The sequence below is a fragment of the Labrus bergylta genome, chromosome 5 (assembly GCF_963930695.1).
Source record: "Labrus bergylta chromosome 5, fLabBer1.1, whole genome shotgun sequence".
In the NCBI taxonomy this organism is placed as follows: domain Eukaryota; kingdom Metazoa; phylum Chordata; class Actinopteri; order Labriformes; family Labridae; genus Labrus; species Labrus bergylta.
In genome coordinates this window covers 3,373,446-3,485,741 of record NC_089199.1, presented here as the reverse complement: position 1 = coordinate 3,485,741, position 112,296 = coordinate 3,373,446, and the positions used below count along the sequence as shown (strand labels likewise).

The 112,296-nt window shown below is 39.9% G+C and overlaps 5 protein-coding genes and 1 long non-coding RNA gene across 17 annotated transcripts; 2 read left to right on the top strand and 4 right to left on the bottom strand.

Annotated features, from left to right (window-relative positions):
* The first annotated feature begins 916 nt into the window (after nucleotides 1-916).
* Nucleotides 917-15,448, top strand: hipk1b (homeodomain interacting protein kinase 1b). Of its 4 annotated transcripts, none has more exons than XM_020634308.3 (18): nucleotides 917-1,258; nucleotides 2,564-3,294; nucleotides 4,908-5,099; nucleotides 5,248-5,429; nucleotides 5,561-5,684; nucleotides 7,553-7,672; nucleotides 7,967-8,053; nucleotides 8,168-8,352; nucleotides 8,453-8,603; nucleotides 8,700-8,886; nucleotides 8,994-9,112; nucleotides 10,045-10,179; nucleotides 11,141-11,292; nucleotides 11,639-11,710; nucleotides 11,971-12,129; nucleotides 12,264-12,472; nucleotides 12,558-12,670; nucleotides 13,551-15,448. In XM_020634308.3, exons 2-18 carry the CDS (start codon nucleotides 2,566-2,568, stop codon nucleotides 14,010-14,012), a joined length of 3,378 nt encoding a protein of 1,125 aa, XP_020489964.1. In that variant the 5' UTR covers nucleotides 917-1,258; nucleotides 2,564-2,565; the 3' UTR covers nucleotides 14,013-15,448. The 4 variants fall into 4 exon arrangements, with proteins under 4 accessions (XP_020489964.1, XP_020489962.1, XP_020489966.1 ...); XM_020634306.3 differs by having other exon boundaries at nucleotides 11,138-11,292; XM_020634310.3 differs by lacking the exon at nucleotides 10,045-10,179.
* Nucleotides 15,449-19,314: 3,866 nt separating this feature from the next.
* On the bottom strand, nucleotides 19,315-29,202 carry ube2j2 (ubiquitin-conjugating enzyme E2, J2 (UBC6 homolog, yeast)). Of its 2 annotated transcripts, none has more exons than XM_020634337.3 (9): nucleotides 29,064-29,202; nucleotides 27,484-27,614; nucleotides 24,370-24,410; nucleotides 24,091-24,193; nucleotides 23,390-23,528; nucleotides 23,216-23,296; nucleotides 20,650-23,128; nucleotides 20,192-20,529; nucleotides 19,315-20,101 (listed from the first exon to the last, which is right to left on the bottom strand). In XM_020634337.3, the coding sequence occupies exons 2-7, from the start codon at nucleotides 27,612-27,614 to the stop codon at nucleotides 22,838-22,840; spliced, it is 786 nt and encodes a 261-aa protein (XP_020489993.1). In that variant the 5' UTR covers nucleotides 29,064-29,202; the 3' UTR covers nucleotides 19,315-20,101; nucleotides 20,192-20,529; nucleotides 20,650-22,837. The 2 variants fall into 2 exon arrangements, with proteins under 2 accessions (XP_020489993.1, XP_065810633.1); XM_065954561.1 differs by lacking the exon at nucleotides 29,064-29,202 and adding an exon at nucleotides 28,672-28,920.
* Nucleotides 29,203-29,402: 200 nt separating this feature from the next.
* Nucleotides 29,403-83,051, bottom strand: acap3b (ArfGAP with coiled-coil, ankyrin repeat and PH domains 3b). 7 transcript variants are annotated; one of them, XM_020634317.3, is made up of 26 exons: nucleotides 82,803-83,046; nucleotides 58,056-58,113; nucleotides 54,376-54,495; nucleotides 53,817-53,870; nucleotides 49,488-49,546; nucleotides 49,101-49,284; nucleotides 48,929-48,973; nucleotides 48,720-48,815; nucleotides 48,107-48,181; nucleotides 46,584-46,595; nucleotides 41,055-41,167; nucleotides 40,804-40,855; nucleotides 40,472-40,572; nucleotides 40,164-40,275; nucleotides 39,562-39,791; nucleotides 39,097-39,166; nucleotides 38,822-38,916; nucleotides 38,316-38,536; nucleotides 38,096-38,188; nucleotides 37,787-37,888; nucleotides 37,157-37,380; nucleotides 36,270-36,379; nucleotides 35,264-35,374; nucleotides 34,414-34,475; nucleotides 31,243-31,292; nucleotides 29,404-30,440 (listed from the first exon to the last, which is right to left on the bottom strand). In XM_020634317.3, the coding sequence occupies exons 1-26, from the start codon at nucleotides 82,847-82,849 to the stop codon at nucleotides 30,372-30,374; spliced, it is 2,565 nt and encodes an 854-aa protein (XP_020489973.1). In that variant the 5' UTR covers nucleotides 82,850-83,046; the 3' UTR covers nucleotides 29,404-30,371. The 7 variants fall into 7 exon arrangements, with proteins under 7 accessions (XP_065810632.1, XP_020489973.1, XP_065810630.1 ...); XM_065954560.1 differs by lacking the exon at nucleotides 31,243-31,292 and having other exon boundaries at nucleotides 29,403-30,440; nucleotides 37,787-37,879; nucleotides 38,096-38,185; nucleotides 82,803-83,051; XM_065954558.1 differs by lacking the exon at nucleotides 31,243-31,292 and having other exon boundaries at nucleotides 38,096-38,185; nucleotides 82,803-83,050.
* Nucleotides 83,052-84,684: 1,633 nt separating this feature from the next.
* On the bottom strand, nucleotides 84,685-91,666 carry LOC114920316 (uncharacterized). The gene is made up of 3 exons (XR_003808645.2): nucleotides 91,529-91,666; nucleotides 86,243-86,401; nucleotides 84,685-85,999 (listed from the first exon to the last, which is right to left on the bottom strand). It is a non-coding gene; the product is annotated as an uncharacterized lncRNA (long non-coding RNA).
* A 112-nt stretch (nucleotides 91,667-91,778) lies between these two features.
* On the top strand, nucleotides 91,779-103,429 carry pusl1 (pseudouridine synthase like 1). Of its 2 annotated transcripts, none has more exons than XM_020634301.3 (9): nucleotides 91,779-91,917; nucleotides 92,339-92,438; nucleotides 92,522-92,579; nucleotides 92,761-92,948; nucleotides 96,798-96,947; nucleotides 99,331-99,501; nucleotides 101,548-101,602; nucleotides 102,261-102,423; nucleotides 102,844-103,429. In XM_020634301.3, the coding sequence occupies exons 2-9, from the start codon at nucleotides 92,383-92,385 to the stop codon at nucleotides 102,876-102,878; spliced, it is 876 nt and encodes a 291-aa protein (XP_020489957.2). In that variant the 5' UTR covers nucleotides 91,779-91,917; nucleotides 92,339-92,382; the 3' UTR covers nucleotides 102,879-103,429. The 2 variants fall into 2 exon arrangements, with proteins under 2 accessions (XP_020489957.2, XP_020489958.2); XM_020634302.3 differs by lacking the exon at nucleotides 91,779-91,917 and adding an exon at nucleotides 92,078-92,227.
* Nucleotides 103,076-109,739, bottom strand: LOC109984234 (ATP-dependent RNA helicase DDX19B). Its single transcript, XM_020634300.3, has 12 exons — nucleotides 109,537-109,739; nucleotides 108,567-108,606; nucleotides 108,379-108,468; nucleotides 108,110-108,245; nucleotides 107,751-107,843; nucleotides 107,485-107,587; nucleotides 107,189-107,303; nucleotides 106,851-107,028; nucleotides 106,511-106,748; nucleotides 106,116-106,278; nucleotides 105,335-105,526; nucleotides 103,076-105,164 (listed from the first exon to the last, which is right to left on the bottom strand). Exons 1-12 carry the CDS (start codon nucleotides 109,591-109,593, stop codon nucleotides 105,103-105,105), a joined length of 1,467 nt encoding a protein of 488 aa, XP_020489956.3. The 5' UTR covers nucleotides 109,594-109,739; the 3' UTR covers nucleotides 103,076-105,102.
* Nucleotides 109,740-112,296: the final 2,557 nt, after the last annotated feature.

Here is a 112,296-nt window from a genome sequence, read left to right as displayed (position 1 = left end):
TGGATGGTCTTTGGGGCTGTTGGGCGTTTCAGTCATTACATTTGTTTTAGATTTGTACATTTATTTTGCATCGTTTTAGAAAATGCTGCAATTGGCAGCTGCTCTACAAAGGCTGTGAGAGATGTTGAGATCAGTCTGGTTGAGATGGGTTGAGTTAAAGTGAAAAGGTCGTGTGTGTGTGTGTGTGTGTGTGTGTGTGTGTGTGTGTGTGTGTGTGTGTGTGTGTGTGTGTGTGTGAGAGAGAGAGAGAGAGAGAATTGGGAACATTATATGTTTTTGTTCTCAGAATCTACCATTGCTCACGCAGGAATAAGGGTTAGGCACAAATATGACTCCATATAATAAACTTAGCAGCTTTTAAAATAATTATTTTCCGATTCGTGTTAATTTTTAATGAAAATGTAAAAATCTGTGTATTCACACCATAAACAATAAGATTCACACTGGTGTTTCAGTAGTTTGCTCCATGGCTTGTTCCTGAGGCTTTCAATGTGTTCTCTTGCCTGCTTGTTGAATGAGTCAAAGTTTATGGAAACGACCCGGATGTTTCGTCCGTCTTCGGGCGTTTTAACCCTGATATTTAAAGTCTGTGTGGTTTTCTCGGGCTTCATGGAACATTTTAGTCGAGCTGGAATATTACTGGCATGTTGTACTTACGTCACTTTTAAACTCCTTTACCGTAAAAAGTGTGTTTACCTTTATTTACTCTGTGTGAAAAAACGATCCCAAATGTGATTTGATCAAATCTATCGGCGTTAGATATACTTGATAATGTCGTCTATCACGTTGTTTCTCCAGAAAGTCGTTATTACTGCTCAATCATTTCACAGTTTGCGTTTTTCTCATTTTTCTCCACTTCTGTCTTCTTCATCCCCGTTATTTACGGTAGTAACCGGAAATGACGTTTGATTCCAGGCGCAGCTGAGATGATATAAGGACGTGGTTGTTCCGGGGATAAGGGGATTTGCTGCCTCAAGCCAGGTCCTTTAAGAATAGATTTAATAATGTTTTAAACAGCAGCTGTACATGTTTTTATCCCAATGTGGCTTCAGTGAATAATATAATGAGAGCAGTGTGACTCGGCACTATAACAGCTCCTCCTGCTGCCCAGCTCTCCATCGACTGAAGAAACAATGCAGGCCTAGCTAACATCACCGCTAGCGAGCGGAGGCTAACCGACTAGCGCTGTTCCTGCAGACTGCAGTGGGATTTAAACCTTGGACGAAGACGTTTCGAAGCTGTAGAAACATCCTATCCGGTACGTCACACCTTTATCTGTATTGAATGTTACCTTAAATGACATTTTAATCATCTAACCTAACTTTATTGTTGGAGATAAGCCGCTGATCATCTAACGCCATATTTTCGCAAAGTTAGCTTGTTAGCATAAGCGAGTTGGGTAATGTTGCCTTGTTGATCCTCTGTGGGTGGAGGCCAACAAATTAACTGCTTAACCTATACATGATATTTGAGGGTGAAATGACTACGTTTAAAAACAGTGGCGATCAGAGATGGACTATTTATGATATTAATGGTTCATCGTCAAGCTGTCAGCTCATATGTCTTGTTGCTGCACAGACACTTTCGAAACCCAAATCCACTTTCTTTTTCTCTTACTGGATAAAGCCTTCTCTTGATCTACGATACAAATTCAGGTATATTTGTATCCAATGTTTCACAGAAACACTCACTAAGCTGCTACAAGGCATTACTGACTAAGTGAGCATACGGCCCACATCTTTATCTGCTGACAGGTTTTTTGGTTTTGTATGAATTGACTTATAACAAAAATATCTTAAAATGTTTGTGAATACCTCTTATTTCAGTGACGCCATACCGATATCACCCAAACACATCAACATGCTACTTGGCTTGCTTGTGATAGAACTGTGTCATATGTCCATCAAACTATATCAACTTTTTTTTGGACTTTTTACATGTTTATGATGTTTGTCATTTGGATTCAAGATCAAGTCAGTAATTTAGTGAATCATTCTAGCCGATTACTAAAACCCTGCAATGGATCCTTTCTTAATAACAGTTGTTAATGTTATGCCAGAAAGTCAAATACTACAAATGTAAAAAAAACAAAAACACACCTAGCAAATATTTTAAAAGATGCTATTTATCGGTCAGATGTCAACAAATTGAGCTGTTTCATAACTTCAGTTCCAAGTTGATCACTCGAAATCTTGTTTTGTTGATTTGGATAGAAGAGATTACAGGAAAGTTTGAAGTAAATAGCAGATAACTTGTGAAGATATGTTGTTTTGTTTGAAAACTGACTACAAGATGTTGAGATTAAACTGATTAAAGAAATTGCTGATTGACGTACATCATTGAAATTTACAGACTTCTTCCTCTAAACAGTCATTTTATGATCTGAAGTTTTCTGTTCTGTTGGGAGTGTCAGAGTTTTTTTCTTATTGTGTCTGCTCTTGCTGATTTAAAATTTGGAGATGAGCAGTCCATCAACATTGGCTGTAATATTTTATAATTTAGAAGAATTCTTTTTTTTTGTGTTTGCTGTACCTCCGTCTGATTCTTAGTGATCTCTTTTCAGCCATGAGCTCCCAGCTGCAGGTCTTCTCTCCTCCCTCCATCTCCTCCAGTGCCTTTTGCCGCGTTAAGAAGCTGAAGGTGGAGAGCAATGTTTGGGACGTGTCGACCACCGAAGCTTACAGTTCCATAGCAGGGCAGTCGGCATACGCCTTTACCCCAGCCATGGCTGTGCCACCCTTTGCACCATCCCTGGTCTTCCCCCCTGCTGCACCTGGGTCCAGAGGCCAAGTGGTGGTCCGGGCAGCTGACAGCACCGGTAGTCTTCCCCGTGGATCCAGCCGGCGTGTCACTGAGCAGGCGACGTCTTCTTCTTATACTCATGCCGAGTCGTCATCTGAAACCAGGAGCCACAGGCACGGGCAGAAGAGAAAGGTCGAGGAGGCCAACGAAGGCAGTGGGAGTGGATGTGGCAGTGTGCAAATATTGGAGGAGCTTTCAGCTCCTGCAGCAACTTACTCCACCCGTACTGGTGGGGGAGGAGGGGGCACAGGCCAGTCTATACCCCACTCTGCTCCGACCACAAAAAGCAGCAGCTCCAATGGTGAAGGGGACTATCAGCTTGTGCAGCATGAAATCCTGTGCTCCGTGTCCTGCAGCTATGAAGTGCTGGAGTTTTTAGGAAGAGGCACGTTCGGACAAGTAGCCAAATGCTGGAAGAGGGGTACAAATGAAATTGTGGCTATCAAGATCCTGAAAAACCATCCTTCGTATGCTCGCCAGGGCCAGATAGAGGTAATCAAACATCATTTTTATTATAAGAACACTTGTATCAATCACCCCACTTTGATGCCTTACTTATTAATTCTACAGTGGTTTTTAATTTCACAATGTTGGTTTTGCAGAGAACGTCTGATCTTGCACTCCTGAAGTATAACCAAAGTGTTATTTGGCTACATGTGAGCTGTAGGCCATCGTAGGGCTGGGCAATATATCGAGTTTTTAAGATATATCGATAATATGGATATAGTTTATGTTGCATTAAAATAACGTTATAGAGGTGACAGTTCACCTTTTTGATGACTGACTGTCTGTCTGTCCCTCTTAACCCTGCTCCTCCTCTCTCTCTCTTTTATTGTATTTAAGGAACATTCTTATTTTATAATATTACTTTTTAAATTCATAAACAGGCAGTTTATTTTTCCATGTGTTTTCACTGTTAATAAAATACATATTGATATATATCGAGTATCGCAATTCAGCTAATCAATATCAAGATATGAGTTTTGGTCCATATCGCCCAGTCCTAGGTCATCGTGATGGTCATATTTGTCTCATATTGTCTCGTATTTGTACATTTGAAAAGAGTTGTTGAGGATCATTTTGTTTGTTCTTTATTCTGAATTTTTTTGACTTGTATGACTAAAAGCTGTAATCTAATAGAATTTAAATATGAAAAGTAGTCCCACTCAGTGTTTCCACTACCCTTAATTTGGAGTGGAGCCCAAAAATAGCTGTTGACACAAATGCATACTGACGCGTAGCCTTGATGGTTTGTCTCAGACGCAGCGCCAGGATCTGAACTTTGGCAGAGCGTCTTACCTGAAGAAGTAACAACAGTTTCCTTTTCTAATGCCATATTCTCTTGGCTTCTTTTAAGAATATTTCTCTTGAGACATTTATGACACTGACACGACAAGTAAAGCATGCTGCTCCTTTATAGTGCAAAAATACGATGGGTGGTGTTGACCAATACAAACATGTTTTTCATCACTGGGATTTTACATCGGCTCTTTTTGATGAACTGGGTGGATTATTATTTTGTTTATGTTGATAGTGGGGAGAGAGAGGGAGGTCACGATGGACAACAGCGACTTTTAATTGGAGAGAGCAGCATACTGTCTGTTGTTGAGCTTGTCTTAACAGAAACAGTCTGTTTGTGCTTTGTGTCAGACCAGGCAGGAACTTTCAGCACTACCTCCTGCCTTTTCTTTTATTGTTTCCAGGATTTGTCCGTCTCGATAGGAAATATTTTTCACAGTTATAAAGTCAGACGGTGACTCCCTCAGAAGAAGCAGTGTCAGTTACTGTTGATCAGAACGATGGTTAATGGATTTGAGCTTGCAGAGCGCTTTTCTAGACTAATGACGCTTTTTACACTGCAGGTCACACAAGGTGTACAATATGATAACACGTCTGACCACCACTGCTTGGTTGGAAGAGGAGGTTTCAGATCTGCAGGTCACACTTAACCATTCACACACTGATGCCAGACTAATCCCATTCATACACATTCACACGCCGTCCACTCAGCAATTTTATCTTGCCCAAGAGGACACTTTGACGTGTAGGTGCTGACATTGACGGATCAACATGGATTTATTTTGTATTTTGTTTCTGTTAACTAGGTGGGCATCCTGAACCGACTGAGTGCTGAGAACGCAGATGAGTACAACTTTGTGCGTTCTTACGAATGCTTCCAACACAAAGGTCACACCTGCCTGGTGTTCGAGATGCTGGAGCAGAACCTCTACGACTTTCTCAAGCACAGCAAGTTCAGCCCGCTCCCTCTGCGCCACATCAGACCCATCCTACAGCAGGTTGGCAGAAACTCATTCAATCTTTTTAAATACTTGAATCAAAAAGATACAGCTCATTTATTTTCTAACTATACATATTAAATGCAAAGGTACCTGTTTGTCTCATTTGTCTTATTACAAAGGTCATAATGTTTCTTTGTGTATTTAGGTGGCCACTGCGCTGATGAAACTGAAAAGCCTGGGCTTAATTCATGCAGACCTGAAGCCTGAGAACATCATGCTGGTGGATCCTCTTCGGCAGCCCTACAGGGTGAAGGTCATTGACTTTGGCTCAGCGAGTCATGTGTCTAAAGCTGTTTGCTCCACCTACTTACAGTCCCGCTACTACAGGTTGGTGGAAATAATTACAGCCGTGTTTGAATCTCCTGATAAAAGTGGTGATGATGAGTATACGTTATACAACACAACAGTTTCTTTAGATCGAGTTGTGTAATCTTCTTCTTTTTTTTTTTGCCTTCCAGGGCTCCAGAGATCATTCTGGGTCTGCCATTCTGTGAGGCCATTGACATGTGGTCTTTGGGCTGTGTGATTGCTGAGCTGTTTCTCGGTTGGCCTCTCTACCCTGGAGCCTCCGAGTACGACCAGGTCAGTATGAATGTTCATGTGTTGCACCTGATAGTTAAGGAGGGGTATTATTAGGATTTTATTCATACTGATATTTATCAATACTCTTATTGATACTATTCTTCATGATTGGGTGAAAAACATGACATGAAAGATGTCTGCATTTAAGAGACAAATCTAATGAGAGGATAAGGTTGAGTTAAATACTGTCCAGAGAATTTAACCTTATTCACAGAGCTCACATAAAAGCCAAACATGAACTACATTAGCTGACATTTAAACCACAACAAGAGGAACATTTCTGATTCAAATGACTTTATCTTATGTTGATACACTCTGAAAATATAGTCCATTTTCAATTCACTCCCCAGACTGTCTAAATCATTTTTAGAAATGGTAGCAAACAAAGTCCTGTGGTTTCACCTTGTTTTCACCTTTTAGTTAAGCTATACTCTGTGATGTGTCTCAGTACATCGGAGCTTTTCTTGTCACACAGTTCAACACTGATGTGTTAAAGTGAGGTCATCATTTTACTGAAACAACATGTCAGGGTGCTGGATATTTACTTAAAAATAGGCTTTGAAGGCACATGTGTTCTGGACTTGTCCAAGCATCGCCAACTACTGGCTCAAGTTATTCCAAAGTTTATCTGAGATTTTCCAGAAACATATCAAACCAGACCCAGTTCTTTCAATGTTTGGGGTTGGGTCAGCTGCTATGGAGCTCTCTTTATCAAACAACCAGAAGAATGTGATATGCTTTGTGACGCTGTTAGCAAGAAGAATAATTCTGCTCAACTGGAAACAAAAAAATCCTCCAGTTTATCAAGCTTTAATGAATGATGTAATGAAGCATTTGCAGTTAGAAAAAATAAAATTTACCTTGAGAGGAAAGATAAATTACTCAATATGGCAGCCATTTATAGAATACTATAGCAAAAACAACCCCATGGAAAAATAACAATTTAGTAAAATCCAGAGCACTTGACATCCTCCAAGTTGTATTATTATTAATACAACTTGGAGGATTAATACTAATTTTTTTATCTTATTATTATTTTGGTATTTTGTTTGTTTTTTTTTTGTTTTTTTTTTATCGTATCTTTTTATTTATTTATTATCATTTAGTTTTTTGTGTTGGTTTGAGGTATGAATAAACATGTCTCAGATTTTTTTTAATCTGTATTTGAAAAAGAAAAAACCCAAATAAAGAGAAAAAAAAAAAAAGGCTTTGAAGACAGTTGCATTGGCTGCGGACAGCAGAGCAGACGCAACATGAACTAATGGTGATTTAATCCTGAAGCCTGATGTTAGTCGAGTACCAACCCTCTGGTTTATCACTGAAGTTCATGAACAGCCTCTCTCTTTTAATAGTGACAAACAGAGTGACACCTGATCGTCCACATGTTGAAGAGACACCGGTTGGGCCCCTGTATTATTAAGAGCAGAAAATCATCCTTTATTCATTTTAACTGACAGGTGTGATGTATTCAGTTAGTCTACTGATATATTCATTCATCAAGCCAATACACATCTACCTGGTGGATCTGCAAAGCTTCTTGATGCCCACTGTGCACGCATATCTTAGCTGTCATTGGTGCTCTACTCATTCCTACTTTGAATGGGATGAAAACTCACAGTTCCTCTGAAGGCCTTTCTGAGGGATGGGATCTTGGCTTTAAGTTGTTAGTTGGTTGAAGGTCTTTAAAAAGTCACCTCAAATAGAGCTTTGCTAGTGTTGGTATCTGCCAGGAGATATGAAAGTGGAGCAGGAAAACTAAATTAAAATTGTGAGTCTAATAGATTTTTTTATTTGGGTCAGATCCGTTGCACTCACTGTTTTTGTCTCCCTCTGATTTTAAAACTAGAATGTATTTTGTCCCATTCCAGATCCGTTACATTTCTCAAACTCAAGGCCTACCTGCAGAGTACTTGCTGAGCGCCGGCACCAAGACGAGTCGTTTTTTCAATCGGGGTCCTGACTCTAGCTACCCACTCTGGAGACTTAAGGTAAATATAGCTTAATGCTAATTTTAATGAAATGTCACTGATAACAAGGACCTAAAGAATTACAAGGAATATAAGTTCGTAGAGAATTGTAAATGATGCTTTTTTTATTTAATTGATTGGACAGTGGGTATAGTAGGCCGCTAGCTGAGAAGACTAGGGCATGACATAACCGCTAGGCCATCTGCGCCCTGACACCCTCTAGATTTGAATGATTTTGCTTAGTACCCATGTCACTGCATGTTTATAAAATATGTTGGCGCAAAATGATAAACATAAATGGTTTCCATTTTCCAGACTCCTTCAGAGCATGAAATGGAGATGGGGATCAAGTCCAAGGAGGCCAGGAAGTACATCTTCAACTGTCTGGATGATATGATGCAGGTAGAAGGCGACCTCTCACACAACAGATTTCTTGTGCTTCACCTGCTTGTTTTGACTCTGTGAATGAGAAGCTCACCTGCTTGATGCATTTGGGTGTTCTTCTGTCTCTTCCAGGTCAACCTGTCTTCCCATCTGGAGGGGACGGACATGTTGGCCGAGAAAGCGGACAGACGAGAGTTTATCGACCTCTTGAAGCGAATGCTGCGCCTCGATGCCGACAAAAGGATCACACCAACAAAAACTCTGGGTCATCCATTTGTCACGATGAGCCACCTCATGGATTATCCCCACAGCTCTCAGTAAGTGTTATATGAAGACCTTTTTTTTTGGCACAGCTGAAAACATATTTTGATTTAGATTCTTATAGTGATGGTTAAAAAACGCTCTTATCCTCTCCAGTGTGAAGTCCTGCTTTCAGAACATGGAGATCTGCAAGCGCCGGAGTTCCTACGATAGTAATAAATCGCTGTACTCCACTAACGCAGTCCCCAGCGCTGCAGCTGGAAACCTCACTGTAACCTTCAGTAGCCAACTCAACCAGCATAACCAGGTCTGAGTTGTATCTTCACCTTGAATACTTACACACCTTTATAAAACCACTGAGTCCTCATGTGTTAATGTGTTGCGTTTCAAAATATTTTCACAGGTGCCTTCTGCCGGAGGAGCGGTGCCTTTACTAAACTACCAGCCAGCTCTGTATCAGCAGGCGACCATCAACATTCCTGGGCTGACTCAACAGAGTGTCCCGATCCCAACGCGTCCTGCTGGGCTGTGTAGTCAGACAGAACCTTTCCAGCAGACTCTCATTGTCTGCCCACCCTCCACTATTCAAGGTAAACCATCAAGTTACTTTCATATGGGGAAGAAAAAAAACAGGGGGTTATGGTACTTGATGTGCATTAAAGTACATTAATTCCCTTTGTGTTGTGTATTTTATCAGGGCTACAGCCATCTAGTAAGAGTTCCAGTTTCCCTGTGAGGATGGAGAACTCTGTTCCAATAGTACCTCAGAACCAGTCTGCCCAGTCTCTGCAGATCCAGCCAAGTATGCTCACACAGGTAAGAGTTTGTATCTAAAGTACAGATGTCTGTGAGGGATTGTTTCTGTGCACGTGGTTAATAAAAGATGCATTAATGACAATTTTTACAGTCTTTCTGGGGACCTGGTCTCTGGAATGCTTCCCTTTATAGATGGACAAAGAAGTAAGGCATGTATGTCAGAGAGGTAGTATCCATATAGACGGATGGAAAGTAGCACAGCTGAATGATAACTAGGTTGACCTGCTTCATACGTACAAGTGGAGTTGGAGGTCAGTTTACATGTGGTAACGGGTTTCACAGGATGAGCACATCTTTCAATCATCTGAATGATGTCATGCCATCAGTACCCAGCGGAGAGCAGTGCCGTTCAGGTTTGCTTTCAAAATGTTTCCATATTGGGCTTCTTCTTTCATGCCCTCTCTCTCTCTCTCTGCTGCCAGTGGAGCAAACGTTTAGTGAGAACCAGGTTTTGAACATCATCTTCAGTAAAGGTATTTCTTCCAGTAGAGACGTTCAATTCAAATACATATATTCAAGTTGCCTGTGAACTGATGTGGTAAAGTCCATGCTGTTTTTTGTTGTTTCGTGTTTCTGCTGATTGCGTCTTGCCTCGGATCTGCTTCCAGGACTGATTGGACGGCCACTCAGTGCCAGGCCTCTCTTATCCCCATCTCCTTTCTGGGATGGAGGCCAGATGTTTAATGCAGGAGATTTATCTGGCTTAAAAAAAAAGCTAGATTATTACTGTTTGGTCAAAGTGAGGAGTAATTGGCGCATACAGCAGAGGTCAGGTGTCCAGATGGCCGGTGGTGTGCAACTGGTTTGATCCGCTCTGTCCCTTTTTTTTTTTTTTTTTTTTTTTTTTTTTTTTTGTCTAAACCAGATACAGCTCTGAAGGACAATACTCGCACCCTAACCCCACCCTCCCCTATCCTCCCTCCCTCCTGCAGGGTTCCTGCACACCCCTGATGGTTGCCACCCTGCACCCCCCCTCAGCAGGCATAGCCCCCCAGTACTCTCTGCCCCTCGGGCTGGGGCCCGGGGTGGGTCGGCCCACCCTCCTGGAGCACACAGCCGCAGTGCTGGTAAAGCAAGATGACCTCCATGAAGAACGACATGCACACTCCCTCTACCACTAACAATCTCATCTCTCTGCTGTCCCAATCTCCATTTTTTCTTACATTTTTGTTTGCAATTTATCCTCTGCCTCTTTTTTTCCTTATGCCTCATCTTCCTTCTTTTTGCTTTTTTTTTTTTTTTTTATCCCTAATTTTGCAAGACAATCAGTTTTTAAGTCTGGTTAAACCATTGTCATTCTTGATATCCACTTTTTTAATTCCCTTTTTTTAATTAACATTTGATCCAAATTTGCATCTCTTTCCATTCCGAAGAACCACCCTCCCCCACCAGCCACACTCTACCATCCCCTCCCCCACAGTCTCTCCCCATAGGTTATGCTGAGGGCATGGAGCGCATGTGTTGCTGAGTTGGTCTGCGCTTTGCTTGAAGCTTCTCTTGTCCTGTCTTTCCTTGGTTTCAGCAAAAGGAGATTGCAGCTACAAAAACACTAAAACAGCCTGACTCTCTGACACACATCTTTTTGTTTCAGCTCCAGAACATGTGGCATGCCTTTCCCCTCAAAGACGGCTTATCAGCTAGTTGTCTGGCCTCAGTGAACTAAACATATTTTTTTTCTTTCCTCAGTGTTTCTTCTTTAACAGGCCCCATGGTTCTGTGTTTACTTCTTCGTCTTTACACCTGATCTGACTGTTCAGTGCTTCATTGTTTGTGCTTTGCATGATTTCATCTTGTGCATTTGTTGCAGGGCAATGCTATCATAAGGGAATGGCTTGGGAAAAGTTGCCCGCTTTATTTAGTTTTGTGCTTTAGAACAGATTGGCCACTTGGTTTGCCTTTTTGTCTTTGGATTTATTTCTCAGCATTCATGCTCAGTTTGTCTGGACTGTTGCAGAAGTCAAACAATTACTGTTGTTTTCACTGATATACCTTGACCCTGTTTTTTAAAATTTATTTGTTCCTCAGCAGGCCTGGCCCACTGGCACCCAACAGATCCTCATCCCATCGTCATGGCAGCAGGTTCCGGGCGTGGCCATCCACAGCTCTGCCCACCAGACCACTGTACCTGAATCACCGCTGGAAACACTTGATGCTTCCACTCAGCAGGGACACAGCTGGAGGTGGGACATCAACCACTTTTTAATCCAGTCTGTTTGCAGTTAAAAGTTTTAAATCGATTTATATATATCTTTATCTTTGTATATCTTCTTACCTCAATCAATCTCATTTTAGCAGTTATGACCACTCTGTCATTATATTATGATAACAATTATCCCAATTTTTGCAATTATTTTCAATTAGAAACAATTTCAATTGTATATCCAGTAAAAAAGTTTTTTAAATTGAGTATACCCGATGTAGTGTGATTAAAGTGTGCTTTCTTTCATATACTGTGTACCATGTTCTTGTTTTTCAAAAAGGCATCGACCCTCTAACTTGTTTGCCCTGCATCTTTGCCCCTTACAGGAGCACAACCCAAGGCAAGAGCCAGCAGGAGAGGAAGAAAGTGAAAGCCAGACGTGGAGAGAACAGAACCAGGTCGGTCCTGCAGCTTTTTATCTCTGTGTCATGTCTTTAATTTAAAGCCTTTAGCAGCAATTTTTTCAAATATCAACGTAGAGGACAATTCTTCCACTCCCAATGTTCTGTCTCTAGGCTGACTGACTGTTCATTCTGTCAATTAGTTTAAAAAATACTTTTTACGACATAATTTATATATTCTGTTTATTCTGAGATATCAGAGTTGAAATCACTTTTTGCTCTGAGAAGCAAACTGAATTATTATTTTTTCTGTATAGGGGTATGTCCACTGCATCACTACTCGTGACCCCAGCCAGCTCTAACGCCATAATGTCCCAACCAATCATCATATCTGACACACCCAGCCCGGCGGTCAGCATCATCACTATTCACAGCGACACTGACACGGAGGATGAGCGGAAGTTCCATCCTGCCAGGTGAAAACCAGATACGACTCTGCACTGTTTGATGCTAGTTAAAGAAGCATCTTGAATCGTTGCAGTTTGCTTCACTAACATGTTTAAAAATGGGTTTTTGATGAAGTAACTTATCTTTTTTTTTTTTAACACAGCGTTGGACTGGGCCAGCGGACTAACGTCATCAGCTGTGTGACTGTACATGACTCGGACTCTTCCACAGCCAGTCCCCTGACTCCTCTGCCGCGTCTTCTGAACCCAGCTGGCACCGGGTCATCCCGCCAGGCCAAGTCTCTGGCAGTGGTGGCCCCTTCAGTCAAAAACCAGGGCACCAGAGCACTTTCACGTGGACGCCTAGACACTGGTGAGAGTCGATTCTCGACTTCTGTCTGTATAAGTAATTCATTTGAGTTTGATTTAAAAATACTTAACACTGTTTGAATTGACAGTGAACTACATGAAGCCTAAAAGGTCCTCCAACAGACAGCCGTGCAGCTCAGGCGAGAGCATGGAGCGTCATGGACTGGTTCCAAGCCAGTCACACCCCTTAAACCTCAGCCAGGTGAGCCTTTTTCTTTCCATGTGTCACTTGGAAAGAGTCGTTAGTTCTGAGGATTTAAAATTGATTTTGGCACAGTAACAGAAATTCCTCCATTAGACATACAAAAGGAGGTTGTGATGGAGGCCTGATTATGTAACTGCGACATGGGAAGGGCTGTAAAACGCTTACGGTAATTAAAAATTCCCACCAAGCTGAATCACATTACTTTGAAGAACAGTTAATATATCTGACGAATGAATGCGAGCAATAGTTGGGAGGAGCAACAAGGGAAAAGTTACTGTAGCCAAACTGCGTCTTCACTGGAAACTGAAGATGCATTTTTTTTTTTTTTACATTATGTAGAGAGGAACAGGCTCTAAAAGATATGAACAAATAAATGATTGCCTTGTAGGACACTCAAGCATGACTCTATGTACCCTTTAACACACACAAAGCTTTTCAGCAGGGTTCTTGTCAAAGATAATAATTCTAGTAGTTGACTGGTTCAGAATCAAGCTGGTGTAAATTGAGTCCCAAGTGCTCTCTGCTGGACAAACATTGTCATGGCTGATGCATTACCTCATGACCCAAAGCAAACCTTTTTTTAAATTTATCTGCACCTGCAAACCTTCATGCCAAATATCTGTTTTTTCAGAGAGGTTACTAAATGGAGAGTTTTTAAACTACAGGGTAATGAGATAATTTAAAGGAAAGAAAGGAAACGTTTGTCACATATTGACTAAAATCATGTCAACACACTAACTTATTTCTGACAGTAGAATGTATCACTTTTTTTGGTCTGGGTGCAAGGGGTGGTTTCAGCTTTTCTTGTAAAGATGGATCAAGACTTGGAGTGTTTATGCTGTTTTGAAATTACGCTGAATGTTTTTTTCTCGTTTAGGTTCAGCCTGTGGTTTCTTCATCTCAGGAGCGCTCTCACAGTGACTCCTCTTTGCGTCGCCAGCCGACGTTCCCCCCGGCCGTCTCCGCCTCTCTCTACAACTTCCCGGACGTGTCGGCCCTGGCCTCCGCCGCAGCCCCAGGCCCCAGCCTTTACAACTACCCTGCCTCCACTGCCCTCTCCTCAGCCTCTCAGGCCATGGAGCAGCTGCTGGGCCGTGGTCACGGCAGTCACGGCCACTCCCCCTCTGCCTATGCAGCAACATACACCTCATCCTCCTCCTCCAGGAGGGACTCGGCCAGTCGGAAGGACACCGTCAGCAGTCTGCTGCACGGCCTCCCCGCAGCCTACCAGCACCAGTTTGCCACTGGGTCTCCCTACATTAGTGTGACGCCGCGGGCAGAGGCTTACAGTACCTACCAGCTCAGCCCCCGGCGCCTCACCCAGTACCCGTACCTATAGGGAGTAGAACAAAGAGAAGAAGGAAAAAAAAAACGACTTCCCCTCGTACCATCCCAGAGGGAGATTTAAACTTTAAGTAGAATAACTGTCAGTCACTTATTTGTTTGCTGCTTTAGGCTCTAAGGCTGCATCTCACCTCAAACTTAATCACATGCTCATCTAAACTGTTTTTAGTGATTTTTAAATGTTCTTTGATCTTATTTGATATCTAACAGTTATTTTCCTAAGAATGTTGTTTAGAGGCCACATTTTATCCCCATCTTACCCAGATGTACAATTAAGGCATTGTGGTAGTTGTATTTTTCTCCTGTTGATCCTGAGGTTTTTAATGGAGAGAGATTATCCTCCTGACACTATCAGGCGGGATTTTAGACACTTCACTCACAATGCTAGAGAAGGTAGCTTTTCACGAGTCTTGTTACAAAGTTTCACACTAATCCAATGAGGCCCGTGTTTTTTTATTTTTTTTAGCTATCATTATAATAACTGTACCTTAGCACCAATTATGTTTACTCACAGATATGTCTTTTACTATGTTTAAATTATGTTTGGTCAGCATGAGGTAGGAGGAAGAAGGCCAATGAAGACGAGGAAGAGAGAAGTGGTTGGCTATGTGTTAATTTAAGTGCACATGTGATAGTGTGTTGATGTAGTGACGATGTTTAGGCAGCATTCATCATGTCCTTATGCAATAGAAACGTTCTTCGAAACTGCATCAACTGAATGCTGAATGTATTTATGAAGTACCAAGGAGTGGCATCACTTTCCTGATGAGTGGCATAAAAGCTTTTGTTTGAAAATGTTTAAAAAAAAAAAAAAAAAAAAACTTCACGCCTGCATTTTCTCCTTTAAATATATGAAAACAAGTGGATTGAAAAGTATCCTTTATGTGTGAATCCCGACTATGTAGGACCTGCTAATCATTATAATGAATTAATGGACATTTTAAAAGTTTTATATGGAGGAAAACAGATTTCTTTTTTTGTTATCCCAAAGACGATGTGGAAATACCCCGTAGGATTTGTATCACTGCTATACGATGTAATGAAAACAGGTGAATGCAACATTGGAGCACACAAGCGTCTGATGAAGATTAAAGGTCTACGGAGAGATTACTTTAGCAGTGATGTCTCGTCCAATAAATCAAGCTTATACCCAATTAAATACACTGTGGACACAACAGACCCTCACTGTTTCCTGCCACCGTCTTTGAGTGTAAAGAGGTGAATCTCTGGCTGGTTTCTGTGGGTTTCATTCATTTAATCCTTCCCTGTTGTGTTTGAATCCGTTTTGTGTTGTAATGTCTTTCTATTTAACTGTATTTCATCTTAACATAGTATAGTTAAGAGGCTATTTGGTAGAACTAATTCAGGGAAAAAGGTTTCAACTCAATTAATCCGTTGTCACTGTTTTCAATAAAATAACCACAAACTCATGGTTTGTTATTCCTTCTCTGTAATATGACGTCCTCTTGTGGTTGTCATACAAACCTGCTGAGGAGACACTGACGTCAGCAGTGCACAATGTTCCTCAAGTTATCGGTTTCCAGCGGCCGCTTGTTTGTGCAGTGGCTGAAACAGTAAAGACAATAAAACTGCAGACGAGCAGCAGTTCAGGCCTTTTCTGGTGAGTATAAACAGACAATCAGCTCATTGTGTCACTGCACAAACACAACTAAGCACTAAGAAAGAAATTAACTCAGGACACGTGAGAGGGTGTGTTTTAAATGCTAGTAAAAAAGTGTTTTATGTAGACAAAAACATCTACTGAATAAACAACAGCTTTTAAAAAAGCTCACATGCTCGTGGTACATTTTCATCAAATACATTTGTAAATAAAGGAAATGGTATGAATTCAAGGGTGGGGGGGATTATGAATTGTATAAAAATGGAAGAATAAACTATAAGGACGTGCACTGACATTTGGAACTGGGATATAAATAGATAAATATAGATAGATGTGCGAAATTTCAGTTTTGTGAACATCTTCCATCACTTCCAGTGTTTAACCCTATAAAACCATTTGTATCATATTTGCTACGCAAGTTTCTGAGACCTCTGTCTTATCAACATGATGAAAACTTTCCTTTAAAACCTGTTGTATATGACCTGATACATGTATTCTGCCCCCTAGAGGATTTGCATTCTACTCAAAAATGGTCACCATCATGCTAGCATCCACACACTTTCAGCAGGAAATTCTTTGCTAATTTTCAAGAAGTTACAGGAAGAATAACATTTATATTGTTACTCATTCTTTAATATGAGTATATGTTGTATTAAAACAATGCATCATTACTTAATAATTCATTCTTCATATTACAGTTAAATCGTGTTAAAAATGTGTGTATCACATTTGATACTGCAGGTATATAAGGTGCTTTATCCTTGAACGGTCATTTTACATTTTTGTAATGTAATCTACATCATGCCTACCACTATATACAAGCACACACTATTTTGATGATTTAATAAATCTAATTAATGACTGAAATGCCATTTTAAAATACATTTTGGGTATTTTCACAATAACAATTCCTCTGAAATCATAATCGCTATGCTATATTGACCAATTTGTTATGTGTGTATTTTTAGATGTCAGAAAGAATAGAGGAAGAAGTGAGAAAACAAACGTACATTACAAATGTCATCAACATGATAATGGATGGCAATTCAAGTGACATAGAGCAGTTAGTGGAAGATGATGAGGAGGATGAGGAAGAATGGACTCCTCAGGCCATGCATGATGATGGAAGTTCAGATAGCAGTGATGAGGAAGACTATCAAGATGAAAGTGTAGCCCAGACAAGCACAGAAGTTGAGATCCCAACAACAACACAGGACACAATCAGAAAGGAGTCAGTGAAGGCCAATGCACAAAGGAAAGAATACAGATGGAGAAAAATAAATTATCAAGCTCCATCTATCGATTTCATTGCAAGTGTTGAGGAAGGCACAGAAGACAGGTGTGACTGGACACCATACATGTATTTCAAACAGTTTGTCACTGATGAAATGCTAGAGGAAACTGCAGAACAAACAAACCTGTACAGTGTACAAAAAGAGGGCAAGTCAGTAAACACAACTGCCAAGGAAATAGAGCAGGTTCTAGGCATGTACATTCATATGGGGTTAGTACAGACGTCCTCTGTGAGAGCCTATTGGGAGATGGAGACAAGGCTCCCTGCAGTTTGTCATGTGATGTCTCGAGATCGGTTTCTGAAATTCCTGACAATGATTCACTTTCAGGACAACCTCAGTGTGTCTGATAATGCTAAGAAAGATAAACTGTGGAAGCTCAGGCCATGGTTACAAAAACTGCGAGAACAGTTTCTCTGCATACCTCCTGAAGAAAGCCATGCAGTTGATGAAATCATGGTTCCATTTAAGGGAAAATCTCATCTACGTGTCTACATGCCTGCAAAAAACCTCACAAATGGGGTTTCAAAATGTGGGGACGTGCTGGACAAAGTGGCTTTCTTTATGACTTTGATATTTGTCAAGGTGCAGAAAATCCAGACAGAGAAAAGTCTGAAGTAGGTGTTACAGGAGAAGTTGTGCTGAAAATGACATCAACACTTCCAGCAGGAAAAAATCACAAGGTCTTTGCAGACAACTACTTCACATCAGTTCCCCTGGTGCAACACCTAAAAGAAAGAGGAATCCACTACGTTGGCACGATCCGGATGAACAGGATGAAACACTGCACCATGATGGATGAAAAAGAATTGAAGAAAAATGGAAGAGGGTCAATGGACTTCAGAGTGAACCAGAAAAACAACATCGTTGTAAGATGGTACGACAACAAAGCAGTGAACCTGATTTCCTCTTTTGTTGGCATTGAACCTGTGGGAAATGTGAAACGCTGGGATCGCAAATCCAAAACTCACATAATGGTTCCCAGACCAGCCATTGTTGAAACATATAACAAGTTCATGGGAGGTGTTGATCTCCTAGATATGCTGTCTGCACTTTACAAGTTCAGCTTCAGATCCCGAAGATGGTACATGTACATCTGGTGGCACACTGTTACAGTGGCAGTCATCAATGCGTGGAACCTCTACAGAAGAGACCAGAAGAAGCTAAACCCCAAGAAGAAACCCATGGCTCTGCGAAGGTTTCAGGCTTTGGTTGGCACTTCTCTGACAAGCGCAGGAAAGGCCAAAATCATGTGTGGCAGACCACTATCCTCTCCAGAAGAGACTCCAACACCACTCCGTAAAAGACCAAGCTGCAGTGTGCCTCTTGATGTGAGAAGGGATGGCATTGATCATTTTCCAACATGGGAAACCCGACAGAGATGCAAGCACTGCACTGGCAATCACTTCTCACATGTCTACTGTGAGAAGTGTAAGGTGCATCTTTGCCTGAACAAGGACAGAAACTGTTTTTGTGCCTACCACAAAATGAAATAAAAAGGCTGTAAAAAGTGTTATGTTAAAAAAAACAACGAGAAAAGCTTCCTGAAATGTTCTGTATTTTCAAAATGTGAAGGGCATATTTTGTTTTTGTTTCTAAAACGAATATTGTTGTGTGCAAAAATTTGCCAAAAACGCCCGATGTATCAAATGTGCTACAAAAAAAATATCATAAACATGATATGGCAAAAATGTTTTGGGGGATTTTGTTTAAGGGTTTAATAAACATCTCAATTCCAAAAATATATAATTTTCTGGTTATTTTTTGATGTGTCAGGGTTAAGATAAAGTTGAATCAGATTCAGGGAAATAAAAGTCACAAAAAAAAAAAAAAATGTTGCTTAAAGCTTATATTCACATGTTAAAGAAAGGGTGCAAACTTGCTGACATATTAGTTTATTGTTTGTTTTTAACTGTACTCAGAAGATTGTCAATGTATTAAAGTAACTTTCTGTTTGAGGTTTTCTGAAATGCAAACACAATAATATGAACAGTAGAGATCACTGATGGTATAATACCACTGTGTTCATTATTGAACTCACTCTTTATATTAGGGTTTTTTTTTTTTTTTAACCTGCTTTGGGTGCTTTATTAAGTATTGGACAAAAAAAATTGTGAAATGAGGTTTTAATATTTTGGTTCTTTGTGAAACATGTATAAGTTTTAAAATAACTAATTATTTCACTTTGTCACAACACTGGCAACACTTTACATCTGAATTGTCTTTAGAAACAATTGAAAAAACAAACAAGAAAAAAACATCTATAAATGTCAAATATAAATGTGTTAAATTATCATAATTTCCAAAAGAGAGAGCCTGCCTGTATGAAGGAAAAACAAGCATGTTTATTGGTTAAAGGGATATTAAGACCAGAAATCCGAAGATACTTTTAAATAGCTTTTATTCAAAAATGCTTCAAATGTCTGGTGATGATAATATTCATCTTCAACATCACAAGTCTCGAAGTAAACATGGTATATGTACAAATGTGTGTACAAACTGTTTTCAGTTTTTACAGTTTAATTCTTTTTAAAAATTGTCATAATCTTGTGCTCAGTAACTAAAAGGAACTGTGAGATTTACTATCCTTAATGTTGTCAATGCACACAGTGAAAAAACTTCAGATCCTTTAACAGAAGATTCAAAACACAATAAGTACGATTTAGTCATATATGAAAACGTAAAAAATTACATACATCACAATACATTATAAAAAAAAGAACAACCCACATGTCACATGCTTTAAATGAGGCTTAGCTTCAAACTCACACTGAAGTGTGAATAGGTTTGTTGCTAATTCACAGATACTCTTATAGTAATGACAACTACACCAAAAAATACAAGAACATATTTACAACAAATTCACAGATCAGGCTTTTTGCAGTGCTTTGAGAAAAATACAATCATAAACAAATTGAACACTCACAAATCTTCACAGGAGGCTTTGAATGCCATTGCTCTTCACAGGGATACCAACTTTCCCTGGATGCAATGCTCCTTAGGATATCAGTCCATTAAACACTGCTGAGTTCATGCAACAAAAAAAAAGTGAGAAAATAAGATATTGTGAAGGTGAACTGTCAGCAGAAGTCTTGCACTTGTCCATGCAGCGGCACACAGCTGAACATTTTTTGGAATGCGGACATAAAACCAGACCGTCTGCAATCAAGGCTGAAGAGGGAGAGAGAGCCGATCAGAAATACGTTGTGGTAAACAAGGTACAGTGTATTTAATCTATCAGAGGCTGTTCTAAATACTCACTGTGATGTGTTGATGAATTGGGTCTGCGTGTTAATTAAATCCTCCCTCATCTGTTGATTCTGTGCGATCTGGTCCCAGATCTCAGTGTTGACCCACAGGGCCCCAGGCAGGGTCAGGCTGAATCTGGTGCAGGTGACCCAGCGACACAGAGGGCAGGAGACTGTGCGGACAATGCCGTCGTTCTTAGACAGTTTCTCCAAGCAGGGCGCACAGAAGGTGTGTCTACAGTGAAGGACCCGAGGGACCCGGTCGCTGCGGGAGTACTCATAGCAGCACACCACACACTCCAGCTCTTCATTTACCAACATGATGACAGAGGGATGTGGACGGAGACACAGCTGCAGCACACAAGAAGGAAAATCAGCAACAACAAAAAATAAAGCATAAATAAAGCGATCAACAAGCTTCATTATTTCTACAAATAAAAGGCATGTAGCTAGTCTAAGTGTAATACTCACTTTGAGACGATATAGAGTCCTGTGCAGGTAAAGTATGTATCAGACTGAGTGAGCTCTGCTTCAACTGTTCGCTCGACAACTGTGCTCTTATACTGTAGCTGTCTCTGCCGACGTGACTGATCTTGTCACGTGGAGATTGAGACATTTCCAAGGAAGCGCTGTCCTCGGGGAAAACAATGTTCAGAGGAATTCCACAACCGCGCGCAGACAGCCTATATACGCTTTCAGTTATCTATTCAAAACATTATAGCCTCTGTGAGCAAGGTGGATTTCATTGGAATGACATTTTTATTAAGAAGAAAATAAAACTTTGACCTTGTTTTACAACAACTCAATACACCTTTATGGACAATTTAAAATATGATCACAAAAGCAGATTTAAAAGGAAGGTGTGCTAAAATGCCCCACAAGGCAGGGTAATTTATTTGCATTTACTATGAAAACATACAATATCACACAAGAATAATTGAAGCATGTAAATCTGGGCATTTGCTTTATAATCACACAAATGCACTCTCATCACCAGCAGTTTTTATTTTTTTAAGATGATGCCAAGAAAAGAGCAACAGAGGTGAATCCTCTGCCTCAGACCATATTACTGTTGAAACATTAGATACACAGTATAACCATCTGTACTAAATGCAATGCACAACAGTAAATTATCAGCAATTATGTGAGCCTGGGCCGAGGCCTGTCTGACTGAAGTGCTCAGTAAATAATCATGGTTTACTCAGAACCAAGACAGACGAAAGGTGGCTGTTTCTATAAATAAAGAGAACAAAAGACAGGGGGAAAAAAATGCACAGAAAAGAAATGTTGGTTCTCTTCATGTGTCCCCTTACTTGGACCTATATAGAATGTGCTATACTGGTCAGCTTAGCCAATTTAGAAAGGTACTGGTCTCTAGTGACGTCTGTGCAGACACGGAGTTCACTGCTTGGCTCATGGGTTGAAAGGATAAAAATGTCTGGACTAGCATCAGACTGACCACAGATCAGAAGCTAGGACACGCCACGTTTCTGTTCTGATGCTTCAATCTCTATTTCAAAAGGTAATACAGAAATAAACACGCTTCAATGACGTGCTAAAGGAAAGACACCTTCTCCACCACTGACTGCATCATTATTAGGTCAAAGCATTGGTGCAGAAAATATTCCCTATCCATGAAATACACAAGTACTGATAATGTTTGTATCATCTCACATCTGCCCTCTGTTGTTTTTTGCATTATTATTATTATTTCTTTTTTGTTTGGTTTACATCAAGTTGTACAAGGTTTTCCTGAATGATATTTGTTACTTATTTACCAACGACAAATTGACCTCTCAAGAATCATAATCAGGTCACAACTCTTCCCTCTAATTGAGTTATCTTTAATTTTCAACACATTTCCAAAGTGAAGTAACCCATGACACAGTTGGATTGAAAGTGGAGAAACAGGTTCCTGAACTGCACCTGCAGGGATCGGGTAAATGTAACTTGAGTCCATGATGATGTTCCATAGAAAAGAACAGGTAGTTAACTCCAATGCCAACCACTATTATTCAGATGCAAGTGTGATCATGAGGAGAACCATACAGCTGGTCTTTGTGGCATTCCTTTTATTTGGCCCTGTGGCAGCATGGGGTCGCCCCCCTGAAGAGTCTTTATGAACTGCAACCACTGCAGAGAAATATTTTTTGTAGAGTTGGTGGGCACAGGGACAGCTACTGAATGTTTTTAAAACAAGCTTTTATCAGTTGATGTTAGTGTGGGAGAACAACAGTACATTTTATTTCACCTTGGGAGAGTATTTCCAGTTGTGTCTTAAGCATGAAGCAACAAACAACCTCCTGCTGAAGAGCATCTTACACAACCCATGAGCCAAGCTTGTTTCTGCTGCTGACATAAACCACTGAAGCACAGAGTGGATCACAACCATTTTTAATAAGCCCCTTCAATCCCCCAGCCACTCCTGTCCACTCCCCCACCTCCTCCTCCTGCTGCTGCTCTCCTTCCAGGGAGGGTCGGGTTTGAGTTTCCATCTTCAAAAAGTCCATGGTGGTTGTAGTTGTAGTGGTGGTCGTGGGGGGTTAAACCCAGGACTGAACATCCCTCCCCCACATAGTGTGTTTGTAGTATGTAGAGTCCACTAACTGGCTCACCTGCGGGGGGAGGGGAGGGGGCGTCACCCTGTGACACCCACTCCTTACTCTTGGGCTATGCTCCTCAGCACATACTTGACTGTGTAGGCAAATGCTGCAAAGCCTACGATCACAAACAGGTTGGCCAGAGCTCCACCTAGGAGTCCATGGTTGCGGTTGGCCTGCTGCAGGCCAGGGGCAGGGTTGGCAGCCCCGTGCGGGATGGGGCCTCCATTGAGGGCGGGGATGCCATAGTGGGCGTGCTGAGGGTCTCCGTCAGGCACAACGTCGGGTAAAGGGAGGGGCTGAGTGCGGGCGCTTAACTCCTCCTGGGTCTTCTGTTTCTGCTTCATCTCCTGGTGGAGGAAAAAAAGGAAATAGAGAATATAAGTCCAACAAAAAAGGGAAAATATGTGAAGAGCAAAGAGACCACGCATACGTACATCAACTACATCAGGAAACAGCTCACAGAACACTTTGTCCTTGAGGTTGAAGGCCAGGCTTTGGGCTGACAGCTGTCTTTTCTGGAAATTAGAAAGACAAAAAAACAAAATGTTTGCTACATCACAGCTGGTTTTATCACACAGTCTTCAGTAGTGATGGTACTTTGTACTCACTGTGTAGTCAGAGGTTTCAATGCTGCCGAGGGTGGGACCTTTCTCCACCATGAAGCTGAGCAGACCTGTGAGGATGGTGGAGACAGACCATGCAGGGTTCCACGTGTCGGGATGGAAGTCTGTGATGGACAAACATAACCTGGGGAGGGAACCGGAAAAGTTAGAATTGAAGGAGCCAAGTGTCAAAAGAGTGAATGAATAGTGACTAAGGCCATGTGTCCACCTATCGTCTTTTTCTGAGCGGCAGCGTCTTGTATCCCATTTGTCTTAAATGAGGATTGAGCGTTTGCAGCAGCAGGTGCCTGGAGAAAAAGCGCAGCAACCAGCGTCTTTTTTTCCGAGCCCTCTGCATGTTTTGTGTGCCTGCTCCGAGCATTTCAAGTTGAAAAACGTTAAACTTTTCATAAAAGCGCCGTTGACGTCATTCCTCGTATTTTTGCCGCCTGCGGATCGCGTCTTGTACACACATCTATTCTTCTCTGTGTCCGATTCAGGAAATAAACTATCTATAATAAAAAACAACATGCAGTAGAAAGTAAAGGAGCAGTGGCGGTCATACAATGGCCGTTGTCAACAGACTGTTGTCGTGGAGACAGGCCGGATGTGCAGCGCTTTTCTTCTCAGTGCACAAACACTTCACGGATTTTCTGCCCGAAAAAATGCTAGGTGGACACGGGGCCTGATACTTTATTCTGATTTACCTTGTATTACACTTGAATCTCCCATTTGGTGTTATCATGTAGATACTTGGTGGTTTAAAGGGAAACTCCCGAGGGAATATAAGTTTTCCATGATAATATCCTCCTAAGACAAGACGATATCATGATGTAACACAGATTGGAAAAATAAATGATGACTCAGTCAAAGAATAGTAAATCCTTCACGTACCACAGAGCTAAGCAAGCATCAACTTGTTCTAATAGGGAAATTAACAGGAACTCATTTAATGTGTTGCATAACTATAGTTACTTTTGGTTTACCTTCATACGGAGTTTTCTCAGGACCTCTGACTACGTAGTGCCTACAGAATATAGGACAGGTTTGTTAGTGACCATTACATTTCACAAATTAGACAAAAAAATGTAACCACAATCAAAGAATGATTTGAATTGTAATCTTCATACTATTGTGTAGTTCAGCCTTTCCCAAACTTAAAACTGCCGCGGCCCGCTTTGAAATACAAAATTACTCCGGGGCCCATTATACATTTTTTTTTTTATGACTATAGCTATAACTTCCAGTTAATATCCAGTTGATATTATGGCAAGATAGACACAAAAGTTTACTAAACAATATGTCCATGAATAGTCATGACACGCCTTATTAATCACTTAAAGGGTTGACTCATGGTTAATCATCATTATTGTGATATTTCTTTTCTTTTTATACTTGGTGGAGGGCTTTTCGTGGCCCATCTGCAGTACCCACTCGGCCCACCAGGGGGCCGCGGCCCACACTTTGGGAAGCACTGGTGTAGTTTAACTGTATAGAACGTGTAGCTTCCATGTCTTCTCTACTACATATTTACTTATTTATTGTCTCTTTATTTTCATCAGTCTCCCGTTGGTCTAGTAGTAAAGATGTAGATCATACAGCCATGTTAATAGATCACAGTCAACAGTTATACAGATCATGTGGGGACACAGTGAAACATTTGCACACTGGCTTCAAACCGCTTCTTTACTCTTTGTATGTATGGTATTATGTGAGTATGACACATTTTGGCCTGAAGGAGATGTGACTGGGATCAAAACATTTAACATCCAGAGAAAGAAAGTCTGTTCACACTTATTTGAAATTACATTTAGAATGATTTATTACAATTATTTAGTATTAATCGCTGATGTAATGTTTGAATATCAACATCATTCTTTTGTGGCTTTGTTTTAATAAATAGTGTTGTAATCTGTTCTCTGAGCTTTTTTTATGACTGCTTTATCTTTGTAGTAGCTCTTTCTGAGATTGTACTGACTTGACCAGGCTTCTCTTGCAAGAGGCCTTTGACCTTAACAAGAACTACCTCGTCATATACGAGCAAATAAAACTCCAAACAGATCCTTATCTCAGCCGTTGTTTACTATTAAAAGTCAAACTTTTAAAGTACCATAAATTACATTACCTATTCCAGAGAATGTTTTGCAATGAAAAGACAAAACATGATAAAAGGATAAAACATTACACGAGAACACAATGGTCAACGTCTTAACGTAGAAAAGTATCAGATATAAACAATCACCTTTCAGCCAAGGAAAAAATGTTTGGAATTCATTGTGATGAAATCTTTTGAAAGTACATCGGAAAAGCAAACATTTCTTTCGTGACTTCAAGTGATGAAGATAAGGAAGCAAATCTGTTTTTAGAAAATTAAGAAAAATCAAAGCATGAATGAAATGCAATGACCTGTAACTGCTTTCATAACACCTTGTCCTCACTTGGGCATGATCGCACATCTAGTGATTTTGTATTGAAGGTGGACAAACTGAAGTGTGGTGCTTTGTGTTGAGGAGCTGTTGACTCAAATCACAACACTCAGGGGCTCGTCAATAAATGGCTCATGGTGAGCAGAAGAAAAATTAGTTTTTCTCCGTTGTTGTTGACACAAGTAAAAGCTCACCATTTTCATCACGGTATATTGAATATGCGTATATTATTATTAATGCAGTATTATCTTACGACAAGCTATGTTGAGAGAGAAAAGTAGGTGTCAGAATCAGCTGACAAGCCATTCGTCCCACTCTCCTGACACTCTGATGTGCTCTCTTCTGAAGGCACCGGTTGCAATTTCTTGAGCAAGGCTAGATCTTTACACTTTCTTGGACTTCAATCACAAACATTTAAGTTCACTGCATGCCCTTAAACAGGCTCTGATTAATCAGCTGCTTTAGGTAACAGAGTCTATATTTTTGTGGCACTATTGTTGAGAGTGGTCAACGATTAAATGAAAGTCAAAAACATTAAATTTCAATATGTACATTGTCATATTCTTTATTGTAAACTAATTATTTAATTTGATGAAATAAGATAAGATTGACGATTTTAGATGAAAGAAGTATATTAAGAATGAAAAGGCATACATTTCATGGTTATTTAATACGTTAAGTCAATGCATTAGTAAAGTCACGTTTTAGATTTCTTTTTACTGAATGTAGTATTATTATGTTGTGCGTTCAGTTAAAAGGATGTGCGTTAACATTTTCTGAGAAAGCTGGTCCTTCATCATTCGAGCATACGCATGGTCTGAGGAAGTTCTAACTTTGTTCACAGAGTAAGGTAAATATTGGATCAGATTTGTGCAGCAAACGTTCAAACGAATGTTTAAGAACAGATTTGTGCGTACGCACTGTTTGTGAATGAGCCCCCTTGAAACTCATTTGTGGTGTTCAGAGAAATGTAAAGTTACTTTTTAAAACATTAATGTGTACCGTCAATAAAGAATTCCACAGATACTATGGAAAGTCCAAATAGCACACTGTCTCTAGTCTCTACCAAGGAAACACTCTTCACAGCTCTAAGTGTGCTGCGTCAACACTTTATCTGGAAAAAAACATATTATAGTTGAATTTCCTTAAGTAACTGTTTAATGGAAAGAGGTAAAGTAGAGGTAAAGAGGTAGTGTAGTGGGTAATTTTACAAATATTAAGACATAATTACAATCCAAAAATGTATTTATTTTGTAACACTAATTATCCTCTTGAGACCCCTCTGTTGTTATTTTGACCAACATTGGAAAACATCTTATTCAAGTCATTGTTAAAAAAGTTTGTCCCAAAAGCTGTTAAGAATCTAACAAATGTAGTTTAAAATCCTCTTATGTCTGAAAGAGTTGAATTACAGTGTTTCAAATGTCTTATTACTTTCTTTTCTTTATATTATAATTTAACCCATTGAGCTTCAAATATTTTAACTTAACAATACTAAACAGAATAATCCCAAATGTCTAATAACTTAATGACAAAGTGTATAGGTATCACACATGGAATACATGGATATGTCGTCTGTTTAAAGATTCAATCTGTCCAAGTTTGAGCACTGCAAAACAACATTAACCTATTTAAAGATTTGTTGCAGTGATTTTGCCAAGATGGAGTTCTTACCATTCTAGGATGTTAGAGGGGAGAGGTTCTGCACAGATGTAAGGCACAGGGTCTTTCTTTATCCTGAGGTAATCTTGTTTAAGTCGCTGGGTGGCTGTGGTTGGAGCTCTCTTATTCCCGTTGTTGTTCATCTGAAGATTTAAACAAAAAGTAACACAGTGACATTAGTATTGATTTGTTTTTATTGAATTTGTCACTGAAACCCAGTCATTGGTACCTCTCTCAGGAAACATTCCCTGGCAATAGTAGGTCAAAGTTTAACATTTGTTGACTGCAGACATTTCAACTCTGAAAAGGTTCAACTTTCTGGCACTCGTGGTACTATTTGAGTTTTATACAGACTCAGAATTTCTGGAAATTTTATGAAAATGTTACTTTATAACCTAGGTACTGTATTTGTATAGACAAAAAAAGTCTTGTTCTGAATACACTTGCCTTTAGGAGAGAAAATGTTTATATTGATTATAGCCTTTAAAATGCCAATAAATAGTTGGGAGCTGATGTAATGATCTGACCAAGGGTCAGAAGTTCTAAAAACACTATGGTAATCTCACTATGACATGACCATCACCAGCCATGTGTTTCTTTTCCTCAACAGTTGGTAATCTAATTTTGTCTCTCATCTGATCATCGTTGTATTTAAACTATTGTTTCTGCTAGATTTAAATCAGCTGGCAGCAGCTCTAACTCAGCCTCTGGTAGAAAACTTTTACTAAAACAATTAATCAACAACAGGCTCATCCTTGGTTTTGCTTTAAGCTTTAGAATACAAATCTGCAAAATTATTGATAAATAACAAATATTCCCATTTAATTGTAAGTAATTGTATTCATCCCTCTACTGTCAATTACTGTAAGTGTTTGAGGAAATCACAGATTTTATTTTGTATTGCATTATTACATAATTAATTTTCTAACTATTTTTTCATTGATCCAAGTTCTTTAAAACTTTAACTTGCCATGCCTTGTTAATAAAATTAATTAAATTAAATTAAAATCCTTGTGGAGTTAAAGTATGAACATGTGAAGCAAACTACATGAATTTAAAATGTACTTGTGCATCGTCAAGGCGACACGTCATTCTATTTAAGACCAGATAATCAGTTAATAATCATACACGTATAATGTAAATGAAGTGTAACAGTGTTCAAATCATGTCATTATCGTTTCCTTCTAAATGACAGACTACCTTTCACTAATTCAACTCATGTTAGCTGAAGCTAATCCGCTGTTACTTTCAGAGCTACGTCCATCTCTCGCTGGCTGAGCAGTCCGACAAGTTAGCTCCATATCGGACAGATACTCAACAAAAACCCCAACCTACGACGTGTAATAACAATAACAACATATCAATAATGTCCGCGCAGGTTAGCTAACCGGACACGACGACTAACTAAAAGCTAGCACTAGCACTAGCACTAGCAGCTAGCGAACATCCAGCCTGGATGTACTGTGTTAGCCACCGACGGCTAGCATTAGCTAACGTAGGTCGCAGATATGTTTGCGTTAACCAGAACAATAATGTTACTGACGGGAGCGGACCCCCAGCCCTCTAATATACGGCATGTATTATAAAAATACCTCTCCAGAGACCCCAGTGGAAATTGGTATTCGTGGTTGGACACAAATGAAGGATGTTGTTTCTGTTGTCAAACCCCAGACCGATAAGACGATGACACCAACGTAGCTTCAGCCAGCAGGAGGAAGAACGACGCTTCCGGTTTTCTTCTTCATCGACGTTATATCGGTTGATTAAAAACATTGAAAGCGCACTGCTGTCATCAGCTGATCTTGTATAGAATGCATAAGGATACTTTTTTTTTTATCTGAAAGTTAAATAATTGCCTTTGAATATTGTCACCCAAGAATAAAATGATTTTAAAAATCTAAATATATTTATACTTACTTTTATTATCGATGTCATCATCAACACATTACAGAGTCGTCAAAAACCAAAAAGCTTGTTCCTTTGGTGTTGCTGCTACATAAGGTTTCTCGTTGCTTTATTTATCAGCCAACATTTAAAAGAAAATATATATTTAAACATGAAAAAAACATTCTGAGGTCTTCTTATCATAGACTATTTATTATATTATTACCATAGCTGCATAACAGTTTTAACTTAATTTAATCAGAGCATTTGCTTTTTACAAAATGTCATTTTACAAAATATTAAAGGAGCATTCAGTGATTTAAAAATCAAGTAGAGTTTACTCATCACAGAGAGTACAGTTATAAGCAAGTGGAAACAATTGAATCTTTTTTTTTCAGCTAAGGATGAAGCTTTCCAATATGATTGAAATATGACACATATGATGTCATTCTGGTTATTTTGACTTGTGCCTGGAGGCTAAGGAGGACTTAGTAGTTGTGGAAAAAACAGACGAAAGATGATCTCTTAAAATACTCTAGTTGCACTGTTTCAAGTGATGGGGGGGGGGGGGGAGTATTCAAAAGTCCTCAGCTTTTATGCAAGTGCAATACACAATTGTTGGTGTGCCCCTTTAAGGCAAACATGTACAAATATGTATCCAGATCTGACATGCTGAACAATATTTCAGATGCTTAGTAATTACCAAAACTGGTGTTTAGTCATCTGATATAAATGAACATTTTAAACCATATAACTTTTTGATGACCAAAGCATATTCTTGGCATACACATGTTCTAAGAGCAAGTGGAAACAATTACAAACCTTTTATAAAATAGCTCTAACAAGGTCCTGCAGAGTTTTGATGATCAGCTTGCACCTGCTGCACTCACTCCCAATCATTAAGAGTCTTTTTTTTTATAGTTATCTGGCTGCCACAGTGACTGGAGACTGGTCAGAAGAAGTGGTTGTCTGTCCCTGCAGTCTTTGGCAGCGGCTGAACTGTAAGCTTCTTCTTCTCAACTTCTCGGGCTGGAAAGACGCAAGGACAGAAAATTCGCGAAAGACAGCAGCACAGGAGACGTCACCTGTAACAGGGGATCATAAAGTCAAGGGGGGCTTCTCCCACTGGAGGGCACCATGGCGAATGCAGGGACCTATCAGCTGGTTTCTTTATGCCAGAAAATATGAAAAAGAAGAAATAATAACTAATAAAAAGTGTCCAGGAACCCACATTTAAATATTTAAGAAAAAAGACAGCACAGATGAATCTCTGCATGAAAGAGCAAAGCCCCCAAAGCGTAGCCTCAAGATGAATTGAATCTCCTATTAGTGGTACATATTAGACTCATATTCCTTCAGGATCATATAAGAGAGTCATTCTACTTCAAGGAATATATTGTATTTTATATGTAAATACTTTTTGCGACTATTATCAATTTTTTTAAATACTACTTTCTGACTTTAGTTTGCAGAACAGAAAATTAGGAAAGTGCAGGAAGAGTGGTGAACATCCTGTCCTATACATCACCCTGGGATCTCTTTTGCCTCTGGTGTATATATTCACTTGGATACATGTGCTTAAAATATTCAAATCACATTTCAAAATAAGTTGTGTACTGTACTCTGTGACCTCTGCAAGACATATCATGTTTGAATTCTTTGGGAGTGTAATCTACATATCCAAACAAATGTTAGTCCTGTATGTAAAACCGGTCTTAACTCTGTTTTCTTTTCTCAGGAGACAACACTCCACCAGAGATTTCTGCATACCTTTAAAGGTTTAAAAGATTCCCATGAGAGATGCAGACACCTTAAAGATTGCCCAAAACCACCAGAGCAGAGACAGCCACACATTTACACTAAGACAGCCCAGGATGCTTAACTCACTCTATCCCGAACATCCTTGGGTTTTACTCTCCTGCTGTCCCCGGGAACCCCTGTGGTGACACAAGCAATGATATGACAGTCAGTGTGTACTTAACCAAGCCTACTGATGGAGAGCAATAAAGCATTTTTTGGCTTGTGATGGTGTAAAAACTGATTGTAAAATCACATTAAATTAAACCCTAGAGACGCTGAATTATTCAAGGCAAAGTGTTACTTCTGCAGACTACAAAAGGAGACCCTTTTTGGAAGAAAGAACCTGTGCTGGTGAGCTGGCAGTCTAAAGAAGTCGAGTGTAACACCTCCTTTCAACTCGTTAATGTGTAGGGAACCATTGTATTGCTCAAATAAGCCAAGTGCTACCCAAAGGTTTGTTATGGACCAGAAGACAAGACATAGCCAACCAGATAAAAAAAAGCATTCTCCCAACATCTGAAAATGTACAGCTTTACTTTGTAAATGAATCCTTTTGGATCAACACATTTTTTTAAAGCTTTGACTTAGTGTTCTGATGCTGAGAGAATGTTGTGCATAAGAGATGAGACAGGACACAGAAATGAGAGCAACAAGTAGGAAGCAGGGTTAGTTTATCAAGAGTTTCTCCGTTTTATTGTATGCATTTTGTCTTCTCTCTTTTTTTTCCTTGAGTGCTTCTAAAGACAAGGAAGAAATTATTTGTGATATCCAAATGTCAGTGAACAGAAGAACCCCTCCGAGTAATGCAGAGCAGTGTTTTAAGTTCTGCCTGACAGGTTTGTTTTTGTTGTTGTAAAGAGAATAAAAGACAAACATAAAACAGATCAGACAGTCAGGATCCATGATTGAAATCTGAGAGGCAGGCAGTTGGCGTTGAGTTAAAATACACAAGTGTACTATTTACAGCATGTTTGCTTGAACAGCATCTTTAACCACTTCTTTGTCAATACACACAATGGACACGACATTTAATACTTTGCCTGGGCGAGGGCCCTGAACAGTTTGGTCACAGTAGCTTCACGTTAACCCCTAGACTGGTTCTACTTGCAGTACACATTGAACTATTGGCAGGTTATCACCCGCCATACCAAAATCTCTCAGGTCCGTCACATTTCTGTAACCTCTTTTTAACATGTGAGTACACCAACAGTGTTTCTACCACTCTGTCACTTCACAAAGTATGGTAAGACTAAGCTGTATCTACTCTGAACAGTTTCAGTAGAAAAGAAGACGGTGATATTATACAACAATTTCAGACACTTTCCCTTTAAGAAGTCTTTGGCAGAGAAAAATAAACCACAACATTAAAAAAATAATAATTAAAATGTTTCTGTGGAAAGAAAAAAAAAAACAGAATGTCCACATGTTTGGTAAGTGGATGATAAAATGGCACAGAGGTGCAAAAAGTAAGAGTTACATCTGACACAAGAGTGGTCATGGTGGTTCATGCTTACCTCACAGGACTGCACTGCACGACGTGATCAAAACCATAGAAAGATATTTTAATCATGCTCAGAATGCAAACGATATTGAAGCACCCGGAAACGATTCTGGCAAAGCATGCAGGAAACACTGCAAGTAATTGACCAGCGAGGGAAGCAACCCAAAGTGTTCAAACTGTTCTTAACTGTGCCTCTTTTATCTCACCGCAAAAAAAGTTTCACAGTGATGAGTATTTACAACTAAATGGAGGCATCATGAGTCACCTTTGCTCTAAAAAAGGCTGTGAGTAGAAGAACTGTTTAATGGTGAGATCTTAATCCGGGTTTATACACTCCCTCACTACAACTCCTGCTCTAGTTTGTCACGACTCGGCAAGATGCCATCCTTACGAGTAAATAGTGATTACAATTCATTTTAAAAATGAGTTTTTTGACTTGAATTTCCTCATGTAAGCTAGTAAAATGTCGTTCATTGGCATGCTCTGACGCCAGTTATCATACTAAAAGCATTGTAAGGCCGTTCCAAAGGGAAAATGAAAGCAAAACGTCTTCTATGAGTCCTATTACATGATGTCATCGTAGGACTTCCTGTCATAAATCCCAAGTAATGCTTTCAGATTAAAAAGACAATCATTTACAGTTACGCAGATGTAAACTGCACTCAAGAATGCATTGCACTGGTCCTCTGGGAAGATTAACATAAATAAAATAGACAATAAGTAAATAGACATGACTAGACACTGACAATGCAAAGACTAACTGGACAAAGATAAAAAAAAATAATAATACTGTAAATGGGAAAAGTGCACAGTTTCTTTTTTTCCTTTACATAATGTATCATAATATCATACGCTTTAACTCTCTCAGTATTCTCAGACACATACACTCACTCACTCACTCACTCACTCATCACTAGGTATCTTACAAAGCAAGCGAGGGTTTTTCTCCAAAAGCCCTTCAGTATTCTTGTCACAGTTTTACATTTAATTTTCCCTTTCCTCTTTGTACACATTAAACAACCTTGACTACCTCTACCGCAGCTTGTCAGTTACATTTTTCTTTTACTAACGGAGCAAGTTCCAATTTTTCACCTCATGCCACAGCATATACTTTAAAGATGACCCATATAACTTCTACATAATGTATATTCATGTCTCTGATTACGCAGAGGTGGGTGGGTTGGATGGTGTGGATAGTTACGAGGTGTAAAGGGGGGTTAATGCGAACCAGATTCTTCAGAGGTAAGAACAGTAAACCCACTCCCCTCACACCACATCATGATGTTAGAGTATGACCCTGTTAGCTTAACACCAGAAAGCAGATGTTGTTTGACTGTGTGTGTCATGTAGCATAGCATGGGTGGTGCTGTGTAATGGCAAGCAGAAACATAGTGGTGATGCAGAAAAATGACTGCATTGTCAGTAGAGTTAAAAAGGTCCATCAGGGGTCTCCCTATGACACGACGCACCCCCTTAAGAGCAAGTGGGAAGCTCCTCTCTCTGCAGACATGAATTTGCCCGTAAGCCATGATCTGCAGAAGTAATAAACTTGAGATCAGAGTCTAAGGTCAACTTCGTCTACATAGTTATTTAGATCCCCAGTCAGGAGGAATATTTAAATATTTTTATATAGTGAGAGGGAGTACACGCTCTGGGGTACAGAAGTGACCGCTAGCACTCGTCTATGTTGAGGCAGATGAATTCCTGGATGCACTTTCTGTACTGCTGCTCAGTGGGGCTGCTGCTGGGGTATTGACCTGGTTGACCCAAGGGAGCCTCCGCCTCTCGCATTTCTTCGTTCATCCGCGCTAGACGCAATCTAGAGGAGAGATGAAAGAAGACATGGGGAAGACGGAAAAAAAAGGGATGTAGGAGGATGGGGGCACATAGACGGGGGGAGATGAGAAAAGAAATGTTGCGAGGGAAAAATTATTAGAAAGATAAGAATGTGAAACGAAAAGGGACAGATGAAGAATGTAGGGGGGGGGGGTGATGAGGTGGTAAGAAGGAAAAAGAAAATGCAACAATTAGGAAAAGATTTCAGACATTACATACATAAATAAACATTCAACATGTAACAGTTCCTTCTTAAGACATTAAAGTTAATTCTTGAGCATGGAAAGAGTCATTAAATGAAACAAAAACACTTTCCAGAGCATTTCTGAGATCTTCATTAAAAGCTACAGAGACACTCTAAAAAGGTTCAACGATGAAGGAACTTTAATTAAACATTTGTGAATTTCTTTTTCATTTGATCAGAGTACTTTTAAGAGATGTGTATGGAGGAGTCTATTTCTCGAGTTACATGAGGATTTCATGCAGACAAAAATATTGGATGTTAATTTGAAAACTTAAAACACATCATATGCATCCCAATAAGATATTCCTGGAAAAATGTAACTCTTATAAGGAAGCCATGATAATGATGAATATGTCTGGTATTGCCTGGAGCAGACTGAAACTTTTTAAAGGAAAGAACAAACTACTTTTGTTAGTCACTGAGTCATTGAGTCATTTTAACAAGTAGAGGTATGAGTGTTTAGCTAGTCAGGGACTTTCTTAAAAGGAACTAGTAAGTTGGGTATTAGTAGAACTCGGTTGACTCACAGGGTGACGATGTCTGCATTGGCGGCCTGGACGGCGATGCTTAGGGGGTCATGACCTTGCTCATCCACCTCCGTCTGTGATGCCCCTCTCTTCAGGAAGAGACACACCTGACTGTACAAAACAAGATGCAAACTCAGAGTCAAAAGGTGAATGACCAAGTCATTTCACTAACACCGTCTTTGGTTTGACAAACTAAGAAACACACATTTTGATGACACCTTAAGACAAACATGTAGAGGAGCGATATGAAAAACATTGTGTATAAGAGAACAAACGCAGAGGATCAGATGTCCTTAATATTTTCTAAACATCGCTTGTGACAGTGCAGAACTTTTAGCCTCATTCACCAATATCTTTAAGGATTTTTCTCAAATTACTTCTAAAGAAAAAACTTCATTACTTGGTCTTAAACAGCTGAATCCTTTGCACCTGAGTTCTGAAATTGATGAATGCTATGTCCTTGTAAACTGAAAGCTTAAGCATGTTTTTTCCCAATAAGCATAGAAAACGTTCCTTTTTATGCCCATATAAGGACATGTGACTGACACACACACACAGAAGTCACACTGGACCGAAAAAAATAAGTCGAAAGACATTGGAAATGTCCAAATTAAAATCTTCAAATGATTAATTACCCTATGGTTTTTAAGAACAAATATCTTCGTCAGAACGGTTGATGAATGAGGCCTACGACATTCAGTCAGAGCATCTCAAAGAACAATTATTTTTGTGGTGGGGTTATGTTTTGTGTTTTTTTTGTTGCTCCACTGCATGCTCCATTAACCACCAAGGAAGATCAGGGTAATTGACGCCGAAAAATTTGGCAGTGAGTAGAATCAGATAAATGGAAACGTTATCAATCAAAGCTGTGGGATCTTACTAAATACAAAAGATGGTATTTAGACATGAACCACCACAGTTTCTGCATATTTTCATGACATGGTGACTTGAACATGAATGCATGAGTCACAGAAACGTCCTCATATATCATTTCTTCATTTCTTACCCAGTATGCCCCAGGTAGGTGGCGTGGTGCAGAGGGCCTCTGCCCCTCATGTCTCTCTGGTTCACATCAGCTCCGTTTTGTAGCAGGAACTCACAGGCAATCAGAGAGCCCTGACAGACAGACAGACAGACAGACAGACAGACAGGGGAGTTGCTTTAATTTGTAACTATTGGTGTTTTATCATAACTAAAATATAACCTCTTGGTTGATTTATCATCAAAAGTGTTTTTCCCTTTTCCCAACTCCAGTGAGAGTGAAAGTACCACATGTAATGTTCTGGGACGACATTTTGACTTGTTTTAAATTATCATCGAGGAAGAACAGAATCAATATTTCAATATGTCAATATTTCAAAACAAACTTAAAACCTACCTATATGTATATTTGACATATACATCTGTTTAATTATTTGTATATATCATACTATTTTTTTTTCATTATCTTATTTCTATTTTATTTCCTGGTTATCTTCTAAAGTTTAACTTTCTTATTAAGTTATTGTCTTATTTTGTTATCTTGAATTTCAAAATCAGTTTGTCAGTTCCTGTTTGTATTGAGTTCTTTGTTTATAAAAATATGTTTTTTTGTTTTTTTTAAAATACGTGAACTTTGAGTTGGGGGTTGTCAGTGCATTTTTTCTGTTTATCACCTTGTGCCAAATTGTTGTTGTTGTATTAAAAGTCTTACATGACTAAAGCCTGGTTGATTGATTTATGACGATAGCTCTTTGTCGGCTGCACAAAACCTGGCTCGGCCACTTTCAACGGATTATGTGTTATGTGTAATTTATAATCCAGGCAACAATAAATCAGTTGGCTCAGTTATGGATCAGTTATTCCATGTTGTTCCATTCCTGCATCAAATTACTGTGGAAATCAGTGACTCACCCCGATAACAGCCTGAATGAGTGGTGTTTTCCCCTCCTCCTCCTCAGTAGGTGCATGTACGTCAGCTCCGTGTGCTAAGGCCTCTGCCATGAGCGGCAGGTTGTGTAGGCGGGAGGATCGGTGCAGGAGTGCCCCAGGATGAAGCTCCCTCGGGTCTTCTGGGTCTGAGTGCACTTCTTGTTCGATCTCCACCTCGCCACTGGAGGACTCCTCTGACTCCTCTTCTGTGGGGGATGTAAAATAACAGACAACAGAAGAGCTCTGCTTAATATTGTACACTTTCAGGAGTCTCCAAATGGACGTTGCATTAATTAATTATGAGGTCAAAACCAATAATTTTTATGTTATATGTTCAGGCTACTCCTTCCTTTTACATTATAATTCACAGCAACTAACATTAAGACATATTATATTAATACAAATAGTGTAGTTTGATTTTCTTTATTTATTCCCCAAGGTGAGTGTGGTCCCACTTTCAAGGATTTCTCTTGAGTTTCACATTTTTCTCATTTCATAAGGTGGCTTTAAAAGGTAGATAGAGCGTAATCACACTGGTTAAAATGGGTTAGAAAGTTACACTGTCAAGACTCATTTTTAACAACATTGATATTCTCAACAGGAGGATTTTACCTTCCTCTGTCACACTGTCCACCACTGAGCCAAACACCAGGATGTCCGTGCTGCCATCAGTGCTTCCTCCCAGGCCGCTGTCGCTGCTAAGACCTGCGGGGCCAAGCATCGCCAAGCCATGGACACGTTAATCATTACAAGGCAAAGACTGCACTACCCATACACACACACACACACACACACACACACACACACACACACACACACACACACACACACACACACACACACACACACACACACACACACCTACAGTAATGTTCAATTTGATTTCGCCTTTATGTACAAACGTTGTTGCGGTAGACTTACTGCGAGGACCAGATCCAGTGTCAAAGTAGGAAAATAGCGAATCCAACTCATCTGGACAGAATAAGGAATCCCGACGAAACTTTGCTGCAGCTGCTGTCGAGCAACGAAATAACAGACTTCAGTCTGAGCTTCAGGTTACATTGTACATATCTCAAAGGCTGTGATTTTCTTAGCTTTGTGCTAAATGATGACCACAGAGAGGTCCATTCTCTGCACTGACCTGCTGAGAGGTTAGCAGGTGGAGCGCTGCCCGGCTCATAGCGATGGTATTTCCTGCGGGCTTTGTTGGGGGCTCGTATGGAGCTGTTGTGTCGCTGGCACTTCTTCACCGTCCACGGCCGGGACTTCCTTTCACCCTCTACCAAAGCCTCACTCCCACTCATCTTCTTCAGGAAGCGTTTCTCCACATACTTAGACTTGATCCAGGCCTCTTTCTCCTGTCTGAAGGCACATGATGAAAAACAAACAGTTGTCAAATATTGAAGATAAAAATGTATACAGATAATCAAGAGTAGCCTAGATCTGTTTATGCAGTAGATAGTGGAGACTGAAAGACAAATAGAAACTGACTTTAGAAAGACAGGTCAGTGTAGAAACCATTTAAACCTGGTTGACATGAGTGTGGTGTTAATCCAAAAATATCTTAACATTAATTAAATGGTAGAATAGATTTTGTTGCCCATTTTGTTTCTCGTTAAATGCTCCTCCTGGAGAAAAAAGACTGACCTTGAACTGGACGGTCCAGGTTTTTTCACTCCCAGTTCCTCGCAGGCTCCCTCATATATTTGATTGATCACAGTGTTCCCCAATTCACACATCAGCTAACAAAATGAAGAAAGGAGAAACACAGAAACACAGTGCACAGACAGAAAGAGAGAAAAAAAATTGAGGGAGAAAGTACAAAAAGTTTTAGCGATAAGAAAAAGAATTAGAAATACAACTTTGAAAAGTCTTTGAAAAGGGAAAAGAAGCCGACAAGCAAATGTGCTGAAGAAACACACCTTAAGCAATTCTGGCTCCCATGAGTCTAACGTCAGTGAGCGCACTTTGGAGCAATGGACGCCTAAACTCCTGAAAGAAATAAGAAGATTATATGAAGAAAGTTAACTTGAAGATTCGTTTTTCTACATCTACATGATTTTAGCACATTTTTCCCTCCCCCACAAATGCCTGAGGTGGGAGACGTTTTCTGTTTCTCAATGCTTATGAGACTCATAAAGCTGCAAGAGATATGCTTCTCAAATAATCTCAGTTTTATGGCTTAAACATTCACTGATTCACTGGATCTTCTCTGGTCACAAGAGGGCAGTTTTTCCTGGAACATCTTAAATGATAGTTTTTCTCTTTTTTTAAAAGTCAATACGAAAAGTCATGAAATGTTTTACATGCTGTTCATGCTTTTGATACACCTGTCGTTTGTCTTTGGCTCTCTACATCAAATCTCTCCCATCGTTTGCTGTGGTTACCTGTGGATGCCGGAGCACTCGATGCAGAGCAGCACTCCCAGGTTAATCGAGGCCCAGCAGGGAGCCGTTTGGCCGCAGTCACAGCAGAGTTCATTTCCAGGCAGGCTCTGCACCCTCTGAAGGAGGCTTTCCCCTCCTCCTCCTCCACGTACCCCCCTGTCGACCCTCTCCCTGGGCTCACTGGCCGAGTCAATGCTGCTGGTGGAGGGCGAGGCTGTGCGGTCTAAGCGCTGCAGAGACAGGTGGACAGGTTACAGATGATTGAGAAGTCATGACCAACTTGTGAATAGAAATGCAACTGCAAAGTTTTTGTAAGGGAATGGTCCCCATTGGCAATATTTCTGAAAGAGGAATAGTTCAGTGCAATGTGTATAGGAACATCAAATACAATTGAATAGAATATGAATGATTTTATTTAGCTCTACTGGTTGTGAAAACTGCTGTTGTTAATCTTTGTTAGTTTTTGGTTTTGTTGTAATGTGTCTGTATGTTGTTGTTGTGGTTTGTTGTGTATTGTGTTCATTTGTTGGTCCTTAAATAAACAAAAAAAAAGAAATGCAACTCGTTTGCTATTATGTCACCGTGGCTGAGTGCGTTCATACCTCAATGTAGTAATTGTCGGCTATGTCCTTGTAAGCAGAGGCGATGCTGGCCTGCACAGCCTGGATCCAAGCCTGACGCAGCTTCTCCGACTCCGCCTGCAGCATACAGCTCCTACAGCGGAAGGCATTCCATTGTGCATCATTAAATTATATTATATAACCGCTTACCGCAAATGAGCTTCATGTTATTTGGCTGATTGTCAAATCCCCAAGTTTGAAGTCAATCATGTAAGAACTAATTTGAACATATTTGAAAGACAACACAACAGCAATAGTTTAAAATAGAAAAAGTACCAACACACACTTACTTGGTAGGTGAAACCACCTCAAAGCAGAACCTCCTCTCATTATCTTCACAGAGTTTGACTGAGCACAGCCTCAGGTCCTCCACCACCACAGTCAGAGAGTCCTGAGGTTGACAGAGATAGTAGTATCAACATTACAGATTTGAATTTTAAGCTACACAAAAACAGGCTCGTCTGCTTATAACTTGCAATTACATACAATACAAGTCAGTACACGATTCCAATATAGAAACGATCAATAATATATATAAGAACTGTGTAAGAACAAACTATGCTTTGCAATTATTTAGTTGCAGAGTTGTAAATAGAAATTGCACAAGTACTTAATCCTGTACCTTGAGTTTCTTTTGGTAGACCAGCTGGCTGTTTTGTATAGAAAACCACCGCCTTGATGAGGAGAGAAGGTTTTAAGTCAGAAAGAAACAATGAATCAAGCATCTGCAGACAAACTGAACTTTGTCCTTAAAATACATGCTTTTTTCTAAACACTTATTTTACACCATTCACAGTTATTCTATTAGATTTCAATAAAGTTCTCCTTTTTTTTTAAATTGTAATTTCACTCTATTTTATTGTCTCCTCTCACCTGTTCCAGGTCTTGAATGCGTTGCTGGCCCTCTTGAAGAGGTAGCCCTCCATGACCACACCGTTGGGTGCATCCACATTGAATTCCAGCTTGGGGTCATCATAAGAAAAGTCCTGTCGGAAGAAGACATTGATGTACTAGATAAATGTGGGGGGGGTCCTGCTTCAGATTTTTAAAAAATATTTCTAGAGAAATGAACGGCCTATAAATAATAAACTGCAAATGTCACAAGTTTGTTTTTTTATCAGTTCCATTTAAAACTTTGCTGCAGCTCTGTAAAAAACAACAACAAAGTCAAACAGATTGGATGTCACCCCTTTAACTCAATGAGCCACTCTAAGGTCCGTCTTGAACCATTATGCTCATAAGTGCAAAGTTAAATACATTTATTGATTGCCTTAATCATTCCTTCTTTCCATACATTCCTCTATCATGATTCCAATGTAAGAGGGGGGGAGAATCCACAGTCCCCAGTCTAACAACAATGGCAAAGTTCAGCTTGAGCCAATGTAAGATTAGGTCAGATGACAGTGTGCAGCAATAGGTGTAAAAATCCACGTGGCGAGAGAACGAGAGGTGAAACAGAGATAGCACCTTATCAGTGTCACAAACAGTAACTGACACAATCAGAGCCCCTGCTAAACTTCTCCTCTGTTGTGATTACCTTCTTACACAATACAACGTAATCTCTTCTTCTCTTTACGAAACTGTCAATGGGTCAGCTTAAAAAGTCTACGCTGTTTTTGAATCTGTTTTGTAGTCACAGAGTTGTATTTCACCAAAAATACTTTTTAAGGCCGGATGCCATCTGCTCGGCGAAACTGAAGACACAGGGATGAAGATTGAAATGAGAGGCTGAGGTTAGGTTTCACTATTGTGAAAGAGGCCTTTGGTTTGGGGCAAGGTAATACTGGGCATATGGCATGCACACACACACACACACACACACACACACACACACACACACACACACACACACACACACACACACACACACACACACACACACACACACACACACACACACACACACACACACACACACACACACAATGCCCTGTCTCTGTCTCTGCTCTGAATCTTGTATCTCTTATAACATAAGTTCTTCTTCATGAAAAACAGACCGTATAATTGTACACTGATGCTGACTACTGTAATCTCTGCGCTCTTTCGATTTTGTCAAAAGTAAAGGTCTTTTCATTGATCCACACAACTATTATAATCATCACAGTTTTTTTTCTTTTTCTGCCAGAACTGTTAATTTCTTTGACCCTCTGTGCTCAACAGCTCAGGGCAGAAGCATCACATGACAGTGTTATACTAGAGTCCTATGGCTGTATTAGTTTAAGGCTACTTATTGCATGAAAACATTCAGGGGGAACCAATACAACAGACGTGTTTAATCTTAAGAAAGAAAAGGAGTGTTATCTGCACAATCACACCAATATTCAGTCTTCAACGCCACAGACATCTCGCCATACAAAATACCCTAATATAGGGCTCTATTTACTACATTTTCATCATATACAAGAAAAGGGGAATTGACAGAAGAAAAGCTTCCCCACGCAAATAAAGAGTGGTTAACAAAGCCATGATAGCAAGTATGGAGAAACAACACTATCTATTGTATTAGTGGTCACTGTAGTGTCTCACAACCACAGGTCGTGGTCATAAAATCGTGTGTTTTGCCTTTAGCATTCAAATATTTATTCTGGATTATCTAAAAACGTACACTTAAAAATACTTTTAGAAACATGTAGGGCCTAAAATGAAAATGTACAAAAAAACAAAAAAAAAGAAATCCCGCTCCTTACCAGTGTATAGTCCAGTCTGCCAAGTACCTTCATCTTAACCACACAGACATCCAACAGCATCTTACCCAAAATAGCAGATTAAAATACCAATAATAAATAAATAAATAAATAGTTATTTTTAACAAAACGGCAGCATTTATAAATCCAACAAGTTAGCTCGATGGAGCTGAGGACAACCTAAGACAAACACACGCACCCCACGCGAGTCCAGGACAGACTGTCAGCTATAGCAGCGTGCCTTCACTGGATGCCTCCTGCTGACACAGTCTAAGGCTGAAGCCCTCATTAGCATACAGCTGTCGCAGGGTCCTCTTGCCCCGCTGACCCCGCCACGGCTGCCGGAGATCAAACATTTAATTCTTGAGGCAGCACCACGCCTCCTCCCCTGCCCCACATCGAGATTTAAGGCTCCCAGGAAGCCAGGGGTTTTTCTTCCACAGTTTAGAGGAGTCAGCTTTCCATCTGTCTGAACGCTATTGCTGCTTAATCAAGCTGACATTATTGCTCCCCAAGCACCAGCCCAGTGTCCCCTCTTCCCACCTTAAATCAGCCACGGAGGATTGTGGTATTCACATGGAGCTACGGCTACAGGCGGCTTCCATAACTGGTTTCAAAACAAGGGACCAACACAATGTATGATGTTGCATACCTGTAGGCACACCTGTAGTTAATAGCTCTACTTCCCCGATACTGCCTCATATCAGCTATCACTGCAGGCCTATGAGCTGCACTGAAACAGGTTTTATCTTGGTTGCTGCTGTCCTTATGTCCAGCAGTAGAGCTAGTCATTGCTCGTGAAAAAACAGGAAAATACAATTACAACTTGTGTCTGGAGTATCTTCTTGGGAAAGTTGCCCATGCATGTGGGGTTGTTTTAGTTTTTGTGGCAGTTTTGACAGGAATTACAGAAAAAGTGGAGGGAGACATACATGGGCCTTTAGGCAGCAAAAGTCATCAGCAGGAATTGAACAGGTGATGATGTGATGGTATGTCTGTACTAGTAGACCACAGGGATTTCCTTGTAGCTGCCATGTTTTAATAGAAATTCTTAAAAAGGTTATCGCTATGTTGCACTACAATATGCCACAAAAAGTGAATGTGAACAAGCACGAATGACTGATTCAAAGATTACGTTTATAGTTTTTGTTAATTCATATGAACTGACATGATAAATTACAGGCCTACCATGGTCTGAATTTTTCTTTCAGCCTATTATTTGCTAACCCACCAACTATAAAGCCTTTTAACAGCAGCTTTCTCTTATATTTGTCCTTCTCTGTTTACCTCACTTTGCCTTACAAATAAAGCCATACAGCCAAATCTGGTAACAATGAAGGAGGACACAATCCCCCTGGGAGCCACAATGAAATCCTGCACACATAAAAGAGTAAAGACTACTGTGTAAGAGAGGAGAAAGAGGGAGCATCTGATGTGAGAGAGGGAGATATAAAGAAGTGGAGGAGAGGGGTGAGGCAGTTGCAGATTTATAGAAAACAGTAAAAATAAAGGGAAAGGAAGTAAAAGATTTTAAAGGTCCAGACATGGAACGATTCAAGTAATTTGTCACTGCTGATAAGTACATTTTTTTGACTTTATGTGCATGATCCTGTTAAGTTATGACTCTAATTTACACCTCAATAAGTCTTTGCCTATTTACTGAATATTTTTTTTGGTAGCTTTAGGATCTAATAGTTCTTTTAAACCATCATTTTCAATTAAGAAATTTTATATGTACCCATCATCTTGATATCTATGAAAAATAACTTGTCCAAAGTGACATCCAACTTTTTCTAAGTTTTTACAAGTTTTACTCTAACATCTATAATTCAATAACTTGGTTCTTGCACCACTGCATTTGCATACAGCAGGGGCAGTTTAAAAAAATGAAAAGCAATTTTTTCGTTTTATATATGCTGTATCTGTTTTTTACCCTCAGGCTTTCTTTGGTAAATGTTTTTTTTTTACAGATGGTATGATACAGAGTATTTTTGTCTTGAGCAACATGCTAAGTTCATTATCACCGATTGGCTTCGATCGTTGTAAAACCAAGACCTGTGAGGTTCATCTTGTCAATTACAAAAATATAACTACAGCAAAATGTATAGAAAGGTTCTGTAAAATATGGAGTGGTCCTGTGATATATTTGATTCATAAATTAAGAACAATGCTTGTGAAAGTCTTTAATAAAAATGCACAAAATCTCCATTCAGTGGCTTCTTTCTTCTTAAGTAATTTAGTTAGAATACATTAAATCAGTCATTGCTTTCTCCCCTTTCTTCTATGGTTTTATCTTTTTTATATATTTTGTGTCTGGATCTTAACTGCTCTCCTTCTTCATCTGTCTGCTCTTTGTCTCCCTCTTTTTCTCACCCTCAAATCAAACCAACCACTGTGTTTTCATGCCATCTGTTGATTCGAGCTGGCAGAGGACGAAGGAGGATGTGAGCTTGAAGCTGGCATCATCCACCATCAGATCTCTCCAGTCTCTAGTGATATACTGAACTCTCTGACTTTAAACAATAGTGGAGAACAGAGGAAGCTCAAATCATCTTACTATCAAATGCTTATTGCATTAAATGAATAATTGCATTATTTACCACGTCATAAACGATTGACAGGATTTTTATTAGTTTTACATTTTTCAAATATATTGGATCATATAAAGGAAGCTGTTGGTATTATCGTCAAATAGTGTGAATAAACACTAAACAGTAAAAAGTCTCTATGAATATATATATAGATATATATGAATAAGATGATCTTAACTCATAAAAGCGCTGACCCTGAAATAATCCTAGAAAACAGATTGAATAGGAAAAGTAGGACGTGAGGAACAACTTCAAATCAATATGATAAAGAAATCTACATTAAACTTGAATCAAGAAGCACTGGAGTAGTAATACATGTGACAGTGTCATAACCAGGGAAACAAGACATGAACACAAGGCTACTAAATAAAAAAACTGAGAACAAAGAAAAGCGCTGAACAAAGCTGATGTTGATTGGCCAACACAAGCAATAAACAGACTCACAACAAACACACACAAGTTAGTGCTGGGTGGCATAAAAAGATAATGTCTTGTCTACCAAGTCATGTACCCAGAACACACACACACACACACACACACACACACACACACACACACACACACACACACACACACACACACACACACACACCCACACCTGCTCGTCCACATTTTACAAGGTACTATCATTTGTGCAACTGTAAGCTGTCGAGAAGCGTTCCAACCAGGACATGTGTGTGTTCACCTGTATAGTTATGTAATAATCCAGTAATGCTATCAACCAATTTAAGCAGGTCAAAGGTGAAACACGCTCGCAACTGTTGTGAATAAACGACTGAAGAAAAGACTTGTGCTCTCTTCTTTCAGACACTGTAAGGTTAAAAAATCTCTTTGTGTGCAGAAATTGGGATGGAGGTTTACACCAGAGCTCAGAGATCACATATGAACAGCCAGCATCAAGAAATCCAATCCTCTTAAAAAAGAAATCTACCGCCACTGCAGGCAAGGTAAACAAACATTTTATAATGTTTATCCTGGAAGATTATTACACAATGCTGTAGCCAACTTGACATTTAAAACCTCTGAGACTTCAGAAAAGATTGATATATTTTGAGTCTACAGGGTGTGTTCTGCACAGACTGTGGATCAATTTTGGGTTTAGATAAAAAAGGAAAATGTGAACTCACCTGCATTAGAGTCTGGAGGAGGAACATGGTCAGACGAGGACAAGACAGGGAGACAGAGAGAGAGAAAAGTGTTCAAATTAAATCACTACTGTGAAGCCAAATCTGTGAGACATTCCTGTGCATAGTTTGATCTTATTAGAGGGTCCCTCTTATATATGGCATGAGCTCCTTGCAACTGAAGTGTGTTCACATTATTGTGTTGAAAGATTCAGTCTAACCCATTTGTTAGGCTTTCAGATTAAATATTTGTGAGCTGCCGCTGGGTTTAGACACAAAGCCCCACACTGTGTCTGTCAGGTTGCTGGCACTCTGCATCTTCATTTATCAGACGGATTGGCCAAGTTTGTGCAATAAAAAGCTTTTGGCACCCCTTCTGGTAACAGATGGATGAATTTTGCGCTTCTGTGGATGATTGCGATTGTGGGGCCGGGTTGAGAGCTTGAAAAGAACAACTGTCTTTATTCAGCTTAGTGACCCCTACATTAAATACATCACACTGTCTTTGTGTGAAACCTTTTATTCTGAGCCTGAAGAAGACAAACACCACATCCATAAACGTGTTCAGATTGCTTTAGAGGTTTTCTGTTCTTCTGCGAAGTCCTGAAACATTTTTCAGCACCTGAATTTGAGCACTTTTATCCCTTACGGACACTTTAGATTTCACACTTTTAAGAACACTTTTAATTTCTGACTTATCACTGTAGTCATTTCAAGCTTTTAAATTATTTTAGTGTTTTATTGTTCTTATTGCTCTTTTATTGATGTTATTTTCTGTAGTAGCTTTATCTCATTTCTCGTAGTTTTTCATTTATGTATGTTTTCATTGTAAATGAGGGTCGCCCTCAACGATCTCTCCGAGAACTTAAATAAACGTTGATGATGATGATGATGAATCAAAGACTGGAGCCACGGATTTCAAACTAATACAAAGAGATCTTAAAGATAAATAAAAATATGTTTTAAATAAAAGATTGATGACCACATGACACACTTTTGTTGTGATTTCCGAAAGACATGCATAAAAATACATTTTGTAATGCCTTGTCTTTTTAAAGAGCTTAAATGAAGCCTGAAGTAGGAGGAAGCTGTCACGCTAAGGTGAAACTAAATATCTTGTTATGACTTAAAAAAATCTGGTTCAGCCACTTTATAGGTTACTTTAACAATAACATGTTATTCAAGGCAAGTCAGGTTCATGTGTGTCACTATTAGCTTATTCACAATCAATAGAGACGTTACAGTTACCAAACTGAGAGAAGAATAAAATCACCCAATGAACTCCTGTCTTGAGGATAAACTAACGGCTACTTGGTCTTGATCTTATTTAAACTACCGGTAATATCAAAGAGTGCACAAAGGTTTGGTATTCAATATTAGTCTGGGACATGTCACTAGCGCCAGGAAGTGATTCCTTTTTTTCTATGACTGCTTCATGTAGCTGACAGGGGAATGAACGAGGAGCAGAAGGAGATATGTGAGGGCAGTGAGGGTGGGATGTAAAGAGGTTTTTGTTGCTGTCTCACTCTCTGCTGGATGATGGCGTGTTTGTGCTCCAGCTCCCTCTTCTCCACGGCCGAGTCGATCACCAGCTGATCCAGCTGCACCGAGAGAAGAAGACAACAGATTCAGTTCAGTTGTGATATTAGGCAAAATACCTTTGTTTCCTTTCCTTTGTTATCTGTTTTTTTGCACCGATACACCAAGACAAATTCTTTGTGTGTGTAAATGTACTTGGAAATAAAACCCGATTCTGATTCTGATTCTGAATACACAAGACTTACTTTTATAATAAATGCAAACCTTTGACAAGGCAAAACATTGGTTGAAGACTATTCTATTTCAGGATTCATACTTTGGCTTCATAGTGTTGTTCTTAATGAGCCAAAACCCCTTAAACAATAACCTGGAAAATAAACTGCATAGTTTCTGTTGAATTTGTATTAATTAAACAGAATAAAATACTCAACAGCCACAGACAAGACTCCAACATCTGTTTACATCAGTGCATGTTATTTGTCCGAAGAACTGTTGTTCATAAGGGATTGCCGAGCAAATACAGAAAAAGTAGCTGAACAATTACAAGTGTTTAAACATTTGAGTGTGTGTGTGTGTTTACATTTCCTTGCTCTTGCTCACCTGTGCAGCCAGTTTTTTCATGTAGGGGTCGATCTCGTCCAAGATGTTGTAGCCTTGTTGAAACAGAGTGTATTGAGCTCGCATGAAGGACAGCATCTGCACGAGACAGAAAAGGAATAATGACGGTTTGAAATATAGCTTATACAAAAACATACAACGTTATAGAGCTGTCAATCATTGAATATAGGAAATATGTTTGGGCTACTTACTGCATCTAAGATCTCAAACTTCTTCTTGGCTTGAAGCACATTAATCTGCCACAATCAAACAGGAAAGTATAGATATTAGACTGAATGTTTGCTTTCTGTTTCTGTTGAGTGTAAGCGCCATCTACTGGACAACACTGGGAACAACATTGGTAGTGAGTGTCTTGTGTTGCACCTGTAGCACGTAGTCCAGCGCCAGGTGCCTGAAGGCCTTGCGGCTGAGGATGAGAGCCTGTGTGGCCTCCTCGGCCTCGTGCACCTTGTTCCTGGGAGCCTGAGCATTCTTCACCTGAGCCAGCTCCATGTCCTCACGCACCCGATCAAACTGCTTCTTAGTGTCCTTGAATTTACGCACATCCCTAAAAGAGACACAAAGAGTTCAGTCAGAATCCAAATCGACACTAATGTGTAGCTTGTGCACAACATATGATGTGAGCAGTTACATTTTAATCAATAATATCTTTCAGTCTTGATGTACCAGATTAAAATATCAAAGATGATCATTTAATATTGCATCAGGCTCTCTCAGTGCTATGTATAATCTGTGACATGAGACACTTACTCTTTAATGAAGGTGTGGAGCTGCTGCTTGATGGACCTCTGAGCCTGGTCAAACAGAATCTGTGCACAAAGAGTGGGGACAAAAGGTGTGACACTTCAGCATTTCGTTTTTCTCATATGACCTCCAGAGCAGGGGGTGACCATATCTAATTCTGTAGTTGCTACATCTCACCACATGATGGCAACGTGAACCCTTGTGGAAACAGATAATTCCACAGGCAGAGGAGGAGATAGGGAAAAAGAGATGAGGACACACGCACACACGTGCAATCACTCATCTGCTGTCTCAACAGATTTTTTTTTGCATTACATTATCTTACATTCCCCCTTCCTTTTCACTGTGAGATTCACACTCATCTCCTTAGCTCTCCTCCCCTTTCTTCTGTGTGTCTTTCATCTTTGCATTTTTTTCACATTTACATTTTTTTTTTTTTAATTTTAAACACATTTCTAAATAAAATGGTTAAAAAAACAGCTGCTGTAGAGCAACCTTCTACCGTAATAAAGTAATTTTGTATATTTCATGTTACTGATTCATCCTTAGAAGTGAACAAAACAAACATTAGAGACATACAACTCTATACACAAACAGGGAGATTAGATTCTGATAGTTTGCAAACACACAGACACACAGACACACAGACACACACACACACACACACACACACACACACACACACACACACACACACACACACACACACACACACACACACACACACACACACACACACACACACACACACACACAATGTACACACCACTTGACATCTTGTGGATTAAACTTTCTATAGAAATCCGTAGTAAATAAACATACACATTGAGGATTACAGGCTTAGTCAGTGGGTGTGTCAGTGGGTGTGCGTGTGATCCATAGGTCCTTTCTACAGAGCCACGTGCCTTCACAGACTGCTTCTTTGGTTTCTTTGCTTTAGATCACAGTTAACTAAGTTTCAAGTCAACGTCAAACACCAGACACCTCATTTTATTCATGACTGTGCAAATGTACCTTTTTACAACAGCTCTTTGTTTTTTAGTTATTATCAACTTTGTCTCGCTAGCCTCATTAATCCACCTCTGACAAAAAATATCCACTTTATTGGTTACACTTAACAGGTTCTTAAAGGATATTTCCTGAAAAGAACCACAGCAGAAGATGTAAGCGAATGGTGCTTAGTTGGTACATACCCAACAAAAACAACAACTAAATGCTTAACTAGCAAAATTGTAATCCAAGCATGACTTTTTAAATCATTATCATGAAAATAAATTTATAAATAATATAAATAAGTATTTGATGCTTAATTAAGATATTTAAAGGGAAAAGTAACTCCTTTAAACACTGGGTTTTGAAATAAAATATAATGTGATTACGTCCATAAAGCTGGCAAATAATTGCTAGTTGGTTGTAATATGATGTAGTTTAATATAAATACAACTCGTGTGGGTTTTTTTTTCAACAGACTGTGGACAATGTGCGCTGTACATAATAAAGGTTTGGTACTTTCCAGTGCAGAAAGCCAGTCAGACAGGAAAGAATTAAATCCCAGAAGAAAAATCAGTTCCATCAGAAAAGACTTTAAACCCACATGTAAACTAATCCAAATATTCCACCCAAACCTGCTCCGGATTATAGTGCCCTGGGTTTGACCCAACCCGACCTGCAGCGTGTAAACACTCATTTCCCCCAGTACTATTCAGGTTATTCAAGATCCTGTCAAAGTCTCATCAGTCATATCTCCTGTGTCTATTAAAAAAAAATCTGTTTAAATCCGGAATAATATCACTCTCACTCTGTTGAGATTAAAGTAAGGATTTAGGCTTGTTTGGAAGAACACATATATGCTTATCATGAGATTCACATGGAGATTGTTTTTCTCTTTGAATGCCTTTGTTTGGTGTGTGAAGAGATCTGAGAGGGTGCAGAATAAAGGCGTGTAGAGGATGGTCAAACCTAGATTGATTTTCGTCCACTTTGCCCCCCGCCTCCATCCTTTCATTCATACTGTCTGCCAGACAAGCTATTACTGTAATTCCTAGGTGTTAGGGTGGAGGAGTGGTGCGCCTGTGATGAAGGGTATGTCAGGGGAGGAGGAGATGGATGGATGGATGGATGGATGGATGGATGGATGGATGGATGGATGGATGGATGGATGGGTGGATGGATGGATGATGGATGGATGGATGGGTGGGTGGATGGATGGATGGATGATGGATGGATGGATGGATGATGGATGATGGATGATGGATGATGGATGATGGATGGATGGATGGATGGATGGATGGATGGATGATGGATGGATGGGTGGAGAGGTTTTTGGCATGCAGAGAAAAACAGGTGGTGGTAATAAAAAAAAAAAAAGGGGGGTGGGGGGGGTGGGGTGCGCAGTTGACCTAGCGGTAAGGTCACGCCCCATGTACCGAGGCTATAGCCCTCTAAGTGGGTGGCCCTGGTTCAAGTCTGACCTGTGGATCCTTTCCCGCATGAAATTTCCCACTCTCTCTACCCGGCTTTCTACTCTATTGTCCTATCGAATAAAGGCAAAATGAATCTTAAAATAACCAAATAAAAATAAAACACACATTACAGAAAGAAGAAGCACAACAACTAAAAGCTAATATGCAGAAATCTTTCAGATATGTGAGCACATAGGAAGGGCAAAGATGGCCATCTAAAGGAGAAGACAGAGGAGACGATTCATCTGGATTCATGCAGCTGATGGATCTGGATCTCGTGTGCAGCACTTTGACTTGATTTAAAAAGGGATTTAAAGTTAAACAGGCTTGACCTTGACGGAGTGGGTCAGAGAAGTACGAGCCGCAAATGAGAAAATATGGGGAAAAGAAGGAGAAGGATTAGTGAGGAATATCAGAGGATCAACTTTTGTTTTTGTTGCATTCAATGTTGTGACTTCCTGCTCTTTTTAACTAACCTTTTTAACCAACAGTGTTTGAATACCTTTCAACTACCCCAGCACTCTTTATTTGTGCGCAATAGATTAGAATAGATTAGAATAGAATAGAATAGAATAGCATAGCATTGGTTTCATTGAATGTTCATAATTTTCACCTAAAAAAACTCCCAAGACAGGAGCCCATATCTATAACATTACAGAAGCTTTCCATTTAGATTATGTTGCAGATGAGAATGACTGAAGCATGACAAAATGGGGAAGATTTGAAGCTCACAGAGGTCACAATACAACAAAGAGATTAAAATAGAAAGATAAGAGTCATCTAATCCGAAAGCACAACTGCTTTTAAAATGCAGCATCATTATCCCGTCCAGTCGTGAGACAGGATGGAGTCAAAAATAAGATTGTCTCTATCTGAAATAATGAAAAATCTAATCAAATGTAGCTATCTGCCTTTAATTTAACTGAAAACATCGATATGTTCTCAGTCTTCTTGTTGAGAAAACAAGCTTTTACTTCTATTTTATAAAAAACAATGTCTGGGAGGGAAAAACTTGATTTACAGACTGGTGCAACTCCTTGTAACTGCCTTGTTATTTACTCCATTTTTCTCATCCCTTTCTCCCCTTCCCTTTTTCTCCTTCTCTCTTTCCTCATCATTCCCTCCACCATCTCTCTGTTACAACTCCTTGTATCGTCTGCCTTTTTGCTATTTTCATTCACACACAAACAATCAGCAGACAAACACCTCAAAATATCTTAGAACTCTCACACTTCATCAGGACTGTGAACATAACATGATGAATCCAACCTGTGCATGAAAGTATAAAAGTGTACAGCTTGCCAACATACTGTATGTCATATTATTCCTTTAGAAGTCAAATTACCTTGAGGCTTCACAAACCTGTTCTGAATCTCCAGAAAAGGGAATTTCTTAATCACACTAAGTCTAAAAGATAGAGTCACACAAATCAAACCTGTAAGTGTGCGTGCGTGTGTGTGTGTGTGTGTGTTTGTATGTGTGTGTGTGTGTGTGTGTGTGTGTGTGTGTGTGTGTGTGTGTGTGTGTGTGTGTGTGTGTGTGTGTGTGTGTGTGTGTGTGTGTGTGTGTGTGTGTGTGTGTGTGTATGTGTCTTTGTGTTCAAAGTGTGTGAATTATATCAGGCATACACATCTGGTAAAACATGTGGTTTTGATCATACGCTTTAGGAGAGGCCTGTGTGGACAGATTCACCGTCACAGAGTGAGGTCACACTTAAATTCTCTGTATGTGTGTGTGTGTGTTGTGCAATACTGGACTGGATGTCTGAATACGTTAACATGCCAGGAGGAGTCAGGCATGTCAGAGCAGCAGCTCCACCTCGACCTCTTGCCTGTGGCTAAAAACCAGTGAGTGTGTGTTAAAGCGGCCTCACCATGTGGTAGTTGACGATCTCCTGCAGGCTTTCTCCACACTTCTCAAGGCATTCCTGTGATGTGTATAGAACACACAGACACACATGTTGAGGTAAAGCACACAAGTATGTATGGGATACTACTAAGTATATACATTGACAAAAGAAATGTGAAAAAATACACATAAACATTGTCTGTTCCACACAAACAACGTGGTTTAGAAATGTACTTTGAATAAAATGTGTTTAACTATAAAAATTGTTTGACTATGGAAGCATTTGTTTGTCTTGTGACACCTGAAACGACAGGAAATTTAGTCTAAATGTTTTCATTTGAGAAAACCATAAAGCAGGTTTCAGATCTGTCTGCTTCCAGCCATGTAAACTATCAGCATAAACATCTCTTGTCTGCATGTGGTCACATCTGTCACGCTTAAAACAGCTGGATGACTCTGTGTCTGGACAATACTGTTTATGCTGCTCTGCTGTTGTTGTTACTGTAGGGACAGAGCGATCACATGACGAGACCCTTCAACAATACTTGGTGAATAAACAGATCTGAGGTCAGTTTTCTCCTCACCGATATCGTCTCCTCTTTCTTGCACTGCTGGGACAGGTCCTTGATGCCGTTTACAAAGAGCTTGTTGGCGCTGACGTAGGCTCTGCCGGCCTCGATCATCCCACTGCACAGCTTCACCAGCTAGAGGGGGAATAAAAATACTCGCTTTAGATGCACAACAAAAAACACTTTCTATTTCAAGAGTCAGATGTTTTACACAATGCCCCCGCTAGGATATTAATAGTTACAGTGTCGACGCAAATCAAGCAAAGCTTCAAAGAAATTGTTGGTCACATGCAGGACGCAGCAAATTTAGAATAATCCTGCTTTCTGTTTCTGTTTGTAGGACAGTGCAGCAGACGCTATTAAAGCTGGACTGTGCCGTCTACAAATGTGAAGTGTTTTATTAAGCTTTGGAATGAAAACACAGAGTTCACAGGATAAAAGGGCACATGGCCTCATGACCTTTTTAATATTCCATCAATTTGACCAACAGACCTTTTACCGTGACTTGAGCTGCGTCCCAATCCCTTTATCTTTCATTTAATCAACTTTCAGAGGTTTTTATCCAACAGGAAGTAGTGCATGCAGATTTCTAAATGTTTTCAATCCTCATCTTCTTTTTGCATCGTCACTGATAGATGTGAGTTTTGCTTAACTGTCAGAGTATATTCACAAGAACAGTACTGACAGCTACATATGAAGTAAATCTGAAACTGTATTAAAGATATGATGAGGAAAATCACGTTTTTATCCCAGACACTGCACTGTGTAGCACAGGTTCACAAAGTGTGTTCTATTTCCTGATGAGCCATAGTTGCCTTAAGACGTATTCATTTTCATCTTATGTACATTTTATTACTATAACCCAGCATAAATAATTTACTTTACAAATTACATATAAATTAACAAAAAAACTCAATCTATATTAAAAACCCTCTGAAGGTTTAAACTCATTGGTCAAATCCCACTCATCTACGGAGGCTATGGCCCTTTAGGCAGCTGCCGGGGGTTTGACTCCCACCCTGCCACCTTCTGCCATTTGTCACATGACATGCGCCACACTCTCTTTCCTGTTTCCAACTCTATCTACTTCCTGTCCTCTCAATAAAAGGCATAAAAAGGCCCTGTGAGTAATTTAGTTATTGTTGAAAAATATCACAAATGTTGCTACTGGAGAAAAAGTCAGCGCCATCCATTGAGGACCAAACGTGTGAAGAAATGTTTCAGGGAATTCTTTAAATAGTTGGGATGTTTTAATTCCAGGGGACACTCTGCTGCTAGCTCAAGATCCAAATGAAGGGATGTGAAGGTTTGGAACGTTTTTGGAGCTGCTGTATAGTGTGACACTGTAAAGTTGTGTACAGTCTATAGCTGATAGGAATAAAACCCTCAGTGTAAACATGTATATCACCAGGTGCAGACAGTTCACAGCCATAGCATGTGTTCTTTCAAACACCACATGAGCTGGCAAAGACGCTACACTTTCCAAGTTTATGGCTTTCATGATAAGCTATAGAGTGGTACACTATCATTATCAACGCATTGATGCAACTGTGTATGGAACATGTGCTTGTGTGTGTGTGTGTGTGTGTTGGTTAGTGGCTGTGCAGAAGAGAGAGTGCAGTAAACCCGTAATGATAGCATTCCATGCAACAGTTCCCAGGGTTGTCGCAGTGTGAGTGTGGTGTTCTGGATGGCCGACAGAAAGTCTTCGACTCTGCACAGACCTTAGAGTGATGAACAGTGAGTTTGAATTGTGTTGTTTGTTTGGATGTAAACTTATCTGCTGTGCATCATGCAGGCTACACTGACCCTGCTATCAAATAGCGATAAAACACACAGCAGCATAATTCCTGCCCTGCTGCGGCTCGCAGGCCGGTCCGACAACATATCTGTCAACAAACTGGCCGATATAGGAAATCTGATCTCATCGAGTGCTGTACCGAGCCCCCAGGGTCTAAGCACGGCTATTAGAGGCACAGTATATGTGTCACGGTTTGTTGATAAATGGGCTGGAAGAACCACAGGGATCAACTCGAAGTCAAAAAGCCACATCTGGTACCATGTGACAGACCTGGCTGCACTAACTGACCGAAGCAGTTACAGTGCAACGCGATATACTGTAGCAATGACACTTTTTGTACTTGTTATTAGTGGATTGTCAATTGAAAATGCTGTACTGTCATAATGCCTCATTGGAAGATCACTGCAGGGTTCAGCTGTCAGTCATCTCATAAATATCCTCCTCATAGAGCCTTCATTGTTGCTTAATGACCTCAGGCAGCTAGAGAGCGTCCAAACAGGGGCGGTGTAAGGACCCCTGCTGAACAGGACAAATCACCCTGATGGAAACCCCTCCCTCCCTAACCCCATTTACCTCAAGCTCAAAGATCAACGCTCTTTGGGGCTGGAACAATCTGTGTATGATGTGTATGCATGTGTGTGTTTTTATGTGTGACAGAGTGGAGGCCTGGACAGTCGATTGAAATGTCAAAGTGGAGCACGTTTAATATTACACATTAATGTAACAATATGGACATCTTGATAAACCTGAGGCAACATTGTGAAATACCAGAACAATCTAAATAACCACGTCATGTCTTGAATTTTTTAATGCGAAGGACAACGAGGAAATGAATTGAATCAAGGGAGACAAAAGAAGAAAGAAGGTGTGGTCATTATTACATTAGATTGAATACTGTCTCATCCTTTAAAAGCTGTCTGACTTACAACACTATCAGTTTATCTAAAGAGGCATTACCTCACCTCATAGACTCTCTGGAGGCGGTTAGACAGCAGCTTTGACATTAAGGTAATTACATCCATCACTGATAAAATACAGAAAATCATTCCTTTTGTCTAGATTTATTCATTTTCATATAACTTTTTTATGATGATTCTTTCAGCTGAGTGCTGCTTACACTTCACAAACTGTTCCTTCCTAGTACTGTTTATAAAGTTACAAGAATATTAATACATGCTCCAATAAATACTTCTCCCATCTTCATTGATTATTGTGGTCAGTTTTAAAACAAGTCATGCAAAATTTGATCATAGTAGCCAAAACCTTACAAAGGTTGGCCATTTCACATTTCTTTTGAATGATCCTCAGCATCCATATCTACATATCCACAGTTTTTTGGGTTGTTGTTGATTGCACACAATTTCTCTGCTGAAGCAGGTCAAACAAATCACAAGCTCAGCTAACCGAAGACTCTGTCTCTGTGCAACACTCTCAAACCACAGAATATAAAAACTGGCTCTGTGACATTTGTCTGCGTTTGCTCAGTCAGTGTGCTTGCTGTTAGCAATCAATATGTGTGTGTGTTTGTGTGAGTGTGTTATGTAGCAGTGCATAAACCTATTAAATATAATAAGTAATGTCTGCAGTGTTTCCGGCTCTTAATCACTCTGACATTTAGATAAGAGACAGCAAGAGACAAAATGAGAGATTCAGAGGGCACTCTGTAGACATTGTCAATGACTGACATTATTTCTTCTTTTATGGTTTTTTTCTTCCAGACATTGTAGATAAAATCCAAAACATCCCTCTTTTAGTTTACTAACTGTGTACTGAAATCAGTGTGTCTACCACATACGTTTGAGGCAGATTTCCACTAAAAAATAACAAGATAAAGGAAACACAATTTAACACTACTACAACCATGAACTGGGTAGCTTGTTGGCATAATTCATACCTTGTCTAGCTTCGCTTCAATCTCCACGACGTCTGTCTCCACATCATCAATGCCAGCCCTGCGGAGAGAACAAAGCCACACAGTTAATCAGACCGGAAACACAACATGCAAAGGAATCCCAAGGTAGTGAGAGATGAACGAATGACAGGAAGAATAAAGTCAAAGGACTACATCGACAGTAGAAGTGTATAATAATGTACATGTAAGCATTTACAGTATCTGTATTTTACCCCTACTGAAACTTAAACTACAACTAGTCTCCAGACATCAGAGTGTCTCAGCCATGATCATTAATCCTAATGACTGGATCGACAAAAGCATCGCTTTGGAAGATTAGTGAGCATGGCCTCAGCTGCAAAATCAATGAATGACATCATGCAGAGACACATATTGCTCTTTAAGTATATTTAAAACGAGCTGTTAAAAGATGTGTTTGGGACCGGAGACTTCACGTTTTATAACTGACACTAAGAAAAAGTGCATTACAAGTACTCAGGTTTTGGCTATAAATTTATGTTGTGGACTAAATATGAAGGTAATGGGACTTGACAGCCCTTAGCAGTGTGTGTGTGTGTGTGTGTGTGTGTGTGTGATTGTGTGTGTGTTTGAGGTAGTAAGGAGGGGCAGGCGCCTTCATCATCTCTCTCCTCTCACACACACACACACACACACACACACACACACACACACACACACACACACACAGACACATGTCCACATTAAAAAGGGTCAGTTGTTATGGCAACTCCTTGTATGTGGGCCACACACAGTGCACTTCAGTTCTCGCTATGTCAAGATACATTTTCTTATTTCTTTGCCACACACAAAACTAGGCAAAAAAGAAAAAAAGACATGCAGTATTTCTCACTTGAACTTTTTTTTCTTCGTGAACAGAATCAGCTGAGTTTATTGTAGATGACATAGCCAAGCATCTGCGTTACACCCTGCATGTACTGGAAAATTATGACCCTAACCCCCTTAAAAAAAACCTGGTAAGTAATGATGATGTCATTATACAATCCTGACCCCACCCTCATTTTCATCTGACACATCAGAGCAGGGACACTGTGCATAGTTGGAAGAAGAACATGTAAACACTTCACTCTGAAATGTTCATGACTCTTTAAGTGGGTGGGCTTCAATGTCCGGCTGCAGCTTTAGCACCTGCTCCAGAGAAAAACATTCCCAGAATTCCTTCTGCCCCTTAGATGGGCGACGTTCAGCTAAGTATGTCTTGCACTTGTCTTCTTCTTCTGTTTCTCCTCTCACCCAGAACACACACTGTTTATACAGACTGCACTCCTCTCCACCACAACATGACACAGACACAACAGGCGGGCCGTGTGTGTGGTCTGCACAGGGGAAGGCTGATTTATATTGTTCTAAAATACTGAAGCGCCGATCTTTCATTAAGCTGTCAGGAGTAATTTGTTGCAAAAATGTCTGGCATCATACAAATCCATTAAAACTAGTTGCCAGTTTCTGCCCTTTTGCTTCATGTCAATAAAAAAGCTTTATTCCCAACATGTTCTTCATTAAGTCACCATGAACGAAACACATACAATGTCAAACAGCTGTTCCATCTGGAGGATAAGCTCATTAGGAGTGTATCTCACCTTGTGCAGCACACGCAGCGCACCAAACAATGACTGACCAAATTTAAACCAGAGGCGACCTACACCCTGTTGATCCGAGTGTAAAGGTTCAACGCAGGTTTTCAGAAAATGAGAACTTTTATGCTGTGTGTTGAAGGTTGATCGTTTTATCAAGCACGTTCTTATAAGCCGGCATATATGTGCGTGCAGAGTGTTGAAAATCAATACACCCAGGATACAGCTCTGGCAAGGTTAAAAAAAAAAAAAAAAAACGGTTCCCCAAGAGGCATCTGTGTTTGCTCTTGATGGTGTGCATGTGTGTCCTTATTTGTCCTTTTCAATACCCTCTGCAGAGTGCAGCATCTCAGCTTTAATATATTCCCTACAGAATGCATCACAGAGTTACAGGATTATTAGATTATATAAAGAAAACAGGGATGCAAGGAAGGAGACGGCATGTGTGTTTAATGTGTGTGAAGTGTGGGTGTGTATGTGTGTGTAAATGCACAAGAGGAACACCCCAAAGGTTCTTCACTGATGACGACAACGATGATGATGTATCCCAGCCAGGAGGGGGGATGGGCCTGTACTCACAGCCCAGTGGTGGCATACTGTACACGGTCTGATATCACAAGTAAGGCGACACACACACACACACACACACACACACACACACACACACACACACACACACACACACACACACACACACACACACACACACACACACACACACACACACACACACACACACACACACACACACACACACACACACACACACACACACACACAGACAGCAAGGCATCCAGTCCAGAGATGTATCAAAACCCTCCCATATCTTCCAGACTCGATGTGTCACACGACATCACGTCCACATCTGCATCAAGGACCAGAGGGACTTCAGCCGAGGGGACAACAAGTCCTCTGATACCACAAGAGCCTGGACCCAGCAGCTAAAATACTCACATGCAGGAAACATTAGCAAAGATGTTCACTGGACATGACGTGATACATGTCTGTTAGACAAAAGAGGCCTCCAGTAAAACAAACTTGAAACTTAACCTGATTCATAACGAGACTGGAGCGACAGTGGAAAACATCTGCTCAATAGTTGCTTTTTAATCCGATCCTCTGACCTACGCTAACACTGTATATGCGTGCATCTATGTGTTCATTCTGATACCTGAAACATACTGTAATTTACTTGTATAGTCTCAATTCAGTTTATTGTATTACCTTTTTCTTTTATAAAGTGATCTCCAACACCTTTTATTTCTTAATATTTTAAGAGCTGACTCAGCAATTCGGGTCGTGCAGGGCAATGACCTCATTTTCTACTGACATCAGGTGGATAAAAATCAAATCCACTGTCTCATGTTCAGTCACACACATACATGCACACGCACAAACACTAACACACACACCGAGACAAATAATCAAAACTAAGCACATGAACCAGATGTGGATCTGACAGACAGACAGTGTGCGCTAAAGAGACAAAACAGAATGAATCACAATAGGGATATGACAGGCTCCACACGCAAACATACACATACACATGCACAAGAACTCACTGACCCGGAAACCTACTAAATACATCGCCTCATTGGAAAAACTCTACTCGGACAAAAACAAAAACTACAATTGAGTAAGACATGTTAAATCTAGATCCACCCGGACAAAGTGAAGAAAGAATGAAAACGTCTCAGGGCCTTTTGTTAGACAGCTGGAAAATGTAACCAACATAACCTTTTACATGCTCCAAAGAAGATGAACAGCAGTGTGTAGGAAACAATTTGTGAAGTTACTTAAGATGCTCATCATGCATGTTTTACTGTAGGAATAACAGCTTAAGGCTGTCTCATGTGCATGCATGCATCCTTAATGGCCCCCCATTGGCTTATAAAACACTGTAAGTCACAGCATCTCTAAGAACAGTAAGACACATACAGTAACAGTGGAGGTTTGTCGGGAACATTAAAACTAGTATGTTTGCAACCTACAATGAGAATGTCTCGGCGGTGTTATATGAGCATTGGGTGTTTATTTGCCATTGGTATCAGAGTTGGAACTAAGGTATCTAACACCATATTGACTAATAAAAACGTTGCACCATTATAAAATGTTTCAAACCGTATCACCCAACATCAACAGAAAAGGTTAAAACACAAAGTAGTTACATTAAGTGGCATAAAAGTGATATAGTCAGTGATATACATAGATCAAATATTTGTTGGTCAATCATGTGATCAACTCTAGTTAAAAAAATTCACACCTTATAGTGGCTGTAAAGACTGTGTGTGAAAGGTCTAAGTGTGTCCATCACAGAAACTAATGACATCATTAATAGTCTTTCCTTTTTGGTTTTTAAAGAGTGATGGTAGTGTGAGATTTAAACATGGAAAATCTTTTAAAAATGACTAATTACTAATAAAAATTGAATTATATTGAGAGAGTTTGGGGATAGTCTTGTTTTTATTAAGCCACACACACACACACACACACACACACACACACACACACACACACACACACACACACACACACACACACACACACACACACACACACACACACACACACACACACACACACACAGATTCAAAGTACGTACAGTCTCATTTATAATGTAAACACACTCTCATCATCACATCTTCAGACTCCTCACACAGACAAACACACACATCAAAATATAACCACTTGCCAGAATTCCAAGTAGCAAGCTCCATAGCAACCATTCATTGACCCCAATCTCCATGGCAACAGGCATCAGCATTACTCACGCCTTTTTTACTGACCAATTTCCTCTTTCAGATGTGTCTGTCCCTCTACACTTCTCTCTGTCTGACCAGCGCCCTCTTTTTACAAAATGCTAAATTTACCAATTGATATGTGTTCTAACTACACTATCTGCTGGTGCAATCTGTGAATCTGTGGCTGTAGGCTACAGTAGTTGTCTGCACCTGCAACACCTGCTTCCATGGGCAGTGTGCCCTTGAGTGCTAATCAGAACACATCAATCTTTGTCTTTTTCAGCTGCTTTACACCTCATTTCCATAACAAAATAACAGATTGGGTCTTTGATAAAGTCATATTTCTTAGGGTGAAATCTATTTTATTTTTTTATACTCTGAACTCCACATCATTCCCCCGTTGTTCTATAACATCGCTTATCGAAAAAGGGGAAGTCACATTGGAAACTTTAAATGTTTGCTAACTGGAGATTTTCAGATAAATCTGTGGATCGCACGTTTTGCTTTGTCTGGTGGTTTTTAGGGTGTGGACAGTTACTGCAGCCAAGCCTTTAATTCTTGTTCTTACATCCTCGACCACACTCATTTAGTTTCTAGATTAACAAACAATATCGGTCACATCAAACAAACATTTGCACCTTAAACATGTGCACGGTAAAAGAATATCTTAATTACAAAACAAGAGTCCCCGCCATCATATTCGCTGTGTCTCTGTGCTTTCCTCTAATTATTGTACATGACAGCTCTCTCCCCCCCCCCCTTCTCGAAATCATCTATTCCCCCCTTTCTCTTTGTTTCATCTGTGCACGCCTCCTTCTGTCCATCTCACAGTCTCTCTGTCTGCCTGCTGTCTGTATGCAACCATTATTCATCCACTGCTGGCATCCGGTTAAAGAATGTGTGCATTTTAGTTAGTAATCAAAATAATTAACTTGTTTGGTTACAATAAAAAAAAAAATGTGTTTCATGGTGGTTGCAGCATATTTAGCAGAAGCGACCTTGACTTGAGTCTCCATCGCACTTGCATGCACGTGTGTAAACTCTATTAAAAGAGCTCTCAGTTAATGAGCTTCCCCCCAAAAAACACACACACTTGCCCAAACAGACTGCCTTTTCAAAAGCAACAACAAGGCAAGCCAAACACTGGTATCTTATGTTAAGACTAACAAAGACGCCTTCACTGCTTCCCCTTAATTCCCGCCTCCCCAACACACAACAAACATCACACTCATTCCCTGAAAAAAATGTTTAACTGCGCCAACTGCTGACGAGACAAAGAGACCAAACATGATGCTGATAAATAAGGACAACCATCACATGTGTCCTTGGGTCTCAGTTTAAATTTTGGAATTATAATTCAAGATACAATTAAAAGTAATACATCCACATGTTTGATAAGATTGATTCATGACAAGATTAACACCACTCTCAAATCTATAAGGTATCTCGAAGAAACTAAATCTAGAAGCCAATTAGCCTAGCAGAGCATGAATACAGAAGAGCTAGTCTGACTCTGCCCACAGGTTACAACATCCACCAGCACCTATAAGCTCACTAATTATCCAGGAGAGCAGAGGAGGAAGTAACTTAGCCCCTCAAAGAAACAGTCCCTCACATAACAACCCCTCTCAAACCACTAAGTCTGGCTCATTTGGACATGTTTCTAAACAAACAACGTATTAGGTCCTAATTAGTGAGCTATTGACGAGTTCCATTTTGGCTGAGCCAGGTTTGCATCCTGGTCTTTACAATAAGCTTGAGTTTCAAGGTTCTGACGGTAGATTAGAAAGGGAGTATAATTTAACTCATTTTCTTTCAGTGTCTTTGGTTTCTCTGTTTTTGGGCAAAGATCAGATGATAAAACAGAAAATTCCTATGTTCACCAAAGAGGGCCCGAGGACAACAATTAACAACCATTAGTATGTTTTGAACAATAACCCATTGACACAAATATCTACTGGCTGTTAAAGAAGATTATTTATCCTCATTGCTGGATACACAGTTTTATCATGTAAATATCATCCCTACAACTATGTATCGATACTGACTATATATTCTTTTCTGCATTAGGGAAACAATTATACCCATGACAACATCCTCCCACGGTGACATCACTGTTGGTCAGGGTCTGGTAGCTATAGTTTGACTTCAAACACACTGTTACAGAGAAGATAGTTTCTCTGCTTCCCAGTAGCTGTCAGACCACCTGCCTTCTGGCCTCACTAAAGAAGAACATTAGCCCAAACGTGATGTATCTTTGTTAACATTACTCATCTGCAGCTGTCTTCTACACCACCTTCTATAAACACAATGCATTCATAAATACTTCTGGTAGAGTGGTCTTGGATGTGGAAATGTACACATCATACCAGAGTACATTCCAACGGCAGGCCAAGAGGAAGTGCGTTGAAGGATTCAGAGTGCAAAGCAGACAGAATTATTTCTCTCTAATGTATTGTAACTGCAATGCAGGCCAGGTGGAACTGATTTTTCTCAAAAATACAACTTTTTTTCGCCCCTCTCGCCGCGAGAGAAAACTGAGACTAAAACAGTGAACACATAGGCAGTGTTGTACACAGGAAGTGGCTCTGCTGACTGAGAGGAATGCATCTTGAGTTAGATCACCAAATGAACAAGGTTTCTTTTGCCTTCAAGTGGTCTTAAACCTTTGGGAGCTAAATAATATACATTTCTGCACATTTTCAACTTAAATTATTCTGATAACTACCAAACAGTATTCCTATCATCATAACCTGGCTCCATGGCCATGACAAATATGAGAAAGAACAACTTAAATTGAGGTAACAATGATTTATTAGCACAACGCACCAACAACTATATAGCACAAACAACCATGGAATGGATGTGAATGTTAGGCAAGAGAGAGAGAGAGAGAGAGAGAGAGAGCGAAAATCCACCCTGGGGTCGGGCTTTTATGCCCTGCAAGCAACAGGCCCAGGTGCTCTAGACTGGACCATCCAACTCCTCAAGAACTAGGGGGACAGAATCAATTGGTAATAGCCTGGCTAAGGCAGTGACGGTCACACTATTAATGTTGAACACTGCAAAAATGTGTTGTGTCACTTCTATTTCTAATGCATCTTCGTAGCAGGCATAGACTGTAAACAAAAAGTGGACAAAGCCTACATCGCTACACTGCTACATGAGACTGATGTTTCCACAAATATCGTCAACCAGCACAGGAACTGTTACAGAGTGTCTTCATCCTGTTCTCCAGATATGGTCTTTCTTGGTTTCAAAATAACATGATGGGGGTCATCCCATCACGTTATGATCATGCTATGACGAGGAGACACTGGTCGGGCTGGAAACCCATTGAGGTCCACAAAAAATGCAAAATTCAAGGCATTTCAAAACTTTATTCCCCAACCAATGGGTGACATCATCGTGGCAAATTCCACTCCTGAAACAGTCTATGGCAGAGCTGAGGCCTGGGCGGAGTTGAAGGTTTTGAATGTTGAACCATTTGCAGCTGGAGGGCATGTTTGATCCAGCATCACTCACACTCTAAGGAATGCACAAACTCACGGTCCACATATTGAACCTTCTCAAATTAGAGGTTAAGGAAATAATTTTAAGATAGACATGCCAGTACAACCCTGATCAACAACATAAAGGTAAAGACCACTTATCAGGACAGCTGCAATCCTGTGTCAATTTTCAAGCAGTATACTACACACAAACACGCCTTAAAATGTGATTTGACAGAAACTCTAAATCTTCCACCACAGACTGAAAGCACCAGGAAGACAGTGGGACCAGCGAGGGCAACCTTTAACCCCTCATTGACCTCCCAGTGGGATATAAGCAGCAGCAGACACGCACACACATGCAGCCTGCATGAGAAACACAGGGGAGGAAGAAGACCCCCTGTTGTGAACAGGCACTTGGTTCCCATGAATCTTAAAGCTTCTGTCCTATTTATTTCCATAAACTGCAAGTATCTGTGAGTATGCAAGTCAGGGCACCGGTCTGAATCTACTACAAAAGAAAAAACACTGAATTCTGTTTTCATGTGATGATATTTAAAGACAACAGTGGTACGCTAGCAGAGTGTCAAAGCTAGCTAAATGTAAGCAATAATATGTATATACAGTATGTATTTTTATTTTCACTCTGTATCAGGCAATACTCAGGTCTAGGTTTGTGCATCAGGGAAAAAATGGTTGGCAGAAAATAACTAATAGAATTCTAACAAAGCTGATGTCTACGGGATAGCTAACAAGTTAATATGTTGGGATGCCTAAATTTGTCCTCTTTTAACCTTTCTTTTTCCCTTTGTCATGATGCATCTGTTGTCTTGTGTGTAGCACTTTAAATAGCTTTTTTTGCTAAAAAATGTGATGTATAATAATAAAATTGCCTTGCCTGAAAATATCCCTAATGTTTCTCCTGTCACTAACCAGTTAACAATCAGTCTGGAATAAGTCAAATGAGAGGGATTTTTCTCAATCATACAGCAGTAGGTCTGTAACATCATTACCACATTTTTGTTTTACACCCTGTGACCTTAAAGAAAAAAATGGCCACTTTGTGGATTTATATTGTTTGTCCTCTCGAAAAACTAACTGCAGTTCACTCCATAGGGACTGGGCTCTTCTTGTGTTGAAGCTAAATGTAAACATTTATATCCCAGCTGTGTGTTAGTCTGGGAGGGAATGAATGCAGGCAATGTGGGACAAATATAAGTAGAAAGACACAAGAGGCTATTTGTAGCAGATAGTCGCTCCCTTTTGGCTTTTATACTCACAGAAAAGAAAGAACCATTCAGCTTATCTATAAATGATCAGCATCAGTATACTGCTTTGTAGGATGTTTTTAGCTCAAGTAAAAAATTAGTCATGAATTGAAGTAACTGTCTCTGGTCCAGCTGCCTCCTCACATCAGAAGAATCAACTCTCCCATTTATGCCAGATATCTCACATTTCCCGATGAAACAAACACAAATAAAGGCTACTGATTCAGAAAAAAACATTTCCCTGTCATTAGAAGATTTCTACTGTCCACCTCAAAGAACCATTTTATAGTGTAAGACACGCTTGATGTTATCCCCACACCATGATGACTCTGCAATGCAACAGCTCAAGAGGTATTATGATCCTGTGATACCACTGTGACTAACTCAGGCTTTGTACCAGATCCTGCACATACTTGTAGCTAAACGCCAGAAAAGAGAATCTAGAACCAGATTGAAAGGATATCTCAGCCCTGGGCCTTTTACCTCCATCAAGTGCATGAAGATGGCAGCAAAAACTCAAAAAATCATACACCAAAAACAACAGACATGTGGATGTGAGCCACCTCTGCTCCTGTTCAGACTTGTGTGATGAATATGGACCAAGTTATGACACTATACACTCGTCAATATGAAACATGACTCACCACTTGTTTTTCCCACCAGTTTGTTTTATATTGACATATAGTTGAAACGAACACAATACAGATTCTAACAGACTCGTTTACAGGTAAGCCGAGTCTGAATCCCCTGAGCTCAACTAAGCACAAGGAGACACTGTTCCTATTAAATGAAGGGAAGAGCATTACATGCTTCTTCACACACACACACACACACATACATATTTATTTAGGTTATATCAGTTATGAATAGACAGAGGTCTGTTACTGTTTAGATGTAAGTTGTAAGTCGCTGGTGAACAAGCCTTTTTTCATGACCGTGGGTTACCTTGGATTTGTTGTCTGCAGTCAGACCAGAATAAAAATATTGGCAACAAGCTGGGACACTAGTTGTCACATTTTGAGAGCCAAAATCCTTCAAAAGTACATCAAAGGTCAACAATTGGATTTTGAATACATGAGAGTGTAATTTGAAAACTTTTTCATTTACAATGATTGTCTGAATAGTTTATTTCCGTCAGATCGAAGTAAATTTTCTCTTTTGGATGAACATTTCACCTGGAACATGCTCCAACCGAGAGGTTCCTGTTTGTCACAGACTAGGTCATGGTTTAGTATAGAAACAGCTGTACGAGTTTGACAGTATGTGTTAATATTTGATAACATCCCTCTTCCCACGCTAACCTACAGGAGCAGAACTAAATATACTCTATAGGGTTTCTAATTATGGCTCTATTTGTATGTGGGTATGGGAGAGAAAAAAAAGATGCTGCTTTGAACCAGTTGTGTACCAGAGAAGAAAGAAGTGAGCCTGCTATCCTCCTGCTATCCTTGGAAGCAGTGTCTGAACATCATAAGACTCATGCTGACAATCCAGCCCCATCTCCCAAAGAGGAAACAACTACAGTTACCACACTTAAATAACAATGATCCATCATAGCAAAACACTCTGGAAGAAGCACATTCTGGCAGCACGGTAACTCATCAGGTAAATCTAGATCAAGCAGTTTTATCAGAGCTTGGCCAAGTAGCATGTCTGGTCTGGTTTTCTGGGTCAAACTAACACTCCCACTCTGTGCTTTATTCTACAATACTTTTGCTGGTATCAAATCTCTGTGGAACCTTGTTACTTGTGCATGTGTGCAACATAAAGCAACTTAATTAAAAAACTCCATGGGGTTGAACTGCCAACCTGAAGACGATGCCTTTCACCCAGTGCATGCTGAGATAGATGCTGTGCCTACACAAAAATAAAGGATGATGGGGTGTAAGTATAATTTGGTGATTTGTGCAGTTAGTAGCTCATCTGACCGACTACGTAAAAAGCAGAAATATCTGATCATAAAATGGACAAACTGTAATCCAAGCTGTTCCCATGTTCTCAACACTGATGACGTGACAGTAAATCCTAAATCTGCAGGGTTTTATCACAGGTGGTACTTCAAATGTCAGCTCACCAAGAATACAACAGGATACTAGTTTTTAAACACACACACACAGACACACACACGCATGCAAACACATACATACAGTGATGTAATGATTCTGACATCAAAGACGAGATTTACCATAACCTCATCGCAGGCCTGAGCTGAATGAATTTAATGAAAGGCTTCATAAAGAAACAGTAACACACAAACAGTCACTTATCTTGGAGTGTATTAAATGACATCTGAAAGAAGGGAAATGGAATCTGCAGAGGAGCCACAAAGACAATCTGTGAGTTTACGTCGCTCCTGTCATTGGAATCCAGTTCCTGCAGTATATGAGCTTTACTTTGTTATTCATCCCCTGTAAGTAGCCTGTGCCAATAAAGGTTTGTATAAAATGACTCCAAATTATGGCCATAAGAACAACTGCAAGATTTCCCATACTTAAAATTGTGATCTTTCTCAGCCAAGATCCAAAGTGTTTTACAGGCAAGACCCTGAGAACCCATGTGTTAAGAAATGAAACTGTGAAAACATTGGAGATGAATATTTGTTTGATAGGAGAAAAGGGAGGCTGGATGGAAAGTGGAGGTTAGGTTTGAGGGGTTGAGAAAGAGAGCGGTTTACATTAACATGAGGGGTGGTCTTCAGCACACTGAGACAACTAGAGAAACAAAGCATGCTGTTCAGAGTGCCGGGGTCTGGAACATGTTCTGGCCATTTCAATTAAGAATGCATGTGTGTACATTTGTATGACTATACACTTAACTATACAAACAATGTGAAGTGGTTTTGCATGGTGTTGGACTGTTTCTGAAAAAATCAAGAATCCAAACAAGACTAATAGACACAAATGGTTTGAAATCAATGCTATATTAGAACTTAACATACTTCCTAAGAAATGTCTAAGCTGTTTCCTGAGTGGAAATAGAAAATGACACTGAAGGGGTAAATAAGAACAGGGTTGAGTTAATATATTGCTTTGAGTTTATACGCATTTGCTGGCAAAAATCACAATGACTAAAAACTAATAGTTCAGTGGACCTGTTGCCATAAAAAGGTCAGAATAGTATTAATTAATAACTGTGATTTGAATCGAACATTTTCTCTAGTTTCCCCATTATCCAAATGACCAAATGATATGAGCCTTTTCAGAAGCTCTCCTTTGAATTAACAATAAAAGAGTCAACTGGTTGAAAAGTGTAAGGAGTTATAAGGTATTATTAAATGCATGTAAAAACATTCAGACGCCAACAAGTTCAATGCGTGGCAGCTGACCATGCAGCTTATTTTATAAACCTGCAGTTGACTTGTATTTTCCAACTTTTTCTAACTCCATTGTCATTTTCTCTTCATACCAAAAGGCCTGACCTTTTTCTTCTAGCTCACACACGTATTTTTGATGGCAGTATAAGCAACATCTTTTTGGCTACTTTAAACTACAAGGTGGCAAGATGCAAGGAAAAGGGATTCACATGTGACACAAGGCTTCTCTAAAGCTATGTTTGCTTCAAAGTCAGAAGATCAAACACAAAGAATCTTTGCAATTTTTCAATCCAGTTGTCTCAAATCTCCATTATGACAAGCACATAGTTTAAAAACTGTGGGAAAAATGTGTGAAACTTGATCTTTAACTTCTCTTGTCCTGTTGTGTTTTATTACTCTCTTATCCAAAGTAAACCAAGAGTTTCAGTCACCATGAAACTCTTGGTTACTCTTAATCTCCCTTTCGTCCGGCCAAATCTCTCTTACAGAACCTTCCTGTTCAGAAATCTACATCTGTCTACTAAAGTGACATATGCACACACATTTTGAAATAGCCACGATATATCAAGCATGGTTATCCTTCCTTCCTGCTCCAAGACATATAGTCCATTGTTGACATATGACCTTAGCTCAGCTGTTCTGATTTTTCCACTTGTATGCAAAGAGGTAATCCATCCAACAAATGCAAAGGAAACGCGCGCCATGTGAAAGAGTGCATGTGTGTGTGTGTGTGAGTTTGTGGGGGCGGGAATGAGGGATCCAAGAAAGTGTGGGGACTGCTGACACGGCAGATGGGAATGTTTTCATTTGGTTACGAGGAATTCCGCAGAGATCTGAGGCGAGGATGCAGGCTGAATAATGTAAGAGCCGGGAATGTGAAGAGGGAATCCATTGGTTTTCTTAAGAGAGCAATCAGTGTTCCTGTCTCTCCTAGTGTGTCTAAAGGAGATTGGCTTGTCAGTCACACATGTGGTTTCGACAGAGGGTGTTTGGATTCAGTGAGGATCTGGGCTGGTTTGCTGCCAAAAGACAGTGAGGCTGTGTCAACAACCTGCATGGAAAAAAAAAATCAGTGATAAATGACTCAACATGCTGTAGTTGAGAATATAAACCTAGAGGAAGTCGTCAGAGCTTAAACAAATGTTGAAATGGTTGCGCTTGCTAAAGACACAGTCCTGTTAAGCTTCCTCCACACAGCGTCATATACCGCCTGCAGCGACAGGAACGTGGGCGAAGGAGGAGAATCGGAGATTGAAAGGGTTAAAGAAGGCAACAGGAGGAAGTATCAACATGTTGATCGTAATTTTAATTGTTGAATTAAAAGGGTTTTTTTTAGAACAAAAAAAAAAGAGATCAGATCAAAAAATAGACAGAGACATTTGGGCCAAATCTAAACCAGCTGCTAATCCCAGATGTGAGAGAGGGAGAGTCTACTCACAAACGCATCATCTCTCCTCATGGTTTGCATGAGGCGGCAATGAGCCAGAGTGAGCCGCACTACTATTTCATTTGTCACCTCAGGGATGCCATGTGCAAGCTGTGCCCTTCATTTGATAAGACAGCTGTCTTTGTCTGCTGGACTCACAGCTCTTTGTTTTTGTGCAAATTTGCCAAGACAGAGTCCATGGATGTATGTTTTCATTCTTTGCTTTGCTGACATGATCTGTCCAGCCCAAGGTGTACCTTTGTGACGCATTCGGTGTATTCATGTGTGAAGTTAGAAGGCAGGTTGCTCGGACAACGATGGGAAGCATTCGTCCATCTTCCTTCCACTGTCCTTAATGTGAGTCCATACATTCAATAAATCCATCCGACTGTTTCGGTACCCCTTCTCTCCAACAAATGTCCGTCCATCAATCAATCATTCCCCCTGTCAGCCAACTATCATCCCTGCAGCCATACCTATGTCTATTCCTGCATCCTTTATCTAGTCAGAAATCAGACTCAGGTTATAAAAACTCTATAAACTGACACTGCATCCAACCTGCTGCTGTAGCCTTGAAAATGATTTATGTCCATACTACATCTACATTAAAAGTAATGGTTGGAAGGAGAAAGAGAAATGGAGGAGGAGGAGGAGGAAGTAAGGTAAAAGGTGAGAATGTGACACAATAGCTGTATGATAGATGTCAAGGGCAAAAGAAAGAAAGATAAATGTGTGCGAATGCTTCAGTGAAAGTGAGAGGAGGGATGACAGGTGTTAACAAAAGACCTCCTGCTCTTTATCTATCCTTCCTCTGCCAATTTGTCAAACCAGTTTTTACTGTTTGACAGGCAACCAGGGCTCAGAGATATATACATGTTCCATTGTTAGATGATGACATACATATATTTGTGGAAAAAAATCTGCTTTTACAGGACACCAATGTGTGTGTGTGAGTGTGTGTGTGTGCTTGCGTGTGTGTGTTTGTCTGTGTGTGTGATGGACAGTCTTGTGGAACTGGCTCGTCCTGATACATTTCTAAGTTTTGAAATGAGACGCCTGTACTGGACCTAAACAACAACGTCTGCAGTTGATATCTCATGGAGTTTGGTCAAAGTTTACTCTGACCGAGAAGTGCCTCGGGATGCAAAACGATTCACTGATCTTTCAACACTGCTGTATAAAAAACCTTGGGAAAAAGTCCCATACTATCAAGAAGCCACTCTGAAGTTGAAAGTTATGTTTCTGCAGACAAAAACCTTACTGTTTTAGGAATTTGATAGCGGTTTCTGAGATACCATGTACCCATCTAAGACCTTCTAATTTTGTGTTGTGAAAAACCACTCACCGATTGACTATCCACCCTGCAGGATAAGACCTTCTAAAAGATTATGACAGACTGTGTACCATATGCTGCATGCATTCAAACATGTGTGTACTGTATCTATATGTTCAAACACACATGCTGCTACATGTTTAACAGTTTCATGCATGCGTGCATACATGTACTAATGTCTTGAGAGGGATTTATCCATGCACGTCTATGGGGTTGCCTTCAGCTAGAAAGTCTGCCCACCACAGATTCATGCATTCTAAATACCAGTATTACACGCCTGTTGCTGTGTGATTTAACGACTTCCTGCAAAATCAACTCTAAACAGCAAGTTTAAGGGTTCACAGTTCAGATATGGAATCTATTTTGACATTCCCAAATCCACAGTCAGTCTACTTGTTAGCCAATCTGTCAATGATAACACACCAAACCAGCACACAGGGTCTAAAAGTCTGTAAAGCTTTCAAATCTGCAGTTCAGTGAAGACAAAAGAAGAGTTTAAACTCGGCTCGACATCCAAGGATTGACAAATACTTCCCACTGAGAAAATACAATGCAGTGCCAAGACGAAGTAAGCAGTCCAGGAACAAGATGAGGGCAATTTACTTAATCGTTTTGATTTGAGTTTCAACAGGTCCTGGCAGGACTTTAGCAAACACACCAAATCCTGATCTCAGTGGGGATGAGTGATTGCAATGAAAGATGTGAGAAGGTTCAATTCGTGCCCTGTTTTAGAAACCTGTTATTCCTGTAACTTTGTTCTGAGCCTCAATGATTACATTCAAGACCACTGCAGCTCCCACAAACTGAACTGACCTTGTAGTAGAGTTGTTTTCCATTGTGTCATAAAAGGTCATTTAAAAAATACGTCCAGAATCCTTTTCATATTGTTGCCTGTCTCTGAATCAGATCGATTGGCAGGTGAGAAATGAAAGGAGAAAATTCGGACAATGCTACTGACGATGATAAGGCCTTTATAAGTCAACACTTTAAGTGGGATGTTTTAATTGGTTGTCTTTTACTCTTTAGTCCAGCTAAACTTCAATAATTGCTTAGTAATTGGAAAACTGAGTACAGGGACAGAACATAACAGTTCAGATCATTAAATTGCTAAACCCCTCTGCTACAACACAACTATCAACAGTATTGAGACAGCAGGTTCTCTAAATGCCAAAACATTTGGTACGAAAATGTATTGAAGAGACAGCATGAGTCTTTTCTTTGCTTTTCCAATTGCAAATCCCTGTATATTAATGAAACAGCACTTAAGGAGTGTTAGCATGCTCTGCTAACTGGCTTGCTAGTTAACAAGAGTGGTAAGCCAGCATTACTGCTTTAGCAAAAAAAAAAAAGATATAGTTGGCAAATTAAATTATACTACGGTAGCCTATTACAGATTAAAACCAGCCACTTGTGTGAGGATCAAAAGATAGATGCACTGGTCATGATACTAACTTTTCCTTTGAATTATTAGCTTTAGCAAAACTGTATCATGCTTGTAAATGACTGTTTAATTGTTGTTAGCATATATCATTAGCTATGGCTAGCTCCTGAAAGCTTTAGCAGCAGGTCAGTGGTTTGCATGAAAACCTTTGTGAAAAGGTTGTCCCATACCTTTCACCTGCCCCACCTTCCCTACACTGGCCTGCAGAGTGAAATCACCTGAGCTTAATCAGACAAAGTGAGGCCAGTTGGGGTTTTCTTGTATAAAGCCAGACTCAGCCAGAGTCTGGGGGGGGAAATGTTTGTTAGTGGCAGCTTGCTGTGAGGCTGTGGTTTCGTTTGGTTTATGTAATCTTGTTTTATTAGGTTACCCGGGACTTTTGTTTGGTGCTATTTTTGGTTAATAAATCAATCACTTCATTTTGCATTGACTTCTGCCTCCTGACATCTTTTTGCTCACCACCAGTGCCGAACAGCCACACTTAAATCCCAATTTTGAGGTGGACTTACAATTAGCAATGTTACAACCTTGATTGCACATACAGGTTCATATTTAACCCAAAAAATTATCAAAAGTATTTCAGGACAGCAGACCTTCTTTGGTTTAAGGAAATCAGGACCCGTATAAATTACTGAGGGTGTGCATGTTTTTTTTAAATTTACTTTCATATTCAACCCACCCATTCATCAATTTTAATCTTAAAATCAGAGCAAAATACTCTGTGTATCAAGCCTCCTCCTGTGATCGATGGATTAAAGTTCATACTAATGTTATGGATAAACCATAAGGCCAGGGTGAATGGTACCTTAGCTGGCAAAATATTCCTGTTTCCCAACACTCACAGCAATCGAAGGCACAGGGTCCTTTGAACTGCAACCAGACACAAACTGCATCGAAACAATTTCTGCAGTTCGACATTATCCTGCACTCTATAGCTGAATGGGAAGGCAGCTTGCATTGAGGTTCTTTGGGTAAGAGGTTGACAGTGTGTAAGCTGTAATAGGTTGTGTAGGCTATCCAGTTGATTTAATCAGAGAGTGTGGTTACCGATAATCCTATTTCATATATGGGTCCCGCGCTAAGTCCCCCGGCAGCACGTGCAGCAGAGCGGCAGAAAATCTGCTGCACTGGGGATTCAGGAGAAGTGTCCACGTGCTGGACGAATGCTCTCTTATGAACACGTCAAACCACTGTACGCCTGACAAGCTGGCAGGGACGGGAGTATGAAAATATGATTTGCCTACTGAAGGAAGCCAGCAGGCACACATGTATATGCATGCACGTGTCACACAAAAGCAGACCATATAAGGCAGATGAAAACCCCCACATATAACACATAGTGCATATTGTGATGTAAAAGCTGTTAATTTGGAAAAAAGAGTTAAGTGAGCTTGACATGTTGAATAATGCAGATTAGATGTGCAACAAAAATGAAATCTTGCATTAACAAGCCTCAATTTAAATTTGTAGTTTCATAACATATGATGTCAAAGCTTGGCGAGGTCTGACAACTTAAAAAATCTATGCCTGATTACAAAAATCTCTTACAGCACAGATGTCGAAAACTATTAATGGCTGGACATGATGTGATGAGGAAGAAATCCCAAAACTGTCTTGATGGGTTGTAGGCCTTAGTCAATCAATCATCAGCGACAGGAGTTGTGTCGCGCCACACCTGCTCACATGTAAAGTTTCAAACAGAGCGTGGACCTTTTCTCTTAAGTCTACATATTGACATCTGAATAAGTCTTGTATGCGAATCATCAGCCTGGGTAATGCCATCAGATCCTTTTTGACTACATCTCATCGTGAGAGGCGTGCAGGCTTAGCAAGCAGGAATTTCAGACTTTTAAATAGAGAAGCAATCGAGATCTCACAATCTGTTCACTGCTCACAACGTTTTCCAAGAAAATAAAACATTTTGTGGCCAAACAAGATGCTGTGTGGGCAAACAAGCAGCTTGGGGCTCTTGGGCTGTATACTCTCGTGCGGCTGTGGCTCAGTTGGTAGAGTCGGTCATCTCGAAAACTAAAAAGGTTAGGGGTTCAATCCCCAGCTCCTGCAGCCACATGTCCGATGTGTCCTTATGCAAGACACTTAACCCCAAGTTGCTCCCTTTGCTTTGTCAGCGGCGTATGAATGTGTATCAATTGAATTAGTTACTTCTGATGGTCACTTTACAAAGTAGCCTCTGCCATCAGTGTGTGAATGTGTAGGTGTGACCTGCAATGTAAAAGTACTTTGAGTAGTCAGAAGACTAGAAAAGCGCTATGCAAGTCCATTTACCAAAAGCTCTTGATTACTTCCTCAAACATTAAAACCATATCCAGGATTCTTGGACTCAACAAACATCTGCAGTAGCTACTATTTTCTGCCTTTTTTTCCCTCAAGCCTTTACTTATTACAAGTGTTATGATTTCATATGGCTCTAATTTCTTGCAGTGTTGTGCTCATTTTCTCTGACATCATCCAGGGGCATCTTTTCCATGCACACAGCCCTTCTCATGAAGCAACAAGGGTGGGGCTGCCCTCTTTGTTAGACTGGTTTCCCTGTCTTTCAACAGTGCATTTTCATGAAGGAGAAACCACAAATATAACAAGGTCAAACAACACACAGCTGCTGCTGGTGCATCAAACTAGACCAGTGATACTCTTGCCCCCCAAACACTACAGCTCCTTTGAAGTGAGCAGGATTTTCCATGCTCCTGACATGAAAGATGTCCTGCAGTTTCAGCGTTCCACCAAAGCCTTCACCTCTACACATACACACACACACACACACACACACACACACACACACACACACACACACACACACACACACACACACACACACACACACACACACACACACACACACACACACACACACACACACACACACACACACAGGAAACTAAAATATTTATGTGAACTGATGGGGAGATATTTTTATGAGCCCCGTTAGTCTGTTTTGTCTTTTTGTGACACTTGTAGGTCACAAGAGTTTAAAAGGTCAATTGGTGGTGAAATGGTGTCTCCCCGGGGAAGGATGAGGACAGTTCCTGATCTTGTCGTCTAAAGTGATCAATGGCCATCTGATACTCATTCTTCTGCAGTTCATTTAGAGCTTTTGTTCCACTACGCAGCAGTGTGTGTTGACTGCATGGCTTAAATAAAAAAAGGACATGAACTGATGTGTGTTTTATATTAACTAACAATCACCATGCCTTTACTGAACAATAAATAATAAATGAATTGATAACATTTTGTCTGTATTGAAGTGACTTGATGCTCCTCTCTGAAAATGACAAAACGTTTTGTAATTTACCCCCAAAAAAGTATGGAAATTGGAATATATATATTTTGAAGGGGTTCCCAATTCAAACAAAATTGAAGTTCCAAATATTCAAAATCTGAAAACACTTTGTGACAACCCTGCTGGTTGCATACACGCTTACACGTCTGATTATCTGACTTCCTTGTCTCACAATGCTTGTTAAATGTTCTAATTATATTGTAAACAAATGTAACATATTTCTACAAGTAACTCTTTGTCTCCTCTCTTTATTTGTCACTGCTTTTGAGAAGGCTAAAAAAAATGTAGACTGCACCTTACATATCTCACAATGCAGATACAAATTAGATCTGTCATATCTCTACATCTCTTCAGTTGCCTATAACACCAAAAACAGACCTAATCATTAACCTTTATTAACACATTCTCTTTAAGTGTGTGACTAAGTTGAGCATTGACTAAATATTGACCTTTGAAAAAAGCTTAAAAAATAACCTTTTGCACTTAGGGCAAATCCCTCTGGCCTTGGTCTGGGACACTTTCCAGGCATTGTTGCATTTTACAAACATGTAGTACATCAATGTCAGCTCATTTTAGTTACAGGTAATCTTATTCAGCACTTTAATGCTTTTCCCTCTCAAATATCAAACCAGACACTGTTTCAAGGTCACTCTGTAGGGTTTAATATACTCAATATCACAACTGTGTTCTTTCTCTTGGCAAAACAATGCCAACAGCTGTGTGTCTGTCTTAAATGACCCAACATGAGCCTCTCTATACATCCTCGACCAAGGCAGAGGGAAAGCAAAGACACCCTTGAAGACTGCGATGCTACTTGCCTCCTCGGACTATAGAGGCACGACTGAACACATTTTCATATCTTACAGGCTGCTGACCAATAGGAATTCATGATCTCTGACAAGAATGACGATGCTATGTGTTAAAGACTGATTGAAGGTGATGATAATGCAGGTATAGGGAATAAAATCCAGACAGTGAAGTGAAAATGGGAGTGCCAGACAGATATCTTAAGCATCAAAAGCACTTGAATCTGCCAATAAGCATGCTTGAAACAACATGAAAGGGGGGTGGAGCTTCTTTTTACAAAGTGTTTATAGATCTTTCACTAAATCCATCTTACTTATAAGCTGTATGAACTTAAGATTCTTGAACCTCCTTTATCTAAGAATATACTAAACGTTCTCTTGTTAGATTCTCAATAGGAATATTTGATATTCTTCAGGGACTGAGACTGCAGACTGAGTCCAGAGAAGCAGTAGAAGCAATAACTAACAGCTCTTATTTACAGGTAAGAGAAGGTGCCAAGGAAATGAAAATATAATCACATTTTGTCAGTCAACATAATAAGATATTGCCAAGACTGTCTGTTTCACACAGAAAGGGGGTTTAAGGGCTGCTTCTATCAACCAGTGGGGTTGTGACCTCTCAAGAATGAGCCATGCCAAGTATGAAGAAAGTAAAGGCCGGACTGCAACAAAATAGGAGCATCAGATATCAGACGAGATGAAGTGTGCAAGGAACTCCCAAACAGATGACACAGCTGTTCAGATATGATAAGTCAAATGAAATACTGAACATAAGCCAAATATTATTTCATTTCCGAGTCACAAATCTACCAAGCAATCGAGTGAGACTCTAAAGGGATATCAATGTGGATGCTGACCCTAACCCTAACAGTTTTCATTGAAACATTTATGAGAGGCTTCTATTCTGTTCAACTTAGGGATGTTTAGAAATGAGATTGATAAGTAACACATTTTATTAACATGTTTGTTCAATTGAAAAAGCACTTTAAAGACTCTATCATTTTCTGTCCATCATGTCTGTCCCTCTCCTCCTTGCTCTCTTTGTTGTCGACACACTTACTGGACGAGTCCTGCACAGCCTGATGCTGTGTTGTGTAACCTATAGTGTGTCAAAGGGAGGGAGGCAGACAGGTGCAGCTGGTTCTCCAGATCTAAAACCCTTCCACTGCACCCTCACTGACCTGAGAAACCACCCGCTTGAAGCAAAATCTGCTTTTTTCATATTTTTGCTTCAGTTTGGTGTTTGTTTATATGTGAAACAGAAACGATAGCGAAGTGCAAGCTTGATAATATCATTGATTTAGAGTTTCAAAAAGGGGCATCATACCAACCAGAACCCTCGCTTTCATGAATTGATTTGTACATTTAATACAAAGTAAATTAATGAAAACAGAAATTAGACAAATGAAAACAACCCTCTTAGTTTTCTTCTCTGCCCTGAACATTTTAAGCTGCGTCCACTCTCCTCCGTCATTCTTACATTTTCTGTCCTCTTTTCTCCAAGCTCACATTTATCATACGTACAGCAACTGTTGCTAGGCAACAGCACACACCCACATATGCATATAAATACTTGAATCATTACAATTAACCCATTAAAGCACAAAATACAAGTTCTTAAGGGATCCTGTATCGAAATGGTGATTTATAAAAAAAATGTGTTTTGTTTTCCAGATGTGTGTTAGTGTATGGGAACATAACAGAAACGAAATAAACTGTCTACCATATTTTTATCATGAGCCTACCAGTCAGTCCAGAACGTTGAACAGTTTCTGTTGTGCCATCAAAATGAAACTACAAGCATGATAACTCCCATGAACCCTCAGTTTGGATGAGCCTGAATTGGACCCAGTGCTTCCAGGAATCAGATTTCAGCCCAACAACTACGGGCAGGTGCACATGCTTTGTCTAGGTTTTGTAATAGAATAAATGAATGCAGCAGCTGAATCAAAGGCAGGGCAGAAGAGAAAAGAAAAGGGCTTATTATAGAGTACACCAAAGAGAAAGGTGTGTGTTAAAGATACTCAGGCATATCTTCAAAATTCTTTCATGCTCACACAATCATGCATACGAGCATACAGGACAGGTACAAGTACAGACCTGCAGAGAGAGGGTGTGTGTGAGCTGTTTTAGTAGCATGTGTGGGAAGGTAGACAGGGCTGCAGCTCTGTTAGTCCAGAATGACACAACAACAAGGAAAAAGAAAAACTGGAAATCCAGTCACTCTGATATACTACAAAATTCACGAGTGGATGTGATTTGATTAGAAACGGCTGGATTGTGTGTTGAAGTTTAGTAGAGGCTCTTATCTTGATTTGACAACGCAAAGAATGAAAGAGCTGCCCTTCAGAGGGTCAAAAATGTCATATACACAGATATATACTGTATATAGTTATACACACACACATAAAATGACTGTCACCATCTTTCCATTCACTGTTACACTCTCCTTAACCTATAGACATTTTCTGTGTGCAATGAATTAAACAGAAAGTTATAGTGATCGATTTAAAAATCATTATCAATATAAACTAACCCAGGGGGAAATACTAAATTCATTCAAATCAAACTGAATGTTTAATTTCTTTGTTTGAGGGCACTTTAACAAAGTGACAGCATCACATCTATGTGTGTAATGGAAACACTGTCTCTTATTATCAATCTTCCATCACTCTCATCATGATCACATTACATTTTCTCCACTGCTTTTTAACCTAAGGAAACATCAGCTTCCTTTGTCAGCGGTGGAATTTTCCACATGGCGATCTTCATAAGACCATGAGAACAAGAAACAGGCGGGAAAAGGGAAAACGTCTATTCCTGTGACCTTCCGCCCGGACCATTCATCACTGAGATGGGTTTTAGCAGCAAATTGAATGTCTGTCTCCCTCAATCTTCTTCTTTCATTCCTGCAGAGGTTGCTCCCTCAAAACACAAACTCTCTGTTAGTCACACAAGTGTTAAATACACAGAAAGTTTGTGTCTGAGAGGGAGGAGGAGGAAGAAGAGGAAGGCAAAAAAAAAAAGACAAGCACAGAGAACAGAGAGTAAACAGGCAGCAGACGCTGACATGGAGAAAGAGAAGAAGCGACAGAAACACTGAAAAAATCCTCCCATTCTGTAAAACACTGAGGAAAGCAGCCAGGCAGAGTTAACAGGGCATCCCTGGCCTACATGCCGTTAAATCTCCTCTGATAGTTTCCCACAGGAGTGCAGCCAGACTGGCACGTGCACTGAATGGGGCTACAACCTCCAGCCAGTTGTTCCCAAGATACGAGCTCCATCCCTGCAGAGAGCTAAAGTACTCCATACCTGCTGCTGCCTCTTTGCCTGCTGCTGCTGCTGCTGCAAGGACATCTCCTCCCCTGCCTCCTACCACAACCACACACTGCAGGGCCTCCTCTGAGTAAAAAATGCACCCAACCTGTATGCTATCCTGCATCATTTACTCACACACTCACAAGACCACTTTTACATTCTTAATTAAGTGACACATTAAGAGGGGTGCTCACTTCTCAATAATGCACATTAGGGGTTGTATTCAAGCATGATATCAAGCCTGAAAATTACTCACATTTTTTTTTACACCCAAGCGAAATGGATCCTCACTGTGCGTGGCAATGAGTTTCCCTCCTCTCTTATGCACTAAGCTAACGTCATAACCCACTTTTTTTTTTTTTTTAAATCAGACAATCATATTTGAAGCACTGGCACAAGCACGTCTCCAACCTAATGTATCATAAAGCTAATAAATATTAAATAAAACATACCAAATATGACATTTAAGGTTCAAAGGAATAATGCTGATGATTTCATGCGAAATGAAAAAGACCTAATTAAAAAAAAAAGACCATTCAATTGTTGAACACAGAGGACAATAAGCATGACATCTTCCAAAATTCACCCTGTTGATGCCACCACAAATTCAGCACGAGCGCCCCATCCCTGTCCCAAAAAAAAAATCATGCGTAAAAGAAGGTGTGCCATTTTTTTGCGAACCACTGCGAGCAGCAGCCTTACCTGAATCGGGGTGAATCCTTTATACATTCTTCAAAGTCCACCGTCATTGTTGCGTTTTCTCGTATATTCTCACTTCAGTCTGCTAAGGTCATTGCCCGCGGCGAGATGTCGCTTGAACCGTGCGGATGGTGGCTGGTATCCCCTGACGCGCAGCAGTCTGTCGCCCCTCTCCCGGTGGCACCGTGACACAAAATGCAAGCAGAGTGCGCGGCAGGCGGATTACTACTACACTGCTGCCGAGACAGGCGAGAGGCGTAGCTGCACTGAGGAGACTGTAACAGCAGCGGAGAGCGCCAACTAGTTATTAACCTCTGTAACACGACTGACGAACAAACGCGCAAAGGGTTATAAATAGAAAATAATGTAAAAAAAAAAGGAAGCTAATAGGAAACGGAACTTAAACACAAGTTTGTACACATAAGCTGACAAGGAAATGCATCCTATAGCAGCTGTATAACGCAAATCATAGCTGTTTAAATCTGGTTCTCATTATTATAACCTCCAAAAATCTTACAGTAGGCTAATAGCCTACTGATGTTTATGGTTGTTTAATTGAAGAAGTGGCCTACTACACTCTACATTTTAAATGATTGTCTATTAAAATTTGATTGGCATGTTTTCATTATTAAATCAAAACACTTCGATTTAATAATCACATGGTTGATAGCTAAACTTGCTTATAATAAAAGAATAACAAGTCAAATGCAAATGCTGACATTGCTGTCAAATGTAAGCTGCCTTCATAGTAATTTTTCAATAGTTATGCTATAAAACCATGTTGTGTTTGAGCAAAAGTGTCTGAAAGAAAATGTGTTCTATGATAAATCAACAGGTTTCTTTTTACTTCAATAGAGTAAAATGTGTCCGTTAGGAAGAAAATTGTCATAATTAGTATTTGAGTAGATATTTTACACGATTAAATTTTTTTGTTTATTTTCATCTTTCTTGATCTTACAGCGGTCTGTAACTCCGGTTGACTGCCTTTATCTCCTTTGCTACGGTCTTATCTCTGCTACCTTTACGCTCTCTGGTCTCAATGATTTTGAACGGAGAACGCTTTGCGGCTGGTCAGAGGAGGACGACGAAGATTTAGGAGTTCTGACGGTCTGAGCTGCACCACTTTGGACTGCATGCATTAATCATCAGAGACCGTTTTACCAAGAAATGTTTTTGTGAAGGTGTTTCAAGAAAAAATCTATTCTGAAAAAAGGTGCATAAAGGAGGAAGGAAGATAAAAAGTAAGCTGCAATAACACCCTATAGACACAAGATGGTGCTGTTTAGTTCCACAGCGTGGGAGACAGAGGTGAGATCTGCTGCTTGGTCTGTTGTTTACAAAATGAAAACTCTGCACAAGCTTTCGTTTATGTGAGAAACTATTTTTTTAAATGTCATCAGCCAATTAAACTAGGACTGTAAAAATTAGTGTTTGGTGTCGCCGCCACTATCCTCCAGCGGCACACCTCCAACCCCTCTGCACTCGAGTTTGCACAAAGTAGTTATGAATTAGAACCCATCATAACCTTTAAGCGCAAGCGTTGGACTAAATTGTACTTGGCTCAAGCTCCGATTGCCTGCGGCCTGAATTGTTGTGTTAGCAGGCTGATGTTAGCGCTCTTTAGTTAGCTCATAGCTTCACATTGGACATAAATTGACACAGAAAGACTGAGATCTAATTACACTTATGTGACATTCAAATAAGCAGTGAGTATGTTCTTCTTCTTTTCTCTAGTCCTTGACTAAAACAGCTTCATACACATGGCCATCCCGTCCTTGTAAACATGATGTAAACACGACTCTGACAACAACACAGCCAGCAGGACTCTCACTTCTCACTCATTATAAACAGCCATGACTTAGAGAGACATTTATAGAGGACAAACTTAATTTCTGCTTCATTTATGTGTCAAATGTTGCACATTCTTCTTTTAAATCAAAGACAGTTGTTGTTCAGTTTGATGCATTTACCAAGCCCAGGTTGTACTTCTACAGAATCCCATCTGACAAATAAAAACCAGAGAGGAGTTAGGCCGTGTTCACACTTGACTTCTTCTTTCAGAAAAAAGTGCTGCCTTCAGGGCCTTTTGAGCACTTATGCGCATTCAATTTGCTGCTAAAACCCATCTCAGTGATGGATGGTCCGGGCGGAAGGTCACAGAAAGAGACGTTTTCACTTTTCCCGCCTGTTTCTTGTTCTCATGGTCTTATGAAGATTGCCATGTGGAAAATTCCACCGCTGACAAAGGAAGCTGATGTTTCCTTAGGTTAAAAAGCAGTGGAGAAAATGTTATGTGGGCGGATAAACTTATGATCATGATGAGAGTGATGGAAGATGTAACCTTAACAACGGGATCTAGTCTGCGGTGCAACCGCGCTGCAGCACAACGCATCGATTTAGCACAGAAAAGAACAAACGGGACGGGAAGTCAGACACCGATACAACATTAAAACATCCAGTTTATTTTCAGAATAACACCCTCCGTTTTGACGGTTCAGAAAAACCACCGTTTGTGTGTTTGTTTATGTGTTTATAAGGTTTGTATTGACTTTTATACCACGAACATCGTATTATCTCGTGCTGTCGCGAGTGAATCTGTTAAATAACCGCGGAAATTCCTTTGTCTCCGTACTCCAGTTGTCCGGCTGTGCTCTCCGTGCTGTAGACTGAGAACGCAGCCGGTGGATGTTGATGGATGAGGATGCACGGAGCCGTAACAGACCAGAGCGGACACGCAATGCACACATATCTGGTGGAAGTTTGCCGTTTTTGGGCACAGGTAACTAGGGACGTAGGTTACTACTCGTCCTGATTGGTCAGCTGTCAGAAAGGCGCTTGACATCACCCAGCGTTTTTTCTGAAAAGTTGAAATAATTTAACTGAAAATGCGTCGGGCGCAGTGCTTTTTGAAAAGGCGTCATCCTTTTTCATCAGACAAGTCAAGTGTGAACACGGCCTTAATGATGCTATTAGAAATGCAGATTTTAATGACCGTTCCTGGTGTGTGTCCCTATAAAAGGCCTTCTAAACCACAAACTGGACACATTTTACACTCCTCTGAGTGTTCATCTGACGCCGGACTCGTCTGCGATGGCGCGGCTGGACCTGTTGTACCCCTCTCCCCTGTAGAAGTCAACTCCAGCTCGGTGTCCTGGTTATTTTCCTCCTCCAGGGGGGAGCCAGAAGTTAATAGGATTTCACTGAAAGGCCAAAATATTATTCTGTTACACTTCTATGCCATTCTAAAATTTTTAATTTAAATGAGGTGCCAAGGACCGCTGACATTGGCGCTACTGCAGGCCCACTCTGATGTTTAAGCGCTTTACTCTGTTTTTAAGGCAGGGACAAACAATTCCTCCACCGTGATCAAAGTAAGGGGATTGAGAGTGTCCTAACTTCTTATCAAAGAATGGCTTTAAGTTTGTGTTTGTCTTGGTGTGTACCTGGTTGCTTTCCTACAGTACCATCCTAATGAACGCCACCACCAGGTTAACCCGCATGAACAGGGCCATGATGACGAAGCTGACGAAGTATACCGGGGAGACCCACGACATGTAGCTTTGACAGGCATCTTCATCGACAGGACATTTCATCAATGTGTCCTGAAAAAAAAAACACAATCAGCTTGTAGAGAATGGTCAAGTATTGTTTTATTTAACCTTTATTTTACCAGGCAGAATTGCTTGAGATCAAATGACCTCTTTTTCGAGCAAGGCCTGGCCAAAATGGCAGCAGCAAAAAAGAAATATAAGACAAACCCAAAAAGAAAGCACAGACATGAGAAAAAGAGACAAATACAGTCCAGAAGGTGAAGAAGAAGAGGGAGGAGGAGGAGGATGAGAAGGAGGATGACATCATGTTAAACAAAAACAAAACACAACACACACTAAAAGAACAATTATGTGATGATGATAAAATACTATGCAGTGAAACATTTACATACTCCAAAATTAGCCTTCAAAAAACTTGTGAGCCGAGTTTTAAAATCATTAATAGTGATGAGTTCCTGCAATTTGAGTGTTTTTTGAAGACTGTTCCATGCGGAAGAAGCAGAGTACATGAAGGCCCTCTTCCCAAACTCAGTACGAGTTCTGGGGACTGACGTAGATAGAAAGTCCAGAGAGAGCAAACTGTATGATGGATTTGATTTAAAAGTGAGGTAGGTGCAGAGGTATGAAGGGAGTAGTCCAGTAATTGCTTTATAAATGAAGGTGTACCAGTGAAGAAGCCTACGAGCTGACAGGGACAGCCAGCAAACTTTAGAGTACAGGGTGCAATGATGGGTGAGTGATTTACAGCCTGTAATGAATCTTAACACACAATGATAAGTAGCATCCAGCATGTGCAGTGAGGTAGAGCAGGCATTCATGTACAGTACATCACCATAATCTAATATGCACACTGCAGGCGGTGATGTTTTGGTTAGCAAGGCTTGATAAGTAACCGCTCAAAAGTGATTAACCTGCTGAATTTGTTAACAGTTAATTACTAATTAAATGTTTTCCAAGAGAGTACGATTACAGTAATTATTCTCATTAAATATTTTAAATGATTAAATCTTTGAAATGCATTCACAATGTATTTTCCTTTCACCCAGTCCTCCCCTCACTCAATAAATGATTAAATGGCTCTCAGATCCTTGTGTTTAAATGTGCACACCAGCTAGAGGCTCTATGGTCTAGAATCTCTATACTACCTTTCAAGTTCAGAATAAATAGTCTTTTTTCATTGATTATTTTATTATAAAATACATTGTGGTGTAGATAAGATAAGATATATTTATTGTCATTGTACAATTGTATTGTGGTGTACAGAACCAACATGACAAAAATTGTGTCACTGTCCAAATACTTGTGGAGCTGACTGTATAATCAACTAGATTACACTGCGTGCACAATTATTAGGCAAATTGTATTTCTCAGGATTAATGTTATTTTTGAACAAAAACAATACTTTCAGTCAATTCAAAATTACAACATGCTGATGATCTAAAATTTGTTCCTGCAGCTCCTAGGTTGCACTAGCCTATGTTAAAATGTTGCTTATAACGCTTATAAACAGAAATGCTTAGCTATAAATTACTCCTGTTATAATGTCAGACACCTGTGAGCTTTAAGACGCCGTCCAGCAGAAGTCAAACTGCCCCGTGAATTATACATATTCCTTAAAAAAAGTGAATTCAATGATACAATTAAATCTTTATTTAGAATATATGCACAGAAATTGCGCATAAAACAGGCTGATGGAAACATATAAAATGTACCAGTCAGGAAGGGGGGGGATTGGGACGCAAGTGCCCAGGGGTGTCTCAAAGTTATCCCAGAAGGATAACCACAAAATCAGGCTTCCTGACCTAAATAATGCACCAAAAAGGATTAACTAAACCATTGCTACCAAGCAGCTGACTCAAAACCAAAATTGTCCAGGAGACCCAGAAAACACGAAACAAAAAGCAAAGGCTGCCAGGGAGATCTTTGATAACACAAAAGACTGGAGTAGACACTAAACTATCCAGCACCCCAAGTTATACACACGGGGCCGTATCTGAATTGCCAAGTACATACTGAATCTTTCAGTAGGCAGTAGGCAGTATGCAGTACGTATTCCACGTAATTGTATTTTACCACCCACAATGTTGTGCAAAATTTAACGTAAATCATCACGTCTGCCTCCAAATCAAAAGAAAGGAGCGTGGATTAATTGACTCAATTTTTAATCTAGAGTTAAAGTCCCATCTGAAATAGCTACTTTAAATTAACAACAGAAAATAAAACAAATGTCTGCATTATTATAAAACCTTTCCCCCTCTATTTAAATAATGATTTCACTATTTAAATGTATCTTTATTGGTTTATTTTATATTACTGTCTTTCATTTGATCTTTCCTCTATGTACTGTATGTGATTTGGTTCTTTAATCTGTCTTTTACTTGATTTACATAGTGATATTGTTTTTTGTTTAGCTGACTGTATATGCGCATTACTCTTCTTGAATAAAGCTAAACAAAAAAGAAACTGGTGAATGCGGCCGGTTGGGGTAACGTAAATGACATCACTTCCTTACTGAATGAATCAGACGAAGTAGAAACAAATATCTGCCTACTGTGTGTGCATACTGAATAGTAGGCACTAAACAGTATACAGCACGGATAGTAGGTACTGCCTACTGCCTACTGAAAGATTTAGTATGTACTTGGCTAAATCTTTCAGTAGGCAGTAGACAGTAGGCAGTACGTACTATCTGTGCTGCATATAGTATCCTGTTTTGGTCTCATTCACCACCAGATAAAAGTTATTTTTGGGGAACAGTAGCTTTGTCTTTGCAGCTCTGCCATGCACACTGTTGTTAAGTGTTTTCCTAATGGTGGACTCATGGACATAACATTAGCCAGTAGTTGCTTTGAAGTTACCCTGAGTTCCTTGGTAACCTTGGATTGATGGATTTCACCCTCTTTGGAGATGGTTGTGTCCCTTTTCCAGCCTGATTAGTACTTTCAACTCGTTTTCTGGTCTTATCAACCATTTCTGTTGTTACTGAAAGCCATAAATATATACACTACAATCCTCATGAATTCCTTTAGTTTTACATTTGTGATTAATCATTTAAGATTTCAAATAATTTTTTTGCTATGTTCATTTTTTCTATGTAATTTATCTCAAAAAGGGCTATTGTCCTCCACGCACATCTGAGACTGCTCCCGATTCTGCTGCAGATAAGGGATGGCTTAAAGCTGATGCTTCTCCCTGTGCTGTGACCTTGCCGTGGTGGAGAGGCTTACGTGCTTCTATGATCCTGAGAGCTATACTGGAGGGAGCCTATGGCTCCTGGCAGGTTCAACCATACCAGACTGGTCTTGGGTAAGGAGTGAGACAAAAGGCAGCACCTGGTCCTCCAGGTTGGTGGTTGGGCTTGGCGCTAACAACGCAACCCTGTAAAAAAACCTACTGTTCAGGCCCATTGTAGACCCTGGCCACCCAAACTCTTTGGGTGGCAGTATGACCACTTCTGATGAAAGCCGAAAGGAAGTCAGGAGTGCGAAAGAGGGCCTACTAGGGCCTAAAACCAAGATACGCATTGGAGCATGGAACATCCGAACCATGTTTGAGACCACCAAGACAGCACAAGTCCTCAGTGAGATGAAAAGGTACCACCTAGACATCCTGGGGATAAGTGAGAGTCACTGGACCGGCTCCAGTTGTCAAGTCCTGCATGATGGGTCTGTCATCCTCCATTTTGGCCACGAGAACAACCACACACATGGTGTAGCCATCTTAATCTCCAAGGAGAAGGCCAAAACCTTGATGGAGTGGGAACCAGTAAGTGAAAGGCTGATCCGAGTACGCCTCAACTCAAAGTACTGCAAACTCACCATCTTACAGTGCTATGCACCAACCAACGAGGCTGAGGAGGAGGTCAAAGAAGACTGGTATGAACAACTGCAAATGGCGGTTTCAAAGGTACCCCAACACGACGTACTTCTCCTAACTGGTGACATGAATGCCAAAGTGGGAACAGACCATTCCAACAACAAGAGGGCAATAGGCAGGCATGGATGTGGCGAAAGAAACAACAATGGTGAACGCCTTGTTGATTTCAGATTCTGTACACAGCTTGTGTTGCTAACTTAGCTTAAAGATTGTTTGTTTAGTTTGTTTTTTGCCAAAGATACATGGTTTAGTAACCCACAGAGTTAAAGAAAACATGTTTAAATTCAATAATTAAGATAAAAAGCGTGATTTCTTCATTTTTAAAATGGAGTACGTTTAGATATTTGGCTTGAAATATATCGTGGTTTTGTACTAACCTCTATGATCTGAACAAGCCATCAGTAGATGAATTTCCAGCGGGAAAGACAGTTCAGTTTTCGACGTAGCTGGGCTACGTAAGTCATCAGGGCAGTACGCTAAATGGGCGGGGCGTGTTACCAGGGCTCCTGCCCCGGACCCTACTGCGCAGACTCTGGCTCCAAATGACGTTTAAATCGCAAGATGGAAGCGCCCCTAAGCGGCGTATTTTGGCTTCAAGAAAGTTGAGTGGGAACAGCTAGGCCCTTTTTCAAACCAACCCCTAAACCCTACACCCTCCCCCTCCGTGACGGAGTGCACTCTGTTAGAAGTCACACTCTCAGCTGAATGAAGTCCCCTTCATCAAGGTGTAGGGTAGAAATACAGCGGCAAGCTTTGGGACAAACTTCCCTCTCTCAGGTGGAAACAGGAACTGTGTGTTACCATGGTTACTTAGTGGTATCTTGCGGGAACAGCTTTTTTTTGTAGCTAATGCATTCTGTAAAAATATTTATGTAGCCTAGATTCTTCTTCTTCTTTAGTTATATTAGTGTAAACTTATAACAAAACTATTAGATTGAGCCTACATTGTTTATTGTAATTTATAATTTAAGTTCATTTATTGTAACTTTTAGAACAGGGTGTCCTAAATTAATGCAAAGACAAGGAGACTATTGTTGAACATCAGAGCAGCAAAAAGTGTATTTTTTGTTGTTGAATTGAGATTTCACAAAGACATCAAAAGTAGAAAAATAAGAAATAAATATTAACAGCAAAAAGTTGTCTTCAACATGATTTAATATTCTTTTGTTTTTACAGTCCCTGTAAATATAAAACACTTTACAATAAATACATATATTTGATCCTCAGTACATATTTCAAGTTGTTAACGTCTGTATGATGATATTAAATGTCTATCTTAGTTGGAGTAGTGTTTGAACTCACAGGTTGCTTCATCCATGACGACCGGACACAATAGGCGTTGCACGTGATCTGAAAGTCGGCATCGGTGCACACTCGCTGGTGGAGGGTTTTATAACCCACTACCACTCCCCGCTAATTGGTTTGGGACGGACTTAATATGGCGGACCCTCCGCGGGGACCATAGACTGTAAATATTAGCGGGGACGCAGAAACGGAGGGGTAGTGGGTAGGGGTAGGGTGTAGTGGCCAGTTTGAAAAAGGGTCCTAAAGTGGACAAAACTTAAGGTTAACAAAGTGTGACGTAATCAAAAAGGGACGGACAGGACTAAACTGCGACAACCTCAGACAATTCCTTGCAAAAAAACTTCACACAGGAGCAATTTCGCCTGACTTAAAACAGTAACTATGACGTGAGTAGTTAATTTCATGCCAACCATATTAAGAATAGACAAAAAGATAGTTAAGGCAGCGTCTAGCGGCGGGATGTGACCACAGGATGTGACGTCTTAATGTCGCCTGGCTTCTAAAACAAATGAACCGCGGCGTGTCTTTTACTTACAGTGCTAAAATGTTGGTTCTTTACGGAGTTAAATATAAGACAATAAAAATTCAAGTGATGGGCAAACCAACTAATTCATTTAGTAGCTTCATTCGGGGCTATATTATGTCCTACTTCCGGACTACAACTAACACAGCGTGCTCGACAATGCAGTCCGTGTTGTATGTCATTAAGTTTGTCGACTCAAGTTCAGTCTTTAAAAAAATCTTATGTGTCAATGTTATATCAGTATGAGCGCATTTATTTAAAAGTGTAACTTTTTATTCTTACAGAAAAGAAACATGACAGAGAAGTGTCAAATACAATCTGAGGGACCATGCACAACTTGGCACGTTATCTCGTCTTTTTTCAGTACATTGGAACAAAGTACAGGTGGGTTTAGCTGCATGATAACGTGGTACGTTTGATTGAAGGTGTTATTGTTTTTGTTGAGTGTTATTTCATTATTTCTGCAGTGGTGTAGTAAAAGCACCGCCACATCAGTTAAGGAAAGGAGTCCAGAACTACTTAGAAGTAAGTGGTAGTTAAATTATTGTATTGTCCCCCAATACACTTCCTATCAGCTCTAAGTTTACAGATTTATTTAATATCACTTTGTCTAATTGTGTAACTAACCTGTCTGCCTGTATTAAATGATATTTTACTGTAAATGTCCAACTGGTTTTGAACTCTGTGGTGTTCTCTTTGTGTGCAGGATGCAATAAGGAGGCTGAAGCCACTCAACCCAGTGTCTCTGACAATCTCCAGCCGAACTGACACAGGTGTCCACGCTCTTTCTAACTCTGCTCATTTCGACCTCCAACGCAAGAACGACAACCCGCCGTTTCCTGAAGACAGTCTTGTTGATGCCATTAATTTTCACCTGGGGACAGCACAGATTAGGTGAGTCAGGTGTGGGAAATCTCAAAAGTGCATCTGAACACTTCCTGTGTGTCAGTAGGACACCTCTAGTTCCTTGGTTCTTGTATCCATTTCGTATATAATCTGTATATCACTCATTATTTTTGAAAGCAGCTGCAGTCAGTTTGCAATCAAAGTATGACTTCACGCCTAGAACATCAACATATGTACAGTTTATTTGTAGATTTGAAGCTACAGAACATGGCTAATAACATTTCCCAAATTAAATCCAGAGGGCATCTTAACTTGTCAGTCTGCAGTGTTTTCTAAATTATAACTGTGAATTAATCATTTGCATCAACCTTTGTTTGTTCAACACCCAGGAGTGCGGTGACCATGTCGATGTCAAATGTTATTTTGAGTACTGCGATTATTAAACTCATGGATTTTACATCTGCATCACATGCATTTATCAAACTGAACATCCTTTTGAAAAGGTTTAATTTGAGGCTTTCCATTGTGAGACAGGACAGAGGATAGCGTTAGAAATCGGGGAGAGAGAGAGAGAGTAGGGAATGACATGCGGCAAAGGAGCCACAGACTTGAACCTGGCCCAGTTCTCTTTCAGGACTGTAGTGTCTGTACGTGGGGCACGCAAATGAACTGCTAGGCCACCACTACCCCAAACTTAAACACTCTTGACAAATTAAGATTCTGAACACAAAACAGCAATAAGGAAACATTAAATAAGTGAATATGAATATACAAAATAATAATATGTAATTAGGGGAGCAATATGTAACTCTGACACCTAGCGTTTAAAATGGGTACTGCGGTCCAAATTCAAAACATTGAAAAGAGCTGTGTCCTCCATCCCCTCCTCCCCTAGAGCCGATGTGCAAGCAGGTTGCCATGTCGCGGACACGGAAGCTTCAGTGTTTAACCAGCTCTGCAGGGGTCTTGAAACCTTTCTGAGCAAAAGCATCTCCAATATTTATCCTAGTTTTACCATGTGTCTGGTCGTGGAGCTTTATAAGAAAAATGCCGAGGCTTTTTAGGTCGGGTAGAATCAGATATATTTGAATCAGTTCACTTGCCTGCTTGCCTGGTTTGCTTTTCTGTGCATGTTACTGAAGGGCCTCCAAAACGGTGACCATGCTGGACTGGAATCTAAACTTAGTAGGCGGACATACTGGCTGAGGCATCATTTGACAGAGAAGCCAGCTCTTCAACATGGAGTGGTCTGATGAAATAGTAGGTCATTTTATGTTTTAATTTAGTAGATGTCTTACCCATTGATCCTTTAAAATAGATAAATAAAAAATAATTAACTATCTTTTGTAGGTAGTGGTGATGTACTCTTTTTGGCCAAATTATAACAACAAACACTTTGAAACATTTACAACACTTGGAAAACCCTGAAGACAAACGAGCACAACACGGCAGGTGGCACAGTCATCATTTCATCTCAATGATCTTGTTTTCATGATCATAGGAAACCAAAATCATTCTTGAAATTGAAGCTTGATTAATTGTGCCCGGTCCTTCTCTGTTGTCAGTGAAAATAATGATTTAACCATATCTTCTTTAATCTAGGTTCTTCCCTCAAGAGCTGTGATTTAGTTTAATATCTACCTGTTGAGCAGTTACATGCAAAGAACAGGAACTGTGTGTACATATTTCAAATCAAACAGAAAAGGACAATACGGAGAGATACAAATGGAAGCCCAGTCTTTGATAGAGGTTGAGGCAAGGACAAAGTTAGAGCAGTGAACGGATACAGAGTCTGAATAAAGACAGAGGTGTGAGAGTGAGAAACAGAAGAAAGGGAGGAGGAAAGAGAAGCTCCCAGCATCCTGTTAATCCCTAAACCTGCAGAGGGAAGGTTAAAAAGGATTATCCCTGCTCCGTTTTCAGGTCTATAGTATCTGTTACTACACACACTTTCACATACATACACAGACTGATACACTCATCTAGCTAAATGGAAATTAACGCCTTGATTAGTATGTGAAACCAAACAGGAAATAGCCAGTATAATCACACTTTTTGTTCTCAGCAGTGTTATAAGTAATAAAGCCTTTCTTATAATCTCATTGTAATCACCTTAATGTTCTCACATTCTCCCTACTGTCAGTTTGTAGAGACATTTTGATACCCAGTACAGTGAATAGTACACATGACTATCTTATCACATTGTGCATGGAGGCTGGAGGTGACCAAAAAGAGTTTTTGTTGCAGCAACAATCAGGATGTGAATCCTGGCTTTTGCTTTAGTCTTCTGCTTCCTGAGATAGAATGGTAAAGCAATGGCCCTTAAGGGGAAAGTGCTGAGTAGTACAATGGTGCCATTCTAAACAATGTCTCAGTTATGATGCTGAACTTCGTACTCTGCTTATGAAAATGTAATTTAATGTCCAGTTTAATTGTGTGTGTGTGTGTGTGTGTGTGTGTGTGTGTGTGTGTGTGTGTGTGTGTGTGTGTGTGTGTGTGTGTGTGTGTGTGTGTGTGTGTGTGTGTGTGTGTGTGTGTGTGTGTGTGTGTGTGTGTGTGTGTGTGTGTGTGTGTGTGTGTGTGTGTGTGTGTGTGTGTGTGTGTGTGTGTGTGTGTGTGTGTGTGTGTGTGTGTGTGTGTGTGTGTGTGTGTGTGTGTGTGTGTGTGTGTGTGTGTGTGTGTGTGTGTGTGTGTGTGTGTGTGTGTGTTGGGGCCAGGCAAAGGCTGTCACTTCACAATGTAGCAAGCACTGAAGGCAGACGCAAGGGTTTTCTCTGCCACGTGTCACACCCAATCTCCTCCCCTGGAACTGTAACCTAGTTTTTTGGACTGTGCACTGACTCAAGCTGCCTGCAACACACACACAATTAAACTGGACACATGCACAGCTCTTTTAAATATAAAGACGCATATTTAAATGCAGTGTGTACAGTTGTTAAAGTAAGGATGATTATGTAACTAACAGATAAAAGACAGCAGTCCAGTGTCATGTTGGTCAGTTATACATTTCTAGAAAATGCTGCAACAGCAACTTAACTGTATCTTCTCTGTGTCTACTCTACACGTTTAAAATGATCTTTATACTTTTTCATTTTGCATATTTTATCTACATTTAAGGTTTTTTTATTTGCTGTAATTTGGGACATAAATTAACTACTCTACAACTTCTGCATTTCAATACTTGCATGCACTATATATTTATGAATGTGCTGTTAAATAATTTAGCAGGTGTGACCCTATTGAAATCAACAAATGCTATATTAAGTTATTTAAGTTTAAAAAATGTTATTTACTAAATTGCCAGACAACCTTGACTTTCACTGGATCGCATACTCAATTATCATAAGCCCTTTAAAAGTCTCTGTGAGTCTTTCTTTTTTATTACCCACAGTTTGCTTGAGACTTTGTTCAATTGATGTGAAGAACTAATAAATAGATCCACACACATTCATTTAATCACACAAGGAAGTGGTGTGTTATGTGGTTATAGTTTATAACGTGTTATTTTCACAGGGAGGGGCCCAGCGTTCACCTAGAGTCACATCACAGAGCTCTAGATTCAGTGTTTGGCCTTTTAGGGGTTCTTGCCAGCCTTCTTAGGACAGAGGGTGTTCCCCGTTTTGTGTAAATGCACAACGATGACATGTTGGACAATGACCTGTGCTCCGTTCTTCTGGTTAGTTAGTGAGTGTGTGAACATTATCTGTATCCCAGTATGTTAAAATACAAAAGAATTCAGTTTCGGTCTTAACGTCCCCCAGAATTCACACGTTTGAAGTATTTGTGACGTTGAAGAAACTACTGCACGTCCTTTTTGTTAAACTTGCAGTGAGGCTTTAAATTCCAGCCTTTAAGCCCTGAATGGAAGTCAATATTCACTCTCTCTCTCTCTGCCAGAGTCACCCGTGCCCACCGTGTGCCTGATGATTTTCATGCCCGCTACTGTGCCCAGTCTCGGTCCTACATCTACCGAATAGCCCTGGGAGTCCCCCACCACTCCCAGCTTCCCCTCATAGAGCATGACCTCTGCTGGAACATCCGCAGCACGTGAGTTATCCCATTTCAAACACCCGTTATTCACTCATCTGTCTTCATCCTTGATGTGTGTTGATGTGTGCACCATGATTTCCTGGAGAAAAATCCAGATCATACAGGAGCTCGGTCTAACAAGTAGGTCCACACACACACACACACACACACACACACACACACACACACACACACACACACACACACACACACGCACCATCAGCTAGCTCCCGCCAAGCCTTGCAGAAACAATGGCACGTTAAACACATGAATAATCCACACGTGCCGGAACCGCATATGAGGGCCAGTGAAACAAAGTGTTGTGATGTGAGCTGACATTGTAACAACAAACAAAAGAAGGGAGGGGGAGAGAGAGGAGATGAGGGAACTGATGAAATGGGCGAGTGCTACATCACTTCGATGATGTTCTTTTAGCTGTGATCGGAAGGAGGGAGTGTGAAGAAGCACATTTCAGAGGGTGTGTGTGTGAGAGCATTCATCTACGCTTCACTTTTTTTTTGGAAGAAAGTAGGGCAAGATAAGCTGCAGGCTGATACACAAGCAGAACAACACCCACGCACATTACCCTGACTATGTTTATTTTTTTCCCTCCATCTCCTCTCTCCCTCTCTGCTTTCCTTCTCTCCTCTTTCCTCGTCTTTCTATTTCTCCTTCCCTCTCTTTTCTCTCTATTGCTTGGGTGTCTCGTCCCTCCACCTCTGAGCATCTCTGCCTCCACAGCCTCTCTCTCTCTCTCTCTCTCTCTCTCTCTCTCTCTCTCAGCTCTCTCTGTGATCTACCTCTCCCTCGTCATCACACACACACCCCTTCCCAAATCTCTCCCACTGCAAAAAATGTGAACCTCCACTACTGTTAATTTTAATCTCAAATTCAGTCTGAGTCATGCATTCAAGTACACTTTCAAAAATGTTTTACAGTCCATTGATTGTATCACAGCAAAGATTTTGAAACTAATGAAAAATCCTGGAATTCATGTTCACCTCGGGTTTTCAAACTTCACTGAGGCTGCAAAAATCATCACTGTCTTTCCCAATGAATTTGTCAACTAATTGCCTAATAACATTTTTGCTCTAGAAGAGTCCTGAATTTCTCTACTGGGGATCAATGAAGGATTATCTGATCTTGTCATAAGATGATGTGTTGATACAAGCCAAAAACACCACCTGGAAACAGTTTAGTCTTACACAACCTTAATGTATTTTGTGTGATGTTTATATTCATGGTTGCAGCTCTAGAACATTGACAACTTTTGACAAATGAATAACTGACCCATATCTTCCGTTTGTCCTGGTGAATTAATTAACAGTTGAAAAGAACATACTCTTAAGAGACTGATACTTTCTTGATACTTTGACTTTTTGTGACCAATCAAAATGTTTGCAGAGAGATTGTCAATTGAACAATGAATAGATAAAATCATACTCATTATAAAAAAACACTTTAATCACAGATGTAACTGAATTCACATATTGTGTGAACCTCTGTGAGGATGTATTACAGTGCTGCCTTAAAGAGGACATATCCCCCCTCCTCCACCTTTTCAAACAGTCCCCTGTGGTTTAAATGAAACATCTGTGCTGTACTTTAATCAAAATATAACATGAATCAAGCACCAGAGGAGGTTTGTGACCCTGTATAAACCAGCTCTCTCAGAACGCCCTGTTTTGGTGTGTGTGTCTCTTTAAATGCAATGAGCCCCCCCGTTCTGTTCTGTATAATACAGTATCAATGCTTCAGTTTATAGTTAATGTTTGTTAATTTTGAGGTTTAATATTAGGTTGTATTTACGATAGACAGACTTCAATCATTTATCTACAGAAACAAGTTAACCCAAGAATAAATTGGCTTTTTAAGTTTCCTGCACAGTCCACCACACGTTCATTCAGAACTCTCACGTTCAACATTTTGATTAATGAGTCACTCAGCACACTCCTCAGGTCCCTGCTCGCTGGATCTCTGCCTCTCTCTCGCTCTCTTGTCAGATCATATTTGAGCAGTGACAGAAGAATGAGACTGTAGAGAATCCGAGCACCCGGACCACTTACTCTCTCTCCCTCACATGAACCTGTCGGCGACATGCTCTGCTCCCTCACGTGGCTCCGTGCATCAGATAATTTCACATTATATAAGGCAGCCAATAAATTATTCTTCTTTCAAAGCGGGAACACGGAGGCCTGAAAACTTGTTGTACTTACTATGTGTGCTAAATCCCAGCTGTTTGATCTTGCTGTTCAGGAAGGTCGCTTTCTGTGCATGTTGCAATATCAAAACAACTGCTCAGAAGTGGATCAAGCAGTCTGTTTAAACTCAGAGTCCAAAGAAAATATATTTTTTTAATGATCCTTACAATAAAATGTGTCCGGTTGTTGTCTCTTGTCAGGGAGTTGGATGTTGGAGCAATGCGCGAGGCCGCTGCCCTGCTGGTTGGGGTTCATGACTTCAGCAGCTTCAGGGCAGTGAACTCTGACCTGCCTTTTAAAAACCCTGTGAAGACACTGGATGTGGCCAGCATTCAGCCAGGAAGCTCCTTCACACAAGCACACTTCCACAGGTAGGTTATAAATGCTCATGTAAACTGATCACATGACCAGCGGCCTTAACATTTGTAAGGTTGAAAAAAAAATGTTCTATGTTCTCCTGATGAGGCTGTTTTAGATTTGGGAAAACATCTTAATAAATTGTGCTAAGTTGTCATAAGATTTTATACAGATATTGTTGTCACAGTCAGTATTAGGGTGGTTTGATTTCTTTACTAAAAGGTATTTCTGTAAACGCTAAAACCCTAAACTTCAAGACATCCTATGATTCTCTTTGTGATTAGCGCTGATTAGCTTATGGGACAATGCTAACATCACAACATTTGTTAACACCAATAAGTGAGTAATGTCATTTTTAACATTTAATATGTACGCAGACCTGGCTGAGAAAACAAACGATTACTGTTGCAAAAATCAGTAAAGTATTTCTGATTTCAGATGAGTTAAAATGCTCACTGAGCACATTCACATGTCCTTAAAAATACAGGAACACAAAGTTGTCAGCGTGGCTGTACGTTCATAGTCATCCTGATCTATAAAAACACTTGATACAATAAATCAATCATCAAAAAAGCTCTTTTTTTTTTTTTTTTACTAACAAGATGATTATTCTTTGAACCATTTTAGCTTTTTTTTATTACAGCCTGTCAGAATGAAATGAAAATGAGATCCCTAAAATAGTTCTGTGTCTAGACAGGAGAAGCTGAGATACAAACATGTCACACTGGAGCTGGCTTTGGTTCTAATCTTGCATGCTTTTTATTTATTTTGCGTACACGCGTGACTTGGCAGTATGAGACACAGCCTTCAGTCCATCCACTTAAAGATACCGTCCCTCACCAGAGTCCATGAGCTAACAGTCCGGCTGTCTACATCTGCCTCCCACACGCCTTACTTGTCAAATATAATCACACAGCAAGCGCTGAGTCAAATTTGCATTTGACCCAATTCTTCCCATGTGCCTGTTTCCTCTTTTCACTCTTTCTTCCCCAAAAATATACGGTCAGATTTAAAGGGGGGGGGGAGCTGCTGTGTCTTAATTGTTCCAACAAAAAGCATCAGAGAGAATCAAACTGAATGTCAACTTGCAAAAGAAACAGATTCATATTCTTATGGCATTACCCATAATCCTTTTGGGCCCAAGCTGCAGTGGCCTATTCAGCAAATGACATTTAAACACATCTGTGCAAGAAGAGAGTCCCAGCCTCTTATCTGATGCCTGGCACACATGAATGTCACATCAGCCCCCATTTCTCTGCCCACAGTGGAGGGAAGTCTCGACAAGTAAGAGATAAAGGAGCAACGTGTCTCAGAATAGAATACATGTTAGACGTGGGCCTTTTTTTAGTCGGTTTATAAATACATTTGGTGCTGTCAAACAATTACATTTTTGAATCGCGATTAATCGCTTGGAGGACTATATCCTCCTTGATGGGTTGCGCAAACAAACCAATAGGCTACCGGTGCCCTGTCTAGGAGTTTAGTCAAGTGAAAAGAGCCAATGAAAGATGAAGCAGTGTTGTTCTTTTCTGTAACTATGACTACAGGGAGACACTGCGGAGGCTTAACAATGCTGCACCTAAAGGGATAAAACAGCTTCTTTTTTTAATTAATGCATTAATTTAAGGCCTTAGTTAATGACAATCAAAGAGTTAATGCTGATCGCCCTGGAATAACTCACTTTTAGAACATGTCTAAACGTCTCAGGTTTACACTCTCTGTATTGACGTAGTTGTCCTTATGGGGCAGAGTGACGCTGTATTACATCTGACTGCATTTCTAGATACAGTTTTGCTGCTCAAGTGACACTTTATACCCCGTGGCAATGTTTAACCTTTCTTTAGTAAGGCACATTGAAGTCTCCAGGACTGAAGTTATTATTGTAACATTTCATGAGAAGTGTCTGCAATGTGCCTGAAGGCCTTTGTGCCACGAGACCAAATGTGCAGAAAACAAAGGCTGTGACATTTCGGATGTGTATTGTCCCTCCAGTGCATGTTCAGACATTTGTGAAAGCAAAATTTAACAGGTTTTTTTTGTTCTTGTCTTTTTTTTTCCAGAGAGATTCCATTATTGGAGCTGACGTTTACAAGCAGATCTTTTCTCTATAAGCAGGTTATTTCCTCCTCTTCACTTTAAGTATTACTTTTAACATGTGGAAATGTGAATGCATTTGCTCTGTGTTGGTGTTTAGCACCATCTGCTGGATAAAAACTGAAAGAATGACAATGATTATCAGGCATTAAGGGAACGTTGGTAACACTTACTTCTACCCTATACGGGCCATACTAAGCAAAGCACATGAAGGTCATAGTTCATCATCATAGTACAACAACTGACTGTCAATAAGCAGTAAAATTGAAGGGTATCGCGCTCTGATCTAGTGTCAGAACTACTGAGGAAGGAAATGGACATGGTTTGCATGAACACACGTTTAAGTGTCTATTCCATTTTTTTTGACTGTTTTTATGTGTTCTGTATTATTTGGATTGCTGCAGGGGACATCTAGAAAAGAGACATTTTGAGGGCAAACTGTTAGATAATGGCCTATTAGCTATAGACTTTGGTCATGTAGCATAAGGTACTAATAATAAGCGCTTAATAATGGCCAATAAGCAGCCAGTATGCTACTAATAAGCAGCTAGTTAGTGGTGAATATTGTGACCTTAATTTAAAGTGTAAAATAGTTTGTGATTAAGACAAAGGTTGTTTTAGAACACCAGTGGTTGAGAGTCTCTCAGGTAGATAATGTTGCTCTGGCCCTGTTCTCCAGGTGCGGAGGATGACCGGGGCCCTGGTGGCTGTGGGTCAGGGGCGGCTCTCACTGCACAATCTGAAGGAGATATTGGAGGCTCGGGACTCTCTAGCTTACCCACAAGGCCTTGTTGCTCCAGCCCGTGGCCTCTTTCTCACAAGGGTGGACTACAGGGCAACAGGTGAGGAGGATCAATTCAAACATTTGTCTCTCTGGTGAATTTGTCATGCAGACATTTAAAGAAACTGTTAGGATTTATATTGTCAACACTCTTCTTGATTTGGTGAAAGCAGCAAGTTTGTGGGAATAGTAGTTGATCATGTATTTTTATATGAAGTGAAGTGGCTACTGGAATGTGCGGAAGGTCACCAAGGAGTTGAAAGATAAATCTGAAGGATGATTACTGGGAAGAAAAAAAGTGACTTAAACTCAGTTATCACACCTACAGATATAGCTTAACGGGAAACTTAAGAGATGTAGCAAGTGTATAAATTGTGGCCCATCTTATTTTATTGGACTAATCTTTTAAGTACACATGTAAAGCAAACAATGCTGATGTTTAATTCAAACAGTCACGTATGTCTTTTCTTTGCCTTCTCAGATATTCAGTTTTCACAACAAACATCAGAGGAATAAATTGTCTCCGGTGGAGGATTCATTTGACTTCATGCAACTGTGTTTATAAACTGTTCATCCCAACTTCTTTGTGAAAGAATGTCAGAAAGGTTTGGATATTTGTGTGTATTACTCAGCAGCATAGTTTTCAATGTCTTGTCAGTTTGTAGTGAGTCTTTTCACACACTTGTTCTAATAATCCTCAGACTTCAAACAGATGAATATCTACATGTTCTTTTAATTCAAGATATGAAGATTACATAACTGTGTCCATGACCACAGCTCAGCCACAGAATAGCACACACCCTGAACCTATCACAGTCTACACATGATCTTGCTCCTATGTATACAAGTATGAAAACAGGTTGTGGTAGGTTCTCCTGACATTTATCAAACAAGTTATACAACATGTGGAGAGGAGTGTTGAGCTCTACAACCAAAAAACTGCTTTGTGTGTCCATGGCTCTCGTACAGCGGTATTACATAATGGATCAACCAAGTGCGTACACACACTCTCACTGATAATGTATACATCCAAGTGTCCAAATAAAACTGCATACACTGCGTCTTTACCCAAAAGTCTTCACAGACCATTCTTGTGTATTTTCAGACACACACACTTGCTTCTTATTCGGTTGCATGTGCTCGTTGAGTGAGTTTCAACAAATTGTCCATAAACAGTCCATGACAACAGGCTGACCACCAGCAGTCTTCTCAGTGCCGGTCGCCAGAAGAGGTTTGTACAAGGTTCAGACCAATGAATCACCCGCCTTTAATGTTTTCATTAGTTCGTACACCTTTTCTCATTTATGCTCACCACATTCTAAGTGCTGCATCTGTCAAAATTGAACCTCATGAGGAATGTTTTTGCACTTCTTAGAAGTGACAAAAATGTCAATAACTCAGTCGCACTATTTTTTTTATTATTTTTTTTAAACTAAACTTTTTAATATGTACACAAGTACATGTTTTCTATCCATGTGGCCGTGTTGGAGCAACACAGTGAATCTGATTGGCATAGGTCCTTTAAGTCAATTCAACATTTGGTTTCAACAAGATAATTCACACAAGACGTCCATAATTCAATATACTCAAAATTTCAAGTGTTCGCCAGAATATTAAGCCCAATGTCTTAGAATATCAGTAACAAAATCATATGAATATATATATATAATGCACTTGAGGAAGGCATTGTTTTTGTTTGTTTTTAAACTCACAATCCTTAATAACAGCACAGTCTGAGTGAAGAATGTAGCTGAGCTTAAGTTGAACTGGAGACCCTGATTGAGAAGATTGTGTGGGACAGTGAAGCACAAAGGGGGAAATTATCACATAAGACCTTAACGGCCACATTTTGAGTAAAAAAATAAGACTATTGAATAATGCTCAACAGTGGCACATAGCCTGTCCTGATAATGGCGGATGTTTTATGATATAAATTAAATGTGAGATGTGTGGGTGGCTGATGATTTCTTATGAAACAATTATCTCAATGACTTGAAGTTAGTAGTGTATCACTCTAGGAGGCTTTTTTTGGCATTTGACTACACACCCTGATGCTAAAGCTGAGGTTAATTCAGGAGTAATTGTATGTTATGTGAATACAGGTTGATAGGATTTGATAATAGCTATCACAGGTTGATAAGTTTGCATAGACCCTTAAACCCAACCATCACCATCTCAGTTACAAACATTATGATTAAACTACAGCTCAGAGCAGCATACCCAAATTCACCCTTTGTACTTTTGGTCGATACAGAGTAAAATAAATATTATCAATATGATAGTTACATTCAATTATTCTTTTCTTTTTTTCCCTTTAAAAATTCTAAACTCTGTGGCACATAAAATAGTTTTTCGTTCATACTTTTTTTTTTGTGAATCTCTTAATAGCTATGACCAACACCAAAAAGTGTTTCAATAAATCCATTTGTGTTCAGTGAAACCAGAGTCCACTATGGCTGCTTAGTACAGCATCACGATACAAAGCGATAAACTCAGACACTTTATTCAAAGAGGTACAAAGAGTGAATGGGGTATGCTCCCGAGACTTACAAAAACACTCGTCCGAGAGGAAACATATCCACATGTAAACATATATTGTGTTTGTGGTTTTGCTCTTTTCTCCAACAGCTAAAAAAAATAAAAGCATAAAACACTGTAGGAGCGTACAGTCCTGGGGGGGGGGACAAAGAGGGGAGGGGCAGTCGAGTTTGCGTCCTTCATGCAATAAACAACGCTTTCTTTAGCTGGCGATTTTCTCGATTTCATCCAGATCATCTGTGTCTAATCTTTCGATTTTCTTACCTGCAAAGGGAGAAACATTAGAAAGTGGTTAGGTTTAACTAAAGCCCCGACAAATAGCTGTTTACTAGAAGTCAGAATCTCCCTAAATAGAGCACGTCTTCTGTTTTTAACTGTCACGTTTAAATGCCACTCAAACTTATCAGTTTCCATAAAGCGTGTTTGTGACTTACTGAAATGCTCCTGGATCCTGTTGAGGATGTTCATGCTCATCTTGCCGTCCACCATGTTGATGGCCAGTCCCCTTTTGCCAAATCGTCCTGTGCGGCCGATCCTGTGCAGGTATGTCTCGTTGTCCGGGTTACCATCCTTGTCCACAGGCAAGTCAAAGTTGATCACCACAGAAACTTGCTCAACGTCGATACCTGCCAGACAGATAAATGGTAGTACACGGGCAGTACTGTATTATTTGTATGCTGGCATAGCACAGGCAGGGGCGTGTCCACATTTTCTTTCACTGGGGTGGCCCAACTCGAGCACCGACTAATCCAGGGGTGGCCGGAAGGGTGATTTGCGCACAAACACGCAAAAATAAATATCATTGGCAATATTTTGGTCCCGACACATTGTCAATAAGATATTGTGCATTACTTTCCCATGTACCTGTTTAATGAAAAAGATTTTAAAAATAAAATGTGCTCCATTGATAAGTAAAGATAACTACTAGTAGACTTCTGCAAAAAAATACCTATTAGTTGGTTTAACAGAAGTTCTGCCTCTGACAAGGTAAATAGCCAATCACAGTTTAGGTTTTTCTGGACACGCCCCTTAGTAGGGGCAAGTGTATATTTATTAATTCATCAGCATTTAGATTAAAACAGCAAAGGGGTGTTTGCATGTGTATTCAATGAACCAGGTAGAAATAGTTTCATAGTAAAAAGACTGCAATCCTTTCTCTTCTGGACCCTTTATGAATGTGAATATCTGCCTACTGTCATAGCGCTCAGTCCTCACCTCGAGCACAAACATTCGTGGTGACCAAAACCTTCTCCTTGCCATCTCTGAAGCGGTCAATGACAGCAGCCCTCTGCTCCACCTGCATCTCACCGCTGAGCAGCGCAACCTGGTGGCCCTCTCTGGACAGTTCCCCAGCAAGCCAGCCTGCTGTCTTCCTCGTCTGGATCAGACAGAGAACTGTCACATTTTCACCAGCTCATGCATTCATAAAAAATTCCTTTGCTTAAAGTGTTTGTAAATAAAAAGGGGAATAATTACTTTGTTCGGATGAAACAGAGAGGTCACAGTAGACACAATAAACAGAATTTTCTATTCCCATACGTAATGAGTCCACCATTGTTCATCATCTTTAATGAAGGTCAGGCATGTAAACATGAAATAAAAGGACTTACATGGCAGAAGATCATGGCCTGGGCGATAGTGATGGCTCCATAGACGTTACAGAGGGCTTGGAACTTTTCCTCCCTGCTGTTGCACAACACGTAGTACTGTTTGATGGTATCAAGGGTCTCCTCCTCTCTCTTTAACTTTATGATGTTTGGAGAAGGCACGATGCGCTGGGCAAAGTTCCACACTGTCTCTTCAAACGTGGCTGAGAATAGCAACATCTGGCAGGTTTGAGGCAGCATCCTGTGAGGCAGGGACAGGTGAGAGAGTAAAACGTCAAAAGCTGTCAAAATGTGGGCAGAAAGATTCAATCTAGGACTGCTATGTGTAAACGTTCATTCTGACCTTTGGATGCGGATGCTCTGGTCTTGGTGACCCTGTGTTGCGATCATGACATCTGCCTCGTCTAACACAAACACCTTGATCTTCTTGGGGTCGATGAACTTGAATTTACTGCACCAGTCCAGCATGGTGCCAGGGGTCCCAATAACGATCTGTTCCTGTAGCTTCATGCCCCTGGGCACTGGAAAATTCACAAGAAACATGCACTCATCAACACGCTGAGCCGTCTTTAAAACATCCTTCACGGACAGAGCGTCCACAGGTCAAACATTAACAAAAACTATTTCAAAATGTTTCCATTACAGTACAAACGTAGCACCGAATAAGCAGAGAATCCTTACATTTATTTCCTCTGATTGCGTAGACTAGTTTGACCTCAGGATAGTGCTTCCCCATCTGCTCGATAACCTTGCCAGTCTGAAGTGCCAGTTCATAGGTGGGTGACACACAGAGGCACTGATGGAAAGAAATCGGATTTGGGTAAAAAACATTAAGGGGTCTAGTCGTGATTATCATAATACTTTAGTCATTTTTGATACAGGCAGGAGGATAACCTCAAAGATATTTCAAAAAGAAAGTCATACATGCCATTTTTTTTTTTAAACTCAAGATTTAAATGAGCTCTCCAGAAACATACCTGGGGATATTTGTTGTCAGGATCTACATGACTGAGCATAGCCAGAACAAAGGCAGCAGTTTTCCCTGTTCCTGACTGTGACTGAGCAATCAGATTCTGTGGACTAGAAAATAGCACGGAACTAGTTAGTAGTTAAAAGTGGTAAAATGCTTTTGTTGGTATACATAAGTATGTTCCAATAATTAATAGAGGTGTGACTGAAGTAGGGACATTTTGCCACGGTTAAGTATTCCACAAGATTTATGTTTAGTGTGAAGTCTACTCACGGTCCAGCCAGCATCATAGGTAAGGCAGTCTCCTGGATTTTAGATGGCCGGTTGAAACCCATGCCATAAACACCCTGAAGCAGCTGTGGCTTCCTACACAAATGAACAAAACTAATAAAATCTCTTGTTTTGGCATAAGTGTTTAATGAGCACAATATCCACTTGTTTTGGCATCTACATTTAAGTGAAGACTTTATGGTTAAAATAAACATTTTGTGGACAAAAAATCCTTTCCATCTGCATGCATGTTATCAACAAAACAAAGCCTGATTGATGGCTGTTAAGTAAAATATGTCAATTTACCCACCATGAATTAGTTCAACAAAAGAAATGAATGGCCTGATATACACTTCACTTACAGTCGCAACTCCTCAAAGGACTTGACTGAGTAGAGCGGAGAGTTGGGATCCTTCTGAAGAACTTCCACCTGATTGGTGTTATTGACAAGATTATTCCGGATTAGCTTGTTCAATAATGATTGTGCCGCTTTGTCATCTGGAAAAAAAAAAAAAAAAAAAAAAAAGCGTTTACAACCCAGAGATATGCAGACATCTCACTGAAAGACGTGTAAGAATTTGAGACAGCAGTATATTAATATTTCAGGGAACGTATATAAATAACTGCCAACCTTTATCATCGTCCTCTGTAGTCTTGTTTTCTCCCTCGGGTTCTGATTTTGCAGCTGCACTACCCGAGTCTGTTGCGTTTGAAAGCGTGCCTGTGACATTTAATTTATGAATTACAATATTTAAACTCAAAACACTTTGTTGAAGCATTGTTTGGATTCTATTAGAGATGTTAATTTAGGAGACTTACCATTTTCCTCTGGTTTTTCTTTTATCTGAAGGTTACCAATCTGTAAGAGGCACACAAAAATATTAAATTAGCTTGTGTGCTAAAACAATGTGCTCCATTGTGTAACGGACGGTGGTCTCTGGTTGTCTATTTAGTGATATATCATCTAAGAATCAAACAGGGGCCAAGTCCCGACTACTACATTCATTTTTGGAGTTCTGTAAAAACAAATGTATGTAAATGTAAAAATAATTTACAAATTATCCCTGCACTCATGTTCACTTCATTTGTCTGTCTACTCGCCGTTATATTGTATAGTTTCTGCTGATAACGTGACTACACTCATGCACTTTGACCTATAGTATCACTGATTGCACAGCTCTGGACAGCTCCCTATGTCAATACTGTCCATTTACAACTCCGTTTTAGCACATGTACATTTAATCTTTCATATTTAAGACTAGTAATGCTTAGTTAAATCCTGGTTGTATATATTCCCATTCTTAGTTTTGATATTTTTAGTGCTTATTTACTTTGTATTTAATATTATATGGTGTTTGAATTTGCTAATATTGTGTTTTTTGCCAATATTGTGAGTTGGACAACCTGCTGCTGTAACGCCACAATATCCCAGTTTGGGATCAATAAAATAATTATGTTCTATTCTATATTTAATTCTATTCTAAAAGCCTCTTCCACAGGTTTCATGTTAGCCAGCTAGCTGCTAAAGCTAAAGATTCATTGAGCACGCAGCGTCTGAACTGAAGCTAGTTAAGTTAGCTTTCACGACTTAGCTGAAGCCACCCGGCGTTTCGTTTTCAAGTCAGTATGAAGAGAATGACAGAGTGCCAAACTGGACAAGTGAGCAGTTTCAATATTTACAGATGCAGCGCAGATGCTACTTTCCTTTCACATTGTACAAAACAGGCCAAAGCAAACCAATAAACATGCTAATGATACGCTATCTTGTGTTGCGTAAGTTGAGGCTTACCGATTCCGCCGCAGCTTCTTGCTCGTCCACTGCCTGGGCCCAAGAGTCCGTAGCCATTGTGGGGGCAGTTTCTACTTTTTTTTGTTTAAAAAGATTAAAAACTCAATTTAGAAACTGAAGCGCAAGCCTGAGAGTACGGACCGAGCAACGTTTATGTGAAAGTAGCTAGTTTCCGGTTTCCACAATGGCGTGCCGAAAGTTGCACAGCAGTTTACATGTCCGGGCAGAAAGCAAAGCCTAACGCTGAACAGTTCCTAGCTAATTGAATGTGCTCAGGTGAAAAATGAAAGCATTAAATTAACACATGTAAACAAATGAATCCATTTTGAGTTAAAAAAACAAAACAAAACAAAAAAAACAAAACAAACAAAAAAACAAACAAACTTGTTATTAATTAAAATTAGAATTCGGGAGATATGATGCCGAATTAAAAAAAACAACAGTACTATGTCGAGACTGTAGGTGGCGTCAAAACTTTCTGCATAAATTCAACCTGCCTGCAAAATCTTAAAAAACACACACACACACACACGCACGCGCACGCGCACGCGCGCACACACACACACACACACACACACACACACACACACACACACACACACACTCGTACACATAGACTAATCCAAACTGAAAACTAGAAGGACCCGGACAAAGTACACATAGGCCTAGAGGCACTTTATAACCACAGCGAAACAGATCATTTAGACTCCAGATTAACTATGTTGCAATTGGTTTGCAATTAAAAATGTGTTTGTTTTTATGCACCAGCAACAAAAAATTGAATTGGAAAGGGCCTTATAGTAGATCATATTAGGCTATAGTTCTGGGACCTTGATTCTGAATGTCTCCATCTCTCGTAAAAAATACACTAAACACTTTTCAGAAAGCTCAGGAGAGTGGTTAAGAGCAGATAATCTATACTAATGAGATTCGAACACTCTTCCACAATCTTCCTCTCCTCTTGCCTCCTCATCTGCCCTTTGTTTATTCATTTCCCTCTGTGTCAGAGTGGACAAATGTAGTGAAGTAAAAAAGTAGATTTCTGACTCAAAAGTATACTTAAAAAATGAAGCCAGTATAGCATATTTCAGGGAAGGAACATGACAATTCTGAGCTATTTTTTTTAACTTGTGTGTTACTTGAACAACATTAATCACCACTGACTATATATAGCGTAAGTGTCAAATAGATTTCTTGGATTTATGAGCATTTTCTGATCAGGCCTGGTAAAATAATGAACACAGGTTTTGGTTTTAAACTGAATTTTTTCACTTAAATCTAACAAATAAGGCCTGGTACTGCAGTAAAAAACTAATTTATTCGATCAAGGGGGGCTGCAGTTTACGGAATATTATGCAGTCCCTTACAAGAGGGTGCAGAGTGTTCATAACACAGTTTGTTATATGGTTTACTAAAAAAAGTATCTATCTATCTATCTATCTATCTATCTATCTATCTAACTAAAACTAACTAACTGAAATGATTCTGTACTTGTAAAACTAACGTAAAATAAAACAAATGCCTAAGTCTAGCTTAAGTTTTTGTCAATTTGTTGAATAAGCATGACTATTAGACTGGGATGTAAAGGCCTATGACTGTGAGTCACTTCTCTCACAATGTGCTGGTTTTGCATTGCAATAGCCTACTCATATTGAATATCTTAACCCTTGTAAGTCTTAGCCTTTATCTGTGCTATTTTTGGTCCACCTGGTTTCTTTATGTAATAATGCATGTGTAACCTCAACCTTTTCAAGCACCATCAAGTTATGAACGTCTATTTTCTCAGAACAACCTGGGCTATCAGAGTGTATGCTGTATGTCAGATGAATTTATGCATGTGGCTCATATGTTTGTAATTTAATCATAAAGACCAAATAAAAAACAAAACATACATCTCACAGATCTTCATTCAAATTGCACAGAGATCAACAGACAGATCAAAACTTGGCTTTCAGGAAAAAGCAAACTATTTACATTTTCACACATTTTCTCCATGTGTTTATATTTATATTTATTTTATTATTTATTTATATACTATTAAAGTTATTATATTTAATCTATATAATGTATATATTGTGTATCTATTTAGTATACATCACATAATTATGCATATTTATGTATATGTGTGTTTATATATAATTTCTATAAGAAGCAGAATAAATGTGTAAAAATGTAATACTCCAAATGCGTTCTTAGGCGCCTGCCATACAATTTCATTTGTCCCCATAAAGATCTGTAATATGGTTCCGGAGATATTATAAAAAACACAAGTGCCATTTGGGGGCTCTAGATAAATATATCCCATGAAAAATAACCCCATGTAAAAAAAAAAAAAAAGGCAGCTTCATAATGTACACAAAGGTCTCACTGGTCACAAACAGGGTAAAATAAATGTCATCAAGCAATAAAGCATTCACACCTTGACTCACTCTGACGTCTTACAATATCTCACTGGGGGGGCTGTGAAGAAAAAGTCTGGATAAAGCTTGGGTGAAAATGTTGCATGTTTGCATTCACACATGCAGCTCCCTCTGAAGATTTCTGGAGGTTTTTCAGGAGTATTGTGCTTGTGAGAAAACACCATTGTAGTTTGTAGTACAGCATTGAGAGCTGTACTATTTATTCTCAACAAACCAACCTCTCATTTATGACACCTTTTCCTGTGTTGGCACTGTTGGGTATAGTGCTGTATCATAATTGTTTTAAGTGGAAATCTGGCTATTAACCAGAGCTGCTACTTGACACCCCTAACATGTAATC

Excerpts from the sequence above, each read along its gene's own strand:
- hipk1b (XM_020634306.3), top strand. The coding sequence starts at position 2,566 with ATGAGCTCCCAGCTGCAGGTCTTCTCTCCTCCCTCCATCTCCTCCAGT. Across the intron at positions 8,353-8,452 it reads GATTATCCCCACAGCTCTCA|TGTGAAGTCCTGCTTTCAGA; the intron begins GTAAGTGTTATA and ends TATCCTCTCCAG. Across the intron at positions 11,711-11,970 it reads CGTGGAGAGAACAGAACCAG|GGGTATGTCCACTGCATCAC; the intron begins GTCGGTCCTGCA and ends TTTTCTGTATAG.
- ube2j2 (XM_020634337.3), bottom strand. The coding sequence starts at position 27,614 with ATGAACAACAACGGGAATAAGAGAGCTCCAACCACAGCCACCCAGCGA. Across the intron at positions 24,411-27,483 it reads CCCTCTAACATCCTAGAATG|GCACTACGTAGTCAGAGGTC; the intron begins GTAAGAACTCCA and ends TATATTCTGTAG. Across the intron at positions 23,297-23,389 it reads TTGAAACCTCTGACTACACA|AAAAGACAGCTGTCAGCCCA; the intron begins GTGAGTACAAAG and ends TCTAATTTCCAG.
- acap3b (XM_065954557.1), bottom strand. The coding sequence starts at position 82,849 with ATGACGGTGGACTTTGAAGAATGTATAAAGGATTCACCCCGATTCAG. Across the intron at positions 40,573-40,803 it reads TCTACCAAAAGAAACTCAAG|GACTCTCTGACTGTGGTGGT; the intron begins GTACAGGATTAA and ends TGTCAACCTCAG. Across the intron at positions 38,189-38,315 it reads ACCTGCTAACCTCTCAGCAG|CAGCTGCAGCAAAGTTTCGT; the intron begins GTCAGTGCAGAG and ends GTTGCTCGACAG.
- pusl1 (XM_020634301.3), top strand. The coding sequence starts at position 92,383 with ATGCACAACTTGGCACGTTATCTCGTCTTTTTTCAGTACATTGGAACA. Across the intron at positions 96,948-99,330 it reads TGCTGGAACATCCGCAGCAC|GGAGTTGGATGTTGGAGCAA; the intron begins GTGAGTTATCCC and ends GTCTCTTGTCAG. Across the intron at positions 99,502-101,547 it reads ACACAAGCACACTTCCACAG|AGAGATTCCATTATTGGAGC; the intron begins GTAGGTTATAAA and ends TTTTTTTTCCAG.
- LOC109984234 (XM_020634300.3), bottom strand. The coding sequence starts at position 109,593 with ATGGCTACGGACTCTTGGGCCCAGGCAGTGGACGAGCAAGAAGCTGCG. Across the intron at positions 107,029-107,188 it reads CGCAATCAGAGGAAATAAAT|TGCCCAGGGGCATGAAGCTA; the intron begins GTAAGGATTCTC and ends TGAATTTTCCAG. Across the intron at positions 106,749-106,850 it reads CAGAGCATCCGCATCCAAAG|GATGCTGCCTCAAACCTGCC; the intron begins GTCAGAATGAAC and ends CCTGCCTCACAG.